Source organism: Haliotis cracherodii, unplaced genomic scaffold, assembly GCF_022045235.1.
Source record: "Haliotis cracherodii isolate W230 unplaced genomic scaffold, xgHalCrac1.p SCAF_12, whole genome shotgun sequence".
Classification (NCBI taxonomy): domain Eukaryota; kingdom Metazoa; phylum Mollusca; class Gastropoda; order Lepetellida; family Haliotidae; genus Haliotis; species Haliotis cracherodii.
Genome location: NW_027266267.1, coordinates 42134861 through 42247174, shown reverse-complemented (window position 1 = coordinate 42247174; position 112314 = coordinate 42134861). Strand labels below are relative to the sequence as shown.

The following is a 112314-nucleotide window of genomic DNA, read 5'->3' as shown; positions in this document are numbered from 1 at the left end:
TTTCAAGCCATACTTCGTTAGACATGTTTTAAATACCAACCGAAACTTGTACAGCTTGACGCACGTGACTTAACACGCCGTCTGCCCAAACAGGAGTTAGGTAAGAAGTTCACAATTTTTCTTTTAATACATCTTGAGGAAATAGGGTAAATGAAGTTTAAAGTTGTTCTGAATTATTCATGTGCTTTCACAGTCCATGAACGATACCAGAAGTAATATCTAGACGGGTATTGCATATTGCGGAAGGATTTCAGGATATCTAGGATATGTTGCACTGTTTGTCACAACTAACACTACAAAACACTTGTTAGTTTGTTGTTTAACACCGCACTCAACAAAATTCCAGTTATATGACGGCGGTCTGTAAATAATCGAGTCTTGACCAGACAATCCAGTGATTTTTATCATGAGCATCGATCTAAACAATTGGGATACAATGACGAGCATCAAACAAGTCAGCGAGACTGATCCCCCGATCCCTTTAGTCGCCTCTTACGACAAGAATAGTTGCCTGTTACTGCAAGTATGAGTTGCTGAAGACCCATATTCTAACCCGGCTCTTCACGGGTCACTAGTATTGATTTGCTTACCCGCTCATTCCTGAGCTGTTTCATCTTCCTCGGTTGGAAACGCCCTACTCTCAATTTCTAGCTATGGATCAGTTGACCTGGGAAGTATGCCACGAGTTTCACTTAATAATACTTCAATCTTTATTAGTTTAAAGCCACACGCTGATATAAATAGCCCGCAAGGTGGCGGTGTTTCAGTTTCGAACAGTGACTGGCGATCTAAATACAACCGAATGTCGAGAGGAGCTCGATCACCACTGACCGTCAAACTTGGTATCAACTTGAATGGCAAACCTTGGGTACCACAACTGGCTCCATAATCAGACATAAGTCGATACAGTTTCTGTAGTTTGATCACAAAAAATCGAATCTGTTGTTTTTGAGTGTCAGCCTTAATTACAGAGGGCGGAGCTTATTCAAGGTTGCGCTATTCAGTAGCACAGCACATCTGGACTATGTGATGGATTCGTGGTCAAATTACAACGTAGTGTAGGTTTATGGATGAACAGCAGTATAACAACACTCTCAGAAAACATAACAGAAAGGATACAAAAATACGAAATTGACGTTAGTAACATCAGTATTAGCGACTAGATTTTTAAAAAATCTACAACATATTAGTTTTTTTGCGTGTAGGTTTTGGTCACTTGCATTGAATATTGATAATCAGATTCAAGTAACAGACATTCTTTTTTGAAATAGTGTTTACAAATAAAGATAGTGCAGACATGCCTAAATTGGGAGTTTGTTCCGAGGCATTCGTCAATTCATTTTATGGTCGTTATTGTGAGATTGTTAGTGATTTGGACGACGAGTCTTGTGATGACGCCATCAACATGACTGTGTGTATCACGTTGTTGAAAACAATTGACCAGGAAGAAGATTATCGCGGCATTGATATTAGGACAGACGCTCGTCATGGATGGAGGAAATATGAGAGCGAAATTGTTGCTTTGAGTTGTGAAACCAAAATATGTGTTCATGCAGAGAGAGATTACATGCATGGCATTCGTAAATGTTTTTGGACTATCTTGAAAATAATGTTTGAATCCATGTCCACGCACAGATGGAAATACTGCTGTGAACAACTGTTTGTCTGACATCGTCTCGAAGTATGTAATGCAAATAATACTTTGCATGCCTCATAAGGCATCAAACAGGGAATTAAAATCTGTGTCACAGGACCCGCGAAGTTTAGTTTCACGGCGTGACCAGGCACTCGAATGTGTGTGTGTTTGCGTGTTTGCGTGTTTGCGTGTGTGTGTGTGTGTGTGTGTGTGTGTGTGTGTGTGTGTGTGTGTGTGTGTGTGTGTGTGTGTGTGTGTGTGTGATCAGTGCCAGAGAGCAACCTCTCGAAAGAATCCCTTAGGAGTAAAGGGTTAGATAGCCGTGAACATTATATGAGCGGATCACTGAAAAACAGTCCTGTCCTGCATTGCGTATGTGGCCAAAGTGAAAAGGTTATAATCACGGTCCAAAAAAAATAATCTACAACCTAAAAAAGACAGAAAACATAGAATCACAGAGCACACACCTTGCATTCTAATCAAACACCCTGTATCATCATATTATCTACATTAGTTGAGAATCAATGGCATAAAATTGCCTTTTGAAAATAGTTCAGTCTGCCTGTCGGGGTCATTAGAAATACAATGCAGAAGCTTGTTTTATAAAACATTACTCGTCAGGAAATTGAGAAAATATAATGAAACACGAGGTCATTTACATACACATGACATGTCCAAGACTAGAGGTTACTGAGATAATTATTCTTTTAACATTTCAAGGTTTCTCAGTGTATGAAATATTGCAAATATTCAATTCTAATCCCTAAAAAATCTAAAGGTTTTCAATTGCGTGGATCGATGCTCATGGTGTCAATAACTGGATTGACTGGTCCAGACTCGATTATTTACAGACTGCCGTCATGTAGCTGGGATATTGCTGAATGCCGCGTTCAACAACAAACAAACAAACAAAGGTTTTCAAGTGGATGATTGATGACTCGCCTTAATGTGGTAACATTAAGGTATTCAGTTGTTTCTTTATGTATAGAAAACATTATAATGGAATCATAATAGCAGTCATACCGAAGTCAGATTTCGAATACTATGGCAGCATCTGGCTACAATTTCCGCAATTAGATGTAACACGAGCTGTGAAACTTACTTATGAATATTTAACTAAAAATTACAAAACGAAACTTCCGCGAAACACAATGTAGTGTAATGATTTCACTTTGTCGTCCATTGCCTCTACGTTAGATCAGCTACATACGAACTTGCTACAAATAGCCTATATTACTCTGACATTACCAACAATGTCGGCTGAATTCAGACCAACTTCTCATCAGAAATCCGCTGATGAAATCCTCCTTTCTCATGTCGAAGGACAAGGGATCTTGGAAGAAAACAAGCCAAGCGAGTACGAATCCATTGATGAAACTACAGCTGGTAGTTACGCTAGCACCGACAACAGAAATCCTGTTTCTGTTGAATATAACTTCATTGACGACGTCAACCCAGCCTCTGGTTATCAGGCTATTGAAGGAAGCCAATCAGAAGCTAATGACTATGAATGCATTGCTGGAACCAACCCTGCGTATGATTACATTGAAGTAATAGCCGAGCCACGTACGGTAAGTTTTGAAATAGTTTAAAAGTCTATGTGAAGTTTGGCTGTGTGATGTTTTCGGTTCATTTTAGATAAATGTTATTTTCAGATTTGCAGGTTTTATTGAGTAACCAATGTAAACATAACCCAATAAACAACACAAAAGAAGAAATTATTATTGTTTCGTAGACATGGAACAAAATCCCATAAACAGCGTGTAACAAAGTCATTATGACATCACTGACATTGAACAGAGAGTAACAATATTCCTTCGTTAATTTCAGCTTACGTCTAAGTGTAAGAAGACCATTCTGTTTCTCGTTCCCATATTTGCCAGTGTGATAGTGAACATCACAGTTTGGTTCTACACGTCCTTGATGTTTCTTCTCCGGGTCGACTTAAGAGGAGATTCCAGTGAAGCCAGACGGTCGGTCTCTCAAGTTCTAATCACATTTTGTGTGTTTTCTGGACTGGCAGGTAATTGATTTTAAGATAACTGAGTGATTATTGTTTATTGTCTGTGCATTTGTTCAGCAATAGTATAGCGGGGAACGTCAGAAATGGGTTTCACACATTGTACCCGGATGGTGTCTCGAAACCGAGCCTTCGCATTGACGAGCGACCGCTTTAACCATACCATCTAAGATAAATTTACCTTGGTCACCAACGTCATATCGGTGGTTTTGATCTTGCGCGAGTGTATTATCAATGACTTACATGCGTATCATGTCCAGATAGAAACAGCATATTGTCACATTTTGCATTTAGTCACAAATAGTTTAACTTTACGTTGCACATCTGTCGTGTGTTTCAGCTGCTTCGTGTGCGCCACTCATGATCAGATACGGCTTCCGGAAGGTCGCCCTGGGCGGAAGTGTTCTTCACATTTGTTCATCTGGCTTTTCGTCATTAACGACCACAGCCGATATCTTGGCTATCCCATTTGGGGTCATGAGCGGTCTGTCAAAATCTTTAAAATATTTTCCAAGTGAATCTTGTAGAGGTTATTTTTTGTTTCATAAGACATAGGCAACTAATCATACAAGCGATCTTTCATACGAGTAGTATTTGCTGAATTCACATTTTTGTACATATTGTGTTTTTAAAGCAGATACCTCCCAACGCTTATACGAGTATTTTGAAATGCAGTTCGGTGGCCCACTCTCGTACTCAAATGCAATTAATTGTCAAAGACAGTAAGTATAAAATAAGGAATGGAATCTTTTATTGAAAACAACTTCTGCTAATCACTCTTTTTGTTGACAAATATTCTAGACTTATACGTTTTAGATATAGAATATGTACATATATTTTAGGTGGTCGACTACAAAAGGAGTACAAAACGTTATCAATAATTTATCTTGCAATATTTATCATTGATAAAGGTCTTACAAATGTTTTGTCAGGTACTGCTGTGGGTCTTCTTCGGACCATTGGCGTTGTAGCTACCGTGGACCACCTCTACACTCGTCCAGCTCTCGCTCTTGTTATCAGCCACACCAGCTTCACCTTCGGGAACATCATTGGTATCACTGCCACCTTGATCGGCTTTACTTATGAATGTGATGTTAAGATAACTGCCGTGATAGTACTTGTCGCTGGTACTTTTCTGCAGAAGAACTCACAGAACCAGCAGAATTTACCCAAGCTGTTCAAACACCCACCGTTTTATTTCCTCATCTCGCTGAGACTTGCTGCTTCTGTGGGTAGGTTTTCAAACCATTGCTTAAGTTGAATCAGGGTGAATGGGTAACCAAATGCTCTGAGGTGATCTAAAGCGATGTGCACAGCCCTGTCCCATATCTGCCACTATCCGCGCCTGATTGGTTCGAAAACCAGACAACCCCACCCACCCTTAAGAAAAACAAAACAAACAAACAAACTAGGATGTCTTGGATTTCTGACCTTGACATTGACCTTGGTATTTTAACTGAATCTTGAAAATAACAAGGGTTGATAAAATTTAATATTATTAGTCGTTATTGAATAGATAACTATAATATCTGCTTAATTTGGTTGGTCCCTAACGTTAAGACGGCTTTATACAAATGAGCCAGACCCATTCAGTTATTGCATCATGTAATTCATAGTTGTATGCTATTACCTTATAGGTTTGTAGGAATGTTGTTCGTGTCTGATAATAGTACTCGTGGATTTATTTCTGTCTTACAGGGTTGTCAATCCTTCTGCCAGAAATCGTCATAATCGGCACAATTCTTTTCCGCATCAATGATTGGCTCCTTGTCATTTGTTTGTTCGTCAGTCGGCCTTTTGTGCTGGTAACACTGGTTACCATCCTAAATTTCCAGAAGAATAAACTAAAAAAGTCTGCTCTTTTATTGAGTGGAATATCGGTCCTAGCTGTCGGCCTTGTCATCATGGCACACCAGGTGACGTTTGGTAGCACTTGGGCTGTCATCTTCCTCCTTGGAGCTGCCGCAGGTGGGTTAACTAATACATGTACCTCGTATATTCCATGCACAAACTATGTATTCATCCTGTTTTCAGGCGCCGTAATTCGCTGAGCAGAATAGTGTCCCTTAGGTGCGCCGGAAATCTGCGCTCGTGGGTTCATAATGTTAATGTTTCTAGGTTTGTCAGCACCATACAATGCTCGTGGGTTTCATCTAAGGGATAAAAACCTAACACCTGCATCACTTGGGCTTTCCCCCCACTTCAATCTGTCACGCCTTAATATACCTGGAATACAAAGCGTTGTTAAACCCAACTCACTCACTCACACTCTAGTTTCGTGATATCTCTCTTATGCATTCCTGTGTTTTGTCTGAATGCAATGACTGTGGTGGAGGTAACTGAAGTGAGTGAGTGAGTGAGTGAGTATGTTTCTTTGCAGCCTTTAGCAATATTTCTGCAATATCACGGTGTGAGACACCAGAAATGGGCTTCATACAATGTACCCATATGGAGAATCTAAGCCGTGTCTTCGGCATGACCAGCGAACGCTTTAACCATTAGGTTTCCTGAGGTACTGAAGACTTACAGACTTTGTATTCATTTTCCAGCCCTCTTTCAAATAATGCTGCCATCAGCGTTGGTCAACACTACGGGTAGAAGCAACTTGAAACTGTTCCTCCCAGTGCTGGGCTGCTTTGTGGAGATTGGGGGACTAATCAGCAGCTCCCTCCTGAGTAGGTTATGTTCTGTCTTGCTTCAATTTAATTTACCTAAGCCAGTCACACTGGAAACAGTGCCACAATGGCTTAAAATGAAGAATTTCTTTTTACACTTTTATCAAACATTACTTAATGTATGTGTAGTTTGTGTATCGGGTGAAATCGTTAATACTCATGCACTCTGTATGTAAATCAGTCATTTATATGTAATATTTAAGCTATGTTGTTCATCGGCCCAGATTGATTGATTCAGCTTCGTATTGATACTTTTTAAAATAATATCCATTTCTGAAAAGAAGTAACGTTTTTTTCTTATAGAAATGAATAAATTACAAATTCCCTTCTTATTTAGAGATGTGACGCAACGTTCATTATCTTTTTCACAGGTGTTTTTGTGCTACTCCCCTATCAAGATGATCAAGGTGAGCTTCTGTATGTATGGTCAAGTAGAATATTGCTGTTACATTTATTTACAGTATTATTTCACTCTTTAACGCTTTTGTTCGTTGTATCCGTACTAATTTGCTCTGAGAGACATGTACGTGTAGCGTCTACCTTACCGAGTCATGAACGTACATCGATTATGAATCCACTTTGGCAGGTTAATGTTTCTGAAATATAGGTCAATATTTATTTTCCAATCCACCTCTTTCAATGATACAAAACATAATATTTTATTTTACTAAGAAATATATGTTCACACGTGAAGATGAAGACATATGTCATTCCCATGATTTATGAACTAACTCGATGCAAAAAGGTTATTTAATTAAAGAGACAAAAGCCTCATCATTTCTTTTGTCACATTAATTGACAATGTGTATACAGTCGTGCCTCGTTTATACGGACACTTGCGTCATTTCACAATTCGTCCGTATAAACGAATTTCCGTATAACTGAAACCAGCTTCTTACTGGAAGAGTTACTTCCCTTCAATTATGTAAAATACACAAGGTAATCTTAATCCCTAGATATAAAACAATTCCTCTTAATGTTCTCGTAATACGTAATCAAGGTCAACTTTGACCTCTGACCTCCACAGACGCCATATTTATCGAAGGGGATTACATGTACAATAAACAAGCTCGTCTCAAACGTAACTCAGTGTCACTTGGTTAATTGACTTCTCACGAATCAAAGGATTTCCACCAGCGGAAGTGTATTGTCCGGATAAGTGAGACAATTTTGAGTGCATTTCAGTGTTTTGTGTATGAAAATGACCGTCCGGTTCCGGAAACTGAATTTCCGGATATATGGGTAAATTTGTATAGTAATTATTTCGTTTTGAATGAAAATCGTCCGGGAACCGAGGTTTCCGGATATCTGAAGTCCGTATAAGCGGGGCACGACTGTAACTCTATTTTTCGAATATCACGACAATTATTTGATAATTTACATATATGCATGTAGAGTCCATGTACAAAGTTGATAAATTCACACGACGGCCATATCAGTACTATCGATTAGAAATGATCACCTTTTCTATGAATCAAGTGCATATACGTTGTAACCACAAAAGATAATAGTGTCGCGACTGTCTCAGAAAAGAGTTTAACACAAACACCACAAACATGATCACTGTTAGTTAAGCTGTCTATATTTAACATTTTAGCAAATGGTGCCTTTTATTTTGGGGGAGTGTCCCTGATCATTGCCGGAGTTGGTGCCATCATTGCATGGGTGCTGATGAAACGCTGGACCCCTCTCGGTGATGAGTCGGAGGAAGAGGACCATGTTGAGGACCGTGTCGAGGAGGCAGATGACCGTATCGAGGACCGTGTCGACAAAGCAGAGGACCATGCGGAGGACCATGTTGAGGAGACAGGGGATCATGTGGAAGAGGCAGAGGACCATGTAGAGGAGGCAGAGGACCAGGTTGAGGAGGCAGAGGACCAGGTTGAGGAGACAGGGGATCATGTTGAGGAGACAGGAGATCATGTGGAAGAGGCAGAGGATCATGTAGAGGAGGCTGAGGACCAGGTTGAGGAGACAGAGGACAAGGTTGAGGAGACAGAGGACCATGTTGGGGAGGCAGAGGACCATGTTGAAGAGGTAGAGGACCATGTAGAGGAGGCAGAGGACCATGTATGGGAGACAGAGGACCATGTTGAGGAGGCAGTGGACCATGTTGAGGAGACAGAGGACCAGGTTGAGGACAATGTTGAGGAGATAGAGGACCATGTTGAAGACGTAGAGGACCATGTTGAGGAGGCAGAGGACCATGTTGAGGAGACATAGGACCATGTTGAGGAGAGAGGACCAGGTTGAGGACCATGTTGAAGAGACAGAGGACCATGTTGAAGAGGTAGAGGACCATGTAGAGGAGGCAGAGGACCATGTTGAGGAGACAGAGGACCATGTTTGGGAGATAGAGGACCATGTTGAGGAGGCAGTGGACCATGTAGAGGAGGCAGAGGACCATGTTGAGGAGGCAGTGGACCATGTTGAGGAGACAGAGGACCATTTTGAGGAGACGGAGGACACCGGTCAGATGGAGAAAGAGGACCCTGGCAATTGAAGAAGACAGCATGAAAACTGTCAATATAGGCTCTGTATGTGGCCATATCAAAGCCCATGATGAAAACAGTACCTGTAATTATATTTTCGTGTTACTACATGTTGTCATAGGTATAGTTTTCAGCGAGAAATGATCTTAAAAGTTAGAGCCAGCTCATTGTGCGTCCTACCACTATAACCGCTAGGTGGCGCCTTTGCAAAATGCTTATTGTTACATAAAAGTAGATTCTGTTCATAGATCTTAAGTCAGCGTTCGATTCAGTGTGTAGGACAAGTTCAAACTCTGGATAGATAATGTTAATGGTAAAATATTTAGAATACTTAAAAATATATATGAAAATGTTGGAGTTTGTATATTTGTTAATGGTGTCTATACAGATTTCTTCCATTGCCAGTGAGGTAAGGTGTACGACAGGGATGTGAGTTATCTCCCTTTCTCTTTTCATTTTTTGTAAATAATATTGTTGATTTTCTTAATTCAGACGGGTAACGTAATATCCAATTAGGAATGATTTAACTTTTTATTCTAATGTTTGCAGATGATATGGTCTTATTCGATAGTACAGTCGTGGAGTTCCAGAGACGCCTCGACAAAATGAAGATTTATTGTCATAAATGGAAAATGCCTATTAATTTATGCAAAAGTAAAGTTATTGTCTTTAGACGTCGTGGTCGCCTTCGAAGATATGAAAAGTTTTGGTTTGGCACTGACATTATAGAACTTATAAATATTTAGGTGTTCATCTTTCATCATCTGGTAGTTGGTACTTTACACAGAAAACACAAGCACTGCCATCTCCTCGCTTTAAAATCAGGCTCAAAGGATTTATGAAACTTCCTTTTATGATGTACTTTTAAAGATATTTGATGTCAAATTACTACCTGTTCTTCACTACTGCTCAGAGATATTGGGCTTTCACCCGTCCCAAGATGTTATTAATGTACATGATAGATTCTGTAAGAATATTTTATTCGATTCTATGGGAGACTTGTCCCCAATATAGTTGCTTGTGGTGGCTTTGACGTTATTCACTTAAAGTCAATCAACATGGTCTTATTGTCAAATATTGGCTGCGACTTGTATCTAAAACAACTAATATGATCCTTAGTCATGCTTATTCATATCAATACAATCTGACTGAAAAAGAAAAAAGTTGTTGGGCATTAAAAGCAAAACATTATGCTTTTGGCCATGTTTGGGATAGTAAAAAAGTAAATCATATTGGGTTTTTTAATAACTTTAAAATAAGATGTATTGATATAGATAACCAACAGAGGTCTAGCAGTTTAAGAACTTACTCAAAACTTTCTTTTTATTTTTGTATTAAGCAAAATAATGTATTTGAATATTATCTAGATTGTATTCCAGTAAGTGGCTATCATATTGATTTGAGTAAATTTAGATGTTCTGGTCAAACTTTGCTAATTGAAGATGGATGGAAGTACAATATACCTAGAGCTAAGAGACTTTGTCCATTTTGTGTAAGACCTTTAGTGGAATCTGAATATCATTTTTGTTTACAAGTCCACACTAAGACAGTTTGAGACGTACCTTATTATTTTCACACAAATGTAACTTTGTAACTCTCTGTACATCTAAAACCCCATGCCTAATTGTGCCCCATTGTCTAATTTTTATATCATGTATTGTATAATGGGCTGGTGGCCCCTTTACTGAAATAAAGCTCTCTCTCACCTTGGCAGTTGATGCACCCATATTTGAGTAAACCGATGTTACACGGGTAGACTGCTAAACGATAGAAACGCTTCACAATAACATGATCATAAGAACTATCTCACAGATACGAAAACATCTCCATTGGTAGCTTTCTCGAAAATAGTCGATTATTATTGTTCACAAAGTTAATTCGACTACAATGAAAATATTGGACATCTTTGGGTTAGTGGTTAACGCTGTAACTAAATCAAATATTTTCTGGTAATCCAGGATAAGGTGAACCAACTCACAAAACGCGTTTGAAACAGAGGCGGTACACAGAGTATGGGCAAACATATTTGGTTTGTTACAGGTAGAGTGTGTGTACGCACATTTTGCACGTGCAAGCCATGACGATGAAATTGACTACACTCACGTGTACACACGTACTGATTATGAGACTATAAAGAGGTCGGTGTGACAAGCTGATACAGAAACCGCAACCGAATGTAAAGACTAGTGCTATGAATATCCAGTTATCTCAATATAAATCCAGTAAGCAATATTACGTTTACCGTATGCTGAAGCCCATAAAAATCACATGGGATTAATGAAGGAGTATGTCATTGAGTCAACTATCAATACTTCAAGGTCTCAACCTTCATTAGACCGCCTCCGTGGTCTAGTGGTAGAGCGTCCGCCCGGAGAGGGGAGGGTCCGGGGTTTGATCCCGGACCGCGTCATACCAAAAGACGTTAAAAGATTGTACTTGTTGTTACCTTGTCTGGCGATCGGCATTAAGGGGCAAAAACAAGGACTGGTCGGCTCGGAGTCAGTATCTGAGTGGGGTATTCATGTTAAACTGCGGCATGGTATCTCAGTGAGCTAGCACTATAAATCGGCATCAGTCCGGACTAGTACAAGCAGTCACACACAAATATACACGTGCATGCACGTCGCTATATAAGTGCAATAGTCTTGGACGCGACGTTAAAACCCATTTCACCTCCCCTCAACCTTCATTATCATTTGATGAATGACATGACACTACTCATTATTGCTCTCCTGGGTAGAAAAAAAGTATTACATTTGTTCAGCAAATGAATTCCCTTCATTGTAACGAGATGTCTCGATTGTTGTTATGTATGCAAATTTGCTGTCCCCGTTTTCAGAGTCAGCACGTTCTATTATGTGCTATGGAACTCGCCACTAGAGCTCGTTGTTCGTCGACATATCCGGCTAATTGTCACGGACCACCCGCTACCCCTTTCTTCACAACGGTACGCGCCAGTGGGCGGATATATCTTGTTTTACCAGTAGTATACCTGCCGAGTATTTTCTGAAATGGTTGTAGCCGTAAACACCATGAGTATCTGGAGATTTTGTATTGCATTCATTACGAATTTTCAAAGTGTTCAATGTTATATCATAATGTGCATGGAATCAAAAGTGATCATGTTTTTTACTGATAAATCACCTTGAAAAACACCACCAACTTTTCTATGTAAGTCTTACTATTTTATCAACTCTTTTGATACTTTCTAGTTTGAACTTGTCATGCTGTAAAATGAAACTTACTGTTTCATTCTTTTCTCTGTGCCCGAACAACAGTAGCCGTTTCGCCACCTGAAACAGTGACATGTAATGAGATTTCTGTACTATACTAGATAAATCACCTTGAATAAATGAATGAATGTGTTCCTTTTACAAGTTAATATTAATAGTGTAAGTTATCAAAGCTCTTGATATCACACACAATGACAGTTGCATGACATGTGCAAGAAAGAGCGTTTGTGTGTGGTCAGAAAGCACGACCTGTTGAGATACTTTGGAATGCGTCAACCTGACAGTCACCTCGGCGTAAGCATAACGACTTTGAAACAAACTTATTCTACATCATGCTACAAGTTTCTGTGAATGTTAACTTTGTTTAATGTTATACATTATTGATTGCATGTCATGGAACCCCGGCGGCGAGGGACGTTGCTGGATTGTCTGGTCACTCAATGATTTTCAGACCGCATCATATAGCTGAAATATTGCTGTGTATGGCGTTAATCTAGAGATAAAACCAACCAATACTTCATTCACACTTGCACGAACTCATAAATCACTTAATTCAGAAACAATTTACACTGAATGACAGATAGCAGTGTATGGGTAGAATGTCTACGAATATGCTTTAAACAAGCGGTATAGGTATAGAGACTGTTACAAAATGTGTATCAGCATTTAGACTGTGGAACGTAGTATTCGTGTTTATTTCCGGTTCTGTGGTCACAGTTTTTCGGTTTGGCTGAACAGAGATTCATCTGTAAATATTATATAATAGTTCCTTTAAATCTGCATCATATAGACAAACAGTATACAAACGTTTTGACAACTGGTGACATGTTGGTCCTGTATATTTTATAACCGATAATTTCCAATCTCATTAGGCTCTACCCGGTGATAACGAATGAATGATTAAGCCGGAGATTATACGCCGCTTAGAGCATTTCTGTCAATACTTCAACCCTGCCACGGCTTCAAACAGTGAGTGAGTATGGTTTTACGCCGCTTTTAGCAATATTCGAGCAATATCACGGCATGACGAGCTAACGCTTTAACCACTAGGCTACCCGACCGCCCCCACATCTTCAAACATCTTTCAGCGATCTATTTATATAAGTTTCACAGCCAGTGTGCCCATGTAGGGGATTCGACGTCACAGGCCAAAACATTTTTCAAATATTATGCACCTGAGATTTGCTACATATGGCCTAAGTGAAAAAGGTATTTCCGTAAAAATTAATCTACAACATGAAAAAAGACAAAACATATATTCACAGGATACACACGCTATACCACCCTGCACTCTAATCACACACACACTGTGTCATTATTTTAACATAAATTGACAATCAGTAGCCTATACTGTTTTCGAATATGGTTACCATGGGGTGAGGATTATGATTTTACAATGTTCCAGCAAGGGACCCCAGGAATGGAACTCGCACATTGTACCCATGTATGGAATGGAACCTGGGTTTTCGGCGTGACGAGCAAGAAAGATCTGTTTTGAAAGATGACATTTCAATGGGTTTTTTCTGTTTACAAAACAATGTTTTCAATTTATATTCCTTGAAAAACGACAATGATTTCAAGTCGACGATCGTTGTCAAGCTTGAATATGGTGTGTTACATTCACTTTTCAAATATTTCCTTAAATGAGATAAATATGAAACAGGATCACTCACAGAATAATCAACATCAAATTGGAAAACATTTACTCAGTCCAACGAGTTGTCGCATCAAAGTACAATTTCCAGCAACATGAAGGTTTTGAAACTTACTTATGAACATTTAACTAAACACTACAAAACGAAACTTCACACAAACACACCACAGTGCAACGACTTCATTCTGTCGCCCATGGCCTCCACGTTACCTCAGCTATAGACAGACTTGCTGACATGGAGTTGGGGTCATCGCCGCTTTCAACAGTATTCCAGTTATATCACGGAGTATCAGCTTAATATGGGAGGAAAGCCCGAAGTGATGCAGGTCTCAGACGTTTACCACTTCAGTGAAACCCACGAGCACGGGCATGGTGCTGACAAACCTAGAAACATAATCGGGGTGAACCGGGATTCGAACCCAAGATCATAGGTTTCTTGCGTGCCCAAGGGACGCAGCTCCGCACAGCGAATCGTGGCGCCTTAGACGACTGGGCCCTCTGTGCCCTCATCAAGGTAATAGAATCACGTGCTTGATGCATGTCATCGTATCTCAATTGCATTATGTAAAACTCGCAGATCTTTCTGTTTCGTACCAACGATACTTCACGATGTAATGAAATTGCTTTTCGTTTTTCAAAAGTTCTGATTAACTAAACAGCTTTTTGGACGATGTAAGACGAACCTGCTCATATATTAAACGAGTTTCAGTGTATTTGACCACTTACTGTAGTTGTTTAAAATACTGCCTTTGAATAACGAACCCGGTCCTGGATTGTTTTTCGTTATTCGAAAAAACGAATAACAAACCCGCTGCCAACTTCAGGCCCCTCGGTTTATTCTAGTCTATCAACATTATACATTACACAAATGAAAAGTCATACATTATACACTCAGAGCTGTCCACTCTGCTGTTGGTTTTCAATTGGTGTGCAGTAAACATAGCGACAGAGTACCAAAGAAGCATTGCAACTTTTCATTCACTTGTTCCAGGGGCGGTCGGGTAGCCTAGTGGTTAAAGCATTCGCTCGTCACGCCGAAGACCCGGGTTCGATTCCCAACATGGGTACAATGTGTGAAGCCCATTTCTGCTGTCCCCCGCCGTGGTATTGCTGGAATATTGCTAAAAGCGGCGTAAAATCATACTCACTCGCTTGTACCAGTCTGTGCTGAGCCGTGGTAGACCAGGTACCATTTGAAGGTGACAAGGTGACCAGGTACAAATCATCTGACATCATGTCGGTGGGTGAGCGAGTATGGTTTTACGCCGCTTTTAGCAATATTCCAGCAACACCACGGCGGGGGACACCAGAAATGGGCTTCGCACATTGTACCCATGTCGGGAATCGGTCCCGGGTGACCACCGAACGTTTGGTTATCCCACCACCCAGGGACAGGTACTACATGCCACGATATAAAGTGTAGTTAGATGACATGGGCGTCACAGATCAACATGTCAGCTCTAATTTATTGTAAATTTAAATGATGATGTAAATATTCCTGTTAAATATTGAATACTATCGGCTTGTCATTTCAGAGCAATGTCACATTCAGTCTACCAGCTGGACACTCCGGGCGCCAGCAGGACAGGTAGTACATTATATATGGTCCAGTGAGATGACACGGGCGTCACAGCTACGGACGCCAACAGGACAGGTAGAACGTGACCTGAGATGACACGGGCGTCACAGCTCCGGACACCAGCAGGACGGGTAGTACGTGATATATGGTCCAGTGAGATGACACGGACGTCACAGCTCCGGACACCAGCAGAACGGGTAGTACGTGATATATGGTCCAGTGAGATGACACGGACGTCACAGCTCCGGACGCCAACAGGACGGGTTGTACATGATATGTGGTCCAGTGAGATGACACGGGCGTCACAGCTCCGGACGCCAGCAGGACTTCCAGTAACATGGTGGCGGGCTGCCCGCACAGTCCGCAGGAGACCCGGTGCTGGACAGACTGTACGTGTAACACGACTCTCGACTGCCCGGCTGCTTCTTGAACATCACACAACGTTGTTTCCTGGAGCAGGCCACAGCACACGCCAGCCTTGAGTTCCTTCTTGTCACGTTCAGCTCAGCGACCAGCACGCTGGAGGACAGTTGCTCAAAGTTTGTGATGGCGATGTCGTCTGCTTCGCGCCCAACTTTTGCGCATGCGCTCGGTGTTTTCAGTTTTTTCTGCGGCGATGTTGCGGGCTGTGTTGGGGGCGGCGATGTTGCAGGCGGTGTTGGGGGAGGTGGAGGTGATGTTGGCGGCATATCCCCTGGGAGAACAACATGCAATAAACATCACAATAGGAACAACATATTTATATGGACATGTGACAGAATTACTGTGTTTACCTTGTGTCATCTGTGCATTTCACCATGGGGGTGGGATGAGGAGGAAGATGCGTCCCTCAGCCGTACCAACATCCACTGGTTTCACGTTCGAATCCTAGTTTCGCCCCAACTATGGTCCTTGGTTTATCAGCACCACACTGGTGCCCTTCGTCAACATCAACGACCTGCTTGCCTGCAGTAATATGACTGAAATACACACTCTCATGCTTCTCATTCGAACAGGGGCGGTCGGGTAACCTAGTGGTTAAAGCGTTTGCTCGTCACGACATCGATTCCCGACATGGGTACAATGTGTGAAGCCCATTTCTGGGGTCCCCCGCCGTAATATTGCTGGAATATTGCTAAAAAGCGGCGTAAAACCATACTCACTCACTCACTCACTCACTCATTCGAACACAGTAATATTACATTACCTTTTGTCGCCTCTGTTTTCATATTCGCTTCAACAAAGTGCTGCTTACACTGAGAATTACCCCACTTGCACAAGATTTACTCGTTTATTAATTTGGAAATGAATGCAATAACACGTGACCAATTCAGCTAATCAGAATGCAGGAATTTCAATGAACCCAAGGAAAATTTAATTATTCTTCATTGTTCTTTGTGATGTATCGCGTAGCTATCTTATACAAGAACAGACAACACATCAGAGAAGATTTGTCAGGTGTTCAGGGATTTATAACTTTTACAGACATACAATCGTTCTCTGAAAGTCCTCGGGTGCCGAAGATGTTAAATTACAAATAACACTACAATAACTGTCACTGAGGACATTTCTCACTTACAAATCGACTACGACTACAACTACTACAAATATACAACCACTTCTACACCTACCACCACCACAGCAATCTCTTCTACACTTACCACTACCACAGCTGCCACTTCTACACCGACCACTACCACAGCTGCAACTTCTACACCTAACACAAGCAAAGCTACTACTTATACACCTACCACCACTGCACCTACCACGTTTACAGCACCTACCACTTCTACACCTACCACCACTACACCTACCACTTCTACACCTAACACAACATTTACCACTACTGCTACTGCAATAAAACAAAGAAAAATACCTGCTGTTACTTCTTCACACACAACTTTGGCTTTTTGTCCACTCGTCACGGCTCGCCACTTTCCGTCCCAGTCCGTGACAGCTCGCGTGTATCCGGGAGAAGAGGAAAGAGGCGAACGTATCCACCGAGGCGAGACCACAAGCCATCGGTTGCTCTTGTAGAACCAGCTCCAGGTGTCGGGGGATTGTTGGACCAGACCCAGCCATAAGATGAGAGGACGGCAGCCAATCCCTATTGGACAGAAGCACTTTATATGAGGAGCCGGTGTTTTGTTGTAGTAGTCTTTATTCAAGTGTATTGTAGGCCATAGGTCCATGATACAAACGGTAAGTGTACAGTGGAAGTTCGAGGATAACATTTATGTATTTAACAATGATTGTCTAAGAAACATGGCTTTAACGGTGTTTTGTTATTGGGCGGTGGGGTAGCCTAGTGGTTAAAACGTTCTCTCATCACGCCGAAGACCTGGGATCATTTTCATAGTGACAGAGCACCAAAAAAGCATTGCAACTTTCCATTCACTTGTTCCAGGGGCGGTCGGGTAGACATTGGTGCAATGTGTGAAACCCATTTTGTTCTGGTGTCCCCCGTTGTGATATTGCTGGAATATTGCTAAAAGCGGCGGAAAACCATACTCATTCTTTTGTTATTCTTGGAAAAGCTAGGGACAGAATGTGAATATTGGCGCCAAATGGTCATGACTATATATTGGTCATTGCCTTCAACTTTTGCTTAAAGGTTGGTCCCAGTAATACCTGTCAGCGGGGCGGCGAGGTAACTTAATAGTAAAGCGCTCGCTCCTCACGCCGAAGACCAGGGTGCTATTCCACATGGGTACAATGTATGAAGCCTATTTCTGGTGTTCCCCGCCGTGATATTGCGGGATATTGCTACAAGCGACGTAAAAGCATACTTACTCGTACCGTCAACGACACGGAAAGGTTGAAAAAACTCATTGCAGATGCATTGTGTTTGAGTATTATCAGAAAATGATCAATACTGCCGTATAATGAAAGACGGGACGCCAGTAAACAGATAATGCTTCTCAACGGCAAGCAACACACAACGTCCCATGCCATCGGACCACGTGGCCCTCTAATCGTCAAGTACCCAGCCCCAACGTATGGTTTTACGCCGCCTTTAGCAATATTCCAGCAATATCAGGGCGGGGGACATCAGAAAAGGGCTACACACATTGTACCCATGTCGGGAATGGAACCCGGGTCTTCGGCGTGACGAGCGAACGCTTTAACCACTTGGCTACCCGACCGCCCCTCAACGGGCTGAAAGGAAGCGGAGACGAAATCGTATTTTCGGCAATGGAGTCAAGTGCTTAAGTAAGCTCAGTGGCACACTTGCTGTCATGGTACTCACCACATCAGGAACCAGTATTCCCTCCGTTGTGTGCAGTATACTACGTAGAATGACGTAAGTGAGTGAGTATGATTTTACGCCGCGTTTAGCAATATTCCAGCAATATCACGCTTTAACCACTAGGCTATCCGACCGCCCCTGTAGAATGACGTAAGTTTTACTGCATCACACCCCTACGTTATATTACAGGATAATTGGACGCTTAACATTGCTGTTCTAATTTTCCCGAGTTGTTTTTTTAATCTCGAGAATTCCCGAGATACTATATCCCTCGTGTCAGGGCCCTTGAATAAAGACTTGTTGACTTCACGATATGGGATGTATTAGAATGACGGGTAATTTCAGGGTTTTCTTGAATTTCTTTATTTAAAAAAATAAATAAATTACCCACCATGCCACTGATATCAACAGTTTTCATCACGGAGCTAATCCCAATTTCCTCAGACAAGATAGACATTAGAATGACGACAGCATATCCATTTTGTCAATGTTTTTTTTCTGAAGGTGAAAAGAAATTGTTATTCGTACCTCGAATGCCACAGACTCCCCCAACAAGCCAGTCCTGTTCTTCTTTTGTCCCAAGTTCGACAACTCTTGTGTCTTCCGCCTCACATCGACTGACAGCCTCCTCCAGGGTGTCGTCTACGTCGAAGAAGTAGTAGCACTTGTTGGTGGTGGAGTCGTAGAAGTTCCGGGTGGCGGCCGGGTGTTGTGAGCAGTTGACTGGACCTATGACGACACCCACACCTGGGATCACACGGCATGCAGCGTGATATATAGTGTAGCATTGATGTAACACGGCATGCAGCGTGATATATACTGTGTCATTGATGTAACACGACATGCAGCGTGATATAAACTGTGTCATTGATATCATGAGACATGTACCCTGATATATACTGTAACATTGATATCACGAGACATGTACCGTGATATATAGTGTAACATTGATGTAACACGGCATGCAGCGTGATATATACTGTATCATTGATATCACGAGGCATGTACCGTGATATATAGTGTAACATTGATGTAACACGTCATGCAGCGTGATATGTACTGTATCATTGATATCACGAGGCATGTAGCGTGATATATACTGTATTATTGATATCACGAGACATGTAGCGTGATATATACTGTATCATTGATATCATGAGGCATGTAGCGTGATATATAGTGTAATATTGATGTAACACGTCATGCAGCGTGATATATACTGTATCATTGATATCACGAGGAATGCAATGTGATATATAGTGTAACATTGATGTAACACGGCATGCAGCGTGATATATACTGTATCATTGATATCGCTAGGTATGTAGTGTGATATATAGCTTAGCATTGATGTAACACGTCATGCAGCGTGATATATACTGTATCATTGATATCACGAGGCATGCAGCGTGATATATAGCGTAAAATTGATGTAACACGTCATGCAGCGTGATATATACTGTATCATTGGTATCACGAGGCATCTAGCGTGATATATAGCGTAACATTGATGTAACACGTCATGCAGCGTGATATATAATGCATTATTGACGTCACGAGACATGCAGCGTGATGTATAGTGTAACACTGATGTAACACGACATACAGCGTGATATCTACTGACACACTGATATCACGAGGCATGCAGCGTGTTATATACTGTATTATTGATGTAACACGTTACGCAGCGTGATATATACTGTAACATTGATATCACGAGGCATGAAGCGTGATATATAGTGTAACATTGATGTATAACGAGGCATGTAGCGTGATATATACTGTAAAATTGATATCACGAGGCGTGTAGCGTGATATATACTGTAACATTCATGTAACACGTCATGCAGCGTGATACATACTTTGACACTGACATACAGCGTAACATATACTGTAACATTGACACAATGAGACCATGCACCGTGATATATATTGTAATATTGACGTCATGAGGCGCGCAGCACGATATATTCTAAACCTTTCCATCGCAAGGCATACAACGTGATATATAGTGTAACATTGACATCACGAGGTATTCAGCATGATACATACTGTAACTTTGACGTCACATTACTGTAACATTATGTTCAGCGTGATACATCCTGTAGAATTGACATCACGAGACCATGCAGCGTGATACATAGTGTAACATTGAAAGTACGAGGCATTCAGCGTTATACATACTGTAACATTGACATCACGGTATGTGCAGCGTGATATATACTGTAACATTGACATCACACAACATGCAGTTTGACATATGTTGTAATATTGACATCACGATTCATGCAGCATGATATATAGTGTAACATTGTTATCACACAACATGCAGTTTGATATATATTGTAATATTGACATCACGATTCATGCAGCGTGATATATACTGTAACATTGATATCACACAGCATGCAGTTTGAAATATACTGTAATATGGACATCACGATTCATGCAGCGTTGTATATACTGAATGATAAATACAATAACATTGATATCACACAGGATGCTGGCTAATACATCCACGGACAGCGCCAGTTCAAGGTACCCTATAACAACGTGCTCCCCGTGCTGGTACATATTACCTTTTGTCCGAGCCACGAATGACCACAACAGGAACATGCACACACCCACCCTTGACCAGCACGACATCGGCAACATCTTGCTGAATCAACGTCTCTACGACTCTACGACAGCGCCACATGAATTGAAGCTCACAATAAAAGCATGCGCGTTAATTATACAGTCCCTTTACAGTAGACAAACATCACGTGTGTGTTGACAGGTGCCTGTGTTCACACCTGAGTGTCTGATAGCCCGCCTCATCTAAAACACAAGTGTTAACCATGCCGGTTTGTGAAATATGTTGTTTTTGTAGTTCATATGAATCTCATCGTTACCGCGAGAACTGGTTGTTGTTGACATTGACAAGTGAACAAACCAAGGAGGACATGGTGCCGTTGTACAAAGCGATCTTAGCGCTAAGGTGATCGTAACTCCCATACCTTAACATAGACTTAAGACAGTCGTGGGGCTGATGCTGTTTTGTACAACGGCGCCCTGAGTTGAATGGGTAGGTTTGGGTACCTCCAAAGTCCACAAAAAGATAGCCCGGTTTACCCCAATAAAATGCACTAAATGTCTGCAACAAACCATCTTCCCGAGGCAAGAGAGTTAACTGAGTTAACTCCTTTCTAAGCCTCTCCTTTTGACCAATCAGATTCAACCTCTCGTACCACTTGCATCTGTTTCAAACAAAACGGTGGCGTCAAGTCAAGACGATCTGATCGATAAACAAGATCTATATTGTGATAAAACGAGTCTTACATCGCGAAGTGCCTCAAATCACGTGAGCATCTTGATTAAAAACATGAAAAGATTTAGAAAATATCTGTTGACAACGCGTTAGCGGTGCACATGCTTTGCAAATCCTGCAGTCGACCGAAATCTGCATGACACTCTACGAACCGGATTTCGATTTCGGAGCGCGATTTTGATTGGACTATGCACAAACTCGTTAGTCCAGCCAAAATCTAACTCCATAATTCCAGCCTAGTTCGGCAAGGGTGGAAACTGGACTTTCATGGTCTGTTAACTCACTTGCCTCGGGAAGATGGCAACAAACCACATTCTTACAGGTTCTTCGACAGATGGGAGTGTTGTACAGGTTCTACTACACCAAATCAGAACCAGTTTGGACAGTGCGGTTTTCGTAGGGAGCCTTCAGTGCAGATCAAGAGATATCTTCAGGCTGTGATTGGAGGATATTCTGTAAGATTTGTATGTCTTGCAAATGTACATCCATCCAGTTATTAAAACTGACCATGTTTTTCTATATTTAGTACCGTCTTTTTCAACATGATGACTTATGCTGAATGTGACCACAGCTATTTTCAAGTAGGTGACATTTGGTGCGAAGCTGGGGGTGGTGTGTTTAGCTTCAGGTACTCGGAAAAGGAGCTGGCTAAGCTAGTAATTTTTATTTTTTTTATTGCTGCTCTAGGGCCAAACTGTGCACACACATACAGGTAATAGCTGTTGAATGCTTAGTTATTTTAAAAAAAATCATAACGTTGCTATAGAAGTCTATGGGAAAACATTTGGTTGTGTGTAACCTATACTGTGTCTGAGTGGTATCCCTGTTCAACTGCGGCATGGTATCAAAGTAGGCTAGCACTGTAACACTTGCATTCGTCTGGACTAGTACATGCAGCCACACACACGTGCATGCACATCGCAGTATCGGTGTAATAATGTTGAAAGGGAAGTTAAACCTCACCTCACCTCACCTCACCGCAAAGCACCTCACCTCACCTCACCGCACCGCACTGCACCGCACCGCACCTCACCGCACCTCACCGCACCTCACCTCACCTCACCTAGCCTCAACTCAACTCATCTAACCTCACCTCTCCTCATATCAACTCACCTCACCTCACCTCACCTCACCTCACCTCACCTCACCTCACCACACCTCACCTCACCACACCTAACCTCACCTAATGAAGCCACCATCCTTCATTTTGATTGGGCGGTCAAAGTTCGCCCAGGGTTCAAATGACGAGCCTATACAAAGGTCACATACGACTAAACCACGTCTACTGGCTCAATATTTATCGATATTTCTCAATCATAGTTAACATACTTTATAGTTATTGTTTCGGTTTTTAATCAATATGCTGTAAAAATCCCCGAGCCTTGATGTGCTCCCCGTCACCTGTCTTCCCACAGATTTCAGGTTCCCAGACTCCATCCCACAGACAAGTCATTTTGCCAGACTCACAGCACAGCGCGACGCACAACGGACAGCAATATCACGGGCCAGGCGTGACAATCGGTGTTTTCTCTGGGAAGTGGGTATTCCAGGTACGCAACGGGTTTCAGGGATTTCTAATAATGCAGTCTCATCGTGCTTCGAAACGTGGAACGGAAAACAGTGCAAATACATCCTAAACACCTAATCTGGACCTTGTTTGTGTGGAGTTGGGACGAAGTGAAGGTACAGCAGACATTTATATCAGCATCTGCTAGTCGACGTTCGAAAGTGACGTTCCCGTTGCAGGGCGCGTGACTGACTGATTGGAGATCCATCTGCACACTGGAATTCAATAACAGCATGGAACCGGTGAATTTTCAGCTTCGTTTCTTGTTAAAATAAACATTTGTTGGTATAAGTTTTATCGTCTAAATTGTGTGACTATATCTTCTATTGCCCGATCGAAGGCTGAAGTGTCTGACGCCTACACGCGCCCTGCATTGGTATTGGGACCCGTCAAGAGCCGGGTTGGAATCTTCAGCTACCTTACTTGCCGAAACAGGTGACTGTGCTTGTTGTAAGAGGCGACTAACGGGATCGGGTGGTCAGGTTCGCTGATTTGGTTGATGCATGTCATCGATCCCAGTTGGGTGTAGGGTTGTAGGGTTTTCTTCTTTTCAATATGTGCATATTTTGCACAAACGTAGATGCAGAGGTAAGGCCAAAGTAAAAGGAATTTCTTTTTGTCGTTTTCAGGATTCGTTATTTTTTATTATACGAATTAGAAAGCTTGTCAAAGGATAGTACATCTATGTGGTGGATATGCCATCTTGGGTAACGGACTTGATCACTGAAACAACCATTCTTGAAGTTGGTAGACATCAGCCTTTCCACCCAATCTTAGCCATATTTGGTCACGCACAAGTGGTCACTTGCAAGGGAGAGAAAGACAAACAGCTGCACTACTAAGCGGTCAGTTACATGAACACTTCAACATGTCAAATAACGTTCACGAAAATATAAAATGTCATGTCGTAACATTTAACATTACGCGTTGGTCAAAGAGAATCTTAATTCTAACATCGTCCTTGGCGATACACAGAGATGTTACACACAGCTGACACACACAGCTGACACACACAGCTGATACACACAGCTGATGCACACAACTGATACACACAGCAGACACACAAAGCTGATGCACACAGCTGATACACAGCTGACACACAAAGCTGATGCACACAGCTGATACACACAACTGATACAAACAGCTGGCACACACAGCTGTCTCACAGCTGATATACACAGCGGACACACACAGCTAATGCACACAGCTGATACACACAGCTGACGCACACAGCGGACACACACAGCTGACACACACAGCCGACACACACAGCTGACGCACACAGCTGACACACACAGCTGACAGACACAGCTGATACACACAGCTGATACACACAGCGGACACAATCTGCAGACACACACAGCTGACACACACAGCTGACACACACAGCTAACACACACAGCCGACACACACAGCTGATACACACAGCGGACACACACAGCGGACACAATCTGCAGATACACACAGCTGACACACACAGCTGACACACACAGCTGACACACACAGCTGATACACACAGCGGACACAATCTGCAGATACACACAGCTGACTCACACAGCTGACACACACAGCGGACACAATCTGCAGATACACACAGCTGATACCGACAGCTCATCTACCACACCAATATACATGTCAGTTAGCGTATTAATGCCTACAGAGTCTTTGTAAAACCCAGGCGTGAACAAAGGGTGACTTTACTTCCCATACGCCATATGTGGCAGCATGTAGATAACATAGATAGATAACAGTAAAATACTGTATAACTATCAACGACGCCCGACACACTTCTCCATAAAATAAGTGTCTAATTCCACAAACCAGCCGCACAGAAAGTTAATCATCTCCCTATATGTATATACTTTACGTCACATCTCGTCATATACATAACACCAACCAACTTGAGCATTAAGACGGCGGCGGGTGTATCTAAAAGAGGAGTAAAGCCAACCCACATGTGCCTTAAGACGGCGGCGTGTGTACCTTAAAGAGGAGTAACGCCAACCAACATGTGCCTTAATACGGCGGCGGGTGTATCTTAAAGGGGAGTAACGCCAACCTATCTTGGCCTTGAATCGGGTTTATCTTAAAGATTCATAACACCAACCTACTTGTGCCGGCGGCGGTGGGTGTATCTTATAGAGGCATAACGTTAACCTACTTGGGCCTTAAGACGGCGGCGGGTGTATCTTAAAGAGGAGTAACGCCAACCTATCTTGGCCTTGAATCGGGTTTATCTTAAAGATTCATAACACCAACCTACTTGTAACGGCAGCGGGTGTATATTATAGAGGCATAACGTTAACCTACTTGGGCCTTAAGACGGCGGCGGGTGTATCTTAAAGAGGAGTAACGCCAACCTATCTTGGCCTTGAATCGGGTGTATCTTAAAGATTCGTAACACCAACCTACTTGTGGCGGCGGCGGTTGTATAGAGGCATAACGCCAACCTTCTTGTACCTTGAGGCATAACGTAACATCAACCTACCTGGGCCTTGAGTCGGCGGTGGCCGTGGCGGTGGAAGGCCGGCCGCACCTGGTTGACCATGCGTGTACGACGTGATCAATAAGAACAGAAGCGGAACACAGAGTATGACGTATATTTAGCAAGCAGGCGCAGTTACGACCAACTCTTACTCTCAACTACGTGCTGTGTTAAGTTGTGTTCTCACTGACGGCTTTTAAACCGTCTGAACCTACCTGGGTTTAACCAATCAGAAATACTCTTGTCGATTCAGTTCTTATATTATTAAACATATGTACATGGCCTGCCTTCGTGAAAGTTGCTAATGTTGACGGATGTTTTCTTGTCGTGTAGTCGACACACAATGACTCTAACATGCATTTTTGAAACACAAAACCTCCACCATGAACACATAGAAACGTGGACATTAACGAACACATTGATTTATTGGGTATTTGTTACACGTAACATTCCGTAAGTATTATGTCAATCGTACAGCCGTGGGTGGAAGATAAATACATATACTGAAACCAACCGGACCAGATATCTTATTTTTATAGGAAGTCCTAGCAAATTTGATTTCAATCCATCAAACACCTCTTTGTCTTCTAGTTCAAATTTTCAGGTCACATACGTGGTCTTGTGGATAGAGCGTCTGCCAGGAGAGTGGAATGACGTTGGTTCGATAATAACCTTAACTGCACATTGGCAATGTCACACACACCTTACGAATGCTATATCTGGGGAGAAATCGGGCACCGGAACATGAATCATACCCCAGTGTCATCACAAACAGATCTTAGTGCTCACTACCGCTACACATAGGCCTCTGGACATCCCATTACAGGTCACGTCAGTACGACCTTTCATTTCACCAATGAGAGCGTCGCGTACGAGATCGCGTAAGTGAAAGTTCGAGTGCGTTTCTAATCATGCAGCCTTAGGTTACTATACTATATAACGGCAACACCAGATACTATCCAGTCTCTATCATTAACACGGGGCATCTCTTGCTTCAATTAAATAAAAAATTGAAACGGAAGAGATATGCCATAGCCCGAGGAATAAACTATCATACGATATCGGTCATATATGACATTCCAAATCTTGAATCGAGAACTTTGCCAAAATAGCTTTCCTAGCGTTGCCTGGATTGGATGTCCACAGTTTGAAAATTGTGCCATAAAGCTCGAGAAAGCTGCTTTCTGACTGGCTAACGTCGACTTCCTGTTAGTCATTCATTGGTCAGTCAAAGTTCTGACGTGAACTGTAATGGGATTCCCTCTGATGCTTTTTAAGCTGTAGCCAGCACAAAAAAATTACTTATGAGTTTGATCATAGCCCCTATTGGTTATACATTCTGTGTTTTTAAATTGGAGATACTCTAACTGTAGATTTGATACCTTTTATTTTACTTTGGGACCGAGTCTATATCAATTCTACCCACAGCGAAAAAACCGTAAACCTACACCTTTTTTGCTGTGACCATGACCATAAGAGCGCATGGAAAATTGTGCTCTCTTGGAACGTGTATGTATTCACTGGCCAACAGGCCAGCCATCTTAGAGAATGCCGAAGAGGGGTCACAGACAGGGACAAACATAAAAAAATGTTACTCCAGAGCAGGATACTTATATTCTCAAGCATTCTATTGTGTCATGGTCATAATAACAGCCAGGTTTCAAATCACAATAACCACATCGGAAAAAGTTTATTTGAGGCCTCATCATCACCGATGCTAATACTATTGAACAGAACCTCTTTCTGAATCTTTGTCGGTATGCATTTTGAAATATTGATGTATCACGGGTGCAACACGACTGGGATTGTAAAACCTGATCATAGGGAGTCCGATCCCTGCTACTCAAGGGGCATACCCATCATTTGTAGCAACAACTTACCTGCCACAACTGTCTGGGGAAGCCTGCAGCTCCATAACAATTACTTTAATACTGCACTCAATGACATGTCCACCAGTATCTTGGATACCACTTTGTAAAACGTCCTCACCATTTGGAGGTGAGGTGAGGTGAAATGGGGTTTAACGTCGCGTTTAAGATAAGTGTACTTATATAGAGGGGGTGCGTGTGTGTGATTGTGAGTGTGAGTGTGTGTGTGTGTGTGTGTGTGTGTGTGTGTGTGTGTGTGTGTGTGTGTCTGTGTGTGTGTCTGTGTGTGTGTGTAAGCTTGTACTAGTCCAGACTAATGCCGAGTTATCGTGCTAGCCCACTGAGATACCATGCATCTGTTTAACTTGAATACTCCACTCAGACACAGTATACTGACACCGACCCGACCAGTCCCTGCTCTTGCCCCTTAAGCGCCAGGCAGGATAACAACAAGTACGATCTTTTAACATCTGTTGGTATGACGCGGCCAGATTCCACGTGCCTACAGTGCTTTTATTGCCGTTTCATTTCCTTTGCATCATCAGCGTCAGTTTAGATCAAATCACGGTGTGTGTGTCAAAATGTTGTTTTTAAAAAAATATTTTACATGTTCTGTAAAAGCTGTAGATACCTCTATCTCACACAGTATACAGTTCTTGTTTTATCACCGTTATGCCGAGCGCAGGGCAGAGAAAAATCAAATTTGAACTTTGAACATACATTTAGTTACGATAATACGATATCGTATTAAATTTGAATTTACAAATACAACATCATAGTATTATGTCCGTGTAAAAAATAATTCTATTATGAGATGAGATACAAAGTAAACTGTCAGTGCATGCTCAGAAATATAAGGTTCACAGGCGGTTAAACTGAATAGAAATAAATATTGATTATGAAACCGTAACTGAAAATGTGAGAATACTTAACAAGGACAGAATATGTCCCTGTTATAGCGCTCGCTGGCTTTGTTCATTACCGTTGAACACCCCACCGACAATCCGTAAGATACGTTTTATCAATTATTTGTTTGTTGTTTGTTGGTTGTTGAACGCCGCACTCAACAATATTCCAGCTTTCTGACGGCGGTCTGTAAATGATCAAGTCTGGACCAGACTATCCAATGATTGATATCATGAGCATCGATCCAAGGTAGTTGGGATACAATGACGTACATCAACCAAGTCAGCGAGTCTGACCACCCGATCCCTTTATGCGCCTCTTACGAGCATAGTCGTCTTTTATGACAAGAATTTATTGCTGAAGACATGTTCTAACCCGGTTCTTCATGGGTTGTTTATCAATCACACAGCATCACATCTTAACTTACAATTAAAATGTCAGAAGAAAGCATGCGTCTGATCATGACTTTGGATTCTGGTTGAGTTTACTCATCAGTGCTGTAAAGGATATTGATCCAACTTTGGGATTTTGTATCTTCAATAAGACGACAAATGTCCCAGTGATCACGAGGACTGCTGATTATCAAAACCTCCACAAATGAAAACAATAATCAGTGATGCACTCTGCAGTCAGCAAGGAAACTATCCAAATCGATTAGGTGAGGTGAGCTGACGTGAAATGCGTCCAGGATTATAGCACTTATGTAGCGACGTACATGCACATGTGTGTGTATGAGTGTGTGTGTGTGTGTGTGTGTGTGTGTGTGTGTGTGTGTGTGTGTGTGTGTGTGTGTGTGTGTGTGTGTGTGTGTGTGTGTGTGTGTGTGTGTGTGTGTGTGTGTGTGTGGCTGCTTGTACTATTCCGGACTAATGCCAATTTATAGTGCTAGCCCACTGAGATACCTTCCCACAGTTTAACATGAATGCCCCACTCAGACACAGCATACTGACTCCGAGCTGACCAGTCCTTGTTTTAGCCCCTTAATGCTGAACACCAGACAATGTAACAACAAATACCACTTTTTAACGTCTTTTGGTATGACGCGGTCGGGGATCGAACCCCTCAAATCGATTAAATAAGTCTCTGATATTAACGGCTATTTATGGAAACTGCTCAACCACATACATGTATAACAATCGGCTTCCATGCTATTTTAGTGACAACTTGTTCCTGGTGAGAAGGACGAAACCTTATGATTATATTCTGTGCTCACTTACGACCCTTTCCCTGATATAATTACAATAACAAAAACATTATTTTGAACACATGAAACTTGAATAATTAGAACAGAAGTAAAGCATACCCACACGAGTTACAATCCTAAATATATTATTTACATTTAATGTATGGAGTCTGACAGTCCAAAACGCCACAAGCACACATAACTGGGCACCTAACTCGGAACTCCCACCGGGGGCAGAAGGACAGTTAACTGTTTTCTATGGCAATTACGGTACACTGTATTACATGCTACATTTATTTTTGCGGTTTAAGAAACAGTTTTGAAGTGTAGTTACTAGTTTCATGTTTGTAAATACGTCCTCAATGTGTATGGGACAAATTGTTAGGTCAATATGCTAATCGTTTTGGTTGACATTGATAACTGGTGACAACATAACTACATTAGCTGTAGAACCGCGATACTAATTAAGTCAACATTTTTTATCCGTGCGTTTGTACTTTACGTCCTACAAAGACGTGGTAGTTTTCTTGTTTTATGTGTTTGATGTCTCTGTGTTGGGTTAAATCTTCTACTGCATGCAATGCACCTACAACACCTTCATCAACTACTTTTTCCGTTTGGACCCATTTGATAAAATGTTTCTATGCCTTTCCTATTCAAGATATCTTGTAGTCAGTTCTTATAACTCCTCCTCCGTGGTCTAGGGGTAGAGCGTGCGCCCGGAGAGCGGAAGGTCCGGGGTTCGATCCACGGCCGCGTCATACGAAAAGACGTTAAAAGATGGTACTTGTTGTTACCCTGTCTGGCGATCGGCATTAAGGGGCAAAAACAAGGACTGGTCAAGTCGGAGTCAGTATACTGTGTCTGAGTGGGGTATTTATGTTAAACTGCGGCATGGTATGTCAGTGTGCTAGCAGTGTAAATCGGCATCAGTCCGGACTAGCACAAGCAGCCACACAAACACACACACACGTACATGCACGTCGCTATATAAGTGCAATAATCTTGGACGCGACGCTATACCCCATTTAACCTCAACCCATCTCTTATAACAGACTCAGTTTTGGCGCTGTTTAAATCATAATTCACCGTCTGTTCCAAAAGTGCATATAACCTTTTCATTATGGTTTCTGGAGACAAGAGAATCAGTTTTCAAGCCATACTTCGTTAGACATGTTTTAAATACGAACCGAAACATGTACAGCTTGACGCACGTGACTTTACACGCCGTCTTCCCAAATAGGAGTCATGTAACAAGTTCACAACTTTTAATACATCTTGAGGAAATGGGGTAAATGAAGTTTAAAGTTGTTCTGAATTATTCATGCGCTTTCACAATCCATGATCGATACCAGAAGTAATATCTAGACGTGTATTGCATATTGCGGAAGGATTTCAGCTTTTAAGTCGTGTTTTTTCTCAAAGTTGTATCATCTAATCTGAAATGCATTTAGGTTGCTCGTTATGCTGGCTGTAGGCATGGAGACTCAATCTGGCGTGAGGTTGTAGCAGGCTTGTGTTTTACCAAACCGTAGGTGATCACACTGGAAGGGCATGGTGGTACAGCTGGTTCTGCTTTTGATTAAAAAATTGCAAGTACTTTTAAACTTGTTGAAACAGCTTATTAAAAAAGACCAATCAATGGTTGAAATTGCCTACCCGTCAGCTTTGGAAAGTAGCGCTTTTTCTTTCGTGAACAAAAACATGGTCTAATTCAGGTTCGATTATACCACTTGCGGACCAATCAGAATGCGGGATTCTGGATCAGTGGACATAAAAATATAACACGTCCTTGTTATCTAGGATATGTTGCACCGTTTGTCACTAATAACACTACAAAACACTTGTTAGTTTGTTGTTTAACGCCGCACTCAACAATATTCCAGCTATATGACTGCGGTCTGTAAATATCGAGACTGGACCAGACATTCCAGTGATTTGTATCATGAGCATCGATCCATACAATTGGGATACGATGACAAGCATCAAGCAAGTCAGCGAGCTTGACCACCCGATCCCGTAAGTCGCCTCTTACGACAAGAATAGTTTCCAGTTACGGCAAGTAGGGGTTGCTGAATATTCTAATCCGGCACTTCACGGGTCACTAGTATTGATTTGCTTATCCGCTCATTCTGGAGCTGTTTCATCTTCCTCGGTTGGAAACACCTTACCTTCCATTTCTAGCTATGGTTCAGTTGACCTGGGAAGTATGCCACGAGTTTCACTTAATAATATTTCAATCTTTATTCAGTTTAAAGCCACATGCTGATATTTATATCCCGCAAGTTGGCAGTGTTTCAGTTTCGAACAGTGACTGGCGATCTAAACAAAACCGAATGTCGAGAGGAGCTTGATCACCATTGACCATCAAACTTCGTATCAACTTGAATGGCAAACCTTGGGTACCACAACTGGCTCCATAATCAGACATAAGTCGATACAGTTTCTGTAGTTTGATTACAAAAAATCGAATCTGTCGTTTTTGAGTGTCTGCCTTAATTACAGTGGGCGGAGCTTATTCAAGGTTGCGCTATTAAGTAGCACAGCACGTGTGAACAGTGTGAGGTATTCGTGGTCAAATTACAACGTAGTGTAGGTTTACGGATGAACAGCAGTATAACAACTGTTTTGGAAAACATAACAGCAAGGATACAAAAATACGAAATTGACGATAGTAACATCAGTATTAGCGACTAGATTTTAAAACATCTACTCCCTATTAGGGTTTTTTGTTTAGGTTTTGGTCACTTGCATTGAATATTGATAATATCACACAATAACCAGATTCAAGTGACAAACATTCTTTTTTTTTAAATCGTGTTTACAAATAAAGATTGTGCACACATGCCTAAATTGGGAGTTTGTTCCGGGGCATTTGTCAGTTCATTTTATGGTCGTTATTGTGAGATTGTTAGTGATTTGGACGACGAATCTTGTGATGACGCCGTAAACAAGGCTGTGTGTATCACGTTGTTGAAAACAATTGACCAGGAAGAAGATTATCGCGGCATTGATATGAGGACAGACGCTCATCATGGATGGAGGAAATATGAGAGCGACATTGTTGCTTTGAGTTGTGAAACCAAAATATGTGTTCATGCGGAGAGAGAATACATGCATGGCATTTGTAAGTTTTTGGAAAATCTTGAAAATAATGTTTGAATCCATGTCCACGCACAGATATAAATACTGCTGTGAACAACTGTTTATCTGACATCGTCTCGAAGTATGTAATGCAAATAATACTTGGCATGCCTCATTAGGCATCAAACAGGGAATTAAAATCTGTGTCACAGGACCCGCGAGGTTTAGTTTCACGGCGTGACCAGGCACTCGAATGTGTGTGTGTGTGTGTGTGTGTGTGTGTGTGTGTGTGTGTGTGTGTGTGTGTGTGTGTGTGTGTGTGTGTGTGTGTGTGATCAGTGCCAGAGAGTAACTTCTCGAAAGATTCTCTTAGGAGTAAAGGGTTAGATAGACGTGAACATTAAATGAGTGGATCACTGAAAAACAGTCCTGTCATGCATTGTGTATGTGGCCACAGTGGAAAGGTCATAATCACCGTCCAAAAAAAAATCTACAACCTAAAAAAGACAGAATACATAGATTCACAGAGCACACACCTTGCATTCTAATCAAACACCCCGTGTCATCATATTATCTACATAAGTTGAGAATCAATGGCACAAAATTGCCTTTTGAAAATGGTTCAGTCTGTCTGCCAGGGTCATTAGAAAAACAATGCAGACACTTGTTTTATAAAACATTACTCGTCAGGAAATTGACAAAATATAGTAAGTCATTAACATACACATGGAATGTCCGAGACTAGAGGTTACTGAGATAATTATTCTTTTAACATTTCAAGGTTTCTTAGTGTATGAAATATTGTAATTATTCAATTCTAATCCCTAAAAAATCTAAAGGTTTTCAATTGCGTGGATCGATGCTCATGGTGTCAATCACTGGATTGTCTGGTCCAGACTCGATTATTTACAGACCGCAGTCATATAGCTGAAATATTGCTGAGTGTGACGTTAAAAAACAAACAAACAAAGGTTTTCAAGTGGATGATCGATGACTCGCCTATGGTAACATTAACGTATTTTGTATTTTCTTTATGTATTGAAAACAATATAATGGAATGATAATAGCAGTCAAACCGAAGTCAGATTTTGAATACTGTGGTAGCATCTGGCTACAATTTCCGCAATTAGAAGTAACACGAGCTTTGAAACTTACTTATGAATATTTAACTAAAAACTTCAAATCGAAACTTCCGCGAAACACAATGTAGTGTAACGATTTCACTTTGTCGTCCATTGCCTCTACGTTAGATCAGCTACATACGAACTTGCTACAAAGAGCTAATATAACTCTGACATTACCAACAATGTCGGCTGAATTCAGACCAACTTCTCATCAGGAATCCGCTGATGAAATCCTCCTTTCTCATGACAAAGGAGAAGGGATCCTGGAAGAAAACAAGCCAAGCGAGTACGAATCCATTGATGAAACTACTGTTGGTAATGACGCTAGCACCGACAACAGCAATCCTGTTTCTGTTGAATATAACTACATTGACGATGTCAACCCAGCCTCTGGTTATCAGGCTATTGAAGGAAGCCAATCAGAAGATAATGACTATGAATGCATTGCTGGAACCAACCCTGCGCATGATTACATGGAAGTAATAACCGAGCCACGTACGGTAAGAGTTGAAAGATTGTTTTTAATGCAAAGGTTTCAAAGTTTATGTGACGTTTGGCTGTGTGATGTTTTCGGTTCATTTTGGAGATGAATGTTATTTTCATATTTGCGGGTTTTATTGAGTAACCAATAACATAACCCAATAAACAAAACAAAAGAAGAAATTAGCATTGTTTGTAATTTCAAAATCCAATGAAAGACATCGTAGACATGGAACAAAATCCCAGAAACAGCGTGTAACAAAGTCATTATGACATCACTGACATTGAAATGACAGTAACAATATTCCTTCGTTAATTTCAGCTTACGTCTAAGTGTAAGAAGACCATTCTTTTTCTCGTTCCCATATTTGCCAGTGTGATAGTGAACATCACAGTTGGGTTCTACACGTCCTTGATGTTTTATGTCGTCTTAAGAAGAGATTCCAGTGAAGTCAGAGAGATGGTCCCTGAAGTACTAATCACATTTTGTTTGTTTTCTGCACTAGCAGGTAATTGATTTTAAGATAACTTAGTGATTATTGTTTACGTGGCTCTGTGCATATGTTCAGCAACAGCATAGCCGGGAACGTCAGAAATGGGCTTCACACATTGTACCCGTGTGCTGACTCGAAACCGAGGCTTCGGATTGACGAGCGACCGTTTTGACCATCTAAGATAAATTCACATTGGACACCAACGTCATGTTGGTGTTGTTTTGTTTTTGCGCGAGTGTATTTATTCACGAGTAACATGCGTATCATGTCCAGATAGAAACTACATATTGTTACATTTTCATTTAGTCACAAATAGTGTAACTTTCTGTTGCATACCTGTGGTGTGTTTCAGCTGCTTCCTGTGCGCCGCTCATGATCAAATACGGCTTCTGGAAGGTCGCCCTGGGCGGAAGTGGTCTACTCATCTGTTTCTTTTACTTTTCGTCATTGACAACCACAGCCGATATACTGAGTATCCCATTTGGCATCATGGGAGGTCTGTCAAAGTCTTTAAAATATTTATATGGATTATGTAAATGAGACATATGTCCCAAACCGGGATTGTTTGGGGGTTTTAGTATGATGTTTTCGGGACCTTTTATAAATACATTGTTGTTAACTAAATTTTGGTGCAATTTGTTCCAAGTTGAGTGCAAAAATGGCCTAGATTGCCTGGACAACATGGAGAGTTTTTTGTTTGTTTCAGACGACATATATGTTGGCCACTAAAAATACACACTATTTTTAGGCCTAACGTAAGAACGCTATATTCACCTTACCTTTCACACTGCTGTTAGTAATAAACTATGCATATTTTAAAAGGATTATTCCGTGTATCCATGTTGGACTGAATATGACAAAATGGACATGCGGGTAGTATTTGCTGAAGACTTGACGCATTTTAGTAGACATTTGAGTAGGGCAGATACATCCAAACGCTTATGTGAGTATTTTCAAATGCAGTTCGGTGGCCAACTCACTCACTCACTCAAATGCAGTTAATTGTCAAAGACAGTAAGTGTAAAAGGTATGGATTCTTTTATCGAAACCAACTTCTGCTGATCACTTGCCTTTTGGACACATAAGTTTTAGATATAGAATATATATATATATTTCAGGCTGTCCACTACAAAAGGAGGACATAAGGTTATCAATAATTTGTCTTTGGATATTTAACCTTGATAAAGGCCTTACGAAATCTTTGTCAGGTTTTGCTGTGGGTCTTCTTCGGACGATTGGCGTTGTAGCTACCGTGGACCACCTCTACACTCGTCCAGCTCTCGCTCTTCTTATCAGCCACACCAGCTTCACCGTCGGGAACATCATTAGTATCACTGCCATCGTGGTCGGCCTTTCTCCTGGATGGGACTTGTCTCATACCATGAGAGCGTTTGAGATATCTGCTGTTATAGGACTTATCGCTAGTAGTTTTCTGCAGAAGAACTCACAGACCCAGCAGAATGCGCCCAAGCTGTTCAAACACCCACCGTTTTATTTCCTCATCTCGATAAGACTTGTTGCTTCTTTGGGTAGGTTTTCAAATGCAATGCTAAACTTGAATCAGGGTGAACGGCTCAGCAAGGGCTCTGAGGTGTTCTAAAGCAATGTGCACAGTCCCGTTCCTTATGTCCCACAATCTGCGCCTGATTGGTCGAAAACAAGAATCCCCCCCCCCCCCTCCCCCAAACTCGGGTGTAGTGGATGTCTGACCTTGACATTGACCTTGGTATTTCAACTGTATCTAACAAATAAAAATTTAATATTATTAGTCGTTATTGAATAGATAACTATAATATCTGCTGAATTCGGTCGGTCCGTTATCTTAAGACGACTTTATATAAATGAGCCAGACCCATTTAGTTGTTGCGTCATGTAATTCATAGTTGTGTGCTATTACCTTATATGATTATAGGAATGTTGTTCGTATCTCATACTCATGGATTTATTTCTGTCTTACAGGGTTGTCAATCCTTCTGAATGAAATCGTCATAATCAGCACAATACTTATCCACATCAATGATTGGCTCATTGTCATTTGTCTGTTCGCCACTCAGTTTTTTGTGCTGGTAATACTGGTTACCATCCAACATTTCCAGAAGCAAAAGCTACATAAGTCTGCCCTTTTATTGGTGGGATTATCGGTCCTAGCTGTCGGCCTTGTCATGATGGCACACCAGAGGGCGGTTGGTAGCACTTGGGCTGTCATCTGCGAGCTTGGAGTTGCCACAGGTGGGTTAACTTATGAATGTACAATGTACCTCGTATATTCTATGCACACACTATGTATTCATCCTGTTTTCAGGTGCTGTGCAGAGTAGTGTCCGTTAGGGGCGCCGGAAATCTGCGCTCGTGGGTTCATAATGTTTCTAGGTTTGTCAGCACCATACAATGCTTGTGGGTTTCACCTATGAGATAAAAAACTAACACCCGCATCACTTGGGCTTTCCTCCCACATCAAGCTGAGACGCAGGGATATACCTGGAATACAAAGCGGTGTTAAACCCAACTCACTCACTCACACTCTAATTTTGTGATATCTCTCTTATGCAGTCCTGTGTTTTGTATGTATGTTTCTTATCGCTTTTTGCAATATTTCTGCAATATCACGGTGGGGGACACACATTGTACCCATGTGGAGAATCCAAACTGGGTCTTCGGCATGATGAGCGAACGCTTTAACCACATGGCTGTCCCAACGCCCAAGACTTACAGACTTTGTACTATCATTTTCCAGCTCTCTCTGAAATAATGCTGCCATTAGCGTTGGTCAACACTACGGGAAGAAGCAACTTGAAATTGGCACTCCCAGTGCTTGGCTGCTTTGAGAAGATGGGAGAACTTATCAGCATCCTCCTCACCCTGGGTAGGTAGTGTTCTGTGTTACTTCAATTTCATTAACTTAAACCTGTCACACTGGAAACAGTGCCACAATGGCTCAAAAGGAAGAAAGTACTTTTACACTGTCATCAAACATTACTTAATGTCATGCCGTGATATAACTGGAATAAAAGCGGCGTTAAACCCATCTCACTCACTCACTCACTGAATGAATGAATGATGTTTATTCTCGTAAATCACGGCAGTGATACAGAGATGTAATTGGATACAGGAATTAGATACAATAGGAGAAAACATGTCAGTTGAACATTTCCATACATGATCTTATATAACTTGCCAGTTTTAATAGAATTGGCTTATAAGTAATGGACATCAAATGAGAGAATTTTACGGCAGAAGCATACATACAGTAGTATTGAGGCAAAAACTAATTCTAATAAAGACGTTCTAATAAAAAGTGAATTTCATCACATATCAAATTTTTACACAATGTACATTTTCTTTCCTCTCTCACAATATTATACCATCTTCCTGTTTCATTGGGTAATCTATGATATGCTGTTCTAAGACGAGCAAGAGAGATGAGTAAGGTGATTGGTAGTTCTAGTAAATAAGGTTCTAGGGATGGTAACTCTTTAAACATGTTATAATAGTAACCTTTAGATGAATTTTCCTTTGATTCTCGCCATCTTTGCAGAAAATTATCAATGAGAACATGTTTCACATTTTGTTTCAACCCTGCGGCACTAATAAAGGTTTGAGACGACCAAACGTAATTAAAGCCTATATTTTGAAGAATGCATTTTACTTTTTTAATAGTGGGAAATGGTAATCTGGATTTGCAATGGACATTTGAAACATAAGTTTATATACTATATTAGAAAGGCTAGTTTGTGATGATGTTAGCTTGCACCAATGTGAAATCATTCTTATCTTGATGAAAATGCTGAGAGGATACCTCCCTAGTTCACCATATACCATGTAATCGGGTGTTGACTGTTTTAACTTGAGAATATATTTACAAAATTTAAGATGTACACGTTCAGTGACAACAGCATTTTCAAAACCCCACACCTCAGATCCATATAACAATACTGGAGGAACAAGTTGATCAAATAATTTCAATTGACAGTCACTTACTTAATGTCTATATCTGTCTGTTTGTCAGCATCAACAATGTTATGTAGCGGGTGAAATCGTTAATACGCATGCACTTCGTATGTAAATCAGTTATTTATATGTAATATATATTCGATGTTGTTCATCAGCTGGAATACAGATAGATTGATTGAGCTTCGTATGGATACTTTTTAAAATAAATTCCATTTCTGAAAAGAAGTAACAGGTTTCTTTTTTAAGGGTATGAATCAATTACCAAATGACCGCTCAGGCGTCAATCTGAAAATCAGTTTAACGTTGAATGAATCATTTCATATAATTTGTGGAGAGCAACTGTTAATTGGAAGTTCCCTAACAGTTCCGTACGACAATATTATGATGATAAATAACAACTTCTACCATGTCAGTAGAGCAACGTGTTTTACTAATTCCCCACTCATTTAGAGATGTGACACATCGTTCATTATCTTATTCACAGTTCTTTCTGGACCACTCTCCCCTCGAGATGATGCAGGTGAGCATCTGTATGTCTGTGCCATTTATTTTCAGTACAATTTCACTTTTTAATGCTTTTTGTTCGTTGTATCCGTACTAATTTGCTCTGGGAGACATGTACGTGTAGCGTCTACCTTACCGAGCCATGAACGTGCATCGATTATGAATCCACTTTTGAAGGTTAATGTCTCTGAAATATAGGTCAATATTTATTTTCAAAACCAACTCTTTCAATGACACAAAACATTATATTTTATTTTATTAAGAATAAAAATATTCACACCTACAGACATAGGTCATTCCCATAATTTATGAACTAACGCAAAAAGGTTATTTAATTAAAGGGACAAAAGCCACCATGACATCATTTCTTGTCAATGTGTATAATACTATTTTTCGAATATCGCGACAATTATTTCATGATAATTTACACATATGCATGTAGATTCCATGTACAAAGTTAATAAATTCACATGAAGATCATATCAGTACCATCGACTAGAAATGAGCAACTTTCTATGAATCCAGTGCATATACGTTGTAACCACGGAGGATAACAGTGCTTCAACTGTCTCAGAAAAGTGTTTATCACAAACACCACAAACATGATCACTGTTAGTTAAGCTTTCTATATTTAACATTTCAGCAAATATCAAAATATCCCCAGCAAATGGTCCCTTGTATTTTGGGGGAGTGTCCCTGATCATTGCCGGAGTTGGTGCCATCATTGCATGGGTGCTGATAAAACGCTGGACCCCTCTCGGTGATGAGTCGGAGGAAGAGGACCATGTTGAGGACCATGTTGAGGAGACAGAGGACCATGTTGAGGAGACAGAGGACCATGTTGAGGACCATATTGTGGAGACAGAGGACCATGTTGGGGAGACAGAGAACCATGTTGGGGAGACAGAGGACCATGTTGGGGAGACAGAGGACCATGTTGAGGACCATGTTGGGGAGACAGAGGACCATGTTGAGGACCATGTTGTGGAGACAGAGAACCATGTTGAGGAGACAGAGAACAATGTTGAGGAGACAGAGGACCTTGTTTGGGAGACAGAGGACCATGTTGAGGACCATGTTGTTGAGACAGATGACCATGTTGGGGAGACATAGGACCATGTTGAGGAGACAGAGGACCATGTTGGGGAGACAGATGACCATGTTGAGGAGACAGAGGACCATGTTGGGGAGACAGAGGACCATGTTGGGGAGACAGAGGACCATGTTGAGGACCATGTTGGGGAGACAGATGACCATGTTGAGGAGACAGAGGACCATGTTGGGGAGACAGAGGACCATGTTGAGGAGACAGAGGACCATGTTGGGGAGACAGAGGACCAGGTTGAGGAGGCAGAGGACACCGGTGAGATGGAGACAGAGGACTGTCAATATAGGCTCTGTATGTGGCCATATCACAGCCCATGATGAAAACAGTACCTGTAATTATATTTTCGTGTTACTACATGTTGTTATAGGTATAGTTTTCAGCGAGAAATGATCTTAAAAGTGAGAGCCAGCTCACTGTGCGTCCTACCACTAGCACCGCTAGGTGGCGCCTTTGCAAAATGCTTATTGTTACATAAAAGTAGATTCTGTTGTGCGTTCATAGATCTTAAGTCAGCGTTCGATTTAGTGTGTAGGACAAGTTTATTTTACAAACTCTGGATAGGTAATGTTAATGGTAAAATATTTAGAATACAAAAAATATATATGAAAATGTTAAATCTTGTATATTTGTTAATGGTGGCTATACAGATTTCTTCCATTGCCAGTAAGGTGTACGACAGGGATGTGAGTTATCTCCCTTACTGATTTCATTCTTTGTAAATAATATTGTTGATTTTCTTAATTCAGACGAGCAACGTAATATCCAATTAGGAATGATTTAACTTTTTATTCTAATGTTTGAAGATGATATGGTCTTATTTGATAGTACAGTCGTGGGGCGGCAAAGACGCCTCGACAAAATGAAGATTTATTGTCATAAATGGAAATTGTCTATTAATTTATGCAAAAGTAAATTTATTGTCTTTGGACGTCGTGGTCGCCTTCGAAGATATGAACAGTTTTGGTTTGGCACTGACATTATAGAAATTGTTCCTACTTATAAATATTTAGGTGTTCATCGTTCATCATCTGGTAGTTGGTACTTTACACAGAAGACACAAGCACTGCCATCTCCTTGCTTTAAAATCAGGCTCAAATGATTTTATGAAACCTCCTTATGGTATACTTTTACAGATATTTGATGTCAAATTACTACCTGTTCTTCACTACTGCTCAGAGATATGGGGCTTTTGCCCGTCCCAAGATGTTATTAAAGTACATGATAGATTCTGTAAGAATATTTTATGCCATTATATGGGAGATTTGTCCCCAATATAGTTGCTCATGGTGAGCTTGGACGTTATTCACTTAAAGTCAATCAACATGTTCATATTGTCAAATATTGGCTGCCACTTGTATCTCAGAAAACTAATATGATCCTTAATCATGCTTATTCATATCAATACAATCTGGCAGAAAAGGGAATAAATTGGTGGGCATTAAATGTAAAACATATGACTTTTGGCCATGTTTGGGATAGTTAAAGAGTAAATCATATTGGTTTTATTAATAACTTTAAAATAAGATGTATTGATAGAGATAGCCAACAGAGGTCTAGCAGTTTAAGAACTTACTCAAAACTTTCTTTTTATTCTTGTATAAAGCAATATAATGTATTTGAAAATTATCTAGATTGTATTCCACTAAGTGCCTAAGTAAGATGTTCTCGTCAAACTTTGAAGGAAGTACAATATAACTAGAGCTAAGAGACTATGTCCATTTTGTGTAAGACCTTTAGTGGAATAACTTTTGTTTACAATGTCCATACTATGACAGTGTGAGACATAATGTTCTACCTTATTATTTTTACACAAATGTAACTTTTGATAAATTTGTAACTCTCTGTACATCTTAAACCCCATGCGTAATTAATGCTTTAGCTACATTTATATTTCTTGCTTTTAAAAGCGTAATAACTTTCTCATTGGCGTTGAAATTGTCTGATTTTTATATCACGTATTGTATAATGGGCCGGGGGCCCGTCTACTGAAATAAAGCTTTCTCTCACCCAAGCAATTGATGCATCCTTATTTGAGTAAACCAGTGATACACTGGTAGATTGTAAAACGATAACATGATCATAATAACTTTCTCACAGATACGAAGACATCTCTATTGGTAGCTTTGTCGAAAATAGTCGATTATTATTGATCACAAAGTTAATTCCACTACAATGAAAATATTGGACATCTTTGGGTTAGTGGTTAACGCTGTAACTAAATCAAATACTTTCTGGTAATCCAGGATAAGGTGAACCAACTCACAAAACGCCTTTGAGACAGAGGCGGTACACAGAATATGGGCAAACATATTTGGTTTGTTACAGGTAGAGAGTATGTACGTGCAAGCCATGACGATGAACTTGTCTAGGCTCACGTGTACACACGAACTGATTATGAGACTATAAAGAGGTCGGTGTGACAAGCTGATATAGAAACCGCAACCGAATGTAAAGACTAGTGTTATGAATATCCAGTTATCTCAATATAAATCAAGTTAGCAATATTACGTTTACAGTATGCTGAAGCCCATAAAAATCATATTGGATTCATGAAGGAGTATGTCATTGAGTCAACTATCAATACTTCAAGGTCTCAACCTTCATTAGACCGCCTCCGTGGTCTAGTGATAGAGCGTCCGCCCGGAGAGGGGAGGGTCCGGGGTTTGATCCCCGACCACGCCATACCAAAAGACGTTAAAAGATGGTACTTGTTGTTACCCTGTCTGGCGATCGGCATTAAGGGGCTAAAACAAGGACTGGTCGGCTCGGAGTCAGTTTCTGAGTGGGGTATTTCACGTTAAACTGCGACATGGTATCTCAGTGAGCTAGCACTATAAATCGGCATCAGTCCGGACTAGTACAAGCAGCCACACAAACACACACGTACATGCACGTCGCTATATAAGTGCGATAATCTTGGACGCGACGTTAAACCCCATTTCACCTCCCCTCAACCTTCATTATCATTTGATGAATGACATGACCTACTCTGTATTGCTCTCCTGGGTAAAAAAAAGTATTCCATTTGTTCAGCAAATGAATTCCCTTCATTGTAACGAGACCTCTCGATTGTTGTTATGTATGCAAATTTGCTGTCCCCGTATTCAGAGTCAGCACGTTCTATTATGTGCTATGGAACTCGCCACTAGAGCTCGTTGTTCGTCGAGGCAGGACACGCACATATCCGGCTACTTGTCACGGACCACCCTCTACCCCTTTCTTCACAACGGTACGTGCCAGTAGGCGGATATATCTTGTTTTACCAGAAGTATACCAGCCGAGTATTGTCTGAAATGGTTGTAGCCGTAAACACCATGAGTATCTGGAGATTTTTTTATTGCATTCAATACAAATTTTCAAGGTGTTTAATGTGCATGGAATCAAAAGTGATCATGTTTTTTACTGATAAACCACCTTGAAAAACACCACCAACTTTTCTATGTAAGTCTTACTATTTTATCAACTCTTTTGATTCTTTCTAGATGGAACATGTCATGCTGTAAAATGAAACTTACTGTTTCATTCTTTTCCCTCTGCCCGAACAACAGTAGCCGTTTCGCCACCTGAAACAGTGACATTTAATGAGATTTCTGTACTATACTAGATAAATCACCTTGAATAAATGAATGAATGTGTTCCTTTTACAAGTTAATATTAATCGTGTCTGTAATCAAAGCTCATGATATCACACACAATGACAGTTGCATGACATGTGCAAGAAAGAGCGTTTGGGTGTTGTCAGAAAGCACGACCTGTTAACCCACTGAGATACTTTAAAATACGTCAACCTGACAGTCACCTCGGTGTAAGCATAACGATTTTCAAACAAACTTATTTTATATCATGCTACATGTTTCTATGGATGTTAACTATGTATAATGTTATACATTATCGATTGCATGTCATGGTACCCCGACGGCGAGGGACGTTGCTGGATTGTCTGGTCCACACTCAATGATTTTCAGACCGCATCATATCGCTGAAATATTGCTGTGTATGGCGTTAATCTAGAAACAAAACCAATCAATACTTTATTCAAACTTGCACCAACTCATGAATCACTTAATTCAGAAACAATTTACACTGAATGACAGATAACAATGTATGGGTAGAATGTCTATGAATATGCTTTAAACAAGCGGTATACATGTCGGTATGTTTCATAACTTGTATCAGCATTTCGACTGTGGAACGTGTTATTCGAGTGTTTATTTCCGGTTCTGTGGTCACAGTTTTTCGGTTTGGCTGACAGGTGAGGTGGTGAGGTGAAATGGGGTTTAACGTCGCGTCCAAGATTATTCCACTTATATAGCGACGTGCATGCACGTGTATATATGTGTGTGGCTGCTTGTACTAGTCCGGACTGATGCCGATTTATAGTGCTAGCTCACTGAGATACCCTGCCGCAGTTTAACATGAATACCCCACTCAGACACAGTGTACTGACTCCGAGCCGACCAGTCCTTGTTTTAGCCCCTTAATGCCGAGAGCCAGACAGGGTAACAACAAGTACCATCTTTTACCGTCTTTTATGTATGATACGGTTGGGGATCGAACCCCGGACCTTCCGCTCTCCGGGCGGACGCTCTACCATTAGACCACGGAGGCGGTCTTGGCTGAACAGAGATTCATCTGTAAATATTATATATGTAATAGTTCATGTATAGAATGGAACCTGGGTTTTCGGCGTGACGAGCAAGAAAGATCTGTTTTAAAAGATGACATTTCAATGTGTTTTTTCCTGTTTACAAAACAATGTTTTCAATTTATATTCCTTGAAAAACGACAATGATTTCAAGTGGACGATCGTTGACAAGCATAAATATGGTGTGTTGCATTCACTTTTTAAATATTTCCTTAAATGAGATAAATATGAAACAGGATCACTCACAGAATAATCAACATCAAATTGGAAAACATTTACTCAGTCCAACGGGTGGTCGCATCAAAGTACAATTTCCAGCAACATGAAGGTTTTGAAACTTACTTATGAACATTTAACTAAACACTACAAAACGAAACTTCACACAAACACACCACAGTGTAAAGACTTCATTCTGTCGCCCATGGCCTTTACGTTACCTCAGGTATAGACAAACTTGCTGACATTGCCGACTTATTATCAGGACTCCAATGATGATATTTTCCCTACCCATGACGGATAAAAGATATCGGAGGAACACAAGCCTAGCGAGTACGAATCCATTGACGTAATTGAATATCACGTCATTGACGACGTCAAACCAGCCCCTGGTTATCAGGCGAAGAAAGCCAATCAGAAGCCATGAATGCATTGTTTGAACCAACCCTGTTTATCATGATAGTGAAGGAAGGATTTGAAGGATTTGAGGTTTGACTTATGTTTTCGGTTCATTTAGGAGATGAACCTTTTTTCCATATTTGAGGTTTTATTGAGTAACCAATCAAAACATGACCCATGGGACAATAAATAAGAAGAAATCAGTATTGCTAGTGATTTTAAATGCAATGAATATGCATCCAGGAAACAGAAAGGTACCAGTGTGTAATGAAGTCGTAATGTCATCACTGACATTGAACAGATATTAACTCTAATTCTTCGCTAATTTCAGCCTATGTCTAAGTATAAGAAGACAATTCTTTTTCTCGTTCCCAAATTTACCCGTGTGATACTTAACATCACAGGTGGATTCAGCACGTCCCTCCTGTTCCTTCCCCGGATCTTCTTAAGAAGAGAATCCAGTGAAGTTAGAGAGATGGTGGCTGTTCAAAGCACATCAAGAGTGTTTTCTGCACTGGGAGGTATTTTGCGTTTGAGCGTGATCATGGTTTACGCCGCTTTGTGTAAATGTTCTGGAACAGCATTGCGGGAACGTCATAAATGGGCTTCACACGTTGTACCCTTGTGGTGAATTGAACCCATGTCTTCAGATTGACGAGCGACCGATTCAACCATCTAAGCCAAGTGCACCATAGTCACCAACTTATATCTTTCTGTTCTCAACATATTCTAAAGTGCATAACAGGCGTAAAATGCCCAGATAGAAACAACATAGTGTTATGATATTGCATTTAGTCACAAATAGTGTAACTTTATGTTGCACATCTGTGGTGAGTTTCAGCTGCTTCGTGTGCGCCACTTAGGATCCAATACGGCTTCCGGAAGGTCGCCCTGGGCGGAAGAGTTCTTCTCATCTGTTCCTCTGTCTTCTCGTCTTTGGCAACCACAGCCGATGTGCTGGTTATCCTATTCGGCATCATGTCCGTCAAAATCTTTGAAAACTTTTCAACTAAACATAGGCAACTGATACATGCAACTAAACATAAACACACAAGCATTCCTGACAAGAACTTTCATTATCTTGTAATCACTTTTCTGACAAACCTTTTGGATCTATGTACGGTTTGAAAGTTTACGATCATTTAGAATATGTGCATAAATGTTATGTGATCGACTACAAAACGTCAGGTTTTGCTGTGAGTCGTCGGACAATTGGTGTCGGGAGAATTGGGACGATGTCGGGACAGATTCGGTCGTTTCTCACCATGCGGTAGATACGAATCGGATCAGATTCGGATTGAGAAAGGTAGAATCGGGACGAATTCGGCTGGAAACGGCTGAATCGGGACGCTTCCTGAACAATATCTGATTATTTGTGAACTTCCCGCCACGAATCACAGGATTTTGATCAGACTTTTGACAAATATTAATCGTGAATGGTCCTATCAAGGACGGCAGTAAAAATCCTGAATGCGTGACTGAGCCCTAAGATTGTTATTAAATGAACCGATCCTTTCAAGAAGTTTACATTTATATACATAATAGGTTGCCGTGATTAGAGGATAATTGAATATTGTTGCGTCGGTGGACCCACTCTTTTTCATCCAAATAATTCTGTATCTCAGAAACTTTCAATTATCATATTATTTGTATTCACTTTCATCTATTTACAAAAACTGACTCAAAATGGAATGACAGTTGGACAATAAAACACATAATGTTTCCGGCACTCCACATCTGTCACATTTATTAATGGTCTTGATACTAATTTTATGTAAATATCTCTTACATGGAAATATGCTCTGAAGAACTATGAATTGTAGTTGTCTTATAGTTGTTTTCGATTACCAAATCGCTGATATTTTGTGTATAAATCAATATTTAAACTGATGTGGCTGACTAAATACGAATACCAATACTTTGCTTTTGCTAAGCTACTTTTGATATAACTACTCCATTCATTCTAGGGGCGCCATCAACATTATCTGGATAAGATAAATCTTAAATATAAGTATTCTGTCCAACTGCCCCTAGTACAGTGTTTCTATAAATCCTGCATTTATGATTGCCGATGACGATATCGTATCTGTGAAACAGGTATTTCTTAGTATGGAATCGACCAGCATCGTCAAATAATTGTCAGATGTGTTCCTGAACTGCCTCAGTCCCCTGCCCACATGGATCCTGGTCCGTCTGGTAATGCTGACAGCTGCACAGAGCAGGTCCAAGGACGCTACATCTTCTCTGCATGACACCTTTGCTTGGACATCGTGGTCCTGTCGTCATTATAATGCAGAAGAAAAATCAAGGAAACACATATTTCTACATGATGGTTGGTTGGTTTGTTGTTTAACGCCGAACTCAGCAATATTCCAGCTTTATGACGGCGGTCTGTAAATAATCGAGTCTGGACCAGACATTCCAGTGATTAATATCATGAGCATCGATCCACGCAATTGGGATCGATGACATGCATCAACCAAATCAGCGAGCCTGACAACCCGACCCCGTTAGTCGCGTTTTACGACAAGCATAGTCGCCTTTTACGGCAAGCATGGGTTGCTGAAGACTGATTCTACCCTGGATCTTCACGAGTCTCTACATGATGGGGTGTTTTTGTGATGACCTGTGCGGTGTGTATGGCGATTGCTGCCACGACGTCACCTTGACGCTATAGAAGGACCTGGATGTTTCCATGCACAACTACATCAGCTGCATCCGCGACTGTGATGTCTACTTAAGTGTACTTTCATGCTGTGACTGGAGCCGTGAAGATCCGGGGTGGAATAGGTCTTCAGCAACCCATGCTTGCCGTAAAAGGCGACTATGCTTGTCGTAAGAGGCGACTAACGGGATCGGATGGTCAGACTCGCTGACTTGGTTGATGCATGTCATCGATCACAATTGCGTGGATCGATGTTCATTATATCAATCACTGGATTGCATGGTCCAGACTGGATTATTTACAGACCGCCGTCATATAGCTGGAATATTGCTGAGTGCGGCGTTAAACAACAAACAAACCAAACTTAAGTGTACTTTCATGCTGTGACTGGACACGTGAAGATCCGGGGTAGAATAGGCCTTCAGCAACCAATGCTTGTCCTGAAATGCGACTATGTTTGTCGTAAGAGGCGACTAACGGGATCGGGTGTTCAGGCCCGTTGGATTGATGCTCATGATATCAATCACTGGATTGTCTGGTCCAGACTCGATTATTTACAGACCGCCGTCATATAGCTGGAATATTGCTGAGTGCGGCGTTAAACAACAAACAAACAAACAAACATCAAAGACTTCACGGGGTTTGCTGTAGATGATACAATCAAATTGTCAGATATGGCTGTAAACAACCGCGACACGAACTTTCTTTCGTCAGGAAATGACTGGTTTCGGACATGTCATCCACGTTACAAGCTGCCCGGACTCTGTTAATCCCTGCACCGATGCGTATGTAAACGTCTCTTGATTTCATCTTGTGTACAACACAGATGGTAAAGTGTGCAGCATGTAATAACACACCACCATAAGAAGCAATAACTGAGTCACTCTTGCCAAACATTATTCTATTTCAATGTGACTTGAACACCCGACAAGGTAACAGCGAGTGAGTTGGGTTTAACGCCGCTTTCAACAGCATTCCAGTTATATGTCGTCGTATCAGTTTTGCACCAACGGTACTTCAAGATGTAATGAAATTGCTTTTCGTTATTCAAAAGTACTGATTAACTAAACAGCTTTTGGACGATGTAAGACGAACCTGCTGTCATATATCAACTGAGTTTCAGTGTATTTGACCAGTGTAGTTGTGTAGTTGTTTAATATACAGCCTTTGAATAACGAATCCGGTGCTGGATTGTTTTTCCTTATTCGAAAAACGAATAACGAGCCCGCTGCCAACTTCAGGCCCCTCGGTTTATTCTCGTTTTTGTACATTATACATTACATAAATGAAAAGTCATACATTATACACTCAGAGCTGTCCACTCTGCTGTTGGTTTTCAATTGATGGGCAGTAAACATAGCGACAGAGCACCAAAGAAGCATTGCAACTTTTCATTCACTTGTTCCAGGGGCGGTCGGGTAGCCTAGTGGTTAAAGCAATCGCTCGTCACGCCGAAGACCCGGGTTCGATTCCTGACATGGGTACAATGTGCTAAGCCCATTAATGGTGTCCCCCGCCGTGGTAGTGCTTGAATATTGCTAAAAGCGGCGTAAAACCACACTCACTCACTTGTTCCAGTCTGTGCTGAGCAGTGGTAGAGTTCATTCCATTTGAAGGTGACCAGGTACAAATCATCTGACATGATGTCGGTCAGGAAGTGTGTGAGCGAGTATGGTTTTATGACGCTTTCAGCAATATTCCAGCAACACCACGGCGGGGGACACCAAATATGGGCCTCGCACATTGTACCCATGTCGGGAATCGGTCCCGGGTGACGACAGAACGTTTGGCTATCCCACCGACCAAGGACAGGTACTATACAAGCCACGATATATAGTGTAGTTAGATGACATTGGCGTCACAGATCAACATGTCAGCTGTTGTTTATTGTTAATTTAAATGATGATTTAAATATTGAATACTATCGGCTTGTCATCTCAGAGCAATGTCTCATTCAGTCTACCAGCTGGACACTCCGGACGCCAGCAGGACAGGTAGTACATGACCTGAGCTGACACGGGCGTCACAGCTCCGGACGCCAACAGGACAGGTAGTAAATGATATATGGTCCAGTGAGATGACACGGGCGTCACAGCTCCGGACGCCAACAGGACAGGTAGAACGTGACCTGAGATGACACGGGCGTCACAGCTCCGGACACCAGCAGGACGGGTTGTTCATGATATATGGTCCAGTGAGATGACATGGGCGTCACAGCTCCGGACGCCAGCAGGACTTCCAATAACATGGTGGCGGGCTGCCCGCACAGTCCGCAGGAGACCCGGTGTTGGACAGACTGTACGTGTAACACGACTCTCGACTGCCTGGCTGCTTCTTGAACATCACACAACGTTGTTTCCTGGAGCAGGCCACAGCACACGCCAGCCGTGAGTTCCTTCTTGTCACGTTCAGCTCAGCGACCAGCACGCTGGAGGAGAGTTGCTCAAAGTTTGTGATGGCGATGTCGTCTGCTTCGCGCCCAACTTTTGCCCATGCGCTCGGTGTTTTCAGGTTTTTTTGCGGCGATGTTGCGGGCGGTGTTGGGGGCGGCGATGTTGCAGGCGGTGTTGGGGGAGGTGGAGGTGATGTTGGCGGCATATCCCCTGTGAGAACAACATGCAATAAACATCACAATAGGAACAAAATATTTATATGGACATGTGACAGAATTACTGTGTTTACCTTGTGTCATCTGTGCATGCCACCGTGGGGGTGGGATGAGGAGAAAGATGCGTCCCTCAGCCGTACCAACACCCACTGGTTTCACGTTCGAATCCTAGTTTCGCCCCAACTATGGTCCTTGGTTTATCAGCACCACACTCGTGTCCTTCGTCAACATCAACGACCTGCTTGCCTGCAGTAATAGGACTGAAATACACACTGTCATGCTTCTCATTCGAACAGGGGCGGTCGGGTAACCTAGTGGTTAAAGCGTTCGCTCGTCACGACATCGATTCCCGACATGGGTACTATGTGTGAAGCCCATTTCTGCTGTCCCCCGCCGTGATATTGCTCGAATATTGCTAAAAAGCGGCGTAAAACCATACTCACTCACTCATTCGAACACAGTAATATTACATTACCTTTTGTCGCTTCTATTTTCATATTCGCTTCAACATACTGCTGCTTACCCCGAGAATTACCATCCTTCTAGAAGATTTACTCCTTTATTAATCAGCATGGATATTATGACGTCATAATGTTAGATATGACGTCACTTACACTCAGAATTACCCTACTTATATGGTATATTATATACTGACGTTGAAGATTATTTCTTTTATTACCCACTTGGTGATGATACAGGTGGTAAGATACTAAATCCGTACGTCACACGTGTGTCCAACAAGGTTGACCTTGTTTTATCCGTTTTGATTGGATAACCGTGACCTCTGTCACACCGAGAACCTACCACAGCCACAGCTACCACTTCTACATCTACCACAACCACAGCAACCACTTTTACATCTACCACTACCACACCTACCACTTCTACACCTACCACCACCACACCTACCACTTCTACACCTACCACACCCACAGCTACTACTTCTACACCTACCACTACCACGCTTACCACTTATACACCTACCACAACCGAAGCAACCACTTCTACACCTACCACTACCACACCTACCACTTCTACACCTACCACCACCACCACAGCTACTACTTCTGCACCTACCACAACCACAGCTACTACTTCTACACCTATCACAACCACAGCAACAACTTCTACACCTACCACTTCCACACCCACAGCTGCCACTTCTACACCTACCACCACCACACTTACCACTTCTACACCTACCACAACATTTACCACTACTACTACTGCAATAAAACAAACAAAAATACCTGCTGTTACTTCTTCACACACAACTTTGGCTTTCCGTCCCAGTCCGTGACTGCTCGTGTGTATCCGTGAGAAGAGGAAAGAGGCGAATGTATCCACCGAGGCGAGACCACAAGCCATCGGTTGCTCTTGTAGAACCAGCTCCAGGTGTCGGGGGATTGTTGGACCAGACCCAGCCATAGGGTGACAGAAGCACTTTATATGAGGAGCCGGTGTTTTGTTGTATTAGTAGTAGTCTTTATTCAAGTGTATTGTAGGCCATAGGCCCATGATACAAACGGTAAGTGTACAGTGGAAGTTCGAGGATAACATTTATGTATTTAACAATGATTGTCTAAGAAACATGGCTTTAACGGTGTTTTGTTATTGGGCGGTGGGGTAGCCTAGTGGTTAAAACGTTCTCTCATCACGCCGAAGACCTGGGATCATTTTCATAGTGACAGAGCACCAAAAAAGCATTGCAACTTTCCATTCACTTGTTCCAGGGGCGGTCGGGTAGACATTGGTGCAATGTGTGAAACCCATTTTGTTCTGGTGTCCCCCGTTGTGATATTGCTGGAATATTGCTAAAAGCGGCGGAAAACCATACTCACTCTTTTGTTATTCTTGGAAAAGTTAGGGACAGAATGTGAATATTGGCGCCAAATGGTCATGACTATATATTGGTCATTGCCATCAACTTTTGTTTAAAGGTTGGTCCCAGTAATACCTGTCAGCGGGGCGGCGAGGTAACTTAATAGTAAAGCGCTCGCTCCTCACGCCGAAGACCAGGGTGCTATTCCACATGGGTACAATGTATAAAGCCTATTTCTGGTGTTCCCCGCCGTGATATTGCGGGGATATTGCTACAAGCGACGTAAAAGCATACTTACTCGTACCGTCAACGACACGAAAATGTTGAAAAAACACATTGCAGATGCATTGTGTTTGACTATTATCAGAAAATGATCAATACTGCCGTAAAATGAAAGACGGGACGCCAGTAAACAGATAATGCTTCTCAACGGCAAGCAACACACAACGTCCTATGCCATCGCACCACGTGGCCCTCTATTCGTCTTGTACCCAGCCCCAACGAGCTGGAGTGAGTGAGTGAGTGAGTGGGTATGGTTTTACGCTGCCTTTAGCGATATTCCAGCAATATCACGGCGGGGGACATCAGAAAAGGGCTACACACATTTTACCCATGTCGGGAATCGAACCAGGGTCTTCGGCGTGACGAGCGAACGCTTTAACCACTTGGCTACACGACCGCCCCTCAACGGGCTGAAAGGAAGCGGAGACGAAATCGTATTTTCGGCAATGGAGTCAAGTGCTTAAGTAAGCTCAGTGGCACACTTGTTGTCATGGTACTCACCACAGCAGGAACCAGTATTCCCTCGTGTCCCAGCGGACACACAGCAGACACACCCAGCTGATGCACACAGCTGATACACTAAGCTAGTACACACAGCTGACACACACAGCTGATACACCCAGCTTATACAAACAGCGGACACAATCTGCAGATACACACAGCTGATACCGACAGCTGATGCAGAAAGCTGATACACACAGCTGATACACACAGCTGATACACACAGCTTACACACACAGCTGATACACACGGCTGACACACACAGATGACACACACCGCTGATACACACAGCGGACACAATCTGCAGATACACACACCTCATACCGACAGCTGATGCAGAAAGCTGACACACACAGCTGATACACACGGCTGACACACACAGCTGACACACACAGCTGATACACACAGCGGACACAATCTGCAGATACACACAGCTGATACCGACAGCTCATCTACCACATCAATATACATGTTAGTGAGCGTATTAATGCCTACAGAGTCTTTGTAAAACCCAGGTGTGAACAAAGGGTGACTTTACTTCCCATACGCCATTTGTGGCAGCATGTAGATAACGCAGACAGATAACAGTATAAAACAGTAAACCACACCTGCCTTGAGACGGCGGCGTGTGTATCTTAAAGAGGAGTAACACTAACCCACATGTGCCTTAAGACGGCGGCGTGTGTATCTTAAAGAGGAGTAACACCAACCCCGAGTGCCTTGAGTCGGCGGCGAGTGTATCTTAAAGAGGAGTAACACCAACCCACATGTGCCTTAAGACGGCGGCGTGTGTATCTTAAAGAGGAGTAACACTAACCCACATGTGCCTTAAGACGGCGGCGTGTGTATCTTAAAGAGGAGTAACACCAACCCCGAGTGCCTTGAGTCGGCGGCGAGTGTATCTTAAAGAGGAGTAACACTAACCCACATGTGCCTTAAGACGGCGGCGTGTGTATCTTAAAGAGGAGTAACACTAACCCACATGTGCCTTAAGACGGCGGCGTGTGTATCTTAAAGAGGAGTAACACTAACCTACTTTGGCCTTAAGACGGCGGCGGGTGTATCTTAAAGAGGATTAACACTAACCTATCTGGCCCTTGAGTCGGGTGTATCTTAAAGAATCATAACACCAACCTACTTGTGACGGCGGCGGGTGTTTCTTATAGAGGCATAACGTTAGCCTACTTGGGACTTAAGAGGGCGGCGGGTGTATCTTAAAGATTCATAACACCAACATACTTGAGACGGCGGCGGATGTATCTTAAAGATTCATAACACCAACCTACTTGTGACAGCGGCGGGTGTTTCTTATAGAGGCATAACGTTAACCTACTTGGGCCTTAAGACGGCGGCGGGTGTATCTTAAAGAGGAGTAACGCCAACCGACCTGGGCCTTGAGTCGGCTGTATCTTAAAGATTCATAACACCAACCTACTTATGACAGCGGCAGGTGTATCTTATAGAGGCATAACGTTAACCTACTTGGGCCTTAAGCCGGCGGCGGGCGTATCTTAAAGAGGAGTAACGCCAACCGACCTGGGCCTTGAGTCGGCTGTATCTTAAAGATTCATAACACCAACCTACTTATGACAGCGGCAGGTGTATCTTATAGAGGCATAACGTTAACCTACTTGGGCCTTAAGACGGCGGCGGGTGTATCTTAAAGAGGAGTAACGCCAACCGACCTGGGCCTTGAGTCGGCTGTATCTTAAAGATTCATAACACCAACCTACTTATGACAGCGGCAGGTGTATCTTATAGAGGCATAACGTTAACCTACTTGGGCCTTAAGACGGCGGCGGGTGTATCTTTAAGAGGAGTAACGCCAACCTATCTTGGCCTTGAGTCGGGTGCATCTTAAAGATTCATAACACCAACCTACTTGTGACGGCGGCGGGTGTATCTTTTTTAGGTATAACGTAACGTCAAACTAGCTTGGCCTTGAATCGGCGTTGGCCGGTGTTGTGGAGGGCCAGCGCCACGTGGTTGAACATGCGTGTACGACGTGATCAATAAGAACAGAAGCGGAACACAGGACATGAAATAGATTAAGTAAGCAGGCATAGATGACTCCAACTCTTACTCTCAACTACGTGCTGTGTTAAGCTGTGTTCTCACTGACGCCATTTAAGCCGTCTGAACCTACATGGGTTTAACCAATCAGAAATACTCTTGTCGATTCAGTTCTTATATTACTAAACAAATATACATGGCCTGCCTTCTTGAAAGTTGCTAATGTTGACGGATGTTTTCTTGTCGTGTAGTCGACACACAATGACTCTAACATGCATTTTTGAAACACAAAACTTCCACCATGAACACATAGAAACGTGGACATTAACGACCACATTGATTTCTAGGGTATTTGTTACACGTAACATCCCGTAAGTATTATGTCAATCGTACAGCCGTGAGTTGAAGATAAATAAATATATTGAAACCAACTGGACCAGATATCTTATTTTTATAGGAAGTCCTAGCAAAATTGATTAAAATCCATCAAACACCTCTTTGTCTTCTAGTTCAAATGTTAAGGTCACATCCGTGGTCTTGTGGATAGAGCGTCTACCAGGAGAGTTGAATGACGTTGGTTCGATAATAACCTTAACAGCACATTGGCAATGTCACACACACCTTACAAATGCTATATCTGGGGAGAAATCGGGCACCGGAACATGAATCATACCCCAGTGTCATCACAGACAGATCTTAGTGCTCACTACCGCTACACATAGGCCTCTGGACATCCCATTACAGGTCACGTAAGTACGACCTTTCTTTTGACCAATGAGAGCGTCGCTTACGAGATCGCGTAAGTGAAAGTTCGAGTGCGTTTCTAATCATGCAGCCTTAGGTTAATATACTATATAACGGCAACATCAGATACTATCCAGTCTCTATCATTAACACGGGGCATCTCTTGCTTCAATTAAATAAAAAATTGAAACGGAAGAGATATGCCATAGCCCGAGGAATAAACTATCATACGATATCGGTCATATATGACATTTCAAATCTTGAATCGAGAACTTTGCCAAAATAGCTTTCCTAGCGTTGCCTGGATTGGATGTCCACAGTATGAAAATTGTGCCATAAAGCTCGAGAAAGCTGCTTTCTGACTGGCTAACGTCGACTTCCTGTTAGTCATTCATTGGTCAGTCAAAGTTCTGACGTGAACTGTAATGGGATTCCCTCTGATGCTTTTTAAGCTGTAGCGAGCACAAAGAATTTATGTTATGAGTTTGATCATAGCCCCTATTGGTTATACATTCTGTGTTTTTAAATTTGAGATACTCTAACTGTAGATTTGATACCTTTTATTTTACTTTGGGACCAAGTCTATATCAATTCTACCCACAGCAAACAAAACGTAAACCTACACCTTTTTTGCTGTGACCATGACCATAAGAGCGCATGGAAAACTGTGCTCTCTTGGAACGTGTATGTATTCACTGGCCAACAGGCCAACCATCTTAGAGAATGCAAAAAAGGGGTCACAGACAGGGACAAACATAAAAAAATGTTACTCCAGAGCAGGATACTTATATTCTCAAGCATTCTATTGTGTCATGGTCATAATAACAGCCAGGTTTCAAATCACAATAACCACATCGGAAAAGGTTATTTGAGGCCTCATCATCACCGATGCTAATACTATTGAACAGAACCTCTTTCTGAATCTTTGTCGGTATGCATTTTGAAATATTGATGTATCAGGGGTGCAACACGACTTGGATTGTAAAACCTGATCATAGGGAGCTACTGCTACTCAAGGGGCATACCCGTCATTTGTAGCAACAACTTACCTGCCACAACTGTCTGGGGAAGCCTGCAGCTCCATAACAATTACTTTAATACTGCACTCAATGAAATGTCCACCAGTATCTTGGATACCACTTTGTAAAACGTCATGATCGTTGTTGTGCTGTCTTTTATACCATAGATTTGGGGCCAGCGCATTCAATCACCAATGTAACAAAATGCGCTGAACTGTTTTTTAATTGTATATATTTGGAGGTGAGGTGAGGTGAAATGGGGTTTAACGTCGCGTTTAAGATAAGTGTACTTATATAGAGCGTGTGTGTGAGTGTGTGTGTGTGTGTGTGTGTGTAAGCTTGTACTAGTCCAGACTAATGCCGAGTTATCGTTCTAGCCCACTGATATACCATGCATCTGTTCAACATGAATACTCCACTCAGACACAGTATACTAACACCGAGCCGACCAGTCCCTGCTCTTGCCCCTTAAGCGCCAGGTAGGATAACAACAAGTACGATCTTTTAAGGTCTTTTGGTATGACGCGGCCAGATTCCACGTGCCTACAGTGCTTTTATTGCCGTTTCATTTCCTTTGCATCATCAGCGTCAGTTTAGATGAAATGTGTGTGTGTCAAAATGCTGTTTTTAAAAAAATTATTTTACATGTTCTGTAAAAGCTGTAGATACCTCTCTCTCACACAGTATACAGTTCTTGTTTTATCACCTTTATGCCGAGCGCCAGGCAGAGAAAACTCAAATTTGAACTTTGAACATACATTTAGTTACGAAAATACGATATCGCATTAAATTTGAATTTACAAATACAACATCATAGTAATATGTCCGTGTAAAAAATAATTCTATTATGAGATGAGATACAAAGTAAACTGTCACTGCATGCTCAGAAATATAAGGTTCACTGCCGGTTAAACTGAATAGAAATAAATATGGATTATGAAACCGTAACTGAAAATGTGAGAATACTTTATATGTCCCTGTTATAGCGCTCGTTGGCTTTGTTGATTACCGTTGAACACCCCACCGACAATCAGTACGATACGTTTTATTAATTATTTGTTTGCTGTTTGTTGGTTGTTGAACGCCGCACTCAACAATATTCAAGCTTTCTGACGGCGGTCTGTAAATGATCAAGTCTGGACCAGACTATCCAATGATTGATATCATGAGCATCGATCCAAGGTAGTTGGGATACAATGACATACATCAACCGAGTCAGCGAGCCTGACCACCCGATCCCGTTATGCGCCTCTTACGAGCCTAGTCGTCTTTTACGACAAGAATTTATTGCTGAAGACCTCTTCTAACCTTGTTCTTCAAGGGTTGTTTCTCAATTACACAGCATCACATCCTAACTTACAATTAAAATGTCAGAAGAAAGCATGCATCTGATCATGACTTTGGATTCTGGTTGAGTTTACTCATCAGTGCTGTAAAGAAAATTGATCCAACTTTGGGATTTTGTATCTTCAATAAGACGACAAATGTCCCAGTGATCACGAGGACTGCTGACTATCAAAACCTCCACAAATGAAAATAATGATCAGTGATGCACTCTGCAGTCAACAAGGAAACTATCCAAATCGATTAGGTGAGGTGAGCTGACGTGAAATGCGTCCAGGGTTATAGCACTTACGTAGCGACGTACATGCACGTGTGTGTGTGTGTGTGTGTGTGTGTGTGTGTGTGTGTGTGTGTGTGTGTGTGTGTGTGTGTGTGTGTGTGTGTGTGTGTGTGTGTGTGTGTGTGTGTGTGTGTGTGTGTGTGTGTGTGTGTGTGTGCGCGCGTGCGTGTGTGTGTGGCTGCTTGTACCATTCCGGGCTGATGCCAATTTATAGTGCTAGCCCACTGAGATACCTTGCCGCAGTTTAACATGAATGCCCCACTCAGACACAGTATACTGACTCCGAGCCGACCAGTCCTTGTTTTAGCCCCTTAAAGCTGAACACCAGACAAGGTAACAACAAATACCATTTTTTAACGTCGTTTGGTATGACGCAGTCGGGGATCGAACCCCTCAAATCGATTGAATAAGTCTCTGATATTAACGGATATTTATGGAAGCTGCTCAACCACATACATGTATAACAATCGGCTTCCATGCTTTTTTAGTGACAACTTGTTCCTGGTGAGAAGGACGAAACCTTATGATTATATTCTGTGCTCACTTATGAACCTTTCCCTGAAATAATTACAATAACAAAACAAATTATTTTGAACACACGAAACCTGAATAATTAGAACAGAAGTAAAGCATACCCACACGAGTTACAATCCTAAATATATTATTTACATTTAATGTATGGAGTCTGACAGTCCAAAACGCCACAAGCACACATAACTGGGCATACTCGTAACTCGGAACTCTCACCGGGGGCAGAAGGACAGTTAACTGTTTTCTATGGCAATTACAGTATACAGTATTACATGCTACATTTATTTTTGCGGTTTAAGAAACAGTTTTGAAGTGTAGTTACTAGTTTCATGTTTGTAAATACGTCGTCAATGTGTATGGGACAAATTGTTAGGTCAATATGCTAATCGTTTTGGTTGACATTGATAACTGGTGACAACATAACTACATGAGCTGTAGAACCACGATACTAATTTAGTCAACAATTTTTATCCGTGTGTTTGTACTTTCCGTCTTACAAAGACGTGGTAGTTTTCTTGTTTTATGTGTTTGATGTCTCTGTTTTGGGTGAAATCTTCTACAGCATGCAATGCACCTACAACACCTTAATCAACTACTTTTTCCGTTTGGACCCATTTGATAAAATGTTTATATGCCTTTCCTATTCAAGATATATTGTAGTCAGTTCTTATAACTCCTCCTCCGTGTTCTAGGGGTAGAGCGCCCGCCCGGGGTTCGATCCACGGCCGCGTCATACCAAAAGACGTTAAAAGATGGTACTTATTGTTACCTTGTCGGGCGATCGGCATTAAGGGGCGAAAACAAGGACTGGTCAAGTCGGAGTCGGTATACTGTGTCTGAGTGGGGTATTTATCTTAAACTGCAGCATGGTATCTCAGTGTGCTAGCACTATAAATCGGCGTCAGTCCGGACTAGTAAAAGCAGCCACACAAACACACACACGTACATGCACGTCGCTATATAAGTGCAATAATCTTGGACGCGACGCTTAACCCCATTTAACCTCAACCCATCTCTTATAACAGACTCAGTTTTGGCGCTGTTTAAATCATAATTCACCGTCTGTTCCAAAAGTGCATATAACCTTTTCATTATGGTTTCTGGAGACAAGAGATTTAGTTTTCAAGCCAAACTTCGTTAGACATATTTTAAATACCAACCGAAACTTGTACAGCTTGACGCACGTGACTTTACACGCCGTCTTCCCAAACAGGAGTCATGTAACAAGTTCACAACTTTGCTTGTTATACATCTTGAGGAAAAGGGGTAAATGAAGTTTAAAGTTGTTCTGAATTATTCATGTGCTTTCACAATCCATGAACGATACCAGAAGTAATATCTAGACGGGTATTGCATATTGCGGAAGGATTGAAGATTTTAAGTCGTTTTTTTTTCTCAAAGTTGTATCATCTAATCTGAAATGCATTTAGGTTGCTCGTTATGCTGGCTGTAGGCATGGAGATTCAATCTGGCGTGAGGTTGTAGCAGGCTTGTGTTTTACCAAACCGTAGGTGATCAAACTGGAAGTGCATGGTGGTACGACTGGTTCTGCTTCTGATTAAGAATTTACTTAAAAGTACTTTTGAACTTGTTGAAACAGCTTATTAAAAAAGACCAATCAATGGTTGAAATTGCCTACCCGTCAGCTTTGGAAAGTAGCGCTTTTTCTTTCGCGAACAAAAACATGGTCTAATTCAGGTTCGATTATACCACTTGCAGACCAATCAGAATGCGGGATTCTAGATCAGTGGACATAAAAATATAACACGTCCTTGTTATCTAGGATATGTTGCACCGTTTGTCACTAATAACATCACAAAACACTTGTTAGTTTGTTGTTTAACGCCGCACTCAACAATATTCCAGCTATATGACGGAGGTCTGTAAATAATCGAGACTGGACCAGACATTCCAGTGATTTTTATCATGAGCATCGATCTAAACAATTGGGATACGATGACAAGCATCAAACAAGTCAGCGAGCCTGACCACCCGATCCCGTTAGTCGCCTCTAACGACAAGAATAGTTGCCTGTTACGGCAAGTATGGGTTGCTGAAGACCTATTCTAACCCGGCTCTTCACCTGTCACTAGTATTGATTTGCTCATTCTGAAGCTGTTTTATCTTCCTTGGTTGGAAACGCCCTACTCTCCATGTCTAGCTGTGGATCACTTGACCTGGGAAGTATGCCACGAGTTTCACTTAACAATACTTCAATCTTTATTTAGTTTAAAGCCACACGCTGATATAAATAGCCTGCAAGTTGGCGGTGTTTCAGTTTCGAACAGTGACTTGCGATCTAAATACAACCGAATGTCGAGAGGAGCTCGATCACCACTGACCGTCAAACTCGGTATCAACTTGAATGGCAAACCTTGGGTACCCCAACTGGCTCCATAATCAGACATAAGTCGATACAGTTTCTGTAGTTTGATCACAAACTTACAGTTGGCGGAGCTTATTCAAGGTTGCGTTATTAAGTAGCACAGCACATGTGGACAATGTGATTACAACGCAGTGTAGGTTTACGGATGAACAGCAGTATAACAACAGTTTCAGGAAACATAACAGCAAGGATACCCAAATACGAAATTGACGTTAGTAACATCAGAATTAGCGACTAGATTTACAACCTAAGATGGCTTTTTGTGTAGGTTTTGGTCACATGCATTGAATATTGATAATCAGATTCAAGTAACAGATATTCTTTTTTCAAATAGTGTTTACAAATAAAGATTGTGCACACATGCCTAAATTGGGAGTTTGTTCCGAGGCATTCGTTATTGTGAAATTGTTAGTGATTTGGACGACGAATCTTGTGATGACGCCGTAAACAAGGCTGTGTGTATCACATTGTTGAAAACAGTTTGACCAGGAAGAAGATTATCGCGGCATTGATATTAGGACAGACGCTCGTCATGGATGGAGGAAGTATGAGAGCGACATTGTTGCTTTGAGTTGCGAAACCAAAATATGTGTTCATGCGGAGAGAGATTACATGCATTGCTTTGTAAACTTTTGGCCTATCTTGAAAATAATGTTTGAATCCATGTTCGCGCTGAAGACAGAAATACTAATGTGAAAAATGTTTATCTGAACATCGTTTCGAAATATGTAGTGCAAATGATGTTTGGCATGCCTCAGAAGGAATCAAACAGAGAATTAAAATCTGTGTCACGGGACCTTCGAAGTTTCACAGCGTGACCAGGCACTCGAATGTGTGTGTGTGTTTGCATGTGTGTGTTTGCGTGTGTGTGTTCGTGTGCGTGCGTGCGTGCCTGCGTGCGTGCGTGCGTGCGTGCGTGCGTGCGTGCTTGCGTGTGTGTGTTTGTGATCAGGGCCAGAAAGTAACCTCTCGAAAGATTCCATTAGGAGTAAAAGGGTTAGATAGCCGTGAAAATTATATGAGTGGATCGCTGAAAAACGGTCCTGTCCTGCATTTGCGTATGTGGTCAAAGTGTAAAGGCTATAATCACGGGCCAAAAAATAATCTAGAACATAAAAAAGACAGAAAACATAAATTCACAGAGCACATACCTTGAAGTCTAATGAAACACCCTCTGTCATCATATCATCTACATAAGTTGAGAAACAATGGCACAAAATTGCTTTTTGAAAATGGTTCAGTCTGTCTGCAGGGGTCATTGGAAAAACAATTCAGACACTTGTTTTATTAAAGATTACTCGTCAGGAAATTGTGAAAATATGATAAAATACGAGGTCATTAACATACACATGACATATCCAAGACTAGAGGTTACTGAGATAATTATTCTTTTAATATTTCAAGGTTTCTCAGTGTATGAAATATTGCAATTATTCAATTCTAATCCCTAAAAAATCTAAAGGTTTTCAATTGCGTGGATCGATGGGTGATGATAATAGCAGTCATACCGTAGTCAGATTTCAAATACTGTGGTGGCATCCGGCTACAATTTCCGCAATTTGAAGTAACACGAGTTGTGAAACTTTTTTATGAATATTTAACAAAAAACTACAAAACGAAACTTCCGCAAAACACAATGTAGTGTAACGATTTCAGTTTGTCGTCCATTGCCTCTACGTTAGATTAGCTACATACGAACTTGCTACAAATAGCCAATATTACTCTGACATTACCAACAATGTCGGCTGAATTCAGACCAACTTCTCATCAGGAATCCGCTGATGAAATCCTCCCTTCTCATGACGAAGGAGAAGGGATCCTGGAAGAAAACAAGCCAAGCGAGTACGAATCCATTGATGAAATTACTGTTGGTAATGACGCTAGCACCGACAACAGCAATCCTGTTTCTGTTGAATATAACTACATTGACGATGTCAACCCAGCCTCTGGTTATCAGGCTATTGAAGGAAGCCAATCAGAAGCTAATGACTATGAATGCATTGCTGGAACCAACCCTGCGTATGATTACATTGAAGTAATAACCGAGCCACGTACGGTAAGAGTTGAAATATTGTTTTTAATGCAAAGGTTTCAAAGTTTATGTGACGTTTGGCTGTGTGATGTTTTCGGTTCATTTTGGAGATGAATGTTATTTTCATATTTGCGGGTTTTATTGAGTAACCAATAACATAACCCAATAAACAAAACAAAAGAAGAAATTAGCATTGTTTGTAATTTCAAAATCCAATGAAAGACATCGTAGACATGGAACAAAATCCCAGAAACAGCGTGTAACAAAGTCATTATGACATCACTGACATTGAACAGAGAGTAACAATATTCCTTCGTTAATTTCAGCTTATGTCTAAGTGTAAGAAGACCATTCTTTTTCTCGTTCCCATATTTGCCAGTGTGATAGTGAACATCACAGTTGGGCTCTACACGCTCTTGATGTTTTTTCTCCGGTTCGTTTTAAGAAGAGATTCCAGGGAAGACAGAAAGACGCTCCCTGAAGTACTAATCACATTTTGTGTGTTTTCTGCACTGGCAGGTAATTGATTTTAAGATAACTGAGTGATTATTGTTTACGTGGCTCTGTGCATTTGTTCAGCAACAGCATAGCCGGGAACGTCAGAAATTGGCTTCACACACTGTACCCGTGTGGTGACTCGAAACCGAGGCTTCGGATTGACGAGCGACCGTTTGTAACCATCTAAGATAAATTCACATTGATCACCAACGTCCCAACGTCATATTTTGTTTTTGCGCCAGTGTATTTATTCATGACTAACATGCGTAACATGTCCAGATAGAAACTACATATTGTTACATTTTCATTTAGTCACAAACAGTGTAACTTTCTGTTGCATACCTGTGGTGTGTTTCAGCTGCTTCCTGTGCGCCGCTTATGATCAAATACGGCTTCCGGAAGGTCGCCCTGGGCGGAAGTGTTCTACTCATCTGTTGCTCTTACTTTTCGTCATTGACAACCACAGCCGATATACTGGGTATCCTATTTGGCATCATGGGAGGTCTGTCAAAGTCTTTAAAATATTTATATGGATTATGCAAATTAGACATATTTCCCAAACCGGGATTGTTTGGGGGTTTTAGTATGTAGTTTTCGGGACCTTGTTCAAAGTTGAGTGCAAAAATGGCCTAGATTGCCTGGACTACTTGTGGAGGTTTTTTTTGTTTTGTTTCAGACGACATATATGTTGGCCACTAAACATACTCGCTATTTTTAGGCCTAACGTAAGAACGCTATATTCACCTTACCTTTCGCACTGCTGTTTGTAATAAACTATGCATCTTTTAAAAGGATTATTCCGTGTATCCATGTTGGACTGAATATGACAAAATGGAAGTGCGAGTAGTATTTGCTGAAGACTTGACGCATTTTAGTAGACATTTGAGTAGGGCAGATACATCCAAACGCTTATGCGAGTATTTTCAAATGCAGTTCCGTGGCCAACTCACTCACTCACTCACTCAAATGCAGTTAATTGTCAAAGACAGTAAGTGTAAAAGGTATGGATTCTTTTATCGAAACCAACTTCTGCTGATCACTTGCCTTTGTTGACAAATATTCTGGACCAATAAGTTTTAGATATAGAATATATACATATATTTGAGGCTGTCCACTACAAAAGGAGGACATAACATTATCAATAATTTGTCTTGGGATATTTGACCTTGATAAAGGCCTTACGAAATCTTTGTCAGGTTTTGCTGTGGGTCTTCTTCGGACGATTGGCGTTGTAGCTACCGTGGACCACCTCTACACTCGTCCAGCTCTCGCTCTTCTTATCAGCCACACCAGCTTCACCGTTGGGAACATCATTGGTATCATTGCCATCGTGGTCGGCCTTCCTCATGGATCGGATGTGTCACATTCAATGAGAGTGTTTGTGATAACTGCTGTGATAGGACTTGTCGCTGGTAGTTTTCTGCAGAAGAACTCACAGACCCAGCAGAATGCGCCCAAGCTGTTCAAACACCCACCGTTTTATTTTCTCCTCTCGATAAGACTTGCTGCCTCTGTTGGTAGGTTTTCAAATGCATCGCTAAACTTGAATCAGGGTGAACGGCTAAGCAAGTGCTCTGAGGTGTTCTAAAGCGATGTGCACAGCCCCGTTCCTTATTTCCCACAACCTGCGCCTGATTGGTTCGATAACCAGATCCTCCCCCCACCCCTCCAAAAAAAAACAAACAAACAAAAAAACAAAAACAAAAAAACAAACTAGGGTGTCTTGGATGTCTGACCCTGACATTGAACTTGGTATATCAACTGTATCTAACAAAAAACAAGGATTTATAAAATTTGATATTATTAGTCGTTATTGAATAGATAACTAATGATAATATCTGTTGAATTTGGTCGGCCCCTTATCTTAAGACGATTTTCTACAAATGAGCCTGACCCATTTAGTTGTTGCGGCATGTAATTCATAGTTGTGTGCTATTACCTTATAGGATTATAGGAATGTTGTTCGTGTCTGATGATAGTACTCATGGATTTATTTCTGTCTTACAGGGTTGTCAATCCTTCTGACAGAAATCGTCATAATCAGCACACCACTTATCCAAATCCATTGGTTCGTTGTCATTTGTCTGTTCGCCAGTCAGTTTTTTGTGCTGGTAATACTGGTAAATTTCCAGAATCAAAAGCTAAAGAAGCCTGCCCTTTTATTGATGGGAATATCGGTCCTAGCTGTCGGCCTTGTCATCATGACACACCATGTGGCGTTTGGTAGCACTTGGGCTGTCATCATTCCCCTTGGAGCTGCCAAAGGTGGGTTAACTAATGAACGTACCTCATATATTCCACGCACATACTATGTATTCTTCCTGTTTGCAGGCGCCGTAATTCACTGTGCAGAATAGTGTCCGTTAGGTGCGCCGGAAATCTGCGCTCGGTGGTTCATAATGTTTCTAGGTTTGTCAGCACCATACAATGCTTGTGGGTTTCACCTAAGGGATAGAAACCTAACACCTGCATCACTTGGGCTTGCCTCCCTCATCCTGCTGAGACGCCGGGATATACCTGGAATACAAAGCGGTGTTAAACCGAACTCACTCACTCACACTCTAATTTTGTGATATATCTCTTATGCAGTCCTGTGTTTTGTATGTATGTTTCTATGCCGCTTTTTTCAATATTTCTGCAATATCACGGTGGGGGACACACATTGTACCCATGTGGAGAATCCAAGCTGGGTCTTCGGCATGACGAGCGAACGCTTTAACCACATGGCTGTCCCAACGCCCAAGACTTACAGACTTTGTACTATCATTTTGCAGCTCTCTCTCAAATAATGCTGCCATTAGCGTTGGTCAACACTACGGGTAGAAGCAACTTGAAACTGGCCCTCCCAGTGCTGGGCTGCTTCGAGGAGATTGGGGGACTTATCAGCAGCTCCCTCCTGCGTAGGTTATGTTCTGTGTTACTTCAATTTAATTTACCTAAGCCAGTCACACTGGAAACAGTGCCACAATGGCTTAAAATGAAGAAAGCACTTTTACACTGTCATCAAACAATACTTAATGTCTATATCTGTCTGTTTGTCAGCATCAACAATGCTGTGTAATATATAATCTATGATTGTCATCAGCTGAAATACAGATTGATTGAGCTTCGTATTGATACTTTTTAAAATAATAATCATTTCTGAAAAGAAGTAACAGGTTTCTTTTTTAAGGGTATGAATAAATTACCAAATGACCGCTCAGGCGTCAATCTGAAAATCAGTTTAACGTTGAATGAATCATTTCATATAATTTGTGGAGAGCAACTGTTAATTGGAAGTTCCCTAACAGTTCCGTATGACAATATTATGATGAACAACTTTTACCATGTCAGTATAGCAACGTGTTTTACTAATTCCCCACTCATTTAGAGATGACACATCGTTCATTATCTTATTCACAGTTCTTTCTGGACCTTTCCCCCCTCGAGATGATGCAGGTGAGCTTCTGTATGTATGTTCCATTTATTTTCAGTACAATTTCACTTTTTAATGCTTTTTGTTCGTTGTATCCGTACTAATTTGCTCTGGAAGACATGTACGTGTAGCGTCTACCTTACCGAGCCATGAACGTGCATCGATTATGAATCCGCTTTTGCAGGTTAATGTCTCTGAAATATAGGTCAATATTTATTTTCAAAGCCACCTCTTTCAATGATACAAAACATAATATTTTATTTTACTAAGAAATAAATGTTCACACGTAAAAATGGAGACATAAGTCATTCCCATAATTTATGAACTAACTCGACGCAAAAAAGTTATTTAATTAAAGGGACAAAAGCCATTTCTTGTCAATGTGTATAATACTATTTTTCGAATATCGCGACAATTACTTCATGATAATTTATACATATGCATGTAGATTCCATGTACAAAGTTAATAAATTCACACGAAGATCATATCAGTACCATCGACTAGAAATGATCAACTTTCTATGAATCCAGTGCATATACGTTGTAACCACGGAGGATAATAGTGTCACGACTGTCTCAGAAAAGTGTTTATCACAAACACCACAAACATGATCACTGTTAGTTAAGCTTTCTATATTTAACATTTCAGCAAATATCAAAATATCCCCAGCAAATGGTCCCTTGTATTTTGGGGGAGTGTCCCTGATCATTGCCGGAGTTGGTGCCATCATTGCATGGGTGCTGATAAAACGCTGGACCCCTCTCGGTGATGAGTCGGAGGAAGAGGACCATGTTGAGGACCATGTTGAGGAGACAGAGGACCATGTTGAGGAGACAGAGGACCATGTTGGGGAGACAGAGGACCATGTTGGGGAGACAGAGGACCATGTTGGGGATCATGTTGGGGAGACAGATGACCATGTTGGGGAGACAGATGACCATGTTGGGGAGACAGAGGACCATGTTGAGGACCATGTTGGGCAGACAGATGACTATGTTGGGGAGAAAGAGGACCATGTTGAGGAGACAGAGAACCATGTTGGGGAGACAGAGGACCATGTTGGGGAGACAGAGGTCCATGTTGGGGAGACAGAGGACCATGTTGAGGACCATGTTGGGGAGATAGATGACCATGTAGGGGAGACAGAGGACCATGTTGGGGAGACAGAGGACCATGTTGGGGAGACAGAGAACCATGTTGGGGAGACAGAGGACCATGTTGGGGAGACAGAGGACCATGTTGAGGACCATGTTGGGCAGACAGATGACCATGTTAGGGAGACAGAGGACCATGTTGGGGAGACAGAAAACCATGTTGGGGAGACAGATGACCATGTTGGGGAGACAGAGGACCATGTTGAGGACCATGTTGGGGAGACAGATGACCATGTTGGGGAGAAAGAGGACCATGTTGAGGAGACAGAGAACCATGTTGGGGAGACAGAGGACCATGTTGGGGAGACAGAGGACCATGTTGGGGAGACAGAGGACCATGTTGAGGACCATGTTGGGGAGACAGATGACCATGTTGGGGAGACAGAGGACCATGTTGGGGAGACAGATGACCATGTTGGGGAGACAGAGAACCATGTTGGGGAGACAGAGGACCATGTTGAGGAGACAGAGGACCATGTTGGAGAGACAGAGGACCATGTTGGGGATCATGTAGGGGAGACAGATGACCATGTTGGGGAGACAGATGACCATGTTGGGGAGACAGAGGACCATGTTGAGGACCATGTTGGGGAGACAGATGACCATGTTGGGGAGACAGAGGACCATGTTGAGGAGACAGAGAACCATGTTGGGGAGACAGAGGACCATGTTGGGGAGACAGAGGACCATGTTGGGGAGACAGAGGACCATGTTGAGGACCATGTTGGGGAGACAGAGGACCATGTTGGGGAGACAGAGGACCATGTTGGGGAGACAGAGGTTCATGTTGAAGAGGCAGACGACACCGGTGAAATGGAGAAAGAGGACACTGGCAATTGATGAAAACAGCATGAAAACTGTCAATATAGGCTCTGTATGTGGCCATATCACAGCCCATGATGAAAACAGTACCTGTAATTATATTTTCGTGTTACTACATGTTGTTATAGGTATAGTTTTCAGCGAGAAATGATCTTAAAAGTGAGAGCCAGCTCACTGTGCATCCTACCACTAGCACCGCTAGGTGGCGCCTTTGCAAAATGCTTATTGTTACATAAAAGTAGATTCTGTTGTGCGTTCATAGATCTTAAGTCAGCGTTCGATTTAGTGTGTAGGACAAGTTTATTTTACAAACTCTGGATAGGTAATGTTAATGGTAAAATATTTAGAATACAAAAAATATATATGAAAATGTTTAATCTTGTATATTTGTTAATGGTGGCTATACAGATTTCTTCCATTGCCAGTAAGGTGTACGACAGGGATGTCAGTTATCTCCCTTACTGATTTCATTCTTTGTAAATAATATTGTTGATTTTCTTAATTCAGACGGGCAACGTAATATCCAATTAGGAATGATTTAACTTTTTATTCTAATGTTTGAAGATGATATGGTCTTATTTGATAGTACAGTCGTGGGGCGGCAAAGACGCCTCGACAAAATGAAGATTTATTGTCATAAATGGAAATTGTCTATTAATTTATGCAAAAGTAAATTTATTGTCTTCAGACGTCGTGGTCGCCTTCGAAGATATGAAAAGTTTTGGTTTGGCACTGACATTATAGAAATTGTTCCTACTTATAAATATTTAGGTGTTCATCGTTCATCATCTGGTAGTTGGTACTTTACACAGAAGACACAAGCACTGCCATCTCCTCGCTTTAAAATCAGGCTCAAAGGATTTTATGAAACTTCCTTATGATGTACTTTTACAGATATTTGATGTCAAATTACTACCTGTTCTTCACTACTGCTCAGAGATATGGGGCTTTCGCCCGTCCCAAGATGTTATTAAACTACATGATAGATTCTGTAAGAATATTTTATCCCATTATATGGGAGATTTGTCCCCAATATAGTTGCTCATGGTGAGCTTGGACGTTATTCAAAGTCAATCAACATATTGTCAAATATTGGCTGCCACTTGTATCTCAGAAAACTAATATGATCCTTAATCATACTTATTCATATCAATACAATCTGGCAGAAAAGGGAATAAATTGGTGGGCATTAAAAGTAAAACGTATGACTTTTGGCCATGTTTGGGATAGTTAAAGAGTAAATCATATTGGTTTTATTAATAACTTTAAAATAAGATGTATTGATAGAGATAGCCAACAGAGGTCTAGCAGTTTAAGAACTTACTAAAAACTTTCTTTTTATTCTTGTATAAAGCAATATAATGTATTTGAAAATTATCTAGATTGTATTCCACTAAGTGCCTAAGTAAGATGTTCTCGTCAAACTTTGCTTATTGAAAATGGAAGGAAGTACAATATAACTAGAGCTAAGAGACTATGTCCATTTTGTGTAAGACCTTTAGTGGAAAAACTTTTGTTTACAATGTCCATACTATGACAGTTTGAGGCGTAATGTTCTACCTTATTATTTTTACACAAATATAACTTTTGATACATTTGTAACTCTCTGTACATCTTAAACCCCATGCATAATTAATGCTTTAGCTACATTTATATGTCTTGCTTTTAAAAGGGTAATAACTTTCTCATTGGCGCTGAAATTGTCTGATTTTTATATCATGTATTGTATAATGGGCTGGTGGCCCCTCTACTGAAATAAAGCTTTCTCTCACCCAAGCAATTGATGCATCCTTATTTGAGTAAACCAGTGATACACGGGTAGATTGTAAAACGATAACATGATCATAATAACTTTCTCACAGATACGAAGACATCTCTATTGGTAGCTTTGTCGAAAATAGTCGATTATTATTGATCACAAAGTTAATTCCACTACAATGAAAATATTGGACATCTTTGGGTTAGTGGTTAACGCTGTAACTAAATCAAATACTTTCTGGTAATCCGGGATAAGGTAAACCAACTCACAGAACGCGTTTGAGACAGAGGCGGTACACAGAATATGGGCAAACATATTTGGTTTGTTACAGGTAGAGAGTATGTACGTGCAAGCCATGACGATGAAATTGTCTAGGCTCACGTGTACACACGAACTGATTATGAGACTATAAAGAGGTCGGTGTGACAAGCTGATACAGAAACCGCAACCGAATGTAAAGACTAGTGCTATGAATATCCAGTTATCTCAATATAAATCCAGTTAGCAATATTACGTTTACAGTATGCTGAAGCCCATAAAAATCACATGGGATTCATGAAGGAGTATGTCATTGAGTCAACTATCAATACTTCAAGGTCTCAACCTTCATTAGACCGCCTCCGTGGTCTAGTGGTAGAGCGTCCGCCCGGCGTTAAAAGATGGTACTTGTTGTTACCCTGTCTGGCGATCGGCATTAAGGGGCTGAAACAAGGACTGGTCGGCTCGGAGTCAGTTTCTGAGTGGGGTATTTCACGTTAAACTGCGACATGGTATCTCAGTGAGCTAGCACTATAAATCGGCATCAGTCCGGACTAGTACAAGCAGCCACACAAACACACACGTACATGCACGTCGCTATATAAGTGCAATAGTCTTGGACGCGACGTTAAACCCCATTTCACCTCCCCTCAACCTTCATTATCATTTGATGAATGACATGACCTACTCTGTATTGCTCTCCTGGGTAAAAAAAAGTATTCCATTTGTTCAGCAAATTAATTCCCTTCATTGTAACGAGACATCTCGATTGTTGTTATCTATGCAAATTTGCTGTCCCCGTTTTCAGAGTCAGCACGTTCTATTATGTGCTATGGAACTCGCCACTAGAGCTCGTTGTTCGTAGAGACAGGACACGCACATATCCGGCTACTTGTCACGGACCACCCGCTACCCCTTTCTTCACAACGGTACGCGCCAGTAGGCGGATATATCTTGGTTTACCAGTAGTACACCTGCCGAGTATTGTCTGAAATGGTTATAGCCGTAAACACCATGAGTATCTGGAGATTTTGTATGGCATTCATTACGAATTTTCAAGGTGTTCAATGTTATATCATAATGTGCATGGAATCAAAAGTGATCATGTTTTTTACTGATAAATCACCCTGAAAAACACCACCAACTTTTCTATGTAAGTCTTGCTATTTTATCAACTCTTTTGATACTTTCTAGTTGGAACTTGTCATGCTGTAAAATGAAACTTACTGTTTCATTCTTTTCTCTGTGCCCGAACAAAAGTAGCCGTTTCGCCACCAGAAACAGTGACATGTAATGAGATTTCTGTACTATACTAGATAAATCACCTTGAATAAATGGATGAATGTGTTCCTTTTACAAGTTAATATTAATCGTGTAAGTTATCAAAGCTCTTGATATCACACACAATGACAGTTGCGTGACATGTGCAAGAAAGAGCGTTTGTGTGTTGTCAGATAGCACGACCTGTTAACCCACTGAGATACTTTGGAATGCGTCAACCTGACAGTCACCTCGTTGTGAGCATAACGACTTTGAAACAAACTTATTCTACATCATGCTACAAGTTTCTGTGAATGTTAACTTTGTTTAATGTTATACATTATTGATTGCATGTCATGGAACCCCGGCGGCGAGGGACGTTGCTGGATTGTCTGGTCCACACTCAATGATTTTCAGACCGCATCATATAGCTGAAATATTGCTGTGTATGGCGTTAATCTAGAGATAAAACCAACCAATACTTCATTCACACTTGCACGAACTCATAAATCACTTATTCAGAAACAATTTACACTGAATGACAGATAGAAGTGCATGGGTAGAATGTCTACGAATATGCTTTAAACAAGCGGTATAGGTATAGAGACTGTTTCAAAATGTGTATCAGCATTTAGACTGTGGAACGTAGTATTCGTGTGTATTTCCGGTTCTGTGGTCTCAGTTTTTCGAGATTCATCTGTAAATATTATATAATAGTTCCTTTAAATCTGCATCATATAGACAAACAGTATGCAAACGTTTTGACAACTGGTGACATGTTGGTCCTGTATATTTTATAACCGATAATTTCCAATCTCATTAGGCTCTACCCGGTGATAACGAATGAATGATTAAGCCAGAGATTATACGCCGCTTAGAGCATTTCTGTCAATACTTCAACCCTGCCACGGCTTCAAACAGTGAGTGAGTATGGTTTTACGCCGCTTTTAGCAATATTCTAGTAATATCACGGCATGACGAGCTAACGCTTTAACCACTAGGCTACCCGACCGCCCCCACGGCTTCAAACATCTTTCAGCGATCTATTCATATAAGTTTCACAGCCAGTGTGCCCATGTAGGGCATTCGACGTCACAGGCCAAAACATTTTTCAAATATTATGCACCTGAGATTTGCTTCATATGGCCTAAGTGAAAAAGATATTTCCGTAAAAATTAATCTACAACATGAAAAAAGACAAAACATACATTCCCAGGATACACACGCTATACCACCCTGCACTCTAATCACACACACACTGTGTCATTATTTTAACTACATAAATTGACAATCAGTAGCCTATACTGTTTTTCGAATATGGTTGCAATGGGGTGAGGATTATGATTTTGCAATATTCCAGCAAGGGACTCCAGGAATGCGACTCGCACATTGTACCCATGTATGGAATGGAACCTGGGTTTTCGGCGTGACGAGCAAGAAAGATCTGTTTTGAAAGATGACATTTCAATGGTTTTTTTCTGTTTACAAAACAATGTTTTCAATTTATATTCCTTGAAAAACGACAATGATTTCAAGTGGACGATCGTTGTCAAGCATAAATATGGTGTGTTACATTCACTTTTTAAATATTTCCTTAAATGAGATAAATATGAAACAGGATCACTCACAGAATAATCAACATCAAATTGGAAAACATTTACTCAGTCCAACGGGTTGTCGCATCAAAGTACAATTTCCAGCAACATGAAGGTTTTGAAACTTACTTATGAACATTTAACTAAACACTACAAAACGAAACTTCACACAAACACACCACAGTGCAACGACTTCATTCTGTCGCCCATGACCTCTACGTTACCTCAGCTATAGACAAACTTGCTGACATGGAGTTGGGGTCATCGCCGCTTTCAACAGTATTCCAGTTATATCACGGAGTATCAGCTTAATATGGGAGGAAAGCCCGAAGTGATGCAGGTCTCAGACGTTTACCACTTCAGTGAAACCCACGAGCACGGGCATGGTGCTGACAAACCTAGAAACATAATCGGGGTGAACCGGGATTCGAACCCAAGATCATAGGTTTCTTGCGTGCCCAAGGGACGCAGCTCCGCACAGCGAATCCTGGCGCCTTAGACCACTGGGCCCTCTGTGCCCTCATCAAGGTAATAGGATCACGTGCTTGATGCATGTCATCGTATCTCAGTTGCTTTATGTAAAACACGCATATCTTTCTGTTTCGCACCAACGGTACTTCACGATGTAATGAAATTGCTTTTCGTTATTCAAAAGTACTGATTAACTAAACAGCTTTTGGACGATGTAATACGAACCTGCTGTCACATATTAAATGAATTTCAGTGTGTTTGACCACTTACTGTTGTTGTTTAATATAAGGCCTTTGAATAATGAACCCGGTGCTGGCTTGTTTTTCGTTATTCGAAAAACAAATAACGAACCCGCTGCCATCTTCAGGCCCCTCGGTATATTCTCGTTTTTGAACAATATACATTACACAAATGAAAAGTCATACATTATACACTCAGAGCTGTCACCTCTGCTGTTGGTTTTCAATTGATGGGCAGTAAACATAGCGACAGAGCACCCAAGAAGCATTGCAACTTTTCATTCACTTGTTCCAGGGGCGGTCGGGTAGCCTAGTGGTTAAAGCATTCGCTCGTCACGCCGAAGACCCGGGTTCGATTCCCAACATGGGTACAATGTGTGAAGCCCATTTCTGGTGTCCCCCGCCGTGGTATTGCTGGAATATTGCTAAAAGCGGCGTAAAACCATACTCACTCGCTTGTACCAGTCTGTGCTGAGCCGTGGTAGACTTCATTCCATTTGAAGGTGACCAGGTACAAATCATCTGACATCATGTCGGTGGGTGAGCGAGTATGGTTTTACGCCGCTTTTAGCAATATTCCAGCAACACCACGGCGGGGGACACCAGAAATGGGCTTCGCACATTGTACCCATGTCGGGAATCGGTCCCGGGTGACGACCGAACGTTTGGTTATCCCACCACCCAAGGACAGGTACTACATGCCACGATATATAGTGTAGTGAGATGACACGGGCGTCACAGCTCCGGACGCCAACAGGACAGGTAGTATGTGACCTGAGCTGACACGGGAGTCACAGCTCCGGACACCAGCAGGACGGGTTGTACATGATATATGGTCCAGTGAGATGACACGGACGTCACAGCTCCGGACGCCAGCAGGACAGGTAGTATGTGACCTGAGATGACACGGGTGTCACAGCTCCGGACACCAGCAGGACGGGTTGTACATGATATATGGTCCAGTGAGATGACACGGGCGTCACAGCTCCGGACGCCAGCAGGACTTCCAGTAACATGGTGGCGGGCTGCCCGCACAGTCCGCAGGAGACCCGATGCTGGACAGACTGTACGTGTAACACGACTCTCGATTGCCTGGCTGCTTCTTGAACATCACACAACGTTGTTTCCTGGAGCAGGCCACAGCACACGCCAGCCTTGAGTTCCTTCTTGTCACGTTCAGCTCAGCGACCAGCACGCTGGAGGAGAGTTGCTCAAAGTTTGTGATGGCGATGTCGTCTGCTTCGCGCCCAACTTTTGCGCATGCGCTCGGTGTTTTCAGTTTTTTCTGCGGCGATGTTGCGGGCTGTGTTGGGGGCGGCGATGTTGCAGGCGGTGTTGGAGGAGGTGGAGGTGATGTTGGCGGCATATCCCCTGGGAGAACAACATGCAATAAACATCACAATAGGAACAAAATATTTATATGGACATGTGACAGAATTACTGTGTTTACCTTGTTTCATCTGTGCATTTCACCGTGGGGGTGGGATGAGGAGGAGATGCGTCCCTCAGCCGTACCAACATCCACTGGTTTCACGTTCGAATCCTAGTTTCGCCCCAACTATGGTCCTTAGTTTATCAGCACCACACTCGTGCCCTTCGTCAACATCAACGACCTGCTTTCCTGCAGTAATAGGACTGAAATACACACTCTCATGCTACTCATTCGAACAGGGGCGGTCGGTTAGCCTAGTGGTTAAAGCGTTCGCTCGTCACGACATCGATTCCCGACATAGGTACAATGTGTGAAGCCCATTTCTGGGGTCCCCCGCCGTGATATTGCTGGAATATTGCTAAAAAGCGGCGTAAAACCATACTCACTCACTCACTCACTCACTAATTCGAACACAGTAATATTACATTACCTTTTGTCGCCTCTGTTTTCATATTCGCTTCAACAAAGTGCTGCTTACACTGAGAATTACCCCCCTTGCAAAAGATTTACTCGTTTATTAATTTGGAAATGAATACAATAACACGTGACCAATTCAGCTAATCAGAATGCAGGAATTTCAATGAACCCAAGGAAAATTGAATTATTCTTCATTGTTCTTTGCGATGTATCGCGTAGCTATCTTAAACAAGAACAGACAACGCGTCAGAGAAGATCTGCCAGGTGTTCAGGGGTTTATAACTTTTACAGACATACAATCGTTCTCTGAAAGTCCTCGTGTAACTGTCACTTAGGATAATTCTCACTTACAAATCCCCTACGACTACGACTACTACAAATATACAACCACTTCTACACCCACCAACACCAACACCACCACCACAGCAATCTCTTCTACACTTACCACTACCACAGCTGCCACTTCTAAACCCAGCACCACCACCACAGCAACCACTTCTACACCGACCACTACCACAGCTGCAACTTCTACACCTACCACACCAACAGCTTCCACTTCTACACCGACCACTACCACAGCAACCACTTCTACACCTACCACAGGCACAGCTACTACTTCTACACCTACCACCACCACACCTACTACGTCTACACCTACCACCACTACCACAGCTGCCCCTTCTAAACCCAGCACCACAACCACCACAGCAACCACACCTACCACAACCATAGCTACTACATCTACTCCTACTACCACAACAGCTACTACTTCAACATCTACTACCACCACAGCTACTACTCCTACATCTACCACCACCACATCTACTACTTTTACATCTACCACCACATCTACTACTTCTACATCTACCACCACCACAGCTACTACTTCTACATCTACCACCACCACAGCTACTACTTCTACACCTTCCACACCAACAGCTGCCACTTCTACACCGACCACTACCACAGCTGCCACTTCTGCACCTAACACAAGCACAGCTACTACTTCACAACTACCACCACCACACCTATCACGTTTACCGCACCTACCACTTCTACACCTACCACTACTACACTTACCACTTCTACACCTACCACAACATTTACCACTACTACTACTGCAATAAAACAAACAAAAATACCTGCTGTTACTTCTTCACACACAACTTTGGCTTTTTGTCTACTCTCCACGGCTCGCCACTTTCCGTCCCAGTCCGTGACTGCTCGCGTGTATCCGGGAGAAGAGGAAAGAGGCGAATGTATCCACCGAGGCGAGACCACAAGCCATCGGTTGCTCTTGTAGAACCAGCTCCAGGTGTCGGGGGATTGTTGGACCAGACCCAGCCATAGGATGAGAGGACGGCAGGCCATCCCTATTGGACAGAAGCACTTTATATGAGGAGCCGGTGTTTTGTTGAAGTAGTAGTAGTCTTTATTCAAATGTATTGTAGGCCATAGGCCCATGATACAAACGGTAAGTGTACAGTGGAAGTTAGAGGATAACATTTATGTATTTAACAATGATTGTCTAAGAAACATGGCTTTAACGGTGTTTTGTTATTGGGCGGTGGGGTAGCCTAGTGGTTAAAACGAAGACCTGGGATCATTTTCATAGTGACAGAGCACCAAAAAAGCATTGGAACTTTCCATTTACTTGTTCCAGGGGCGGTCGGCTAGACATTGGTGCAATGTGTGAAACCCATTTTGTTCTGGTGTCCCCCGTTGTGATATTGCTGGAATATTGCTAAAAGCGGCGGAAAACCATACTCAGTCTTTTGTTATTCTTGGAAAAGTTAGGGACAGAATGTGAATATTTGACTATATATTGGTCATTGCCTTCAACTTTTGCTTAAAGGTTGGTCCCAGTAATACCTGTCAGCGGGGCGGCGAGGTAACTTAATAGTAAAGCGCTCGCTCCTCACGCCGAAGACCAGGGTGCTATTCCACATGGGTACAATGTATGAAGCCTATTTCTGGTGTTCCCCGCCGTGATATTGCGGGATATTGCTACAAGCGGCGTAAAAGCATACTTACTCGTACCGTCAACGACACGGAAAGGTTGAATAAACACATTGCAGATGCATTGTGTTTGAGTATTATCAGAAAATGATCAATACAGCCGTATAATGAAAGACGGGACGCCAGTAAACAGATAATGCTTCTCAACGGCAAGCAACACACAACGTCCCATGCCATCGGACCACGTGGCCCTCTATTCGTCAAGTACCCAGCCCCAACGTATGGTTTTACGCCGCCTTTAGCAATATTCCAGCAATATCAGGGCGGGGGACATCAGAAAAGGGCTACACACATTGTACCCATGTCGGGAATGGAAACCGGGTCTTCGGCGTGACGAGCCAACGCTTTAACCACTTGGCTACACGACCGCCCCTCAACGGGCTGAAAGGAAGCGGAGACGAAATCGTATTTTCGGCAATGGAGTCAAGTGCTTAAGTAAGCTCAGTGGCACACTTGTTGTCATGGTACTCACCACATCAGGAACCAGTATTCCCTCCGTTGTGTGCAGTATACTATGTAGAATGACGTAAGTGAGTGAGTATGATTTTACGCCGCGTTTAGCAATATTCCAGCAATATCACGGAGGGGGACACCAGAAAAGGGCTTTACACATTGTACCCATGTCGGGAATCGAACTCGGGTCTTCGGCGTGACGAGCGAACGCTTTAACCACTAGGCTACCCGACCGCCCCTGTAGAATGACGTAAGTTTTACTGCATCACACCCCTACGTTATATTACAGGATAATTGGACGCTTAACATTGCTGTTCTAATTTTCCCGAGTTGTTTTGTTAATCTCGAGAATTCCCGAGATACTATATCCCTCGTGTCAGGGCCCTTGAATAAAGACTTGCTGACTTCACGATATGGGATGTATTGGAATGATAGGTAATTTCAGGGTTTTCTGGAATTTCTTTATTTTAAAAAAAAAATAAATTACCCACCATGCCACTGATATCAACAGTTTTCATCACGGAGCTAATCCCAATTTCCTCAGACAAGATAGACATTAGAATGACGACAGCATATCCGTTTTGTCAATGTTTTTTCTGAAGGTGAAAATAAATTGTTATTCGTACCTCGAATGCCACAGACTCCCCCAACAAGCCAGTCCTGTTCTTCTTTTGTCCCAAGTTCGACAACTCTTGTGTCTTCCGCCTCACATCGACTGACAGCCTCCTCCAGGGTGTCGTCTACGTCGAAGAAGTAGTAGCACTTGTTGGTGGTGGAGTCGTAGAAGTGCCGGGTGGCGGCCGGGTGTTGTGGGCAGTTGACTGGACCTATGACGACACCCACACCTGGGATCACACGGCATGCAGCGTGATATATACTGTATCATTGATGTAACACGGCATGCAGCGTGATATATACTGTATCATTGATATCACGAGGCATGTAGCGTGATATATACTGTAACATTGATGTAACACGGCATGCAGCGTGATATATAGTGTAACATTGATGTAACACGGCATGCAACGTGATATATAGTGTAACATTGATGTAACACGGCATGCAGCGTGATATATACTGTATCATTGATGTAACACGGCATGCAGCGTGATATATATTGTGTCATTGATGTAACACGGCATACAGCGTGATATATACTGTGTCATTGATGTAACACGGCATGCAGTGTGATATATACAGTGTCATTGATGTAACACGGCATGCAGCGTGATATATACTGTGTCATTGATGTAACACAGCATGCAGCGTGATATATACTGTGTCATTGATATCACAAGGCATGTAGCGTGATATATACTGTGTCATTGATGTAACACGGCATGCAGCGTGATATATACTGTGTCATTGATGTAACACGGCATGCAGCGTGATATATAGTGTAACATTGATGTAACACGTCATGCAGCGTGATATATACTGTATCATTGATATCACGAGGCATGTAGCGTGATATATACGGTATCATTGATATCACCAGGCATGCAGCGTGATATATACTCTATCATTGATATCACGAGACATGTACCGTGATATATAGTGTAACATTGATGTAACACGGCATGCAGCGTGATATATACTGTAATACTGATATCACCAGGCATGTAGCGTGATATATAGCGTAACATTGATGTAACACGTCATGCAGCGTGATATATAATGTATCATTGATATCACGAGGCATGTAGCGTGATATATACTGTATTATTGATATCACGAGGCATGTAGCGTGATATATAGTGTAACATTGATGTAACAGGTCATGCCGCGTGATATATAATGCATCATTGATGTCACGAGACATGCAGCGTGATATATAGTGTAATATTCATGTAACACGGCATGCAGAGTGATATATACTCTATCATAGATATCACGAGGAATGCAGTGTGATATATAGTGTAACATTGATGTAACACGGCATGCAGCGTGATATATACTGTATCATTGATATCACGAGATATGTAGCGTAATATATACTGCAACAATGATATCACGAGGCATGTTCCGTGATATATAGTGTAACATTGATGTAACACGTCATACAGCGTGATATATAATGTATCATTGATATCACGAGGCATGTAGCGTGATATATACTGTAACATTGATATCAGGAGACATGTACCGTGATATATAGTGTAACATTCATATCAGGAGACATGTACCGTGATATATAGTGTAACATTGATGCAACACGGCATGCAGCGTGATATATGCTGTATCATTGATATCACGAGACATGTAGCGTGATATATACTGTAACATTGATATCAAGATGCATGTAGCGTGATATATACTGTATCATTGATATCACGAGGCATGTAGCGTGATATATAATGTATCATTGATATCACGAGGCATGTAGCGTGATATATACTGTATCATTGATATCACGAGGCAAGTAGCGTGATATATACTGTAACATTGATGTAACACGTCATGCAGCGTGATATATAATGCATCATTGATATCACGAGGCATGTACCGTGTTATATAGCATGACACTGATGTCACTGTATCATTGATATCACGAGGCATGTAGCGTGATATATACTCTATCATTGATATTACGAGGCATGTAGCGTGATATATACTGTATTTTTGATATCACGAGGCATATAGCGTGATATATACTGTATTATTGATATCACGAGGCATGTAGCGTGATATATAGCGTAACATTGATTTAACACGTCATGCAGCGTGATATATAATGCATCATTGATATCACGAAACATGCAGCGTGATATACCTCTGCATACCGTGATATATAGTGTAACATTAGTGTAACAGGTCATGCAGCGTGATATATTCTATATCATTGATATCACGAGGCATGTAGCGTGATATATAATGTATCATTGATATCACGAGGCATGTAGCGTGATATATACTGTATCATTGGTATCACGAGGCATGTAGCGTGATATATAGCGTAACATTGATGTAACACGGCATGGAGCGTGATATATAATGTATCATTGATATCACGAGGCATGTAGCGTGATATATAATGCATCATTGATGTCACGAGACATGCAGCGTGATATATAGTGTAATAGTCATGTAACACGGCATGCAGCGTGATATATACTCTATCCTTGATATCACGAGGAATGCAGTGTGATATATAGTGTAACATTGATGTAACACGGAATGCAGCGTGATACATACTGTATTATTGATATCACGAAGCATGAAGCGTGATATATAGTGTATCATTGATGTAACACGTCATGCAACGTGATTTATACTGCAACAATGATATCACGAGGCATGTAGCGTGATATATAGTGTAACATTGATGTAACACAGCATGCCGCGTGATATATACTGTATCATTGATATCACGAGGCATGTAGCTTGATATATAGTTTAAAATTGATGTAACACAGCATGCAACGTGATATATATTCTAACATTGTTGTAACACAGCATGCAACGTGAAATATACTGTAACTTTGATGTAACACGTCATGCAGCGTGATACATACTTTGACACCGACATCACGAGGCATACAGCGTGCACCGTGATATATACTGTAATATTGAAGTCATTAGGCGCGCAGCACGATATATTCTAAATCTTTCCATCGCGAAGCACACAACGTGATATTTAGTGTAACATTGACACCACGATGTATTCAGCATGATACATACTGTAACTTTGACGTCACATTACTGTAACATTACGTGCAGCGTGATACATCATGTAGAATTGACATCACGAGACCATGCAGCGTGATATATAGTGTAACATTGACAGTACGAGGCATTCAGCGTGATACATACTACTACATTGACATCACGATATGTGCAGCGTGATATATAGTGTAACATTGACATCACACAACATGCAGTTTGACATATATTGTACTATTGACATCACGATTCATGCAGCGTGGTATATACTGTAACATTGTTATCACACAACATGCAGTTTGATATATATTGTAATATTGACATCACGATTCATGCAGCGTGATATATAGTGTAACATTGACATCACACAACATGCAGTTTGACATATATTGTAATATTGACATCACGATTCATGCAGCGTGATATATACTGTAACATTGTTATCACACAACATGCAGTTTGATATATATTGTAATATTGACATCACGATTCATGCAGCGTGATATATACTGTAACATTGTTATCACACAACATGCAGTTTGGTATATATTGTAATACTGACATCACGATTCATGCAGCGTGATATATACTGTAAGATTGACATCACACAACATGCAGTTTGACATATATTGTAATATTGACATCACGATTCATGTAGCGTGATATATACTGTAACATTGTTATCACACAACATGCAGTTTGATATATATTGTAATATTGACATCACAATTCATGCAGTTTGATATATACTGTAACATTGACATCACACAACATGCAGTTTGATATATACTGTAATATTGACATCACGATTCATGCAGCGTTGTGTATACTGTAACATTGATATCGCACGGGATTCTGAATGATAAATACAATAACATTGATATCACACAGGATGCTGGCTAATACATCCACGGACAGCGCCAGTTCAAGGTACCCTATAACAACGTGCTCCCCGTGCTGGTACATATTACCTTTTGTCCGAGCCACGAATGACCACAACAGGAACATGCACACCCACCCTTGACCAGCACGACATCGGCAACATCTTACTGAATCAACGTCTCTACGCCTCTACGACAGCGCCACACGAATTAAAGCTCACAATAAAAACATGCGCGTCAATTATACAGTCCCGTGACAGTAGACGAACATCATGTGTGTGTTGACAGGTGTCTGTGTTCACACCTGAGTGTCTGATAGCCCGCCTCATCTAAAACACAAGTGTTAACCATGCCGATAGGAGAAATATGTTGTTTTTTTAGTTCATATGAATCTCATCGTTACCGCGAGAACTGGTTGTTGTTTACACTGACAACTGAACAAACCAAGGAGGACATGGGCGCCGTTGTACAAAGCGATCTTAGCGCTAAGGTGATCGTAACTCCCATACCTTAACATAGACTTACGACAGTTGTGGGGCTGATGCTGTTTTGTACAACGGCGCCCTGAGTTGAATGGGAAGGTTTGGGTACCTCCAAAGTCCACCAAAAGATAGCCCTGTTTACCCCAATAAAATGCACTAAATGTCTGCAACAAACCATCTTTCCAAGGCAAGAGAGTTAACTGACTTTGAAAGTGGAAACTGGACTTTCATGGTCAGTTAACTCACTTGCCTCTGGAAGATGGCAACAAACTACATTCTTACACGTTCTTGGGACAGACGGGAGTGTTGTATACTCTGTCTGAGTGGTGTCCCTGTTCAACTGGTGTCCCTATTCGTCTGGACTAGCACATGCAGTCACACACACGTGCATGCACATCGCAGTATCGGTGTGATAATGTTGAAAGGGAAGTTAAACCTCACCTCACCTTACGTCACCTCACCCCACTCACCTCACCTCACCTCACCTCACCTCACCTCATCTCACCTCACCTCACCTCAACTCATCTTCACCTCACCTCACCTCATCTTCACCTCACCTCACCTCACCTCACCTCACCGCACCGCACCTCACCTCACCTCGCCTCACCGCACCTCACCGCACCTCAACTCAACACGTACGTAGGTACCCGGTCAGTGTGATGGTGTCAAGGTATCGGTTGAGCCTATGCAAAGGTCACATACGACTAAAACACGTCTACTGGCTCAATATTTAACGATATTTCTCAATCTAAGCTAACGTACTTTATAGTTATTGATTCGGTTTCTGGTCAATATGCTGTAAAAATCCCCGAGCCTTGATGTGGATGAACTCCCCGTCACCTGTCTTCCCACAGATGTCAGGTTCCCAGACTCCATCCCACAGAAAAGTCATTTTTGCCAGACTCACAGAACAGCGCGACGCACAACGGACAGCAATATCACGGGCCAGGCGTGATAATCGGTGTTTTCTTTGGGAAGTGGGTATTCCAGATACGCAACGGGTTTCAGCGATTTCTAATAATGCTGTCTCATCGTGCTTCGAAACGTGGAACGGAAAACAGTGCAAATACATCATACACACCTAATCTTGACCTAGTTTGGCTGGAGTTGTCACGAAGTGAAGGTCTAGCAGACATTTATATCAGCATCTGCTAGTCGACGTTCGAAAGTGATGTTCCCGTTGCAGGGCGCGTGACTGAGTGATTGGAGATCCATCCGCACACTGGAATTCAATAACAGCATGGAACCGGTGGATTTTCAGCTTCGTTTCTTGTTGAAATAAACATTTGTTAGTATTAGTTTTATCGTCTAAATTGTGTAACTATATCTTCTATTGCAATAGTCCGATCGAAGGCTGAAGTGTCTGAGGAGATTTCCCCTTGCCTACACGCGCCCTGCATTGGTATTGGGACCCGTCAAGAGCCGGGTTGGAATCTTCAGCAACCATACTTGCCGAAACAGGTGACTGTGCTTGTTGTAAGAGGCGACTAACGGGATCGGGTGGTCAGGTTCACTGACTTGGCTGATGCATGTCATCGTATCCCACTTGAGGAGTAGCGTTGTAGGGTTTTCTTCTTTTCAATATGTGCATATTTTGCACAAACGTAGATGCAGAGGTAAGGCCAAAGTAAAAGGAATTTCTTTTTGTCGTTTTCAGGATTCGTTTTTAATTAATATGCGAATTAAAAAGCTTGTCAAAGGATAGTACATACATTTGGTGGATATGTCCATCTTGGGTAACGGACTTGATCACTGAAACAACCATTCTTGAAGTTGGAAGATATCAGCATTTATTTTCCACCCAATCTTAGCCATATTTGGTCACGCACAAGTGGTCACTTGCATGTGAGAGAAAGACAAACAGCTGCACTACTAAGCGGTCAGTCACATGAACATTTCAACATGTCAAATAACGTTCACGAAAATATAAAATGTCATGTCGTAACATTTAACATTACGCGTTGGTCAAAGAGAATCTTAATTCTAACATCGTCCTTGGTGATCCACAGAGATGATACAAACACCTGACACACAGCTGACACACACAGCTGGCACACACAGCTGATAAACACAGCTGATACACACAGCTGACACACACAGCTGATAGACACAACGGACACACAGAAAGGATACAAAGACCTAATACACACAGTGAGGATACACACAGCTCATACACAAAGCTGATGCACACAGCTTATACACACAGCTGATGCACACAGCTTACATAGCCAGCAAACACACACAGCTGATATACACAGCGGACACACACAGCTGAGACACACAGCTGATACACACAGCTGATGCGCACAGCTGATGCACACAGCTGACACACACAGCTGACACACAAGGCTGATACACTCAGTTGACACACACAGCTGATACACACAGCTGATGCACACAGTTTACGCAGCCGGCAAACATACACAGCTGACAGAAAGTCAGGAAACACACAGCTAAAACACACAGCGGACACAATCTGCAGATACACACAGCTGATACCAACAGCTCATCTGCTACATCAATATACATATACAGACGGCGGCGTTTGTATCTTAAAGGGAAGTAACGCCAACCTACTTGTGCCTAAAGATGGCGGCGGCGGGTGTATCGTAAAGATTAGTAACGCCTATCTACTTGTTCCTAAAGACGGCGGCGGCGTCTGTATCTTAAAGAGGAGTAACACCAACCTACCTAGGCCTTGAGTCGGCAGCGTGTGTATCTTATAAGGGCATAACGTAAAGTCAACCTTCCTGGGCCTTGAGTCTGCGGCGGGTGTATCTTATAGAGGCATAAAGTAATATCAACCTACATGGGCCTTGAGTTGGCGGTGGGCTTATCTTATAGAGACATAACGTAAAGTCAACCTTCCTGGGCCTTGAGTTGGCGGCGGGTGTATCTTATAGAGGAATAAAGTAAAGTCAGCCTAACTGGACCTTGAGTTGGTGGCGGGTGCATCTAATAGAGGCAGAATGTAAAGTCAGCCTACCTGGGCCTTGTGTTAGCTGTGGGTGTATCTTACAGAGGCATAACGTAAAGTTAACCTACCTAGGCCTTGAGTCTGCCTTGAGTGTATCTTATAGAGATATAACGTACAGTCAACTTACCTGGGCCTTGAGTTGGCGATGGGTGTATCTTATAGAGACATGACGTAAAGTTAACCTACCTAGGCCTTGAGTCTGCTGCGGTCGTATTGAGGTATAATGTAAAGTCAACCTACCTGGGCCTCGAGTCTGCGGTGGGTGTATCTTATACAGGCATAACGTAAAGTCAGCATACCTGGGCCATGAGTTGCCGGCGGCTGTATATTACAGAGACATAACGTAAAGTCAACCTATCTGGGCCTTGAGTTGGCGGTGGGTGTATCTTATTGACGTATAACTTAAAGTCAGCCTACCTGGGCATTGAGTTGGCGGCGGGTGTATCTTATAGAGTCATAACGTAAAGTCAACCTACATGGGCCTTGAGTTGGCGGCGGGTGTATCTTATAGAGGCATAACGTAAAGTCAACCTATCTGGGCCTTAAGTTGGCGGCGGGTGTATCTTATAGAGGCATAACGTAAAGTCAACCTACCTGGGCCTTGAGTTGGTGGCGGGTGTATCTTATAGAGGCACAACGTAAAGTCAACCTATCTGTGGCTTAAGTTGGCGGTGGATGTATCTTATAGAGGCATAACGTAAAGTCAACCTACCTGGGCCTTGAGTTGGCGGTGGGTGTATCTTATTGACGTATAACGTAAAGTCAGCCTACCTGGGGCTTGAGTTGGCGGCGGGTGTATCTTATAGAGGCATAACGTAAAGTCAACCTACCTGGGCCTTGAGTTGGCGCGGGTGTATCCTAACCTTAACCTACCTTTCGGCGGTGGCCGGGGTTGTGGAGGGCCGGCGCCACCTGCTTGACCATGCGTGTACGACGTGATCAATAAGTACAGAAGCTGAACACAGGACATGACGTAGATTAAGCACACAAGCGCAGTTACAACCAACTCTCAACGCGCTGTGTTAAACTGTGTTCACACTGACGCCTTTTAAACCGTCTGAAACTACATGTGACAGGGTTGTACCAATCAAAAATACTCTTGTCGATGCAGTTCTTATATTACTAAACATATGTACATGGCCTGCCTTCGTGAAAGTTGCTAATGTTGACGGATGTTTTCTTGTCGTGTAGTCGATGACACTAACACACAATGACTCTAACATGCAATTTTGAAACACAAAACTTCCACCACGAACACATAGAAACGTGGACATTAACGTCCACATTGATTTCTGAGGTATTTGTTACACGTAACATCCCGTAAGTATTATGTCAATCGTAGAGCCGTGGGTGGAAGATAAATAAATATATTGAAACCGACCGGACCAGATATCTTTTTTTTATAGGAAGTCCTAGCAAATTTGATTTCAATCCATCAAACACCTCTTTGTCTTGTTTGTTCAAATTTTCAGGTCACATCCGTGGTCTTGTGGATAGAGCCTCTACCAGGAGTGTGGAATGACGTTGGTTCGATAATAACCTTAACTGCACATTGGCAATGTCACACACACCTTACGATTGCTATATGTGGGGAGACTTCGGGCACCAGAACATGAATCATACCCCAGTGTCATCACAAACAGATCTTAGTGCTCACTGCCGCTACACATAGGCCTCTGGACATCCCATTACAGGTCACGTCAGTACGACCTTTCATTTCACCAATGAGAGCGCGTAAGTGAAAGTCCGAGTGTGTTTTCTAATCATGCAGCCTTAGGTTAATAAACTATATAACGGCAACACCAGATACTATCCAGTCTCTATCAGTAACACGGGGCATCTCTTGCTTCAATTAAATAAAAAAAATTGAAACGGAAGAGATTTGCCATAGACCGGGGAATATACTTTCATACGATATCGCTCATTTATGACATTCCAAATCTTGAATCGCGAACTTTGCCAAAATAGTTTTCAAAGGATTGCCTGCATTGGATGTCCACAGTTTGACAATTGTGCCGTAAAGCTCGAGAAAGATGCTTTCTCATTGGCTAACGTCGACTTCCTGTTAGTCATTCATTGGTCAGTCAAAGTTCTGACGTGAACTGTAATGGGATTCCCTTTTTAAGCTGTAGCCAGCACAAAGATCTTATTTTATGAGTTTGATCATTACCCCTATTGGTTATACCTTCTGTGTTTTAAATTTGAGATACTCTAACTGTAGATTTGATACCTCTTATTTTACTTTGGGACCGAGTCTATCCCTATTCTACCATGACCATAAGATCGCTTTGAAAACTGTGCTCTCTTGGACGCTTATGTATTCACTGGCCAATAGGCCAACCATCTTAGAGAATGCCGAAAAGGGGTCACAGACAGGGACAAACATAAACAAGTGTTACTCCAGAGCAGGATCAAATGCTTATATTCTCAAGCATTCTATGGTGTCATGGTCGTAATTAAAGTCAGGTTTCAAATCACAATAACCACATCCGAAAAAGTTTATTTGAGGCCTCGCTGTCATCACCGATGCTAATACTATTGAACGGAACCTCTTTCTCAATCTTTGTCGGTATTGATATATCAGGTGTGCAACACGACTGGGATTGTAAAACCTGATCATAGGGAGCCCGATCCCTGCTACCCAAGTGCCAGACCCGTCATTTGTAGCAACAACTTACCTGCCACAACTGTCTGAGGCAGCCTGCAGCTCCATAACAATTATATTAATACTGCACGAAATGAAATGTCCAATAGTATCTTGAAAATCACTTTGTAAAACGTCAAGATCGTTATGCTTATTGGGGGCAAAGATTCAGTCTTTCAGGGAAAAAACATGACCTGTTTTCTATACCACATATTTGGGGCCAGCGCATTCAATCACCAATGTAACAAGATGCACTAAACTGTTTTTAGTGAATATATTTGGAGGTGGGGGTGAGGTGAAATGGGGTTTAACGTCGCCTTTGAGATAAGTGCACTAATATAGAGCGTGTGTATGTGTATGTGTGTGTGTGTGTGCGTGCGTGCGTGCGTGCGTGCGTGTGTGTGTGTGTGTGTGTGTGTGTGTGTGTGTAAGCTTGTACTAGTCCAGACTAATGCCGAGTTATCGTGCTAGCCCACTGAGATACCATGCATCTGTTTAACATGAATACTCCACACAGTATACTGACTCCGAGCCCACCAGTCCTTGCTCTTGCCCCTTAAGCGCCAGGCAGGATAACAACAAGTACGATCTTTTAACGTCTTTTGGTATGACGCGGCAGCATGCCTACAGTGCTTTTATTGCCGTTTCATTTCCTTTGCATCATCAGCGTCAGTTAAGATCAAACGTGTGTGTGTCAAAATGTTCTTTTTTAAAAATTATTTTAAATGTTTTGTAAAAGCTGTAGATACCTCTCTCTCACACAGTATACCGTTCTTGTTTTATCACCTTTATGCCGAGCGCCAGGCAGAGAAAACTCAAATTTCAACTTTTAAAGGGTTATTTTCGGTATGACGCGGCTGGCGATCGAACCACCCGCCCTCCTTTCTAGGGGTAAATGCTCTATCGACACAAAGGCGGTCGCATAAACACACATTTGACTAATAAATCAATCCTTCATGCAAGTGAAAAATCAATATATACCCTAATATGACTGTTCGTCCTCGGCAATAATCAAACATACGTTTAGTTACGAGAATACGATATCGTATTAAGTTTGAATTTACAAGTACAACATCATAGTATTATCTCCGTGTAAAAAATAATTGTATTATGAGATGAGATACAAAGCAAACTGTCAGTGCATGCTCAGAAATATAAGGTTCACTGTCGGTTAAACTGAATAGAAATAAATATTGATTATGAAACCGTTACTGAAAATGTGAGAATACTTTACAAGGACAGAATATGTCCCTGTTTTAGCGCTCGCTGGCTTTGTGGATTACCGTTGAACACCCCACCGACAATCTGTACGATACGTTTTATCAATTATTTGTTTGTTGTATATTGGAGGTTTAACGCCGCACTCAGCAATATTCCAGCTTTCTGACGGCGGTCTGTAAATGATGGACCAGACAATCCAGTGATAGATATCATGAACATCGATCCAAGGTAGTTGGGATACGATGACATACATCAACCAAGTCAGCGAGCCTGACCAGCCGATACCGTTAGTCGCCTCTTACAAGCATGGTCGTCTTTTACGACAAGCATGTATTGCTGAAGACCTGTTCTAACCCGGATCTGCAACAGCCAAACTTCTACTGGTCAATTGAAAAAAGATCTACCACCTTAACTCATCAGGATTCCGCTGAAGACGACCAATGTCCCAGTGATCATGAGCACTGCTGATTATCAAAGCTCCCACAAATGAAAATAATGATCAGTAATGCACTCTGCATTCAACTAGAAACTATCCGAGTCTGTGACTGTGAATCGATTAGGTGAGGTGAGGTGACATGAAATGCGTCCAGGATTATAGCACTTACGTAGCGACGTATATGCACGCGCGTGTGTGTGTGTGTGTGTGTGTGTGTGTGTGTGTGTGTGTGTGTGTGTGTGTGTGTGTGTGTGTGTGTGTGTGTGTGTGTGTGTGTGTGTGTGTGTGCTTGTACTATTCCGGACTCATGCCGATTTATAGTGCTAGCCCACTGAGATACCATGCCGCAGTTTAACATGAATGCCCCACTCAGACACAGTATACTGACTCCGAGCCGACCAGTCCTTGTTTTAGCCCCTTAATCCTTAACACCAGACAAGGTAACAACAAATACCATTTAATAACGTCTTTTCGTATGAGGCGGTCGGGGATCGAGCCCCTCAAATCGATTAAATAAGTCTCTGATATTAACGGCTATTTAAGGAAGCTGCTCTACCACATACATGTATAACAATCGGCTTCGATGGTATTTTAGTGACAACTTGTTCCTGGTGAGAAGGACGAAACCTTATGATTATATTCTGTGCTCACTTATGAACCCTTCCCTGATATAATTACAATAACAGAACAAATTATTTTGAACACACGAAACCTGAATAATTAGAACAGAAGTAAAGCATACCCACACAAGTTACAATCCTAAATATATTAATTACATTTAATGTATGGAGTCTGACAGTCCAAAACGCCACAAGCACACATAACTGGGCACCTACTCGTAACTCGGAACTCTCACCGGGGGCAGAAGGACAGTTAACTGTTTTCTATTGCAATTACGGTACACTGTATTACATGCTACATTTATTTTTGCGGTTTAAGAAACAGTTTTGAAGTGTTGTTACTAGTTTCATGTTTGTAAATACGTCCTCAATGTGTATGGGACAAATTGTTAGGTCAATATGCTAATCGTTTTGGTTGACATTGATAACTGGTGACAACATAACTACATTAGCTGTAGAACCGCGATACTAATTTAGTCAACAATTTTTACCCGTGTGTTTGTACTTTACGTCCTACAAAGACGTGGTAGTTTTCTTGTTTTATGTGTTTGATGTCTCTGTGTTGGGTGAAATCTTCTACTGCATGCAATGCACCTACAACACCTTCATCAACTACTTTTTCCGTTTGGACCCATTTGATAAAATGTTTATATGCCTTTCCTATTCAAGATATCTTTTAGTCAGTTCTTATAACTCCTCCTCCTTGGTCTGGTGGTAGAGCGTCCGCCCGGAGAGCGGAAGGTCCGGAGTTCGAACCCCGGCCGCGTCATACAATAATCTTGGACACCACGCTAAACCCCATTTAACCTCACCCCTCATCTTATAACAGACTCAGTTTTGGCTCTGTTTAAATCATAATTCACCGTCTATTCCAGAAGTGCATATAAACCTTTTCATTATGGTAGCTGCAGACAAGAGATTCAGTTTTCAAGCCATACTTCGTTAGACATATTTTAAATACGAACCGAAACTTGTGTAGCTTGACGCACGTGACTTAACACGCCGTCTTCCCAAATAGGAGTCATATTACAAGTTCACAACTTTGCTTTTAATACATCTTGAGGAAATGGGGTAAATGAAGTTTAAAGTTGTTCTGAATTATTCATGTGCTTTCACAATCCATGAACGATACCAGAAGTAATATCTAGACGGGTATTGCATATTGCGGAAGGATTTCAACTTTAAAGTCGTGGGTTTTTTCTCAAAGTTGTATCATCTAATCTGAAATGCATTTAGGTTGCTCGTTATGCTGGCTGTAGGCATGGAGATTCAATCTGGCGTGAGGTTGTAGCAGGCTTGTGCTTTACCAAACCGTAGGTGATCACACTGGAAGGGCATGTTGGTACGGCTGGTTCTGCTTTTGATTAAAAATTTGCAAGTACTTTAAAACTTGTTGAAACAGTTTATTAAAACAGACCAATCAATGGTTGAAATTGCCTACCCGTCAGCTTTGGAAGAGTAGCGCTTTTTCTTTTGGTAACAAAAACATGGTCTAATTCAGGTTCGATTATACCACTTGCGGACCAATCAGAATGCAGGATTCTGGATCAGTGGACATAAAAATATGACATGTCCTTATTATCTAGGATATGTTGCACCGTTTGTCACTACTAACATTACAAAACACTTGTTAGTTTGTTGTTTAACGCCGCACTCAACACTATTCCAGCTATATGACGGCGGTCTGTAAAAAATCTTGACCAGACAATCAAGTGATTTTTACCATGAGCATCGATCCATACAATTGGGATACAGTGACGAGCATCAAACAAGTCAGCGAGCTCGACCACCCGATCCCGTTAGTCGCCTCTTACGACAAGAATAGTTGCCTGTTACGGCAAGTATGGGTTGCTGAAGACCTATTCTAACCCGGCTCTTCACTGGTCACTAGTATTGATTTGCTTATTCAATCATTCTGGAGCTGTTTCAACTTCCTCGGTTGGAAACGCCCTTCTCTCCGTTTCTAGCTATGGATCAGTTGACCTGGGAAGTATGCCACGAGTTTCACTTATTAATATTTCAATCTTTATTCAGTTGAAAGCCACACGCTGATATAAATAGCCCGCAAGGTGGCAGTGTTTCAGTTTCGAACAGTGACTGGCGATCTAAACACAACCGAATGTCGAGAGAAGCTCGATCACCATTGACCGTCAAACTTGGTATCAACTTGAATGGCAAACCTTGGGTACCACAACTGGCTCCATAATCAGACATAAGTCGATACAGTTTCTGTAGTTTGATCACAAAAAATTGAATCTGGCGTTTTTGAGTGTCTGCCTTAATTACAGAGGGCGGAGCTTATTCATGGCTGCGCTATTCAGTAGCAGAGCACATGGCTATGTGAACAATGTGATGTATTCGTGGTCAAATTACAACGTACTGTAGGTTTACGGATGAACAGCAGTATAACAACTGTTTTGGAAAACATAACAGCAAGGATACAAAAATAAGAAATTGACGTTAGTAACATAAGTATTAGCGACTAGATTTAAAAAAAATCTACAACCTATTAGGGCTTTTTGTTAAGGTTTTGGTCACTTGCATTGAATATTGATAACATCACACAATAACCAGATTCAAGTGACAGACATTCTTTTTTTTAAATCGTGTTTACAAATAAAGATTGTGCACACATGCCTAAATTGGGAGTTTGTTCCGGGGAATTTGTCAATTCATTTTATGATCGTTATTGTGAGATTGTTAGTGATTTGGACGACGAATCTTATGATGACGCCATAAACAAGGCTCTGTGTATCACGTTGTTGAAAACAATTGACCCGGAATAAGATTATCGCGGCATTGATATTAGGACAGACGCTCATCATGGATGGAGGAAATATGGGAGCGACATTGTTGCTTTGAGTTGTGAAACCAAAATATGTGTTCATGCGGAGAGAGAATACATGCATGGCATTCGTAGGTTTTTGGACTATCTTGAAAATAAGATATAGATATAAATACTGCTGTGAACAACTGTTTTTCTGACATCGATTCGAAGTATGTAAAGCAAATAATACTTGGCATCAAACAGGGAATTAAAATCTGTCACGGGACCCGCGAAGTTTAGTTTCACGGCGTGACCAGGCCCTCGAATGTGTGTGTGTGTTTGTGTGTTTGTGTGTGTGTGTGTGTGTGTGTGTGTGTGTGTGTGTGTGTGTGTGTGTGTGTGTGTGTGTGTGTGTGTGTGATCAGTGCCAGAGATTAACCTCTCGAAAGATTCTCTTAGGAGTAAAGGGTTAGATAGCCGTGAACATTAAATGAGTGGATCACTGAAAAACAGTCCTGTCATGCATTGTGTATGTGGCCAAAGTGGAAAGGTCGTAATCACCGTCCAAAAAAAAATCTGCAACCTAAAAAAGACAGAATACATAGATTCACAGAGCACACACCTTGTATTCTAATCAAGCACCCCATGTCATCATATTATCTACATAAGTTGAGAATCAATGGCACAAAATTGCCTTTTGAAAATGGTTCAGTCTGTCTGCCGGGGTCATTAGAAAAACAATGCAGACACTTGTTTTATAAAACATTACTCGTCAGGAAATTGACAAAATATAGTAAGTCATTAACATACACATGAATAGAGGTTACTGAGATAATTATTCTTTTAACATTTCAAGGTTTCTCAGTGTATGAAATATTGCAATTATTCCAGTCTAATCCCTAAAAAATCTAAAGGTTTTCAATTGCGTGGATCAATGCTCATGGTGTCAATCACTGGATTGTCTCGATTATTTACAGACCGCCGTCATATAGCTGGAATATTGCTGAGTGTGACGTTAAACAACAAACAAACAAACAAACAAACAAACAAACAAAGGTTTTCAAGTGGATGATCGATGACTCGCCTTAATATGGTAACATTAACGTATTTTGTATTTTCTTTATGTATTGAAAACAATATAATGCAATGATAATAGCAGTCAAACCGAAGTCAGATTTTGAATACTGTGGTAGCATCTGGCTACAATTTCCGCAATTAGAAGTAACACGAGCTGTGAAACTTACTTATGAATATTTAACTAAAAACTTCAAAACGAAACTTCCGCGAAACACAATGTAGTGTAACGATTTCACTTTGTCGTCCATTGCCTCTACGTTAGATCAGCTACATACGAACTTGCTACAAATAGCCTATATTACTCTGACATTACCAACAATGTCGGCTGAATTCAGACCAACTTCTCATCAGAAATACGCAGATGAAATCCTCCTTTCTCATGACGAAGGACAAGGGATCAAAGAAAACAAGCCAAGCGAGTACGAATCCATTGATGAAACTACAGCTGGTAGTTACGCTAGCACCGACCACAGCAATCCTGTTTCTGTTGAATATAACTACATTGGCGATGTCAACCCAGCCTCTGGTTATCAGGCTACTGAAGGAAGCCAATCAGAAGATAATGACTATGAATGCATTGCTGGAACCAACCCTGCGTATGATTACATTGAAGTGATAACCGAGCCACGTACGGTAAGAGTTGAAATATTGTTTTTAATGCAAAGGTTTCAAAGTTTATGTGACGTTTGGCTGTGTGATGTTTTCGGTTCATTTTGGAGATGAATGTTATTTTCATATTTGCGGGTTTTATTGAGTAACCAATAACATAACCCAATAAACAACACAAAAGAAGAAATTAGCATTGTTTGTAATTTCAAAATCCAATGAAAGACATCATAGACATGGAACACAATCCCAGAAACAGCGTGTAACAAAGTCATTATGACATCACTGACATTGAACAGAGAGTAACAATATTCCTTCGTTAATTTCAGCTTATGTCTAAGTGTAAGAAGACAATTCTTTTTCTCGTTCCCATATTTGCCAGTGTGATAGTGAACATCACAGTTGGGTTCTACACGTCCTTGATGTTTTTTCTCCGGGTCGTCTTCAGAAGAGATTCCAGGGAAGACAGAAAGACGCTCCCTGAAGTACTAATCACATTTTGTGCGTTTTCTGCACTGGCAGGTAATTGATTTTAAGATAACTGAGTGATTATTGTTTACGTGGCTCTGTGCATTTGTTCAGCAACAGCATAGCCGGGAACGTCAGAAATGGGCTTCACACACTGTACCCGCGTGGTGACTCGAAACCGAGGCTTCGGATTGACGAGTGACCGTTTTAACCATCTAAGATAAATTCACCTTGGTCTCCAACGTCATGTTGGTGTTGTTTTGTTTTTGCTCGAGTGTATTTATTCATGACTAACATACGTAACGTTTCCAGATAGAAACTACATATTGTTACATTTTCATTTAGTCACAAATAGTGTAACTTTCTGTTGCATACCTGTGGTGTGTTTCAGCTGCTTCCTGTGCGCCGCTTATGATCAAATACGGCTTCCGGAAGGTCGCCCTGGGCGGAAGTGTTCTACTCATCTGTTGCTCTTACTTTTCGTCATTGACAACCACAGCCGATATACTGGGTATCCCATTTGGCATCATGGGAGGTCTGTCAAAGTCTTTAAAATATTTATATGGATTATGCAAATTAGACATATTTCCCAAACCGGCATTGTTTGGGGGTTTTAGTATGTAGTTTTCAGGACCTTTCATAAATTTGTTCCAAGTTGAGTGCAAAAATGGCCTAGATTGCCTGGACTACTTGTAAAGTTTTTTGTTTGTTTCAGACGACATATATGTTGGCCACTAAACATACACACTATTTATAGGCCTAACGTAAGAACGCTATATTCACCTTACCTTTCGCACTGCTGTTTGTAATAAACTATGCATATTTTAAAAGGATTATTCCGTGTATCCATGTTGGACTGAATATGCCAAATGGAAGTGCGAGTAGTATTTGCTGAAGACTTGACGCATTTTAGTAGACATTTGAGTAGGGAAGATACATTCAAACGCTTATGCGAGTATTTTCAAATGCAGTTCCGTGGCCAACTCACACACTCACTCACTCAAATGCAGTTAATTGTCAAAGACAGTAAGTGTAAAAGGTATGGATTCTTTTATCGAAACCAACTTCTGCTGATCACTTGCCTTTGTTGACAAATATTCTGGACCAATAAGTTTTAGATATAGAATATGTACATATATTTGAGGCTGTCCACTACAAAAGGAGGACATAACATTATCAATAATTTGTCTTGGGATATTTGACCTTGATAAAGGCCTTACGAAATCTTTGTCAGGTTTTGCTGTGGGTCTTCTTCGGACCATTGGCGTTGTTAGCTACCGTGGACCACCTCTACACTTGTCCAGCTCTCGCTCTTGTTATCAGCCACACCAGCTTCACCGTCGGGAACATCATTGGTATCACTGCCATGGTGGTCGGCCTTTCTCCTGGATGGAACTTGTTTCTTACCATGAGAGCGTTTGTGATATCTGCTGTTATAGGATTCATCGCTAGCAGTTTTCTGCAGAAGAACTCACCGACCCAGCAGAATGCGCCCAAGCTGTTCAAACATCCACCGTTTTATTTCCTCCTCTCGATAAGACTTGCTGCGTCTGTGGGTAGGTTTTCAAATGCATTGCTAAACTTGAGAACGGCTAAGCAAGTGCTCTGAGGTGTTCTAAAGCGATGTGCACAGCCCCGTTCCTTATGCGCCACAACCTGCGCCTGATTGGTTCGATAACCAGAATCCCCTCCCCCTCTTCAAACTAGGGTGTCTTGGATGTCTGACCTTGACATTGACCTTGGTATTTCAACTGAATCTAACAAATAACAGGGGTTGATAAAATTTAATATTATAAGTCGTTATTGTATAGATAACTATAATATCTGCTGAATTTGGTCGGTCCCTTATCTTAAGACGACTTTATACAAATGAGCCAGACCTAATTAGTTGTTGCGTCATGTAATTCATAGTTGTGTGCTATTACCTTATAGGATTATAGGAATGTTGTTCGTATCTGATACTCATGGATTTATTTCTGTCTTACAGGGTTGTCAATCCTTTTGAATGAAATCGTCATAATCAGCACAATACTTATCCACGTCAATGATTGGCTCATTGTCATTTGTCTGTTCGCCACTCAGTTTTTTGTGCTGGTAATACTGGTTACCATCCAACATTTCCAGAAGCAAAAGCTACATAAGTCTGCCCTTTTATTGGTGGGATTATCGGTCCTAGCTGTCGGCCTTGTCGTGATGGTACAGCAGAGGTCGATTGGTAGCACTTGGGCTGTCATCTGCGAGCTTGGAGTTGCCACAGGTGGGTTAACTTATGAATGTACAATGTACCTCGTATATTCTATGCACACACTATGTATTCATCCTGTTTTCAGGCGCTGTGCAGAGTAGCGTCCGTTAGGGGCGCCGGAAATCTGCGCTCGTGGGTTCATAATATTTCTAGGTTTGTCAGCACCATACAATGCTTGTGGGTGTCACCTATGAGATAAAAGCCTAACACCTGCATCACTTTGGCTTTCCTCCCACATCAAGCTGAGACGCCGGGATATACCTGGAATACAAAGCGGTGTTAAACCCAACTCACTCACTCACAATCTAATTTTGTGATATCTCTCTTATGCAGTCCTGTGTTTTGTATGTATGTTTCTATGCCGCTTTTTGCAATATTTCTGCAATATCACGGTGGAGGACACACATTGTACCCATGTGGAGAATCCAAGCTGGGTCTTCGGCATGACGAGCAAACGCTTTAACCACATGGCCGCCCAAGACTTACAGACTTTGTACTATAATTTTCCAGCTCTCTCTGAAATAATGCTGCCATTAGCGTTGGTCAACACTACGGGAAGAAGCAACTTGAAATTGGCACTCCCAGTGCTTGGCTGCTTTGAGAAGATGGGAGAACTTATCAGCATCCTCCTCACCCTGGGTAGGTAGCGTTCTGTGTTACTTCAATTTCATTCACAAACTTGTCACACTGGAAACAGTGCCACAATGGCTCAAAATGAAGAAAGTACTTTTACACTGTCATCAAACATTACTTAATGTCACGCCGTGATATAACTGGAATACTATTAAAAACGGCGTTAAACCCATCTCACTCACTCACTCACTGAATGAATGAATGAATGAATGAGTGATGTTTATTCTCGTAAATCACGGCAGTGATACAGAGATGTAATTGGATATAGGAATTAGATACAATAGGAGAAAACATGTCAGTGGAACATTTCCATACATCTTCTTATATAACTTGCCAGTTTTAATAGAATTGGCTTATAAGTAATGGTCATCAAATGAGAGAATTTTACGGCAGAAGCATACATACAGTAGTATTGAGGCAAAAACTTGTTTCTAATTTCTAAGAGTTTTGGACATTCTAATAAAAAGTGAATTTCATCACATATCAAATTTTTACACAATGTACATTTTCTTTCCTCTCTCACAATATTATACCATCGTCCTGTTTCATTGGGTAATCTATGATATGCTGTTCTAAAACGAGCAAGAGAGATGCGTAAGGTGATTGGTAGTTCTAGTAAATAAGGTTCTAGGGATGGTAACTCTTTAAACATGTTATAATAGTAACCTTTAGATGAATTTTCCTTTGATTCTCGCCATCTTTGCAGAAAATTATCAATGAGAACATGTTTCACATTTTGTTTCAACACTGCGGCACTAATAAAGGTTTGAGACAACCAAATGTAATTAAAGCCTATATTTTGAAGAATGCATTTTACTTCTTTTAATAGTGGGATATGGTAATCTGGATTTGCAATGGATATTTGAAACATAAGTTTATATACTATATTAGAAAGGCTAGTTTGTGATGATGTTAGCTTGCACCAATGTGAAATCATTCTTATCTTGATGAAAATGATGAGAGGATACCTCCCTAGTTCACCATATACCATGTAATCGGGTGTTGACTATTTTAACTTGAGAATATATTTACAAAATTTAAGATGTACACGTTCAATGACAACAGCATTTTCAAAACCCCACACCTCAGATCCATATAACAATACTGGCTGAACAAGTTGATCAAATAATTTCAATTGACAGTCACTTACTTAATGTCTATATCTGTCTGTTTGTCAGCATCAACAATGTTATGTAGCGGGTGAAATCGTTAATACGCATGCACTTCGTATGTAAATCAGTTATTTATATGTAATATATATTCGATGTTGGAATACAGATAGATTGATTGAGCTTCGTATGGATACTTTTTAAAATAAATTCCATTTCTGAAAAGAAGTAACAGGTTTCTTTTTTAAGGGTATGAATAAATTACCAAATGACCGCTCAGGCGTCAATCTGAAAATCAGTTTAACGTTGAATGAATCATTTCATATAATTTGTGGAGAGCAACTGTTAATTGGAAGTTCCCTAACAGTTCCGTACGACAATATTATGATGATAAACAACAACTTTTACGTGTTTTACTAATTCCCCACTCATTTAGAGATGTGACACAGCGTTCATTATCTTATTCACAGTTCTTTCTGGACCACTCTCCCCTCGAGATGATGCAGGTGAGCTTCTGTATGTATGTTCCATTTATTTTCAGTACAATTTAACTTTTTAATGCTTTTTGTTCGTTGTATCCGTACTAATTTGCTCTGGAAGACATGTACGTGTAGCGTCTACCTTACCGAGCCATGAACGTGCATCGATTATGAATCCGCTTTTGAAGGTTAATGTCTCTGAAATATAGGTCAATATTTATTTTCAAAACCACCTCTTTCAATGACACAAAACATTATATTTTATTTTACTAAGAAATAAATGTTCACACGTGAAGACATAAGTCATTCCCATAATTTATGAACTAACTCGACGCTAAAAGGTTATTTAATTAAAGAGACAAAAGCCACCATGACATCATTTCTTGTCCTTGTGTATAATACTATTTTTCGAATATCGCAACAATTATTTCATGATAATTTACACTTATGCATGTAGAGTCCATGTACAAAGTTAAAAAATTCACATGAAGATCATATCAGTACCATCGACTAGAAATGATCAACTTTCTATGAATCCAGTGCATATACGTTGTAACCACGGAGGATAACAGTGCTTCAACTGTCTCAGAAAAGTGTTTATCACAAACACCACAAACATGATCACTGTTAGTTAAGCTTTCTATATTTAACATTTCAGCAAATATCAAAATATCCCCAGCAAATGGTCCCTTGTATTTTGGGGGAGTGTCCCTGATCATTGCCGGAGTTGGTGCCATCATTGCATGGGTGCTGATAAAACGCTGAACCCCTCTCGGTGATGGGTCGGAGGAAGAGGACCATGTTGAGGACCATGTTGAGGAGACAGAGGACCAGGTTGAGGAGGCAGAGGACCAGGTTTAGGAGGCAGAGGAACATGTTGGGGAGACAGAGGACCATTTTGAGGAGACAGAGGACCATGTTGGGGAGGCAGAGGACACCGGTCAGATGGAGAAAGAGGACCCTTGCAATTGATGAAGACAGCATGAAAACTCTCAATATAGGCTCTGTATGTGGCCATATCACAGCCCATGATGAAAACAGTACCTGTAATTATATTTTCGTGTTACTACATGTTGTCGTAGGTATAGTTTTCAGCGAGAAATTACCTTAAAAGTGAGAGCCAGCTCATTGTGCAAGTTACCACTATAACCGCTAGGTGGCGCCTGTGCAAAATACTTATTGTTACATAAAAGTAGATTATGTTGTGCGTTCATAGATCTTAAGTCAGCGTGCGATTCAGTGTTGAGGACAAGATTATTTTACAAACTCTGGATAGGTACTGTTAATGGTAAAATATTTAGAATACTTAAAAATATATATGAAAATGTTAGATCTTGTATATTTGTTAATGGTGGCTATACAGATTTCTTCCATTGCCAGTAAGGTGTACGACAGGGATGTGAGTTATCTCCCTTTCTGTTTTCATACTTTGTAAATAATATTGTTGATTTTCTTAATTCAGACGGGCAACGTAATATCCAATTAGGAATGATTTAACTTTTTATTCTAATGTTTCCAGATGATATGGTCTTATTCGATAGTACAGTCGTGGGGTTGCAAAGACGCCTCGACAAAATGAAGATTTATTGTCATCAATGGAAATTGTCTATTAATTTATGCAAAAGTAAATTTATTGTCTTTGGACGTCGTGGTCGCCTTCGAAGATATGAAAAGTTTTGGTTTGGCACTGACATTATAGAAATCGTTCCTACTTATAAATATTTAGGTGTTCATCTTTCACCATCTGGTAGTTGGTACTTTACACAGAAGACACAAGCACTGCCATCTCCTTGCTTTAAAATCAGGCTTAAAGGATTTTATGAAACTTCCTTATGATGTACTTTTACAGACATTTGATGTCAAATTACAACCTGTTCTTCACTACTGCTCAGAGATATGGGGCTTTCGCCCGTCCCAAGATGTTATTAATGTACATGATAGATTCTGTAAGAATATTTTATGCCATTATATGGGAGACTTGTCCCTAATATAGTTGCTTGTGGTGGGCTTTGACGTTATTCACTTAAAGTCAATCAACATGTTCGTACTGTCAAATATTGGCTGCTTATTCATATCAATACAATCTGACAGAAAAAGGAATAAGTTGTTGGGCATTAAAAGCAAAACAGTATGCTTTTGGCCATGTTTGGGATAGTCAAAAAGTAAATCATATGCATATTGGTTTTATTAATAACTTTAAGATAAGATGTATTGATATAGATAACCAACAGAGGTCTAGCAATTTAAAACTTACTCAAAACTTTCTTTATATTTTTGTATTAAGCAATATAATGTATTTGCAAATTATCTAGATTGTATTCCAGTAAGTGCCTATCGTATTGATTTGAGTAAATTTAGATGTTCTGGTCAAACTTTGCTATTGCAGATGAAAGGAAGTACACTATACCTAGAGCTAAGAGACTATGTCTATTTTGTGTAAGACCTTTAGTGGAATCTGAATTTACAAAGCCCATACTATGAGCATATCTACCTTATTATTTTTACACAAATGTAACTTTTGATAAACTTGTAACTCTCTGTACATCTAAAACCCTATGCATAATTAATACTTTAGCTGCATTTATATTTCTTGCTTTTAAAAGCCTAATAACTTTCTCATTGGCGCTGACATTGTCTAATTTTTGTATCATGTATTGTATAATGGGCCGGTGGCCCCTCTACTGAAATAAAGCTTTCTCTCACCCAAGCAATTGATGCACCCTTATTTGAGTAAACCAGTGATACACGGGTAGATTGTAAAACGATAACATGATCATAATAACTATGTCACAAATACGAAGACATCTCCATTGGTAACTTTGTCGAAAATAGTCGATTATTATTTTTCACAAAGTTAATTCGACTACAATGAAAATATTTGATATCTTTGGGTTAGTGGTTAACACTGTAACTAAATCAAATATTTTCTGGTAGTCCAGGATAAGGTGAACCAACTCACAAAACGCGTTTGAGACAGAGGCGGTACACAGAATATGGTCAAACATATTTGGTTTGTTACAGGTAGAGAGTGTGTACGCACATTTTGCACGTGCAAGACATGACGATGAAATTGACTACACTCACGTGTACACACGTACTGATTATAAGACTATAAAGAGGTCGGTGTGACAAGCTGATACAGAGACCGCAACCGAATGTAAAGACTAGTGCTATGAATATCCAGTTATCTCAATATAAATCCAGTAAGCAATATTACGTTTACAGTATGCTAAAAATCACATGGGATTAATCAAGAAGTATGTCATTGAGTCAACTATCAATACTTCAAGGTCTCAACCTTCATTAGACCGCCTTCGTGGTCTAGTGGTAGAGCGTCCGCCCGGAGACGGGAGGGTCCGGGGTTTGATCCCCGACCGCGTCATACCAAAGACGTTAAAAGATGGTACTTGTTGTTACCCTGTCTGGCGATCGGCATTAAGGGGCTAAAACAAGGACTGGTCAAGTCGGAGTCAGTATCTGAGTGGGGTATTCATGTTAAACTGCGGCATGGTATGTCAGTGAGCTAGCACTATAAATCGGCATCAGTCCGGACTAGTATACAAGCAGCCACACAAACACACACACGTACATGCACGTCGCTATATAAGTGCGATAATCTTGGACGCGGTGTTAAACCCCATTTCACCTCCCCTCAACCTTCATTATCATTTGATGAATGACATGACACTACTCAGCTTTATTGCTCTCCTGGGTAAAAACAAAGTATTCCATTTGTTCAGCAAATGAATTCCCTTCATTGTAACGAGATGTCTCGATTGTTGTTATCTATGCAAATTTGCTGTCCCCGTTTTCAGAGTCAGCACGTTCTATTATGTGCTATGGAACTCGCCACTAGAGCTCGTTGTTCGTCGAGGCAGGACACGCACATATCCGGCTACTTGTCACGGACCACCCTCTACCCCTTTCTTCACAACGGTACGTGCCAGTAGGCGGATATATCTTGTTTTACCAGTAGTATACCAGCCGAGTATTGTCTGAAATGGTTGTAGCCATAAACACCATGAGTATCTGGAGATTTTTTATTGCACTCAATACAAATTTTCAAGGTGTTTAATGTGCATGGAATCAAAAGTGATCATGTTTTTTACTGATAAACCACCTTGAAAAACACCACCAACTTTTCTATGTAAGTCTTACTATTTTATCAACTCTTTTGATTCTTTCTAGATGGAACTTGTCATGCTGTAAAACGAAACTTACTGTTTCATTCTTTTCTCTCTGCCCGAACAACAGTAGCCGTTTCGCCACCTGAAACAGTGACATGTAATGAGATTTCTGTACTATACTAGATAAATCACCTTGAATAAATGAATGAATGTGTTCCTTTTACAAGTTAATATTAATCGTGTCTGTAATCAAAGCTCATGATATCACACACAATGACAGTTGCATGACATGTGCAAGAAAGAGCGTTTGGGTGTTATCAGAAAGCACGACCTGTTAACCCACTGTTCACCTCGGTGTAAGCATAACGATTTTCAAACAAACTTATTTCATATCATGCTACATGTTTCTATGAATGTTAACTATGTATAATGTTATACATTATTGATTGCATGTCATGGTACCCCGACGGCGAGGGACGTTGCTGGATTGTGTGGTCCACACTCAATGATTTTCAGACCGCATCATATCGCTGAAATATTGCTGTGTATGGCGTTAATCTAGAAACAAAACCGATCAATACTTTATTCACACTTGCACCAACTCATGAATCACTTAATTCAGAAACAATTTACACTGAATGACAGATAACAGTGTATGGGTAGAATGTCTATCAATATGCTTTAAACAAGCGGTATACATGTCGGTATGTTTCATAACTTGTATCAGCATTTCGACTGTGGAACGTGTTATTCAAGTGTTTATTTCCGGTTCTGTGGTCACAGTTTTTCGGTTTGGCTGACAGGTGAGGTGGTGAGGTGAAATGGGGTTTAACGTCGCGTCCAAGATTATTCCACTTATATAGCGACGTGCATGCACGTGTATATATGTGTGTGGCTGCTTGTACTAGTTCGGACTGATGCCGATTTATAGTGCTAGCTCACTGAGATACCATGCCGCAGTTTAACATGAATACCCCACTCAGACACAGTGTACTGACTCCGAGCCGACCAGTCCTTGTTTTAGCCCCTTAATGCCGAGCGCCAGACAGGGTAACAACAAGTACCATCTTTTACCGTCTTTTGGTATGATACGGTCGGGGATCGAACCCCGGACCTTCCGCTCTCCGGGCGGACGCTCTACCATTAGACCACGAAGGCGGTCTTGGCTGAACAGAGATTCATCTGTAAATATTATATATGTAATAGTTCATGTATAGAATGGAACCTGGGTTTTCGGCGTGACGAGCAAGAAAGATCTGTTTTAAAAGATGACATTTCAATGTGTTTTTTCCTGTTTACAAAACAATGTTTTCAATTTATATTCCTTGAAAAACGACAATGATTTCAAGTGGACGATCGTTGACAAGCATAAATATGGTGTGTTGCATTCACTTTTTAAATATTTCCTTAAATGAGATAAATATGAAACAGGTCCACTCACAGAATAATCAACATCAAATTGGAAAACATTTACTCAGTCCAACGGGTGGTCGCATCAAAGTACAATTTCCAGCAACATGAAGGTTTTGAAACTTACTTATGAACATTTAACTAAACACTACAAAACAAAACTTCACACAAACACACCACAGTGTAAAGACTTCATTCTGTCGCCCATGGCCTTTACGTTACCTCAGGTATAGACAAACTTGCTGACATTGCCGACTTATTATCAGGACTCCAATGAAGATATTTTCCCTACCCATGACGGATAAAAGATATCGGAGGAACATAAGCCTAGCGAGTACGAATCCATTGACGTAATTGAATATCACGTCATTGACGACGTCAAACCAGCCCCTGGTTATCAGGCAAAGAAAGCCAATCAGAAGCCATGAATGCATTGTTTGAACCAACCCTGTTTATCATGATAGTGAAGGAAGGATTTGAAGGATTTGAGGTTTGACTTATGTTTTCGGTTCATTTAGGAGATGAACCTTTTTTCCATATTTGAGGTTTTATTGAGTAACCAATCAAAACATGACCCATGGGACAATAAATAAGAAGAAATCAGTATTGCTAGTGATTTTAAATGCAATGAATATGCATCCAGGAAACAGAAAGTTACCAGTGTGTAAGGAAGTCGTAATGTCATCACTGACATTGAAAAGATATTAACTCTAATTCTTCGCTAATTTCAGCCTATGTCTAAGTATAAGAAGACAATTCTTTTTCTCGTTCCCAAATTTACCCGTGTGATACTTAACATCACAGGTGGATTCAGCACGTCCCTCCTGTTCCTTCCCCGGATCTTCTTAAGAAGAGAATCCAGTGAAGTTAGAGAGATGGTTGCTGTTCAAAGCACATCAAGAGTGTTTTCTGCACTGGGAGGTATTTTGCGTTTGAGCGTGATCATGGTTTACGCCGCTTTGTGTAAATGTTCTGGAACAGCATTGCGGGAACATCATAAATGGGCTTCACACGTTGTACCCTTGTGGTGAATTGAACCCAGGTCTTCAGATTGACGAGCGACCGATTCAACCATCTAAGCCAAGTTCACCATAGTCACCAACTTATATCTTTCTGTTCTCAACATATTCTAAAGTGCATAACAGGCGTAAAATGCCCAGATAGAAACAACATAGTGTTATGATATTGCATTTAGTCACAAATAGTGTAACTTTATGTTGCACATCTGTGGTGAGTTTCAGCTGCTTCGTGTGCGCCACTTAGGATCCAATGCGGCTTGCGGAAGGTCGCCCTGGGCGGAAGAGTTCTTCTCATCTGTTCCTCTGTCTTCTCGTCTTTGGCAACCACAGCCGATGTGCTGGTTATCCTATTCGGCATCATGTCCGTCAAAATCTTTGAAAACTTTTCAACTAAACATAGGCAACTGATACATGCAACTAAACATAAACACACAAGCATTCCTGACAAGAACTTTCATTATCTTGTAATCACTTTTCTGACAAACCTTTTGGATCTATGTACGGTTTGAAAGTTTACGATCATTTAGAATATGTGCATAAATGTTATGTGATCGACTACAAAACGTCAGGTTTTGCTGTGAGTCGTCGGACAATTGGTGTCGGGAGAATTGGGACGCTGTCGGGACAGATTCGGTCGTTTCTCACCATGCGGTAGATACGAATCGGATCAGATTCGGATTGAGAAAGGTAGAATCGGGACGAATTCGGCTGGAAACGGCTGAATCGGGACGCTTCCTGAACAATATCTGATTATTTGTGAACTTCCCGCCACGAATCACAGGATTTTGATCAGACTTTTGACAAATATTAATCGTGAATGGTCCTATCAAGGACGGCAGTAAAAATCCTGAATGCGTGACTGAGCCCTAGGATTGTTATTAAATGAACCGATCCTTTCAAGAAGTTTACATTTATATACATAATAGGTTGCCGTGATTAGAGGATAATTGAATATCGTTGCGTCGGTGGACCCACTCTTTTTCATCCAAATAATTCTGTATCTCAGCAACTTTCAATTATCATATTATTCGTATTCACTTTCATCTATTTACAAAAACTGACTCAAAATGGAATGACAGTTGGACAGTAAAACACAAAATGTTTCCGGCACTCCACATCTGTCACATTTATTACTGGTCTTGATACTAATTTTATGTAAATATCTCTTACATGGAAATATGCTCTGAAAAACTATGAATTGTAGTTGTCTTATAGTTGTTTTCGATTACCAAATCGCTGATATTTTGTGTATAAATCAATATTTAAACTGATGTGGCTGACTAAATACGAATACCAATACTTTGCTTTTGCTAAGCTACTTTTGATATAACTACTCCATTCATTCTAGGGGCGCCATCAACATTATCTGGATAAGATAAATATTAAATATAAGTATTCTGTCCAACTGCCCCTAGTACAGTGTTTCTATAAATCCTGCATTTATGATTGCCGATGACGATATCGTATCTGTGAAACAGGTATTTCTTAGTATGGAATCGACCGGTATCGTCAAACAATCCGGCATTGTCAGATGTGATCCTGAACTGCCTCAGTCCCCTGCCCACATGGATCCTGGTCCGTCTTGTAATGCTGACAGCTGCACAAAGCAGGTCCATGGATGCTACATCTTCACTGCATGACACCTTTGCTTGGACATCGCGGTCCTGTCGTCATTATAATGCAGAAGAAAATTCAAGGAAACACATATTTCTACATGATGGTTGGTTGGTTTGTTGTTTAACGCCGCACTCAGCAATATTCCAGCTTTATGACGGCGGTCTGTAAATAATCGAGTCTGGACCAGACATTCCAGTGATTAATATCATGAGCATCGATCAACGCAATTGGGATCGATGACATGCATCAACCAAGTCAGCGAGCCTGACCACCCGACCCCGTTATTCGCGTTTTACGACAAGCATAGTCGCCTTTTACGGCAAGCATAGGTTGCTGAAGACTGATTCTACCCCGGATCTTCACGAGTCTCTACATGATGGGGTGTTTTTGTGATGACCTGTGCGTTGTGTATGGCGATTGCTGCCACGACGTCACCTTGACGCTATAGAAGGACCTGGATGTTTCCATGCACAACTACATCAGCTGCATCCGCGACTGTGATGTCTCTACTTAAGTGTACTTTCATGCTGTGACTGGACCCGTGAAGATCCGGGGTGACGTCGTGGCAGCAATCGCCATACACAACGCACAGGTCATCACAAAAACACCCCATCATGTAGAGACTCGAGAAGATCCGGGGTAGAATCAGTCTTCAGCAACCTATGCTTGCCGTAAAAGGCGACTATGCTTGTCGTAAAACGCGAATAACGGGGTCGGGTGGTCAGGCTCGCTGACTTGGTTGATGCATGTCATCGATCCCAATTGCGTGGATCGATGCTCATGATATCAATCACTGGATTGTCTGGTCCAGACTCGATTATTTACAGACCGCCGTCATAAAGCTGGAATATTGCTGAGTGCGGCGTTAAACAACAAACAAACAAACAACAAACAAACAAACAAACATCAAAGACTTCACGGGGTTTGCTGTAGATGATACAATCAAATCGTCAGATATGGCTGTAAACAACCACGACACGAACTTTCTTTCGTCAGGAAATGACTGGTTTCGGGCATGTCACCCACGTTACAAGCTGCCCGGACTCTGTTAATCCCAGTACCGATGCGTGTGTAAACGTCTCTGGATTTCATCTTGTGTACAACACGGATGGTAAAGCGTACAGGAACCCCTACTTTGCGGCATGTAATAACACACCACCATGGGAAGCAATACCTGAGCCACTCTTGCCAAACATTATTCTATTTCCATGTGACTTTAACACCCGACAAGGTAACAGCGAGTGAGTGAGTTGGATTTAACGCCGCTTTCAACAGCATTCCAGTTATATCACGGCGTTATTGCACCGACGGTACTTCACGATGTAATGAAATTGCTTTTCGTTATTCAAAAGTACTGATTACCTAAACAGCTTTTGGACGATGTAAGACGAACCTGCTGTCATGTATCAAATGAATTTCAGTGTATTTGACCAGTGTAGTTGTGTAGTTGTTTAATATACAGCCTTTGAATAACGAACCCGGTGCTGGATTGTTTTTCGTTATTCGAAAAACGAATAACAAGCCCGCTGCCACCTTCAGGCCCCTCGGTTTATTCTCGTTTTTGAACATTATACATTACAGAAATGAAAAGTCATACATTATACACTCAGAGCTGTCCACTCTGCTGTTGGTAGCCTAGTGCTTAAAGCGTTCGCGCGTCACGCCGAAGACCCGGGTTCGATTCCCGACATGGGTACAATGTGCAAAGCCCATTTCTGGTGCCCCCCGCCGTGGTACTGCTGGAATATTGCTAAAAGCGGCGTAAAACCACACTCACTCACTCACTTGTTCCAATCTGTGCTGAGCAGTGGTAGAGTTCATTCCATTTGAAGGTGGCCAGGTACAAATCATCTGACATGATGTCGGTCAGGAAGTGTGTGAGTGAGTATGGTTTTATGCCGCTTTTAACAATATTCCAGCAACACGACGGCGGGGGACACCAGAAATGGGCCTCGCACATTGTACCCATGT

The 112314-nt window shown here is 41.4% G+C and overlaps 5 protein-coding genes and 3 pseudogenes across 5 annotated transcripts; 4 read left to right on the top strand and 4 right to left on the bottom strand.

Annotated features, from left to right (window-relative positions):
- The first annotated feature begins 2889 nt into the window (after positions 1 to 2889).
- Positions 2890 to 8554, top strand: LOC139457404 (uncharacterized). The gene is made up of 8 exons (XM_071238804.1): positions 2890 to 3207; positions 3467 to 3659; positions 3997 to 4140; positions 4589 to 4888; positions 5355 to 5624; positions 6206 to 6331; positions 6703 to 6738; positions 7929 to 8554. The coding sequence occupies exons 1-8, from the start codon at positions 2890 to 2892 to the stop codon at positions 8552 to 8554; spliced, it is 2013 nt and encodes a 670-aa protein (XP_071094905.1).
- Positions 8555 to 15591: 7037 nt separating this feature from the next.
- On the bottom strand, positions 15592 to 27795 carry LOC139457403 (uncharacterized). The gene is made up of 5 exons (XM_071238803.1): positions 27761 to 27795; positions 25884 to 25996; positions 19047 to 19247; positions 17145 to 17375; positions 15592 to 15983 (listed from the first exon to the last, which is right to left on the bottom strand). Exons 1-5 carry the CDS (start codon positions 27793 to 27795, stop codon positions 15592 to 15594), a joined length of 972 nt encoding a protein of 323 aa, XP_071094904.1.
- Positions 27796 to 34227: 6432 nt separating this feature from the next.
- On the top strand, positions 34228 to 40587 carry LOC139457402 (uncharacterized). Its single transcript, XM_071238801.1, has 8 exons — positions 34228 to 34545; positions 34848 to 35034; positions 35372 to 35515; positions 36228 to 36548; positions 36979 to 37248; positions 37754 to 37882; positions 39455 to 39490; positions 40118 to 40587. The coding sequence occupies exons 1-8, from the start codon at positions 34228 to 34230 to the stop codon at positions 40585 to 40587; spliced, it is 1875 nt and encodes a 624-aa protein (XP_071094902.1).
- A 10131-nt stretch (positions 40588 to 50718) lies between these two features.
- Positions 50719 to 57561, bottom strand: LOC139457401 (uncharacterized; annotated as a pseudogene).
- A 6214-nt stretch (positions 57562 to 63775) lies between these two features.
- LOC139457400 (uncharacterized) lies at positions 63776 to 69977 on the top strand. The gene is made up of 10 exons (XM_071238800.1): positions 63776 to 64093; positions 64396 to 64588; positions 64926 to 65069; positions 65764 to 66084; positions 66575 to 66832; positions 67342 to 67467; positions 67970 to 68005; positions 68632 to 68828; positions 68967 to 69317; positions 69870 to 69977. The coding sequence occupies exons 1-10, from the start codon at positions 63776 to 63778 to the stop codon at positions 69975 to 69977; spliced, it is 2052 nt and encodes a 683-aa protein (XP_071094901.1).
- A 6543-nt stretch (positions 69978 to 76520) lies between these two features.
- LOC139457907 (uncharacterized) lies at positions 76521 to 88835 on the bottom strand. Its single transcript, XM_071239248.1, has 4 exons — positions 88739 to 88835; positions 80489 to 80689; positions 78533 to 78763; positions 76521 to 76912 (listed from the first exon to the last, which is right to left on the bottom strand). The coding sequence occupies exons 1-4, from the start codon at positions 88833 to 88835 to the stop codon at positions 76521 to 76523; spliced, it is 921 nt and encodes a 306-aa protein (XP_071095349.1).
- An 8113-nt stretch (positions 88836 to 96948) lies between these two features.
- LOC139457398 (uncharacterized) lies at positions 96949 to 100596 on the top strand (annotated as a pseudogene).
- A 281-nt stretch (positions 100597 to 100877) lies between these two features.
- LOC139457397 (uncharacterized) lies at positions 100878 to 103088 on the bottom strand (annotated as a pseudogene).
- Between the last annotated feature and the right edge of the window lie 9226 nt (positions 103089 to 112314).

What these genes read in the sequence shown, in the direction of transcription:
- LOC139457403 (XM_071238803.1), bottom strand. Translation starts at nt 27,795, where the DNA reads ATGGAGCTGCAGGCTTCCCCAGACAGTTGTGGCAG. An exon ending in ACCGCCGACTCAAGGCCCAG is followed by an intron (nt 19,248 to 25,883) that starts GTAGGTTGATGT and finishes GTGTCGTCATAG; the next exon opens with GTCCAGTCAACTGCTCACAA. An exon ending in GGGAGTCTGTGGCATTCGAG is followed by an intron (nt 17,376 to 19,046) that starts GTACGAATAACA and finishes TCTGTCCAATAG; the next exon opens with GGATTGGCTGCCGTCCTCTC.
- LOC139457404 (XM_071238804.1), top strand. Translation starts at nt 2,890, where the DNA reads ATGTCGGCTGAATTCAGACCAACTTCTCATCAGAAATCCGCTGATGAA. An exon ending in GAGACTTGCTGCTTCTGTGG is followed by an intron (nt 4,889 to 5,354) that starts GTAGGTTTTCAA and finishes TCTGTCTTACAG; the next exon opens with GGTTGTCAATCCTTCTGCCA. An exon ending in CCCCTATCAAGATGATCAAG is followed by an intron (nt 6,739 to 7,928) that starts GTGAGCTTCTGT and finishes TTAACATTTTAG; the next exon opens with CAAATGGTGCCTTTTATTTT.
- LOC139457400 (XM_071238800.1), top strand. Translation starts at nt 63,776, where the DNA reads ATGTCGGCTGAATTCAGACCAACTTCTCATCAGGAATCCGCTGATGAA. An exon ending in TAATAACCGAGCCACGTACG is followed by an intron (nt 64,094 to 64,395) that starts GTAAGAGTTGAA and finishes CGTTAATTTCAG; the next exon opens with CTTATGTCTAAGTGTAAGAA. An exon ending in TGTGTTTTCTGCACTGGCAG is followed by an intron (nt 64,589 to 64,925) that starts GTAATTGATTTT and finishes GGTGTGTTTCAG; the next exon opens with CTGCTTCCTGTGCGCCGCTT.
- LOC139457907 (XM_071239248.1), bottom strand. Translation starts at nt 88,835, where the DNA reads ATGTCCTGTGTTCAGCTTCTGTACTTATTGATCACGTCGTACACGCAT. An exon ending in ACCCCGGCCACCGCCGAAAG is followed by an intron (nt 80,690 to 88,738) that starts GTAGGTTAAGGT and finishes GTGTCGTCATAG; the next exon opens with GTCCAGTCAACTGCCCACAA. An exon ending in GGGAGTCTGTGGCATTCGAG is followed by an intron (nt 78,764 to 80,488) that starts GTACGAATAACA and finishes TCTGTCCAATAG; the next exon opens with GGATGGCCTGCCGTCCTCTC.
- LOC139457402 (XM_071238801.1), top strand. Translation starts at nt 34,228, where the DNA reads ATGTCGGCTGAATTCAGACCAACTTCTCATCAGGAATCCGCTGATGAA. An exon ending in AAGACTTGTTGCTTCTTTGG is followed by an intron (nt 36,549 to 36,978) that starts GTAGGTTTTCAA and finishes TCTGTCTTACAG; the next exon opens with GGTTGTCAATCCTTCTGAAT. An exon ending in CTCCCCTCGAGATGATGCAG is followed by an intron (nt 39,491 to 40,117) that starts GTGAGCATCTGT and finishes TTAACATTTCAG; the next exon opens with CAAATATCAAAATATCCCCA.